Source organism: Scyliorhinus canicula, chromosome 9 (assembly GCF_902713615.1).
Source record: "Scyliorhinus canicula chromosome 9, sScyCan1.1, whole genome shotgun sequence".
Classification (NCBI taxonomy): Eukaryota; Metazoa; Chordata; class Chondrichthyes; order Carcharhiniformes; family Scyliorhinidae; genus Scyliorhinus; species Scyliorhinus canicula.
In genome coordinates, this window is record NC_052154.1 from 18504825 (window position 1) to 18649003 (window position 144179).

General features: G+C 45.7%; 3 protein-coding genes across 6 annotated transcripts; 2 read left to right on the plus strand and 1 right to left on the minus strand.

Annotated features, from left to right (window-relative positions):
• Positions 1-4406: 4406 nt before the first annotated feature.
• Positions 4407-73746, minus strand: mthfsd (methenyltetrahydrofolate synthetase domain containing). 4 transcript variants are annotated; one of them, XM_038806292.1, is made up of 8 exons: positions 73343-73746; positions 63153-63256; positions 54446-54559; positions 42565-42678; positions 26759-26849; positions 24235-24347; positions 10049-10174; positions 4407-6638 (listed from the first exon to the last, which is right to left on the minus strand). In XM_038806292.1, exons 1-8 carry the CDS (start codon positions 73368-73370, stop codon positions 6084-6086), a joined length of 1245 nt encoding a protein of 414 aa, XP_038662220.1. In that variant the 5' UTR covers positions 73371-73746; the 3' UTR covers positions 4407-6083. The 4 variants fall into 4 exon arrangements, with proteins under 4 accessions (XP_038662220.1, XP_038662219.1, XP_038662221.1 ...); XM_038806291.1 differs by lacking the exon at positions 54446-54559 and adding an exon at positions 54301-54414 and having other exon boundaries at positions 73343-73743; XM_038806293.1 differs by lacking the exon at positions 54446-54559 and having other exon boundaries at positions 73343-73744.
• A 39460-nt stretch (positions 73747-113206) lies between these two features.
• LOC119971131 (forkhead box protein C2-like) lies at positions 113207-115665 on the plus strand. Its single transcript, XM_038806296.1, has one exon. The coding sequence runs from the start codon at positions 113369-113371 to the stop codon at positions 114785-114787; it is 1419 nt and encodes a 472-aa protein (XP_038662224.1). The 5' UTR covers positions 113207-113368; the 3' UTR covers positions 114788-115665.
• A 6592-nt stretch (positions 115666-122257) lies between these two features.
• Positions 122258-124878, plus strand: LOC119970967 (forkhead box protein L1-like). The gene has a single exon (XM_038806077.1). The coding sequence runs from the start codon at positions 122746-122748 to the stop codon at positions 124210-124212; it is 1467 nt and encodes a 488-aa protein (XP_038662005.1). The 5' UTR covers positions 122258-122745; the 3' UTR covers positions 124213-124878.
• The last annotated feature ends 19301 nt before the right edge of the window (positions 124879-144179 follow it).

Genomic DNA, 144179 nt, shown 5'->3' on the forward strand with positions numbered 1-144179 from the left:
ACCTTGGCCCTGGTTGAGGTTCAAGTGGAAAAAATTACTCCCTGAACACACACAGGGTGGATATGGCCTCCTACTGGGAATCCTCCTGCCTCCCCCACCCAAACTCCCACTTCCACTTCCAGCAGATTGCCCTGCTCTGTGTGTGCCTTGGCTCAATATCCACATCATGCTGCATTCCAGGAGGCAATGGCTACTAGGTCTGTGCAGAAGTCTTGAAATCAACAAAAACTTCAGTGCCTGCCACACCACTCCCTGTAGATTTGACGATATAGAGAGTACCAAACATTTGTGGATTTGCAGCAATGATCAGAAGAAATCAACTGGCGACCAAGCAATACTTGGCCGATGATAGAGGCCCTTCCTGCTGCTGAATGTCCAGCTGCGCAAAGTTCAGAAGACAAATTTGAACAAATAAACAAAGGGCAATAGCTGGAGCATTGAAACTCAAGCCTTGACCCGCAGGCATCACTTTGGGCTCTTGAAGCACACAAGATCCGCAACCAAAACAATCCCAATTTCTCAACCTTTATGTTTGGTACAGAGTGGCGAGCAATGTGATTGGGAGAGCCTCATCTGGAGTTTCCTGTGAGTGGATTGGCTGATCTTTCCTCACGTTTTTTCACTGAATCCTAGTTTGCTTAAGTGTAAGTTTTATGGAAAAATGTGCAGCCAATTACTCTGCATCTGTAAGAGAATACATGAATGTTGACGAACAGGTCCACCCAGGCTGCCCCAAACAATTGCCCGGCGTATCACAATGTATAATAACAGACCACAGCCCACCCAAAAATCATGAAACCTGTTGGGAGAGGTCAGTTAAGGAAAAGAAAGTCTAAATAATGCCATGTGGTACTTACCTTTCGCACAAGGACAAGTAAAGCTAGGCTTAGTATTTCGGTTCGGATTTACCTTCTGAAGTACAGGCTCACTTGACTTTTCTCGTTCCGATCCTGAGAGTCCTGCGGCTCATTCCTCAAATTTTATGGTGACATCCCAGATTATGAATGTCCAGACGTAGTAAATTAATAGATTTCAACAACTAATACTTCTTTTAGACGTACTGTTCGAAATCCAGCAATGAATTATTGGAGTAACAGAATAAGTTGCGTGTATCTAAGCAATGTAAAAATGTCCAAAGTGTTTCCAAACACATTGGTTCAAAATAGCAACCCATACGCTTTCACCATATTAAAAAAAACGATACTGACTGAAACGTTAAGCTTTGCTGGCAATATCCCGCAAACCTCCTCCTTTCAGACTGTACAGCCTGTTCGTAACTGTAAGTACTGTATTCTGACAGTTAAGTGACAGTGAGTCTGGAGTTAGGTCAGAGTCAGGGATAATCTGAAAATCAAACTGAATGGCAAGCGACATCAATGACAAAGAGGCTTTGTGGAAAACACATAAAGGGGGTAAGGTTTTTGAAACTGGGGGAGGAATCCTGGGAGGTGAGTAAGTAGACCTTGTTGGTTCTCAGACCAACAACCAAAGCTTCAGGATCACCACAAGCAATTCTCGTTCCCTCCTTACCCGGTTGATCATTCGGAACAAGGCTCACACTATGAGCAAGGATTCTTTTGCCTTTTTCATTTAGTTTCCACTCAATTTCAAATTTAAATTACATCCTCGCCTTCCTATGGGATGATTGACAAACTCATGTTAGATTCATCCTATTTATGTAATTTTAAAAAAAAAAATCTTATCAGACTCAATGACCTTACCTTTCTTTCTGGATTTTAACATTTAGGGATCTGTAATCTTAACTTTTATATTTGCATCATTCCCTAAACCTCTCCGGTGCACGAGTGTCGCTTATTGCACAGTGGTCAGCACTGCTGCCTCACAGCGCCGAGGACCCGGGTTCGATCCCGGCCCCGGGTCACTGTCCCATGTGGAGTTTGCAATATTCTCCTCCCTGTTTGCTGGGTCTCACCCCCACAACCCAACAGATGTGCAGGGTAGGTGGATTGGCCACGCTAAATTGCCCCTTAATTGGAAAACAAAAAGAAAAAAAGAACAAGTGTCTCTAATTGAGTGACCAGAAACACATTAAAGTACTCCAAAGGTGGTCTGACTGGTATATTCTAAAACCTTAGCTGAAATTATAAAAATTGATATTCCACCTCTCCCAGCATTCTTTTAAAGTGCTACTCCACTTGTATCGACATTAAAAGTGATTGATTGAATGTCACTCCAATGTCACTTTCAAATGCTCCCTGATAAATTTATCCCTTTCACTTTATCCCAAGTCACTCATTTTTTTTTAAAAATCGCTTGGGTTTACGAAGCGTGTGAGAAGACATCGCTATTAAGTGTCTACCGACAAAATGCACTGAGCAATCCACACAGGTCGAGGACTGTTTGCCTGGTATGGATTTACATTCCCTCTACCTGGGCGCATGCCAGTTAAAACCACCAGGCTTAGCAGCACAGAGTGTGGGACGTTTCCTAAGGCTTTGCTGTTTGGAGCCATCATATTATTATTACTTCTTCTCATATGCAACACTTCATTTGTCAGTATTGAATTTCTTTTGCCCCAGTGTGGAGAATTTCCATGGGGTTTCACGATTTACTGCCCTCACTTCAGTGGGGGTCCGGGGGGGGGCGGGCGGGGGTCAGCAACAACCCGGTTCAGAGCATTTAAGCTTCAGCTCCACCGTTTTAAAACTGTTTCTCTGGGGCATCTGCCAAAGTCACAACAGCAGATCAGGAAAACCCCTGTGGAAACTGCAGGCTCAGATACAGCTCGTTGCGTTTGAGTAGAGAAAGGTTTAATGGCAGGGTGATAATATCCTCTCGAATTCCGCCATGTCGAGAAGGGAATTCGTAATCTACATCAATACCCGGAGATTCTGGGTAAGCTTTGAATCCTGCAGCTTGAACTAAGCTCTCCTTGAATTAACCATTTATGAATCTTATTGGACTTATTTTGCCACATGAGCATTGACCCTGCCTGGAATCTGCAGGATTCTGGAAAACACCACCAGAATGAACAGACTGATCAATTACATTTTTCACGTCGGACACTCAGCTTGTTTTGCAAATGCAGCTTTCAAAATGCAACAAATATATCTTCTTTAAAGAAGCAGAATTTCTTGAAGACTTCAGAGATATAGAATAACCTCATCAGAACAGCAAGCATCTCCTTGTCGGTTGCTTCCCCCTAGTGGTGTAAAATGGACAGTACTAAATGTGGAGCAAAATTAGTATGGATGTTTTAAAGAAAGGTCTCTGATAAGGACAGATTCTGTCGATTGTCGCATTCATCTCAATGAATGAGGATAATGGATGATATATTTTCTGACAAGCTACAGAATGTACCTTATTCTGTACAAGGTATAGAAAACGTTTTCCACATTTAATTATGGCCATTTAATTAGTGTTACTATTTTGTTCATTTAAGTTTTAGATTCAGTACCTGTGCTGGTTACCAGACAGATAATTAAATGGTAACTCTGCCATTTTGCTCAATTTGACTTGCGTTAACGTTTTCCTCGCTCCCTTCAGTAACCTCTGCTTCTTTTCCAAAAATAATTGTGCAAATCTCCTTTTCAACACAATCCGAATCTACACTGAATTTGGCCAAATTGACAAAGGGGTAGCAGGGACCTAACAGCGTCAAGGAGATATTTTAGGTGCTAAGCAGCCTCAAGGGGTGGCTTAGACGAGGGTCAGGATTCTCTAACCTCCCATCCCAGTATTCCTTGGCGGCAGGAGGCAGCACGGCGTTCGCTGGCTGCGGGAATCTCCGCTCCTGCCGCTGTCAATGGAAATTCCCATTGAAGCTACCTCGCGCGGCTGGGAAACCCCTGGGGGGTGGTGGTGGTGGTGGGGGGTGGTGGTGGTGGGTGGTGGGGGGTGGTGGTGGTGGGGGGTGGGGGGTGGTGGTGGTGGGGGGGGGGGGGGGGGGGGGTGCTGCCAGCGGGACCCAGAGATGCCTGCCGCCAGCGAATGGACGGAGAATTCTTGCCGAGGTCTCAATCTGCAATTCCATCTGGGCCTGAATCCAGTGGCAAGACATCATTTCAGGAAAGGAGCTGGGACGCTGCAGGTTAGAAACAGTCACCCCAGCGATCGTCCAGTGACAGTGACTTATTGTCTGCTGATGGCTCATTCAAGAGGGTGTGTGGCATTTTAGTGCCTCCTCTCATAACTGGCAACTTCTTGTCTTCTTGTGATGCTAAATTACAAGATTTATTGAATTGGTAATGCTCAATTAGCAATGGAACTCAATTACCAATTGGTTAACTTGCTCGGGTGAGGCCCCCAAACCACCTGGAGTGACTGCATGGCAGGCCAGACTAGTCGCCCGTTTTAGAAGCTGCCTGATTTTCATCCCATTTGGCGAAACTGTCCAATGCATTATCTTGATGCTTAAATGGAACTGCAACCTTTAGAGGCCATAATATGCCAAGCTAAGCAGTGTATCTGCTGTTTAATCATGAACGGAGCTACACAAGCCAGTCAGAATAAAATATAGCACGTTGAAGCATAACTAGCTTCAGGACACAAAGGGTCTCTGTGAAAATACAAATGGCAGAACATTCTCCACTTATGGAGTACATTTCCAATCCTAGAAAGTAACCTGCCAGACAATCAGACCTTTTCATTCTGCAGTGCATTTCAATTCAGAAGGTGCCATTTTTCAGAATTATGGGTAAAGCTCTCAAGACTGCATGTGTTACTCCAGGGCACTACGAGTCAAAATGTGAAGTGTACGCTGGAGTCACACATAAGATAAGGTCGGGCCATGTAGAAGTGGCAGATTCCTGACCCAAAAGGGGATCTGTTCAATTTTTTCTTAGCCAGTGTCCCAGTATTTGCATTTTCATTCCATCGGCCACATCACATATTAATTGCTCTTGCACATAATTAACAACTTGAAATATGGCCTTACGTTGGGCATTTTCTTACTGTACGTCCTCTCGCTCACTTTACACTTTTTCTTTCCTCACAGTTATTAAACTTTTTCTGACCTCTATCCACCACTAATGGTAATGGACACAATGCACATTCTTAAGTGTGATTTACTGCCTGACATGTTGGCATCAGATTTACGCAACTGTTTCCCTGAATCAGCCAATAAGACCCTCTTCCTTTCCAGGATTACATCATGTCTCTCCTGATGTTCATTTCCTCAGAAACTAGGCTTCCTGAATGGTCCGTAGCCCTCAATTTAGTCATTTACAAGCCTTTTGGCTGCTTAAATGTATGTGAAACAAATCTTATTGCAATAAAGTTCTGATGGACCATGTTTTGACCGTTAACAGTGAAGCCGCTGGATTTCACAAACTCTCCTGGCAAAAAACATGGACATTGTGGAATTAATGAAGTTAATAATCTGAAGGGGAGAGAATTTAACACAAGGATTATACAGAACAAAAAGTAAATTGAGGTTTTTATGTTCATATGTGTGTCAATCAAACTTGTGAGCACAGAGCCATGAATGACCACGTGACGTTTTCCGTAAAGCCGATTAGGAAATACAAAGTCAGTTGCGGTGTTTTATATGGGGCGGGGTTCTCCGTTGTGCGTCCGCCCCGCTGCCACTGCTGAGCGAGGAGTGAAAATTTGGCCACGCCATTCGCTGGCGACGGGATTCTCTGCTCCTGCCGCTTGTCAATGGGATTTCCCATTGAAACCATCCCACACTGCCGGGAAACCCATGGATGGGGGTGTGTGCTATCGACGGGAACACAGAATCCCTACGCCAGGAACGGCCATCGAGGCAGTCATGTTATGTTGGACACGGGGCGGAATTTTATTCCCAGTGTTGTCGCCCGTAAACTGCGGCGAGCCGCTCAAAATTCCATGGCCGTTGGCCTTTACGATCCGTAAAGTCCCATTCGGCATAAAATTCCATCCACGTGTTGTGAGAGATCCCACAGTAACCAGGGAATCTGCATCACATCGAATAGAGGTTTGAATGCTCAGGCAAGGCAGCAGTTTTAATTCCGAGGACTGTTAGTGAAAGGCACGTGTGTTCTTTGACTCCATTGCACCTTACACATCTCAATGTGACCAATACACTGGAAAACATTTGACGAGACGTGAAGTTTAATGCTGACGTTTTCGGTTTGCAATCAAACGAGTGGTTGATTGCTCGTGTTTTCAGTGGTTTGACTCCTAGATCTGTTGCCTGTCTGGCTCTTGGCAAGTTCAACTCTAATCACACTCCCACTTATGCTTAGCCCAGCGAGGGAAGTTACAGCTTCTTCTGCAATTACCTCATCCTTATAATCAAGAAAAGCCCGGTGTTGGGCACCCTGCCAATTCAGACGCAATGGAAGTGCATTGTGATCTCTCAAGATATTCTTCAATTCACTCACTCTCAGGCTGTGAGGTATGTTGCCCATATAAACTGTAGTCATTCTGACTGAAGCATTAAGCCGCATTTTACTCCCAGGTTCTATTTGTTCTTCACTGGCATCACTACTTTTGGTCACTTCAGTTGAATTCGTCCTCATCTGTGTCGCGCTTCCACCTTTCCATGGCGGCTTTCTGAAGTGCGACAACCTCGGCAATTCTTTTTTCTCCGCGGGCCCCTCGTCCCTCAGCGTGACGTCCTTTCCCGCTTTCTTTTCCCTGAAGCGAAGGCTTTTAAGGATTGGCATTCTTTCCATCATCTCCGAATCCACCTGGGCAACAGAAGAGGGGGGGAAACAGAGAGCTGAAGTAATGACTAAAGGATGCTGAACGTGAGCAAGGTGTGCTTTTGTCTGAAACACAATGGAGGTGATTTTTAATTTGTGCCCAAACCAGGCAAGAAGCCAGAGGAACAGCCAAAGGTCAGCATCGGGTGGTCAGGCTTGGGCTTCATCAGCACAAGCACAAGCTGTTGACCTGGTTCAATGAGTGCTCACCAGAACCTCACCATACTGGGGGGGCGGCACGGGAAATCCAGCTGCTCGATGGGAGAGCATAGCTTCAAGTTAACAGTGAAAGGGAAAGGGAGCGAGTCAGCCAGCAACAGCCTCCAGTACTTTTGTGGGACGACGAAACAAACTAAAAAAAAACCTTGCTCCTCCTGACCCTACGAAATAAAAAGCCTCTCCCGCGCAATTTGTAAAGGAAATGTGCAGACTATTTCAGGAACTGCCTCCAGCCGCCTCTTTAAGGATCGCTTGTAAGGATGCTCACTGCCTAGTAGATATGAGCAAAAGTGCATGGTACTTCCCATTTGTACCTGAAACCTGTCAACCAGGTACCCTGTGATCCACAGCATTTCTACTCTTTCTGGCCAGAACACGCAGCGCTCCCATTTACAAGCTCATTTGATAGTTGTGTCTGATGGGCCAGGGGAGACCATGGTGCAGCAGAGTTCTCCTCCCGTCCTTCATTGCTGTTTTCCATTATCTGTTTCTGCTGTGGATAGGGTGGGTGGGGGAGGGGCTCACAAAACAATTAGAAATTGCCCCTTATGAAGCTCGGTACTATCTTTTCAAAGTTCCACAAGAGGAACTGTCACTGCAACTGCTCAAAACATCTTGTCCAGATGAGGCAATTCAATTGTTTGGTAGCGTTCACGACATTCGTTACCTATTTTAAGCTTGGAGAGGAAGACATTTGTGAAAGAATGCACAGGATGGCTTTCCCACACTCAGGGCCAGCATCAGGCACTCTATTTCACGGATGCTGTGCCATGTATTAGATCATAGAATTTACAGTGCAGAAGGAGGCCATTTGGCCCATCGAGTCTGCACCGGCTCCTGGAAAGAGCACCCTACCCAAGGTTAACACCTCCACCCTATCCCCATAACCCAGTAACCCCACCCAACACTATGGGCAATTTTGGACACTAAGGGCAATTTATCATGTCCAATCCACCTAACTTGCACATCTTTGAACTGTGGGAGGAAACCGGAGCACCCGGAGGAAACCCACGCACACACGGGGAGGATGTGCAGACTCCGCAAAGACAGTGACCCAAGCCGGAATCGAACCTGGGACTCTGGAGCTGTGAAGCGATTGTGCTATCCACAATGCTACTGTGCTGCCCTTTCCAACGTCTGGAAAGGTACCAGTAAGGCACTTCCATTTTTGACACCAGCCAGCTCAACATGGTGCCAATTAATGGGTAGCATTATGCCACGGACACACATCAATCTATTGAATCCAGGATGGCATGGTGACACAGTGGTTAGCACTGCTTCCTCACAGCGCCGAGGTTCGATCCCAGCCCTGGGTCACTATCCGTGTGGAGTTTGCACATTCTCCCAGTGTATGCGTGGGTTTCACCCGCACAAACCAAAAAAGATGTGTAGGGTAGGTGGATTGGCCATGCTAAATTGCTCCTTAATTGGAAAAAAGAATTGCGTACTCTAAACTTATTTTTACAAAATCCAAAGAATTCCTACAGTGAAGAAGGAGGCCAATCAGCCCATCGAGCTACCACCGACCCTTCGAAAGAGCACCCGACTGAGGCTCACTCCCCCACCTAACCTACACACCTTTCGACTTTAAGGGGCAATTTAGCATGGCCAATCCACCTAACCTGTACATCTTTGGACTGTGGGAAGAAACTGGAGCACCCGGAGGAAACCCACGCAAACACGGGAGAACGTGCAAACTCCACACAGCCACCCAAAACCGGAATCGAACCCGGGTCCCTGGCACAGTGAGGCAGCAGCTAACCACATTGCCACCATGCCGACGATTAAGAGGCTGTGCGAGAATGCCCAAAATGCTTTATCTTAGATCACCTCCAAATATCCAGGGTATAATATATAGGGCTATGGAAATGGGCGTGCAAATATGTACCTCTGGCTGGTGTTCCAGTTAGGGTCAAAAGGCCTACCTGCCGATAGACCATAGCTAGCCAATTAAGGTGAGTTAATGGTTATCAAAGGCAATTATCAGAGGTCAACTGGAATTTTCCAGTCAGCTGATGGGCCTCCCACAGCCTGGAGAAGAGGCCTGTTGCCTGGAGGCAGCATCTTGATGGCAGGCCAGGGAGCCAGTGCTTCAGGGTAGAAGCCCTTCCCACCTACCTGGCTGCAGCTGCGTGTCACCTTGAGGAGGAGTGCCTCCTCCACAGGGTGGCCCCGGAGTTACGGCCACTTTTGAAAAGTCTGAGAAGACTGGACAACTCGCAATGGAACCTCTGCAGCTCCTACCATACTGGAGGGCCTCCTGTTGGTCCTCAAGCTTTGAGGACCCACCCACCTTCATCATTGGATGACAAACACATCCTCTGGCTGTTTATTGGCTAGACCAAGCAAAAATTATTGCCTGGTGACTGTTCCCCATAAAGTGTAGGTCGGGACTCCCATTTAACCCCCAACATCAGGGTCCCGACATAAAACCCAATTCAGATGACTTATGGACATCATAAGGAGGTTTTCACTGCACAAAATAGAATTAAAACTAAGTGTAGAACGGGGATTTCAATTATGTTACAATGCTGCAGTTCCCGGAGTCACACGCAATGTTTTCCCCTATGGTTTCCTGATCATAGCTGTGCTTTCATGGGATGCAGGATGGGGGTCAGCCACTTCCCCATTGGAAACATAGGAAACATAGAACATACAGTGCAGAAGGAGGCCATTCGGCCCATCGAGTCTGCACCGACCCACTTAAGCCCTCACGTCCACCCTATCCCCATTACCCAATAACCCCTCCTAACCTTTTTTGGTCACTAAAGGCAATTTAGCATTGCCAATCCACCTAACCTGCACCTCTTTGGACTGTGGGAGCAAACCGGAGCACCCGGAGGAAACCCACGCAGACACGGGGAGAACGTGCAGACTCCACACAGATAGTGACCCAGCGGGGAATCGAACCTGGGACCCTGGCGCTGTGAAGCCACAGTGCTATCCACTGTGCTACCGTGCTTGGAAAGGGCCAGGAAAATGTGAAGGGGGAATGAATATGAATATGAGAGCTTCTGTTCTCTTGTTTATAAAGTGCCAGATTGGAACAGGGACACGTATGTGGGGAATGGAAGGCGTCTCAAGCAGACCTAAAAGTGGGAAATGCGAGAAAGAAGAATTTCAACAAAAATATAGGACTTTTGCTTTCAGCAACTAAACAAAAAAGGATTGCAAACCTTTGACCATATAATTCCTTGAGGTTTGGAGCGTTTGCACTCTGTTCTGATCACTTGAGTAGGTGTAAGGATGTAATCTACAGTTAAATCGTGGTTGTCCATGAGCTCTTCTGGGATGTCAAGCAACTGGAAGGATATTTAAAAATATATAAACATTGATTAAAGCTCTTAGAACTGTCTTCATAGTCTTTGCTCCAGAAAGTCAAATAGTCAGGAGGTTTTATTCTGCGGAAAATATATTGGCCAGGATTCCAAATTCTGCTCCCGCTATCAGAGAATTGCTACTGGTCTCCGCTGGCGCCAGGAGTGGGGCCCAGGATGTGAGTCTCTCCCCTTTACCATGCTAATTTGTGCTGATTTGTGCATGGGGGAGAGCTCACTGGGTTCCAACGAAATTCCAGTATTGGACCGCCATTTTGAGCGGGCGACCCAATCCTGTCTGGCATGGTGCCCCCCTCCACAATGCAAATCCTGCCCCCCCCCCCCCCCCCCACCACTGTCCAGGAGGGGCATCATACCCGCCCCCCCCCCCCAACTATAGGGATAATGGATCACCCTCCCCCCACAGCACACACGTATGATGGTGACCCGACCCCTACCCCACTGATGCCCCCAGCCCCTCCATCAGTCACACCCATCAGTCACCCCGTCTGAAAGCTGAAAAGCAGTGCGGGCAGGACCGTGAAAGATCACTGCATTTTTATTTACATAACAACATAGAAAATAGAAGCAGGATGAGGCAATTCAGCCCTTCCAGCCTGCTCCACCATTCATTATGATTATGACTGATCATCAAGTTCAATACCCTGATCCTACCTTCACCCCCATATCCTTTGATCCCTTTAGCCCCAAGAGCTATATCTAATTCCTTCTTGAAATTACACACCGTTTTGGCCTCAACTACTTCCTGTGGTAGCGACTTCCACAGCTTCACCACTCTCTGGGTGAAGAAATTTCTCCTCACTTCAGTCCTAAAAGGTTTACCCCTTATCCTCAAGTTCTGGGCTCCCCCACCATCGAGAACATTCTTTCTGAACCTACCCGATCTAACCCGTTAGAATTTTGTATGTTTTTATGAGATCCCCTCTCACTCTTCTGAACTCCAATAAATATAATCCTAACTGACTTAGTCTTTCCTCATGTGACAGTCCCGCCATCCCAGGAATCAGCCTGGTAAACCTCCGCTGCAATCCCTCTATAGCAAGAACATCCTTCCTCAGATAAGGACACTGAAACAGCACACAATACTGCAGGTCTGGCCTCACCGTCGCCCTTACTATTCCAGTAAATCACCTCTATTCCTATACTCAAATCCTCTCGTTATGAAGGCCACCATGCCATTTGCCTTCTTTACATCTGCTTTACCTGCGCGCTTATTTTCAGTGACTGATGCACAAGGATACCAAGTTCTCGCTGAGTATCCACCTCTCTCAATTTACACCCATAATAATCTGCCTTCCTATTTTTGCTACCCTTCCCTAACATCTGGGGCTGGTTGAGCTCACTGAGCTAAATCGCTGGCTTTTAAAGCAGGCCAGCAGCACGGTTCAATTCCCGTATCAGCATCCCCGGACAGGCGCCGGAATGTGGCGACTAGGGGCTTTTCACAGTAACTTCATTGAAGCCTACTCGTGACAATAAGCGATTTTCATTTTTCATTTCATTTCATCTGCTGCCTCAGACAAAAGTGTTTAAATCAGCAGTTGGTACAAGTGTCAGAGTCTGCATCAAAAGCCAAGTACACTTGAGCTAAGCCACATAATCTCCTGGGAGAGTCAAGAAGCTAGACAATAAAACCAGAGCTAAAAAGAGAAGGTTGACTAGGTCGATCCCGGATATGGAGGGATTTTCTTATGAGGTGAGGTTGGGTAGATTGGGCCTGTACTCATTGGATGTTAAAAAAATGAGAGGCGACTTTATTGAGTCATGTAGGATTCTCAGGGCTTGACATGGTCGATGCCGAGAGGTTGTTTTCCCTTGTGGGAAATTCTGAAGACCAAAGGACATAATCTCAGAGTAAAGCGTCACACATTTAAGACAGAGATGAGGAGGAATTTCTTCTCTCAGAGGGTAATGAATCTGTGGAATTCCTTACCGCAGAGGGCTGTAGATGCTGGATCGTTAAGTATGTTAAAGACGGAGATAGACAGATTTTTAATCAGTAAGGGAATCAAGAGTTATGGGGACAAGGCGGGAAAGTGGAGTTGATGACTATGTCAGGTGAGCCATGGGCCAAATGGCTTACTTCTCCTCCTATGTCTTATGGTCTTATGGCAAAAGGGATAGAAATCTGAAAAATTCCTTTCTGACTCCTCGAGCAAACAAAACCAGCCCAGGAGATCACGTTGACTAAGCGTGCTTTAACCATTAACCCCCTCACATTCTACATGAATGATGGTTTGATAGAGGCGTACAAGTTTCTGAGCACTTTAGATTGGGCAGACTAAGAATGGCGACTCCCATTAGCTGATGGTACAAGCACTAACGGACAACAATATAAAGTTTTGGGCATCGAGAGAGACGGGGATGGATGTGAGGAATAATTTATTTATGAGGCAAGTCATATTTGACGTGGAACTCCAGTTCTGAAGAAGTCATATTAGAGTCGAAATGTTAACTTTGTTTCTCACGCTGTCCATGTGGAGTTTGCACATTCTCCCCGTGTCTACGTGGGTTTCGCCCCTGCAACCCAAAAGATGTGCAGGGTAGGTGAATTGGCCACACTAAATTGCCCTTTATTTGGAAAAAATGATTTGGGTACTTTAAATTTTAAAAAGAAAACTTTGGTTCTCGCTGCACAGATGCTGCCAGACCTCTGAGCTTTTACAGCACATTTTTAAACATTTCCGATCTGCAGCATCCGTAGTATTTTGCTTTTATTGTGTAACCTGGAACTCACTGCCTATGAGGGTGGTGGAAGCAGAGACGAACAATGGTTTCAATGGGAAAATGGGATGGGCAATTGAGGGAATTAAATTTGCAGACCTGTGGATGTCGAGCGGAGGGCTGTGAGTGAATGGATTGATCTACAGAGCAAGCAGAGACTTGATGGGCTGGAAGGCCTGCTTCTGTGCTGCGTGACTGACTTGACAACGTGATCCCTTCCCCAGCTCCCAGTCTAAAGTGTTCAGAGAGCCAGCACCCTCCACACCAGCATGCAGCACATTGCAAAGCTTCAATTCTCTGTGAGGAAATCACAACCACCTAACTTGTAGCCTATTCCTGCTTTTGCAGAGTTTAAATACATAGGCCCGGGTCCTCCCCAATCTGTCAATTGGCATGCAATCCAGTTTGGACTACAGCATGAATTAATCTTTGCAAATGGCTAATGCTGAAAGCCGTGTTGTGACTGAAACCATCAATAGAATATTTCCTTTTCGACTAGAAAAAATAAATAAGAGCTGGGGGGGGAGAGGGAAAAGGAAACCGCAAATGGTGAAATCCGAAATAAAAACTGGAAATATTGCAAGTGGTCAGCAGGATATCTCGTTCTATTGAAGGGTTTACACCCAGAACATTAACCTGCCTGTTTTAAGATGTTGATCAACCTGCTGGGCATTTCTAGCATTTTCAGTTTATGTTTTGAAGAATGAAGGTATTTGGCTGGAGCCCATGTGTAATTGAATCACACTGGGGGTGTCAGTGCTCAGAAATTACTGAGAGTAGTGTCTCTCACTCCAACATTTTGTCCAAAAGGTGACTTGTAATTTTCATTCATGAGGTTCAGAAAGTCGATGGTGAAAGACAAGTCTACATTGAAAGGGCAGAGTGATTTAATTATATAGACTAGAACAGATGACGGACTTGATTCGATAGAAGCTGGGGTTGTGCGCCAGAGCACAGAGCAGGTAAAAGGGGAGTTTTATAGAGGTGTTCAAATTTATTAAGTTCAGATTCAGTAGATAAGGGACTGAATTCTCTGCTTATCGCTTCCAACATCAAGAACTACAATTCGGCAGAGAATAGCTTGTGATGGAACAATCACAATTTGTGCCTGCCGCCGATTCTGACGCTCCGGGCCCCGTTGGCGGCATTGGTGATGTTTTCCCCCTGCGCCTGTGGGCCGAAGCAAAACTGTCATTTGTGTAGATTTAAATCTCATTAGCGAGTTGGACGCTGCATGTTCCACCCCTCTGTGATGTGCCACCCCTCTCAAGTGGAACGGTAGCACAGTGGTAACACAATTGCTTCACAGCTCCAAGGTCCCAGGTTCGATTCCCAGCTTGGGTCACTGTCTGTGCAGGGTCTGCACATTCTCCCGGTGTGTGTGTGAGTTTCCTCCGGGTGCTCCGGTTTCCTCCCACAGTCCAGGTACGTGTAGGTTGGGTGGATTGGCCATGCTAAATTGCCCTTTGTGTCCAAAATTGCCCTTAGTGTTGGGTGGGGTTACTGGGTTATGGGGATAGGGTGGGGATGTGGGCTTGGGTAGGGTGCTCTTTCCAAGAGCCGGTGCAGACTCGATGGCCCGAATGGCCTCCTTCTGCACTGTAAATTCTATGAAATTTTATGAAAGTGGTTTCACTTCCACAGCAGAAAGCACTTAGCTGCTTTTGATGTGGTGAGGTCAATCATAGCAAGAGTGTTCATAAACATTGTAGTTAGTATAAAAGCAGGTTTGAGATGCAATCAAACATGAACGGAACGATAGAAATACAATCCACCAAACACCCGTCTATGGACTAATAAAACTGTCAATCGTTGGCTGGTGAAATAGAATAGGCATTTTGCATTTCGAAGGCTGTTAAGGGATTTGAACCCTTTCAAGTGTACTTCGCATCTGATGAAGGGGTCTGATATGGGGGTTTGATGGGAGGGGGTCGGTGGGGGAGGGGGTCAGACCATCCTCATACGTGCATGCTGTGGGGGGGGACCCCGTTATTCACTTGTTGGGGAGAAAGATGTCCCGACTTATCAAGGGACTGGATTTGCATTGTGGGGGGGGGCCTTCCGATTGACTTTGTGGGGCACCTCAGTTATGCACTGGCCCCCTTGACCCACCTTGAGGTCCACCACGCCAGGCCACGCTTGGGCAAAGCTGGACCACAGCCCACCCGGTGGGTTTCCCGGTGGGGGGGTCATTAATTTGGGCTTCCAGTCCATTAATTATATTGCAATGGATGCACATCATCCATTTTCATACTCGTGCTGGTTCTGGGCTCACTGAGGGCGTGTAGCATGTTGAGGGCGTGTAGCATGCTGAGGGCGTGTAGCGTGCTGAGGGCGTGTAGCACGCTGAGGCCGTTGGCAAGGGATCGAAGCATCGCAACGGGTGTGGCACCGTGTTTCGGAGGACGCTCAATTCTCCACCTGATTGGGGAATCCCGATTGGGGGGGGCAGGCAATGGGGAATCCACCCCGTTATCTCACTGCCCACACCCTGCTAATCTGACATCGCTTGCTCTAGCTGGCACGTGCTCTGTTTTGCCACAAATTCAGCAGCGCCCTCTGGCCCTCTGGCATCTTCTCTGAGTCAGTGAACTCTATTCAGAGAGATGCCAAATGCCAGTGAACGAATTAAAGGAAAACTCAGGCTGCAAAAGCAGCCTTATCCTCGAGTAAATATACATGCAGGCGCTTATTTTTTTTTCCCCAATTTATTTGGAACTTTAAACCATCTGCAAATGTTTACCTTGTCGTGATTGGCTTCCTGATTGGATCTGTAGTTTTTGCACCATCTTCCGATGCTAAGCATTGAGGCCTTTCCACTGGGTTTTATTTTACCCCAGGTCACGAAGATGTTCCCAGATGCACACCTTTACGCAGCTACTTTTATGTACCAACAAACACTTGAGCTCCTCGAGAAAATAAACCAGCTGGTCCTTCCAGCCATAACTCTGAAAATTCTCTCCCCCTCTGAGCTGCAGCAGTTCAAAGGTGAATCTTCTGAGTACCACTGACCTGTGCTAACGCGGTGCACTTTCACCTCCTGCTCTATCCTTCTTCTTATGATCTGTTCAGCGCCTCTTGGGAAATGGTCACACATTTCCCCCCCCCCCTCTTCTAAAACTGGCCTGATTTCTCCTAAATGGGCCAACTCGCTCCAAAAGAAGGTGCAATCAGCGTTCAACTGGGTCCTTCCTGCCAAGTATGAGCAGCTGTTCGAAATTCCTGTTCCTTTCTGAGCAAGAAGAACATGAAGCTCTGTCCGGGTAAGAAACACACAAGCAGCACCAATTGCTCCTGTTTTGAAAAGCAAGCAGAACAGCTGTGAGGAAACAGGAAGACATATTGTATCGTGTGCAGGTTTTCGTGAGGTTGTGCATATCCTGTTGCTCAGTAATGTTTCACCTGTCCTGGAACTACTGTACTCTGCTGGCAACTTAGCAACCACAAACAACAATTCCAAAGGTGCAATTTTAGGATACACAGGAGTAACATTCCCAGCTCCTGCACCTGTGGTTATTCAGTGAACTGGACACAAATCACAGAATCTGTGCAGTGCAGAAGGAGGCCATTCGGCCCATCGGGTCTGCACCGACCCTCCGAAAGAGCACCTACCCAGGCCCGCACCCCCCACCCTATCCCCACCACCCCATCTAACCGTTGGACACCAAGGGGCAATTTAGCATGGCCAATCAAAATCGAGCATGAGGAACCTATAGGCCCAAGAAAGCTCACCCAATTTTCAATCTACTTCAACTAATGGAGTATTATTAGCGACAGGGTGAATAATAACAATTGTGGATGGAGGAATCTGGGGCAGCAAAGGAGCAGAACCTGTCAAATGAGGGCCAATACAAACCGAACTGAGATGAAATGCATCTAGTACTGGAGGGACACCTGGTAAATAATTGTAGGCTCAGACAACCACATTTTGAAAGGGCCTGACAGTGTTTCCAAGCTCAGCTCTGAGGTCAGAAAAGGCCTGGGATTTTCTCAGTGGTTACGAACCATCAATGGCAGGTTGGTGAGTAGCAAAAATGCAGGAACAGTAATGATCACCATGGAACCGAAAAGAATTGTTACTGATATTCGGTGATTCTAATCCTTCGGAATGCTTCAATTCTGGTGAAACTGGGTTGTTCAGTTGAGCATGCAAGGCTCCTGGCTAACAAATGCATTGCAATTGAAGAGCCTGAAGAGACCTGCTATTGGAATATTGATGAATTCCATTTCAGAAATTCTTCTGGAAAGACAACCCACTGTGCAAGTAATAAAAACAACTGGATGACTGGTGCTGTATGGTGCTTGAGATTGACATATTGTTTCTATGTGATTGCTGTCACTCTGCACAGGACCCTTAAACCCTCACTCATGCCTTTGTTACCTCCAGACTTTACTGCGATGCACTCCTCACTGTCCTCCTGTCATACCCTCCACAAACCGGAGATCTTCCGAAACTCTGCTACCCATGTCCTAACTCGCACCAAGTACACCCAGCATCGCCAGTGCTCGCTAGCCATAACTGTCTCTTGGCTAAGCAATGCCTTGATTTTCAAATGTTCACCCTTGGCTTCGACCTCCCTACTTCTGCTGTCTCCTCCAGACTCCCAACCCTCTCTGCTCCTCTAATTCTGATTTATTGAAACCTTGACTTCAAGCGCTCCACCACGCAAGACACAAAGCTTTGGCGTTCTCTTTGTAAACCTCTCCACCTCTCTCTCTTATCCTCCTTTAAGGTATTCTCTGAAACCTCTCTCTTTGACCAAGCTTTTGGCTATCAGCACCCCGCCCCCTCCCCCCTGCCCATCCCCTCCCCACCAATATCTCCGAATGTGGTTTGGTGTCACATCTTGCTTTATTACTCTCCTGTGACGCATCTTGGGGCATTTACTCCCTTAAGGATGCTATTTAAACATAAGTTGCTGTTGTTGATGCCATTTATAGATTAAGAAAGCATGGGGCTCAATTCAAACCAGAGATGATCATTTCCAAATGTTTCAGTAATTCAGCATTTTCAACTGACATCAAATGGAAAGCGTGTTCCAGCTCACTAGCATGAGTTGCCACAATCGGTAAATGGAGCTGCCAAAGCTCCACTAGCGAGCTCTTGGCTGCAGTGTGCAGATCTGGATAAAGAAAAGACTACAGATTATTTTCATTTGGATGATTGTGTGAGCAAGCAATCAATGCTAGATCTTGATTGGCATGAAGATGAAAGGAAATATGAGAAAGTGCCACGAATGAATCAACGTTCTTTTAGTTCTAGAGACTGTGGCCTTATAATTGAAGCTAACACGTATATTTATTTGCATTAGCTTCCAGTCAAGAATAAGGAAGTGAGCAGCAGGGAAAATGTTCTCCTGAAAATACTCAATGACAATCTTTGAATGTCTTGTTAAATAGTATTGTTAAATAACGCTTATCAAATATGCTGTGAATGTTGGTATAGTCCCCGAGGACCATAGGCTGCTCTCCCCTTCCGAGGAAGAGCTGACTGGTGGTGATTTAACCTGAGGATCGCCACAGCTCAGGTGAGGGGCAAGGTCGAGAAGGCCTCAGACACGGTATAGGAAATGAAGCCGCACTGGACTTACTTAAAATCTGTTACATCTCGAACTGTTTCCAGTTCTGATTAAAGGACAGTGACCTGAAACATTGGGGCTGGTTTTTCCATTTCTGAGACGAAGTGTTGACTCCGGCGCAGGATTCGTGGAGTTACACGTCAGCAAAACTAGCGCCGCGCCTGGACCGATTCTGCTGCTGTTGAGGAGATAGCAGCGGCGCCACGTGGAACACAATCGATTCCAATCAGGAACGGAGGAGAGGTGGATGTCCTTGTACAAACACCACATGGACAATGACCCGAGACCAGGATCAAACCAGCGTCCTCGGCGCCGTGAGGCAGCAGCGCTAACCACTGCTCCCCTCCTGCAAATCATAGCCACCTGCATATTATGATAACTCTGCTGTGGGGCCCCGTACTGGTTCACAAAATGTTTTGATTGAACAATCACTTTTCAAATGGTTTAGTAATCCCTGTACCCGGTTGAAATGTTTCTGCACAATGCTGTGCTTATAAAGTGCTGCTCATAAAGGTTTAATAATGTCTTTAAGAAACAGATATTTCCTTACATAGTTAACATTTTGAGGGCAGCACGGCGGCACAATGGTTAGCACTGTTGCCTCACGGCACCGAGGTCCCAGGTTCAATCCCGGCTCTGGGTCACTGCCCGTGTGGAGTTTGCACATTCTCCCCGTGTTTGCGTGGGTTTCACCCCCACAACCCAAAGGCGTGCAGGCGAGGTGGATCGGCTACGCTAAATTGCCCCTTAATTGGAAAAAATGAATTGGCCATTAAACTCTTTGTCAGAACTGAAGGGAGGGAGAATATGTCAAGCTGCAGAAACTGAAACAAAAAGTAGCAACTTTAAGAACAAAACACAGATGGCCTGGTGTGGGAGGGGGCAGGGGATTTGCATTGACGCAAAACATGTACGGGATATTGTTTTAAAAGGGGGTTTAAGACGGAAAGATCTAAATCTAAAGACGCAAATATTCAATGTTGGGTCCCGAAGGCTACAAGGCGCCCATCCCGAAGCTGAGATGCTGTTTCCCCACCCCAGTTTGCTCCGGACTTCACTGGAGCATCGCAACAGGCCAAGAACGGACATGTGGGCGTGACAGCAAGCTGTCGAGTTAAAATGGAAAACAACAGGAAGACTGACGTCATGCTTGCGGGCTGAGTGAAGGTGTTCCACAAAGCGGTCACCCAGTCCGTGTTTAGTTTCCCCCAATGTAGAGATCAAATTGGGCGTAGCAAATACAATAAACCAAATTGGAGGAGGTGGAAGTAAAATACTGCTTAACGTGAAAGGAGTGTTTGGGGCCTTGAATAGTGAGGAGGGAGTAGATAAAGGGGCAGGTGTTGCACCTTCTGCGATTGCAAAGGAAGGTGCTGTGGGAAGGTGATGGGGAGTTGAGTATAATGGGGGGGGGGTGGACTAGGGTGTCACGGAGGAAGCAGTCCCTGCGGGATGATGATGGGGGGAGGGGGCGGGGAGGAGATGTGTTTTGTGGCAGCACCATGCTGGAATGTGGAAATGGCGGAGGATGGTCATTTGAATATGGAGTCTGCTGAGGTGAAAAGTAAAGACAAGAGGGACTCTAACTGTTGCAGAATCCACAGCTCTAACACATTCTCCTTCCAGTTCTGATGAAGAGCCAAAGGACTCAAAATGTTAACTCTGTTTCTCTCCTAGTATTTCGCTTATTTCCTTTCATGCTCAGTGCAACTCCATGTGCACTACCTGTACCCTCGCAACATTTCTTTTCCTAATATGTATAAAATACCATTTTGAAAGTTGATAATTAATCTGATTCCATCACCCTTTCAAGCAGCATCTTTCAGATCGTAGCTTGCTAAGTAAATAAATTTCTCCTCATCACCTCTCTGTTTCTTTTAAATTATTGTCAAATCTGTGATCTCTGGTTACTGAACCTCCTCCTGCTGAAAACAGGTTTCCCTTGGGCTGCATTCTCTCTTTGGGAGATAACTATTCCTACCAGATCCGAATAGTGTGCAATTCGCTTTCCTGTGGGGAGGAGGGGGGGGGGGGGGGGGGGGGGGGCTATTCGCTTCGCGATTCAGGGCATACAAATACAACAGTCTGCTGGCATGACTTGGAAGCAATTCCCAGCCCAGTGGTCGGTGTAACGGCTAGGGCTGGACTTTGTGCTAAAGAGCCTGAGAAGCTGGAGTCGCATCTCAGCCCTCCACTCCCCAGTCATTCCAGCCTTGAAGATGGCTCAGAGAAGACATGCCCCCCCCCCCCCCCCCCCCACCCCCGATTTCTGGCGTCTGAAGTGGACCCACTGCTTGATGCCAATCAGGAGAGGAAGGACACCTTCTTCCCCAGGGTGGGCCACAGTCTCAAGCTAGCCCTCCTGAACAGCCCCTGGTAGAAGGTGGCATGGGCAGTCGGTGCTGCCAGCCTCGCCAGGAGGAGACAGCTCGTGATTCTGATGGGTGGGTGTCACAGGTGAGGCCTCTGCCCTGAGTAGGGGCAGTTTGGAAGGGAGGGTCCCAAAGGCCAGAGTGCAGGTGTCCTTTGGTCGGGGTGAGGTACTGCCCTTAGCAAGCCCAACAATTTGGGAGACATTTTGAGTGTTTTTTTAGCCTCTCGCTCCCCCTGAACAGCCATGGTGCCCTGGTCCTGCTTGTAAATATTTGTACCAATTCGCGTGAGCGTGATTTCATAGAATTTACAGTGCAGAAGGAGGCCATTCGGCCCATCGAGTCTGCACCGGCTCTTGGAAAGAGCACCCTACCCAAGCCCACACCCCCACCCTATCCCCATAACCCAGTAACCCCACCCAACACTAAGGGCAATTTTGGACACAAAGGGCAATTTAGCATGGCCAATCCACCTAATCTACACGTCTTTGGGCTGTGGGAGGAAAACGGAACACCCGGAGGAAACTCACACACACACCGACCGGGAGAACATGCAGACCCCGCACAGACAGTGACCCAAGCCGGGAATCGAACCTGGGACCCTGGAGCTGTGAAGCAATTGTGCTAACCACTATGCTACCGTTCCACTTGAGAGGGGTGGCGCATCATAGAGGGGTGGAACATGCAGTGTCCAACTCGTTAATGAGATTTAAATCTACACAAATGACAGTTTTGCTTCGGCCCACAGGCGCAGGGGGCAAACATCACTAACGCCGCCAACGGGGCCCGGAGCGTCAGAATCGGCGGCAGGCACAAATTGTGATTGTTCCATCACAAGCTATTCTCTGCCGAATTGTAGTTTTTGATGTCTGAAGTGATAAGCAGAGAATTCAGTCCCTTATCTACTGAATCCGAACTTAATAAATTTGAACACCTCTATAAAACTCCCCTTTTACCTGCTCTGCGCTCTGGCGCACAACCCCAGCTTCTATCGTATCAAGTCCGTCATCTGTTCTAGTCTATATAATTAAATCACTCTGCCCTTTCGATGTAGACTTGTCTTTCACCATCGACTTTCTGAACCTCATGAATGAAAATTACAAGTCACCTTTTGGACAAAATGTTGGAGTGAGAGACACTACTCTCAGTAATTTCTGAGCACTGACACCCCCAGTGTGATTACACCTGGGCTCCAGCCAAATACCTTCATTCATCAAAACATAAACTGAAAATGCAAGAAATGCGCAGCAGGTTGATCAACATCTTAAAACAGGCAGGTTAATGTTCTGGGTGTAAACCCTTCAATAGAACGAGATATCCTGCTGACCACTTGCAATATTTCCAGTTTTTATTTCGGATTTCACCATTTGCGGTTTCCTTTTCCCTCTCCCCCCCCCCCCCCCCCCCCCCAGCTCTTATTTATTTTTTCTAGTGGAAAAGGAAATATTCTATTGATGGTTTCAGTCACAACACGGCTTTCAGCATTAGCCATTTGCAAAGATTAATTCATGCTGTAGTCCAAACTGGATTGCATGCCAATTGACAGATTGGGGAGGACCCGGGCCTATGTATTTAAACTCTGCAAAAGCAGGAATAGGCTACAAGTTAGGTGGTTGTGATTTCCTCACAGAGAATTGAAGCTTTGCAATGTGCTGCATGCTGGTGTGGAGGGTGCTGGCTCTCTGAACACTTTAGACTGGGAGCTGGGGAAGGGATCACGTTGTCAAGTCAGTCACGCAGCACAGAAGCAGGCCTTCCAGCCCATCAAGTCTCTGCTTGCTCTGTAGATCAGTCCATTCACTCACAACCCTCCGCTCGACATCAACAGGTCTGCAAATTTAATTCCCTCAATTGCCCATCCCATTTTCCCATTGAAATCATTGTTCGTCTCTGCTTCCACCACCCTCATAGGCAGCGAGTTCCAGGTTACACAATAAAAGCAAAATACTACGGATGCTGCAGATCGGAAATGTTTAAAAATGTGCTGTAAAAGCTCAGCAGGTCTGGCAGCATCTGTGCAGCGAGAACCAAAGTTTTCTTTTTAAAATTTAAAGTACCCAAATCATTTTTTCCAAATAAAGGGCAATTTAGTGTGGCCAATTCACCTACCCTGCACATCTTTTGGGTTGCAGGGGCGAAACCCACGTAGACACGGGGAGAATGTGCAAACTCCACATGGACAGCGTGAGAAACAAAGTTAACATTTCGACTATTGACTTCTTCAGAACTGGAGTTCCACGTCAAATACGACTTGCCTCATGAATAAGTTATTCCTCACATCCATCCCCGTCTCTCTCGACGCCCAAAACTTTATATTGCTGTCCGTTAGTGCTTGTACCATCAGCTAATGGGAGTCGCCATTCTTAGTCTGCCCAATCTAAAGCCCTCAGAAACTTGTACGCCTCTATCAAACCATCATTCATGTAGAATGTGAGGGGGTTAACGGTTAACGCACGCTTAGTCAATGTGATCTCCTGGGCTGGTTTTGTTTGCTCGAGGGGAGTCAGAAAGGAATTTTTCAGATTTCTATCCCTTTTGCCATAAGACATAGGAGGAGAAGTAAGCCATTTGGCCCATGGCTGATCTGACATAGTCATCAACTCCACTTTCCCGCCTTGTCCCCATAACTCTTGATTCCCTTACAGATTAAAAATCTGTCTATCTCAGTCTTGAACATACTTAACGATCCAGCATCTACAGCCCTCTGCGGTAAGGAATTCCACAGATTCATTACCCTCTCAGAGAAGAAATTCCTCCTCATCTCTGTCTTAAATGGGTGACGCTTTACTCTGAAATTATGTCCTTTGGTCTTAAGAATTTCCCACAAGGGAAAACAACCTCTCGGCATCGACCATGTTTAGCCTTGAGAATCCTACATGACTCAATAAAGTCCCCTCTCATTTTTTCAACATCCAATGAGTACAGGCCCAATCTACCCAACCTCACCTTATAAGAAAATCCCTCCATATCTGGGATCGACCTAGTCAACCTTCTCTTTTTAGCTCTGGTTTTATTGTCTAGCTTCTTGACTCTCCCAGGAGATTATGTGGCTGTAAGTGCAAGACTGGGGAATGGGTTCGGAAGTGCTGAGTCATGATGGTTCATGAATTAACATGGCTGTGAAGCAGGCTTGATGGACCAGTTAGACTTTTCCTGTAATTTTCGAATGTGTAGATATTGGTTACCCCTGCGCCTCTAACAGACAGCTACAGTCTCCTTTATATTAACATCAAGGCTCATGGTGATAAGAAGATATCAGTAATGAGCCATTCTTGAAGCAAAAAGGATTCAATGGTACTTTTTCTATTTTTAAATGAGCACAGTCACCCAATTTCCTTTTTCAACGAACCTGACAGTCATGCACTGTGGTGACTACAACTGTGTTCTCATCAACGGCCCCCATCGATACCATCATCGCGTATTCCAGATCAGCAAAGCCCTCGCCTTTTCCAATTCTCCAGCCTTGACAAAAACACAATTTATCCATTAAGAACTGTACTACCGACAGAAGAAAAAGATAGGCCAATTGTGAAGAGAATATTTGCGATGTTTTGTTAACAGGTCTAAAAACTCAAAAAGTAAAAGACGTTTGTGGAGAGCTCCCTCCAGTGCAGTGTCATTTTCATATAAAAAGATACACAATTAGTTTTATAAGACCATAAGACAGAAGCGGAATTAGGCCACTCGGCCCACCGAGTCTGTTCCGCCATTCAATCATGGCTGATATTTTCCTCATCCCCATTCTCCTACCTTCTCCCCATAACCCCTGATCCCCTTATTAATCAAGAACAAAATACGGTGCCTATTTCTCAATTCTTGCTCACTGCATACTTCACAATATTACTAACAAATTTCCTCTGGTGTTCCTGCACGATAAGTGGGGGGGGGGGGGGGACTAGAAAAAATAATAGAATGCTTGCATGTGTCTCTTTCAGGCTGCAAAGTTCGACCGGTATGCATTCTTGAAATAAATGGTGGGTTCTCTTAAAATCTCAGACTGCAGCTTGAACACCCATGGCTTGAACATCAAATTAAGACGTGGCTCGGCATTTTCAATCTTGCCTCCTGCATTATACATTTGAGTTTGTGTGTGCATGCAGGGACCTTATCCCAGTTGGTAGGGAGTGAGGAGGTCTCCTCCGAGGGTGATCTTTGGAAATGAGCACAAATACCTGGTGGAGTCCTAACCTTTAAACAGGCGGTATGAGCGTGCCATGTTACTCTCAATTCCAAGAAAGCCTTCAGGTGTGATTAGACATCATAGTAATAATCCTTTCAAAATTACAACATTTTAGTAATGAAATGTCCTACACATTTTTTTAACTATTGTGAATAATAGTAGGAAAATATTTTACACTTTTATTTAAATGCAGTTAATCAATATAGCTAAAATTATCCGTTTTTTATTCTTTCTAAGGATATCCCGTACCAGCCTCCCCGAACAGGCGCCGGAATGTGGCGACAAGGGGCTTTTCACAGTAACTTCATTTGAAGCCTACTCGTGACAATAAGCGATTTTCATTTCATTTCATTTTCATTTCATTTCATTTCATATGGGTTTCACTGGCGAGACTAGCATTCACTGTCCCTCCCTATTATCACATGTGAGTTTATGCAAAATATTTTGTATTTCTCATGATGTTTTGCACCAATGTCAATGTAGCTTTTGTCACATGAAAGGTGCAGAACAATTAAATGCTATTCTCCTCGTGCTGATCACTTGAATTATGTGTGGTTATTAACAGTTGCAAATTTTCTTGCTGATCTGCAGAAAACCAAAGCAGTTTCATTGACTCTCAAAAAACAGGTAGAATCATACCAGTATTTGGCAAAGTGCCAGGCTCAAACGGAAAATTGGAGTGTAACTGTACCAGTTGCACAGACCAGTTTTCCTTCCAAATATTGAGCGTCTTAGAGAACAAAATGAGTGGGTACGGTTTACGGCGTCACTCTGGCAGGTCGGAGCCCGATAGCAACCGGCAACACAAAGATCGGGGCGCCACCTTTAAAGTGCACTCGATCAGCGGTGGAGTGGTTGGCGCTCCTCCGGCTGGCGTGGACGGCCTTTGGCGCCACGCCAGTCGGGGCCGAAGGGACTTCGCCGGCCGGCGTAAGTCTGCGCATGACCGGAGCGTCAGTGACTGCTGACGTCATCCCGGCGCATGGTGAAGACCATGGCGAAGGCAGAAGGAAAAAGTGCCTCCAATGCACAGGCCCGCCCGTCGATCGGTGGGCCCCGATTATGGGCCAGGCCACCGTGGGGGCACCCCACGGGGCCAGGTCGCCCCCCCCCCCTCCCCCCAGGACCCCGGAGCCCGCTCGCGCCACCTGCTCCCGCCGGTTAGGTAGGTGGTTTGATCCACGCCTGCGGGAGAGGCTTGACAGCGGCGGGACTTCGGCCCATCGTGAGCCGGGGAATCATCGGGGGGGAGCCCACCGACCGGCGCGGAGCGATTCCCGCCCCCGCCGAATCTCTGGTGGCGGAGAATTCGGGACACAGCGGGAGCGGGATTGACGCCGGCCCCCGGCGATTCTCCGACCTGGCGGGGGGTCGGAGAATCCCGCCCCATGTCTAATGCTCTAGAGGTCCCTCCTGGAACTTCTCTACCTCTCTACCCTGCTTCAGGATGCTCTTTGAACCTCCTTGACCAAGTCAGTTCTAATATTTCTTTGTATGGCTCGGTGTCAAATTATGACCAATAATGGCTTCTGTGAATCAGCTTGGGATGGCAACCAAGTTACTGATGCAGTCTAAATGCAAATGGTTGTTGTTGGTGGCCAAACAAAAACTTTAACAGTGGCAGATTTACACTTCATTTTTAACATTACAATAATAAACACTTCGTTTTGGGAATGTACGTTCTAAATGTTACCTTTATCTGACACAGCCACAGAACCCACCACAACCAAGTCCACATGAACTTTTGCATCAAGTCCCACGGGCACACTGAAATCCTTCACTCCCTGGGGTGGAAAAGGTAACATGTTATATCACACACAGAACAGAATGGAGTGGAAAGAGAAGTTTTAGTTGAAATATCCGGGGACGTCACAAATGTTATACAATCAACAGTGACATATAAAATGCTTTCAAGACGCCCAGTGGTCTTAAAAGGCCCTCTATGAATGAATGCAAGTCTTTCTTTTACATTTAAAGTCGAAAAATAACTTTGCCGCCTTATCTCCCGGGGGATACTATTCACAAAATTATTTTTCCTTTCAAATCTATTTTCACATGGTTAGGGAAATATACTCTCAGCCATTCCTGTCCTCTCTCTTTTCTACATACAGCGACAGAAGCAATGGTGGCCATGGGCAACTACAGCCTGCTAAATGGGGTCAGACAGCAGGCAGACAGGAATCTTTGGTTGCAAGGAGTGAAGTTCAACCTTGCCAGGGGCGCAGAGTGGAGGCAATCAGCCTCCCCGTGAGCCACGTGAAGTATGGGCTCCCCGGCTGAGGGGCGAGGAATCCGTGGACACTCTAATAATCTAATATAAAGATCGGCCAGTTTTGATACCGACACCTCAGGACCGGCTGGGATCTGGAGAGTATTGTTCATACCATTACTTCCTAATCAAACTAGTTTCTGTTATCCACTCGTCTCAGACTCGCCTGTGGTCACTAGACTGGGTGATGAGAATAAAGGTGGAGCTACTGCCGACGCGGCTGACAGTCAGGCGAACAACCACCCCTTCTGCATTACTAGGCTAAGGTTGGAATTTCGTTTTCCAATATGCCAATATTCAGAAGACTGAATGCGATTGATGCCAGTATTAAGCGCAGAATGCTGAATGTATGGTGAATGCTATCGGGTGAATGCTATCACCAGTGCAGACCGGGAAATAGGAATCCTTTTAAACGCCTGTGGGGCCCACACTTATGGGGTGATAACGTGCCTGACGTATCCTGCAGGCCCAGATACCAAGACTTTTGAGGAATCGGTGACCTTTATTGCACAGCACTATAACCCCAGGCTGTCAGTCATTGTACAGAGATACCATTCTAACATGGCAGAGAGGACCCCAGAGAGTCCGTGACTGAGTTCCTAACCCGCTTGAGAAAACTAGCCATGTTTTAGGAGTATGGCACTTCACTTTCAGAGATGCTACAAGGCGGTCTGGTCTGTGGCATTAATAACATGACAACCCAAAGGAAATTGTTGGCTGAGCAATCTTTAGAACTCACAGAATTTGTTTTAGAATTCATAGAATTTACAGTGCAGAAGGAGGCCATTCGGCCCATCAAGTCTGCATCGGCCCTTGGAAAGAGCACCTTACATACACCTACGCCTCCACCCTATATCCCTGTAACCCGGCTGAACATTTTGGACACTCAGGGACAATTTAGCATGGCCAATCCACCCAACCTGCACATCTTTGGACTGTGGGAGGAAACTGGAGCACCCGGAGGAAACCCACACAGACACAGGGAGAACCTACAAACTCCCCACAGACAGTGGCCCAAAGCCGGAATTGAACCCAGGTCCGTGGAGCTGAGGCAGCAGTTCTAACCTCTGTGCTGCCGTGCAGCTTTCACTATCAAAGGAAAGCGCTGAAAAGGGAGTGCAGGAACTGAATGGTATGGAGGTGAACATTAATGGGCCCACATCCTCCTGGACTGCAGCACCCACCGGAACAGGAATCCCACCCTGGGCTGATAACCCTCGGGGTCCGGTTTAATGGTCTAGGAACAAGGCAGCCAGGCATGACATCTCCCCATAATCAGTAGAAGGGGAGTCCAGGTGTGTGGGAAGTGCAGACATAGGAACCACAGGGAATGCAAATCCCAAAGTAACCAGCAGCCCTGCCCCCCCCCCCCCCAAAACAGAGTAGGTGCCAACCTAGGGCCTGTACTTTCCAAATTGACCAGCAGGATGAGGATTGTATGCAGCTAAGTTGCATCATGGCATCCAGATTGGCCCCCATCTGGATCATCGTGCGAGTCAATGGTCACCCTTTAGCGATGGAACTCGATACAAGTGCTGTAGTTTCCATCACTGGGTGGCAGATGTTCGCCAGCATAAAATGTGGGATTTAACAATTGAATTTGCAAGACATGGAGGCGAGGTTGGCAACTTATACGGGCGAGCCACTCGCCATTGCGATGACCCTAGTGATTTACGGCCAACAGTCGATGAGACTCCCACTGATTGTGAAGGGACACGGACCCAGCCTGTTAGACAACGGCAGGTTGCGAGGTGTTGGGCGAAGTACCCAGAGGTTTTCCAGTCAGGATTAGGGAAACTCAAGGGAGCAATGGCAAGGATTCAGGTGGACCCTGTAGTGTTCTTTGTGTTGCTAAGTTCAGGACGGTTGGCGTAATGTTCACAAAGACCACAAAATAGCTTGAACGTGAACAAAGCTATAAATTTATGAACACTTTAATTTGGATTTGACACGTACTCCTGAATAAGACACAGTTGATTATTAACATATAAGCTACACTCATCTACAACCAATCTTTATACTGTTACAAATTCTGATCTGCTCTTACTCACACCATCTATAGTTCTGCCTGTCTCTAGCTAACTCCTGTACTACTCTCTCCCACAAGGCTGAGCATCAATGCTTTATATACTTCTAGCTGTAGCTGCCTCTAGTGGCTACTCCAGACATTTCATTAACCCTTGCAGTTCTTACAGTTATGATAATACCACAGACCCAGACATGCAGCCTAAATATTTCAGGGCCGGCCTGGTTCGTTATGCACTAGTAGAAAAGGTTGAAGCTGGGTTACGCCGGCTAGAGATATTATCAGGCCAATACGGTTCGCCGATTGGGCGGCGCCGATGGCTCTTGTGCTTAAACCAGACAAGACAGTGAGAATCTGCAGCGACTACAAGCTGATGGTGAACAGGGCTTCCAGGTTGAACAGATACCCAATGTCATCAATCGGAGATTTATATGCCAAGCTGGCTAGTTGTCATTCATTCACACAGTTAGACATGAGCCAAGCAGATCGACAGCTTGGTTTGGACCCCGCATTGCGGAAACATGTCACTATCAACACCCATTGATGCAAACCATCATGGTCCACACGGAAACTCAGATAAACTACCTCCTTCGCATGGAACACTCATTTCTCCTTTCCTAGGCCAACGCCGGCCTCAGAGAAGTGGCGGAGAACCTCATCCAAATTGCTCAAGTGCTCCTGCTCCGACGTTCCAGTGATCAAGAGTCGCTGAGATAAACCGCCACTCGCGGAAATCCCGCAGTATATTTTCCATGACCCTCTGGAAAACTACTCAAGACAACGATCCGCCAAAAAGCAGACTGCTATATAACAGGAGACTAGTACTGCCCAGAGCTCTCCGGGAGCAGCCAATTACTGACCAGCCAACTCCAACTCGTCAAAACCCAAGAGCGTTGCCCCTAGGGCTGACAGGATATAGAGATGCGAGAGGGTGGCACGGTGGCACAGTGGTTAGCACTGCTGCCTCACAACTCCAGGGTCCCAGGTTCAAGTCCGGCCTCTGGTGACTGTGGAGTTTGCTCTTCTCCCCATATCTGCGTGTGTTTCCTCCGGGTGCTCCGATTTCCTCCCACAGTCCAAAGATGTGCAGATTAAATGGATTGGCCACACTAAAATTGACCCTTAGTGTCCAAAAGGTTAGGTGGGGTTACTGGGTTACGGGATAGGGTGGAAGCCTGTGCATAAGTAGGATGATCTTTCCAAGGGCCGGTGCAGACTCGATGGGCCGAATGTCCTCCTTCTGCTCTGTAAATTCTATGATTCTATGAGGTCATTGATTTGAATTCCGACACAGAGACCCATGTGTTGGAAGTCTCGAATCGGGGAACAAGCCATTCAGTAGCCTTCAACAGTACTTCCACCATGGCGCCTGCCGTGGAAATGATGTTCACCATCCAGGTATAGGCCACCTGGTCCAGCCCTGCCACCTGGTCTAGCCCTGCGCGCCCCGAGGCTCGGGCGAAGAGGCACAGACACCCTCTACTCCAGCATCGTCAGAAGATTCTTCGGACTTTAGGGGGGGGGGGATGTTATAAACCGCGCGCGACCTACAGGGTAGAAGCAATTAGACTTCCCATGAGCCTCGTGGAGTATGGGCTCCCCGGCTGAGGAGCAGGAAGCCCAAGGACACTCCATTAATCTGTAATATAAAGGTTGGCCAGTTTTGGTACTGAAACCTCACGCCCGACTGGGATCTGGAGAGTATTGTACATACCATAACTTCATAATAAAACTAGTTTCTGTTCTCCACTTGTCTCGGACTTGTCTGTGGTCACTAAAGTAACATATCAACTGTCACACACCCCACTCAATTTACTGCGCCGTTTCAATAGAAAGACTAATAGTGTGGGTTGTATAATGGTTCATTCAGTAATGCCTGTTGTGTGCTGCCTGCCAAAGTCAACAGACACCTTGACTATGCCTGCAGTTTACATACGATGAGATCCATGAGCTGAATCAACTTTGGTATTTTTCCAAGAAAGGCATTAATTTTGCCCTTTTTGGGGGGAAAAAACAAACTGGTGAAAAATCACTAAACGGATACTGACCCCAGCATAACTTCCGGGTTCCCCAGTATTGCATTTACGGGGTACCCCTATGATGTGCTGGGAATTCCTTCAGGAAGTTCCCCAGTAAGAGTTTACCCCGTCCAGAAGCACTAATTTCCTCTGGACAATTGCGCTGGGAACCATGGACAGAAGCGATTTAAATCGCTTACTTCGGATGGTTCTGTCAGTTTGACCCTGATAGTTACTCTGAAAGAGTTAGACGCAAAATAACTTCTAACTCCACAGTAACTCTTGAAACACCCAGACCCACTACACCACCACATACTCAACCTACTCAACCTGACACCCCTCTCACCCCAGTCCAATACCCCCTCCCCGCTCTGACCTGCCCGCCACCAACCTGACACTCCCCAATCCATCCGAAACCCCAGCCCCCGCGCACTACCCAACCCACCCTCCGTTGCAATCCAGTCCGAAAGCACACCCCCCCCCCCCCCCCCCCCCCCACTTCCAGACTGACTCCCTCCGGAAATGACCCCCATCCCAGACTGACCCCCCTCTCCCTCCCTCCTGGACTGCCGCCACTCCCGGACTGACCCCCCCCCCCCCCCCTCCCTCCCTGCCGTACCTACTCCTCACCCTACTGACCCTACCTCCCAAGCTGGGTCAGACACCTATTCCATTGGGTTGCGCCACGCTATGCCCCCTTTACCCCTCCAAACCGGGTCTGACCCTTCCCCGTTCCCTGAGCTGCATAACTTACCTGCTCCCTGTAAATTGTTCCTGTAAACCTCCTCCTTATGGCAGCTACTGCCGTGCAAAGGGGCAGTGAGTCACCTCTCTGTGCCCCAATGACTCCACTCCAATGCTGCAGGGGCGCACTTTGCTGCTCCTGACTCACCCAGCCTGAGTGAGGAAGGTTGAGCAAGGCCCGGCTTCGCAATCCCAGTCAAAATAAATCTGGCGAGAGTGGAAATCCGCCAGAGATTACTACTCCGCACAAGTTACGGGCCAATATTATCGACTGCGAATCATTAAATAGTGGTTGGTGTTATCAATTACATTCTGGTGATTAAGCAAGCAAAGCTGTTGAACATTGCTGTTGTCAAATTATAAAAACATAAGAAATAGGGGCGGGAGTTGGCCATTGAGCCAATTGAATCTGCTCCACCATTCATTTACATAATGGCTGATCTGTCTGTGCTCTTAACTCCATTTTCCTGCTTGTCTCTAATAACCTTTGATTCCCTTGTCAATGAAAACTTTGCCTCACTCAGTCATGAATATATTCAATGACTCATCCTCCACTATTCTCAGGGGAAGATAATTCCAAAAACGAACAACCCTGAGAGAAGGAATACCTCCTAATCTCTATTTTCAATGGGAGACCCCTTGTTTTATATTACACCCCCTTGTTCTAGAATCCAACACCAGAGGAACATTTTCGCAGCATCCACCCTGTTAAGTTCCCTCAGAATCAAACGTTCCAATAAGATCACCTCTCATTCTTCTAACTCCAATGAGTAAAGAACAAAAGAACAAAGAACAAAGAAAAGGACACCACAGGAACAGACCCTTTGGCCCTCCAAACCAGCGCCAACCATGCTGCCCGTCTAAAATCTTCTACACTTCCGGTATCCGTATTCCTCTTCCCATCCTATTCATGTATTTGTCAAGATGCCCCTTAAACGTCACTAACGTCCCTGCTTCCACCACCTCCTCCGGCAACGAGTTGCAGGCATCCACTACCCTCTGTGTAAAAAAACGTGCCTCGTACATCTCCTCTAAACCTTGCCCCTCGCACCTTAAACCTATGCTCCCTCATAATTGACCCCTCCATCGTGGGAAAAAGTCTTTTGACTATCCACTCTGTCCATGCCCCTCATAATTTTGTAGACCTCTATCAGGTCACCCCTCAACCTCCTTTGTTCCAGTGAGAACAAACCGAGTTATTCAACCTCTCCTCATAGCTAATGCCCTCCATACCAAGCAACATCCTGGTAAATCTCTTCTACGCCCTCTCTAAAGCCTCCACATCCTTCTGGTAGTGAGGTGGCCAGAATTGAACACTATACTCCAAGTGTGGCCTAACTAAGGTTCTATACTGCTGCAACATGACTTGCCAGTTTTTATACTCAATGCCTCGACCAATGAAGGCAAGCATGCCTTCATCCTGCTCCAACCTGCTCAAGCTTTCCTCAGAATAAGACCCCTATATCCCAGTGAACCCAGTGAAGCCTAGTGAACCTTCTCTGAATTGCTTCCGATGCAAGTTGATCCCTTCTTTAGTAAGGAAACCAAAACTGTACAGGTGGCATAGCGAAAGCTATGTCAAGTTCTGAGCTCCAAGATATACATTCAAGCAATGGAGCCAATACTCAAGAGCTACACGGTTAATCTCCAGAGATGTGAGTTAGGCGTTAGGAGTTTTAGCCTGGAAGCTGAAGATATATAGAGATATATTAGACATATATTAGAGATATATTTGACATGTGGGGCAGGATTCTTCATTGTCTGATGCCGATATCGTAATTGCCAATCAGGCGGAGAATCGACTCCGACGCCCAAATCAGGGCCGGAACCAGTTTGATGCCGGTTAGCCATGCTCCGCCCCCCTCAGAAATAGCGTAATCGCATTTCGCATCGTGTGCCGTTGCAACGGCGTTGGCGCGTCATCGGCCGGCCCTCCCGCGATGCTCCACCGCCGATGGGCCGAGTTCACGACGACGCGGGACACGTGTGGTCTCAGCGGTCAGGAACGTGGCCTGGTGGCTGCAGACTGTGTCCAGTGCTGCCACACTCAGCAGGAATCCGTGCCGTGATCCGGAGGGGGGAGTGGGGCTCCCACAAGGGCTGGGGGACTGGTGGGGGGTAGTCAGGGGTTGGTCTGTGGGGTCGCAGATGGCGGGTCGGGTCCACGCATGGACGGTGCAATGTTGTACGACGTGACCACTGCAGTTCATCAGCCATGCACATGCACGCCCAGGGACCTGGCCATTCTCTGGCATTTTCGGCGAGGGAGCGGGAGTTTCACCCGGCGCCGCTGCTAGCCCCTCACCGGTCCCGGAATCGGTGAGCGTTTCGCACAGAATATTTGGTCGTAAAAGACCACACGTGCTCCATTGGCATCAACACTTAGTCGCTGAAACAGAGAATCCAGCACGTGATTTTTAAGGATATGGTAAAAGTTAATCTCGAACATTGCTCTGAAGTGTATGGCCGGATTTTGCCATTCCAACAGGGGTGCTAATTGGGACATGAACTTAGGTCCAGGTTTTTGGGATAGCTTTGGAGAACTATGAAAAGGAGATCCCACTCCTGACTAGGGGCTTTACACATTAACTTCATTTCAGTGTTAATATAAGCCTAGTTGTGACAATAAAGATTATTATTATTATTTCCGGATAATACCATTTTCGCTGGTAGGGAAAATCTGAACTCAGCAAGGGCATTTGATATTAGTACATTTTTCCTGGTTAAGTGTGAGAAACTGATGATATTTAAATTCTTTGGTCTTTAAAGAACAAACACATACTGAAGCCTTTAGGAGTATTCTAAAAAAAACATGGGCTGCTGGAGTGTTTTGATTGACAGAACGTCTAACAGAAATTAGAAATAAATTAACGTACTGGAATTTCAATAGATTTCTTTGTAGACATTTCCGAAGGGTTGCTGTTACAATTTAGATCTTTATGAATGGCTGACTGAGTTTCAAAAACACTTGTTATTATTTTTATTGACATTTTAAAGAGGTTATTAAAGGATTAGCTGTCTTTGATGTCGGTATTGCACAGAATTTTGTTTTAGGGATTTAAGATCTTTTAATGGACTTCATGAAACAAGTTATTTTTGTATCAAGTCCATATGAGTGTCAGCTCTATGATATTGATAGTTTATTTTGTCCATGTCCACATAACTTGTGAGATTTGCCCATAATGGATACTGGATGATTGCCTATAGAGGTGGAATGGAGGGAGTATGAAATGCATGTACGTGATAAGGAGGGTCTGAGGGGTTCTGAGAGGTAGATGGAAGGCATGTGTTGGGATGGAGGGGGCATGGGAATTGGGCAAATAGGCGAGGGAAGAGGGCTTGGGAGCCTAACATCTTCTAAGACAACTGGGATGAAGTACCAGAGAACCAAGTCAGATGTTCGGATCAGGCCACCTTGGCACTAACCCACCCCCATATCCCACCTATTGCAGGGTTGTTGGGTCCAACTCTATCCTGCCCCCACTTTCCAAGCTTTAAAATTGGGTGCAACGGGGCCTTTTAAACGGAGATGGGTTTGCAGAGTTGGAAAACGTTGTGACTGAAGCTGTCCGACTCGGCAACAGAAATTCAGCTCTTTGGCTTTTTTTATGCTGGGAAAACAATTTTCCTTACCTTAAATCTATGCTCCCTAGTTATTGACCCCTTTACTAAAGGGTCTTATCTATGCACACCTCCGTCAGGTCCACCCTCAGCCGATTCTGCTCTAACGATATCAACCCCAGCCTTGGCAAACTCTCCCCATTCAAATCAGGCCAGTGTCTCAGGATTAACGTGTGTGATTGGACCACCGAGCCCGGATTAGCACAATGGCATTTGAAGTGAATGATCAACGACAGAACATCTGGTTTAAATAATTTATTATGAAACAACTGCATGATAAATATAACTAGGATACATAAAATAATAAACTACTAATACTAAATAACTATTGTAGAGCTACTGCAAAATATGTCTATCCACAAACACGACCTACTCCCAACTCCTACCTAGTGGTCAGAGGTTGTGCATAACATTATGTACAGAACTGCTTTATGCATATCATCGCAGAATGTAATGCTCAACCTCGCACAGGCCTGAGCCGGGACGTCAGTGTGCTGGTATCAGACAGGCAGGAGTCAGGCATTAGAAGCAACCCAGGATCTTCACAGAACATTCCTCGCTGCAATTTATCATCTCCCTCCTGCATTGACTGGGCTCAGCTTCAATGCCCAGCTCCTGCTCTTTCAAAACACAGGACTATAGAGCTGCCCAGGGGGTCATCTGTAATCCACCATGCAGCAAAATGTGGTGAAGCTTCACCAATGTGGGATCTCTCTCTCTGCGCCCACGTGCATATCTGTGCGCCTGTCACCGGCGGAGTATTCATGAACTTTAAAGTCGCCACGACTCATCTGCCACTGGTGGATGGGGTGGGCTCACAGGCACTGGAAGATAGTTGAGGGCATCAGCCTGTGTTATCTGGACCCCCGGGTGATGCTGAAAGGTGTATTTGTACGCCCCCAGCAATACAGCCTAGCGCTGAATCCGGGCCGAGGCTATAGGGGGATATCCCCTTGCCCTCCTTAAAGACACCCAGCAGTGGTCTGTGACAATAAAAAAGTGCAATTCCGTGGCATTTTGGGGAGTCGAGGCACCTTTTATGGTCTGAACTTTCTCCTCCACAGGGTGCAAGCTGCGTTTACCACCCAATAACACAGCCTTTGCTTGGAAGACGCACTTGCATCTGTTCAGGTGGATGGCTACTTGGAGACGACCTCTTCCAGATTGCCCAGATGTTAATTTTCAGTGGCCCCCCTTCTAGGTACACCGCCACTTTGCGTAACCCTCTGAAAAATTGCGCAGACGGTTATCGCGCGTCAGCACTGGCTCGATGGCTCTCTTCAAATCTAGCGTAGGCTCCGTGATAGAAATCTGACTTTTTAATATATAAGTACAAGGAAGAAATGGTTCAGAATTAAAATGGTTTATTAAAATGGCTTATTAAGTTCACACAGTTCAAACATGACAGTGTGAACTGCTGAATAGCATGAGAATGATCAGATTATAATCACAGACAGAAGCAAGGACACATTTTGTTAATATGAAAAGCTGGGCAACGTTCCGAGTTCAGTTTTCATGACAACGGATAAGTTTGGTGGGAACGAAATATCTCAGTCACACCATGTCAAAATTTGATGGACAAACATTTCAAACGAATTAAATGAACTATAATTATTATGACCCAATCACAGATAGAAAGGGGACAGAACATTGACGATAGCGATTACCTTAAAGCTAGGTGCCAGTATGAACAATTCATTCCGGGATCATCTTACTTCATTTCTTTAACTATTTCCTGTGCTTTTGCTCCGAAAGCCATTTTGTTTATTTCCAACTTCTCTGTATTGTGTTTTGATTTGAAGAAATTATCAAGAACTGTAATTTGTATTGAATTCAACTCAGTCATCTGTGTTTGCTTGGATAAAGCAAACTTTTTAAAAACTCTGTATTTGCAAACAAACTGACCTGATCAAGAGACACTTTAAACTGACTGAATAACGCAACAATTTACTTCACGCAAGAAGCTCAGTTTTATGTTCTGTCGAGTGATATATAGTGCGGCGACACACAAGATATATTAACCAAGTACAGATCTATCACTCCGCCAATAGTTTCCGCTGCATGGCCATGTTATTAATACCACACACCAACCGATCCCTCAACGTCTCGGAAAGGGATGGCCCAAGCTCGCAATGCTCAGCCAGCCTTCGGAGTCGAGTGAAAAAATCCATAACTGACACCCTCAGAGTCCACACAGCGGTGTTGAAACGGTACCATCGCATGATTGCCGACTGTTTCGGTTTGCAACTCGAGCAATTTGTTGGAAGATTTTGAATCCGGAGCAACTGGGTAGATGAGACTTTTAATTGTGCAGAAAGTTGTGGCCCCACAGGCAGTCAGGAGAGTTGCCTTCTGTCGGTCCTCTCCAGTGATGCCTAATCTATCTGGCCTGCAGCGTAGGCCTCTAATTTGCCAAAGTGCAGCTTATTTGAAAGTCAGTTCAATCCGTTGCTGCACAGCAATCGTCTGGAGTGGCTGGGACGTCCAGAATTGCAGTTAAAAGTTTATTTGACCTCATTGCCAATATTCAGACCCGGGAAGCTGAGCGGTCAGGTGAATGCAGATTTATTTATGGTCACAAAACGTCTGCCAACAGCAGCTAATATATTTACAGAGTACAGTCCCGTTGGGACAACCAACATGCCAGTCCCTGTCCGGGCCAGTCTTTATACTAAGTTCTTCTCAGCCCCAGCCAGGCAGGCCTCTACCCACTCGTAGTGAAGCTCATAGTCTACAAGTCCCACTGAGAGATCAACTAGGGTATCCTCATGGGGCGCGTGGGTTTTTTTTTACAGAAATCCAGAACTATCTCCCCTATTGAGACTGAGAGCCAACCGATAATTTCCAAACTGAGACTGAGAGATTTTTGTTAGGTTAAGAGTATTGAGGTTTAATGGATCATTGACAAAAGTGTCCTTTTTGGAACAGTAATATTTCATTGGTCAGATAAAATGGGAATGGTGCAGGACATTTTCTTCGTACCTCCATCTCTGTTTGAAAACAGCAATAGCTCAGTTATTCATGTACACGATATCCAGGCCAAAGCAAGAGGTTCCCGTGCCTCACATTCCTCCTGCTGGTAGTTAGTGGAGACGCAATCAGGAATGTCAGAAATATTTGCAACCTCTGCAAAAACTCAAAGGTAAAATGAATCAAATGCTCTCATTGGAAGCCATATGGGCCAGAAGGATCCTGGGTGGATTTTTCTCAAAAACAGGCAGAGTGGTGGGAAAAAGGGGCTGGCGGCTTTCTCTGCTTCATTGTTCAGCAAATAGCCAGGAAAAAAAAAACGAAGTGGCAGTGCCCACCCCGTCACGCTGGTAGAGCTCAGCACCAGGGTGTATTGTCAGGGTACTGCCCAGACGTGACCTTCTCCCGTCTGAGGGAGTTCTCACCTGCACACCTCTGGCAGGTTCTGCTCGCCAGGTGCACGTTGTGGGGGAACCTGTTGCAATTCAAGTGATGGAATCTAACAGGGCAGGGGGGACAAATCAGGTAAAATGTATTCAAATAGGGATCCCACCTTTCAACGTCAGGATTTCTGTTACATCATTGGCAGGGAGGGCGGGGCAATCGGAACAGAAAATCCTGCCAGTGGAAACCGTGTTTTCGGGACTCCTACAGGATGTCCTGCTCCCACTGCTAATCTCGCCCATCGAAAACGGGAGTGTAAAATTTCCCCCTGCCCCCCCCCCCGGGTTTGAATATTGGTCAGAGAGCAGAGTTACTAAAATGTGGCTTCAACAGTCCTGGGTTGATGTGGGGGTTAATCAGGATTATGGGTGGAATCTTCCTGGTCCCACAGGAGTGAGCTTCACGGCGGGAAGGGGAAGAATTTCAGAGAAAGACACATCGAGTCAGCAGCCTCTGGCCGATCTTTGGGTCATCACAGGCCGAGGCCAACTGTCCAGCAGCAGCTGGTAGCCAAACTGCATAATTAACTATCCAATGGGCAGCTGATTGGGCAGCCGCCGGAATCTTCCCAGCGGTGAGCAGATGGGTCACCCCGGAGTGCCTGGAGGTGGCTTGCTGGTAACTGATGAGGGGAGGAAGGATAGGGAGAGACTGGTTTTCGGGGCCTCCTGCATGAAACCTACCTGCTACTGGTGCAGTTTTGATCAGCAGGCCACAGCCTCCAGCCTTCTTCCAGAGTGGTGGCCCACAGACGGGGAGGGGGGGGCATAGGTTTTATTTTCAACACAAATCCAAATTTCTTCACTGGGTGCCTCAAGTTTTGAATTTCCCCCGACAAGTCAAAACATTTTTCTCCACATCTACCCAATCTAACCTCTCCATAATTAAAAAAAAACCTCCATCAGGTCACTCCACCGCATTCTCTTTGTTGAGAGAGGGAAAAGCCGGAGACAACTCACTCTTTCCTGATGGTTGACAACCAGTCAATCTCTTTTGTACCTTCCCAATGCCTCTATATCCAATTTGTAACATGAAGGCCAGAACTGTCCACAGTACTCAAAGTATTGTCTAAGCAAGTTCATGTAGAGAGAGTCAGGCTTGATGTCTTTGCCGATATTTACTGCGAATTCTCAATTGTAAACTGTGGCTTAGGATGGAGAGATGAACTAAAGGGTACCTAGTTGCCTTGGATCTGTACCCCAGCAAAGTGAACAAAAATTCAGAAAAGAGTAGAAAATTATTAAGAAAAGAGAGGGAGCGGGGAGAAGCTAAGTGGAGGTGCTGGCACATAAATCATCCTTTCCACGGTTAGTTGCTTTTCTACTGTCTCCCACATTTAAAGGCGATGTAATCTTCGGAAACTATCGTTAAACCAAGCTCTTATTGGATCTGTCGGCTGTGGTGGTCATAAAAGATTCGTCCCCTGTATTTAAATGAAACAGTAGTTGAGATATTCGCAACATCCTGGCCAATATTTATCCCTCAATCAGTTCACTAAAATTGATGATCTGGTCATTCTTGCATTGCTGTTTGTGGCAAATTGGCAGCCATGTTCTCAACATCACAACACTTCAAAAAAAAAGTGCTTAAATTGCAGTAAGGAACCTTCGAATGTCCTGAGGTTGTGAAACAAGCTCTATAAATAATTCATCCATCTCACTTCATTCTTCCTTCCCACAAATGCAAGTCTTTCTTTCCTGCTCTGTGTTAATGAGAACATGTGCACGGACATCCATAACGATGGTTCTATACTGAACTCTGCATTTAAACTTTCTTCCTCTGAGACAATGTTTGGGGGTGGGGGGGTGGTGGGGGGGATAGAAATGGCGGACAATAATATTCCGGTATGTATAGAAATTCACAGCAGAATGTATGGATTGCTCAGTCTCAAAAGCCACCTCAAGAGTTGTTCGAAATTCTTCGCGCACCTGTTTGCATGTAAATGTGTAACCAAGGAAAAATGCACGGAAGGTTGAACTTTTACTTTAAACGAATTAAGACTACTTCAGTGACCCTCCTGATATTGGCAAATCTTTTGTGTCAACCGACAGAGTTAACCCTGTTTTCAAGTTTCCCAAATTAACGGCGTCCTCTCAATCGGGGAAACAAAACATAATTTAAAGATTAACTTCATGCCAGCCAGCTTTAAACAAAAAGATCACAGTTTCAGTTCGCACACTGTGCCAGCACAAGGTGTTAACCTTTCCCAATGGAACCATTGTCATACAGTCCCTGGTATCATTATACCAAGACATGTGACCACCTTACTGAATCTAATCATTTGTTGCGGATTTTCTGCACGTTTTTTCCATGTCCACCTCTCAGTTAATTCACTACCAGTTCATATCCTGTCACAGAAGCGATTTTAAGTGGCTGGTGACCCTGTTAATGAAAGATTTATCATTACCCCTTGACTTCTTCCTCTGTTAAATGCAATCGTTTTTGAGTCCTCTCATTTATTCTCCACCAGATCTTGAATCAATGTAACCGTGGCTCCAGTTTGTGCCCTGTTCCAGATCACTTGAGCTACCAATCTTTAACTAGCTGTTAATATTTGCAAGGCCCAGATTGATTGCCAGATCCAGGCAGTGGCAACTGGTGTACCAGAAAGAAGCACTAGGTGGCGATCTACCACCAGCAGAGTCCTCAGCTGTTGGCAACAAGCAGAAATATTCCCTCTCGTCAATAGGCAACTACTGCACGGTTTACTGGCCATGAAAAGTATTTTGAGTTGGGTCATCATAACATAGCAAACCGTTATCGAGTGAAGACATCTAACAAAAATAAGAACGTTCAAAAATTGAAAGGACCGCCCAGAGTTTTTAGGATGAATACATTTCTGGAGGGGCCTGGCCATGTTTACCCAAAGTTCATAAAAGTTGATTTCATCCTTAGATATTTTGACAAAAATAGATAAAGTTGTTCCTATAGGTCAGTTTTGAATCCTGTGGATGAGCATTAGGTATAGTGTGTCTCCTTGGCACAGGAAATATTTTAGTTTTGGAATTTTCCAACACGTAGGTTTTTTTTAACCGTGGCTTAATTGCGAACCAAACTGGGTAACTGGTGTGCACTTCAAACAGCATCCGAACAACTAGTTCGTAAACCTTATCAACAGATTCCTTGATTGTGAAACCAAAGCAGGCCATTTGCCGCCACCACGTTTCATTTAATAGGGCAAATGAGGCTTTTCACCTTCCCCGAAACCTTTTGTGCAAAATGACAACACAGACAACAGGCAGCAAGACATGCCCACACACTAACACAGATGCGTGTCGGGATGTTGGAGGTGACTGCAGAGATTTGTTGGAGTTGCTGTGCAACATCAAATAACTTGCCCTGTCCCGAACGCTGCAAAGAGATGCTTAAAACATGAAACGGAATGTGTTTGTTGCTGATGAACCCACCTGAGCAGTAGAACACACTCTCAGTGCTTCCTTTGAGGCCCCGGGAGGTGGGACAATTTTGTTGAACAGTCCGCTTCTGAGCCGAGGGGTTGGAACCAACAATGTTTTTGTGGCCTAAGGTAGTAAAGAGTACACTAGTTATAGCTTGACGCACACATCTTGTTGCACCACTGTATCTTAAGCACACTACCCACAAAGATTACTGTACCTCGCCACACATCTCCCACTTGAATGCTGTAAAGCTGGAAAAGGTCAACAACAGCATCTGTGGGATGTCCAACTATTCTGGATGTTTTAATGTGCAGGCCGAGACAGTTAATGTCAGTGAGCTATTCAACCAGCAGGGCAGCACACCAAGCGTACCCTTCTCCTTACCCAAAATTGGGGTTAACTTTCCAGCGGGGGTCACTGGACAGTGATCAGAAGAGGGAAGAGAACCACAGAATAGAACAGGATGCAGTTACCTTCTTTGACTTTTTAAAAGGCAGTGTTAGCTATCCTTGCATTAAAAAGAAAGACAGCTACGGATCGGTTTAAGAATTACGGCGGGGGGGAAACAAAGTAGTCATGATTTCAGATTAAACTCAAAGAATAATCCATCTCAATAACTTAAAATTGTATCCAAATTGCTTAATTTAATGGAGCTACTTATTTAGATATATAGCTCTAATGGATTTAAGTAACAGAGAGTGCAAGGCAGCTGTTGTCAATTATACTGCACCTCAGACAGGGCAGCACAGTGGTTAGCACTGTTGCTTCACAGCACCAGGGTCCCGGGTTTGATTCCCGGCTTGGGTCACTGTCTGTGCAGAGTCTGCATGTTCTCCCCGTGTCTGCGTGGGTTTCCTCCGGGTGCTCCGGTTTCCTCCCACAGGTCCCGAAAGACGGGCTTGTTAGGTAATTTGGACAATCTGAATTCTCCCTCCGTGTACCCGAAAAGGCACCGAAAGGTGGCGACTAGGGGCTTTTCACAGTAACCTCATTGCAGTGTTAATGTAAACCTACTTGTGACACATAACAATTATTATTATTTTTAAAAATGAAATACACGTTTGTACTCAAAGCTGCCCTTTTGGAGATCTCTTCAATGGGGAGATAGTCCCCAAAACTGATGCGCTTCCCAGAGAGAGAAAACAAGATAAATTGGGGGAGATGGATTGTGAGAAACCTTTGATCAGTTTCTCAGTCCACCATTTGCCCAGGGTGAGGGCAAGTAAGGCTCATGTGCCCAGCCATCCTACCCGACAGACAACTGCAGGCTGCTGCGCATGTGGTAATGCACTGGAGGATCCCAATAGAAAACGTACGACAAGTCTGTGTTTGCATGCGTGTCCATTTGCACCTAGATTTGTAGGTATGTGAGTGGGTACGTTGCTCTGTGGTCATCTGGTGGCGGCCATGGTGTGAGTGGTCGCAAACAGGGCAGCTCCTGCTTCAAGGCATAGAAAAGAGCTCCTTTTACCTGAAAACAGGAGTAATTTTGACAGAATGGAGTAGCTGAAGGGTGGAGGAGAAGTTCCCCTGGGAGCGTTATGTCTGCTGGTTCCTAAACTCGGCAGAAGAAGGTGAAAGACCAGGCCAAGGAGTTGGAAGAGACCTGTGGTGCAGCAGCTAATGGAAAGATGGTGGAGGGGGAAGGGTCAGTGCAGGTTAGAAGGCCCCAGAGGGAAGTTGATGGCCTTCATGAAGGAAGAGTTCTCAGGGCAAGGAGCTGCAGGAAGATCGCGTGAACGCCATCGAATAGGCTGTGATACCCCTGAAGATCTTGATAGAAAGTGTCAAGAAGTGTTTGAAGGCACAGGTATTGCAGATCCGAGAGAAGGAGAGGGTGATGTCGGACCACTTCGTTCGGGTGGGGCTCTTAGGAGACCTTTGCAAGACGGTGAGAGCAAAGGTAGAAGAGCAGGAGAACAGGTCGAGAAAGCAGAGCCTACATATTGTTGGTCTGCCTGAAGGATTTGAAGGCTGAGTGCTACAACATACGTGTCGAGGTTGCTGGCGGGGCTGACATTGGAGGGGATGCTGGACAAGGCGCCCGAGGTGGACAGATGCACAAGTCTCTGAGGCAGAAGCCAAGATCTGAGGAGCTACCACGGGTGATGATGCTGTGTAAGTGAGTGTGTGTTTCTGGGTAAGTGTGCGGAATTTTCCCAAGCCCCCAACGGGGAAATTGCTGGCGGGAATGGTGGGAAATTATGGCGAGGAGGCCAGAAATTGGTTTCACGCCGCCGTGAATTTACAGTGGGATTTTGCATTAGTCCCCACCATCCGGGTTGGAAACTCCACCAGAGGACGGTCTGAACTTCATTTGCATCCCGTTAATGGGATACAGCTGAAGGTGCGAACCACCCCTCCTAAGATTCTCCACGGTGTCGGTGGGTAAACAAGCTGGTGTGAAACACATCCGGAACAACATGGCATGCAGTTGTCCCGACTCACCGGAACAATGCCCGGGGCTGCCTCTGGAGCTCAGGACGGATGCCGCCTGCAACCCTGGACCCTGGACCACCACAGCAATGGGTGTGGGGAGGTGGACCTTCCAGATCAGGTTTCCTGGAGGAGGTCCACCTTCTAGCCTCCGAATGTTCCCGGAGATCCGCTTTCTTCCTTCCATGGCGGGTCAGTGATATTGGGCGCATTTTCAATATGGCATGTTGGCGAACAATGCGCCATCAAGGCCTATCTCGCCACTGAATACGGCGTAAAATACCCAGGGGCATAATTAATGAGGCCGGGCCAGAAAATTTGACGAGTTTGCCCGCTGACCGCCACAGTGGGAAACAATTCATATTCCCACCAACAACCCGCCCGGCTTCATTACGGAGTATCAAATTGGGAAAATTCCACCCTGTGTGTGAGTGTGTCTGTGAGTGTGTCTGTGTGTGTGTGTCTGTGTGTGTGTGTGTATATGACTAGCAGCAAGAAGGTCAATAGAAGTACAAATCTACATAAGGCAAAAAACATAAATGAACGTAGACTTTAAAAGGGATTCAAAAAGACTGAAAGGATTAAGATATTATCACCCAACCTGCAAACCATTCCTCAAGAAGCAACAAGAAACTTCATTGGCAAACTATTAACACAATCCGCTGACATTTTACAAATCAATGTGTATTAAGTTCAAACCATGCATATAATTAAGGAGTAGAAGCTTCAGGAAGGTCCGAATCTCAGAGTTCAAAGTCTTGTGCTCATGGGTGACATCACGATCTGATTGTTTTGAACAATCTTTAATGCCTCAAAAGATGTAGGTAACGCAAATCAGCAACATTAACAGGAGGCAGGAACAATGTTTTGCTCCACGCTTTCGAGATTGAAATAAATGTTTGTAGTATTTTGGTGCCTTGAGGGAAGAGGTTATTAAAACATTGATGGATTCTTACAAATATTTTAAAAGACATTATTCACAGACTTTGGATGTTTTATTTTATTGGGGGAAGTTCAAATTACTGTACCTCTAAAGGTTCTATCCCCTCATGTAAGAAGAATAATAATTTTTATTATTGTCACAAGTAGGATTACATTAACACTGCAATGAAGTTACTGTTAAAATCCCCTCCTCGCCACATTCCAGTGTCTGTTCGGGTACACGAGGGAGAATTCAGAATGTCCAATTCACCGAATGAGCATGTCTATCGGGACTTGTGGGAGGAAACCGGAGCGCCCAGAGGAAACCCACGCAGACACGGGGAGAACATGCAGACTCCGCACAGACAGTGACCCAAGCGTGAATCGAACCCGGGACACTGGCGTTGTGAAGCAACCGTGCTAACCACTGTGTCACCAGAGCCGCCCATATGGGGGTGAGGACAGAGGCTGTGGGCAAATTCGCACAACTGGCCAGTGTGCTAGTTTACCGGCAATATCTCGTCCCTGGGCCATTTTCCCAGAGCAGGATTGAAGCAATAAGGGCCGCCTGGCGACAAGCAGAGGAAAGCCAATTAAGGTGATTAAATGGCAGATTAAGGCCAACTGCCAGAAGCTGACTGGAATTTTCCAGCTGGTTTATGGGACCTGCGAGGCCTCAGGAACGAGGCCAGCTGACTGGAAATGGGCTCCTGGCAGCAGACCATGGTGGCAGGTGCCCGAGGCAGGCTTTGAACCCTTCCCTGCCTGCCTGCCTTGCCACAGCTGCAGACACAGGCCTCCCTGTCGAGGGGTTTCCCCTCCAGGATGGTAGATTGGTAGCTACAGCTATAGTTATACTTTAAAACTTGATGGCACGGTGCTTTGAGGCACCCTCCATTTCTCTCACCTGCAACGGAAGGCTCAAGTTCCTTCCAAACCAGAGGCCCTCTTATTCGCCTTCCAGTTTGAAGATCCGCCTGCTGTCGTTAATTGGGCGAGGAGCGTGCCCCAGCCACTAATTAGCAAATTCACAAAAAATCACTGACAGATGACTGTTGCCCACACATTACAGGGTAGTGACCCCCATTTGATCCCGAACTCGCCCGTCGCAAAAAAAAGGAGACAAGGAATTTTTTTAAAACTAGACATCAGTTCAGTAGAATTCTTTAAACCAAAGTTTAAAGAACCAACCCATAAGAGTGGAAACCAATAGATATATCTAAAATGATCAAGAGGCCTTACAAGGACAAATACCAGTGCCATTTCCTGCCCTGCCATTAGTGGCTTATTTCAGACAATCCATTGCTAAATTGACAGGCTTTTATTGGCACATGCCCCGGTGCTACTTTGGAGTGGTGCAGCAGAGAGGAGAAGGTGTAAAATTCCTCTGTTGTTCTACCCTTTCTTGTTTTAACTCCTTATCTCCCATTGAAGATAAAATTTCGCCCTGCCCAGCTTTGACAAATGGAACCGAATGGTGGGCAACAGGAGGAAGGAGCAAATGGGAACATTTAAACGACTGGCTGGAAATGAATGAAATAAGAGCGCCCTTAAGAAAGGACATTGGAGGGCAAGAACAGCTCTTCCCTGTGTAATTTCAGCCATGACACAGCCAGTGGCACTCTCTGCTCTGAGTCAGGGGGTATTGAGTGGGTGCTGCACAGTTGGAGGTGCCGTTTTTTGGATAAGATGTTAAACCAGTATGCCATCCTCTCTAGAATAAGCAAAATACTTTGGATGCTGGAATCTGAAACAAGAACAAAGGAAGCTGTAAAAACTCAACAGATATGTCAGCCTCTATCAGGACAGAAAGGGTCCATGGCTCAAAATATTAACTGGGTGTCTCTCCTGATAAATGCTGCATTTTTCCCACTTCCTCTCTCGTGTCATCTTCTCTATCAGATAGACAGAATGATCCCATTGCACTACTTCAATATAGGACAGGGGGAGGCGGCATGGTGGCAAAGTGTTTAGCACTACTGCCTCACAGCACCAGGGACTGGGGTTGAATTCCGGCCTTGCGTGACGGTGTGGAATTTGCATGTTCTCTCCGTGGCTGCATGGGTTTCCTCTCGGATCTCCGGTTTCCTCCCACAGTTCAAGGTTGTGCAGGTTAGGTGGACTGCCATGCTACATTGCCCTTTAGTTTCTAAAGGTTAGATGGGGTTTGCAGGGACAGGGAAGAGGTGTGGGCCCAGGTAGGGTTCTCTTTCAGAGGGTCGGTGCAGGCTCAAATGGCTGCATAGCCCCTTTTGCACTGTAGCGATTCTATGAGAGGAGTTCTCCTCGTATTCTTGCCAATATTTATTGCTCAATCAACATCCCTAAATTCTGGTACATATTACTGATTGTGGAATCTTGCTGTGCACAAATTGGCTGTTGCATTTCCTACATTACAACAATGGCTACACTTTAGAAGGGGGATTGAGTGGGTGCTGCACAGTTAGAGGTGCCGTCTTTTGGATAAGATGTTAAACCAGTATGCCATCCTCCCTAGAATAAGCAAAATACTTTGGATGCGGGAATCGGAAACAAGAACAAAGGAAGCTGGAAAAACTCAACAGATATGTCAGCCTCTATCAGGACAGAAAGGGTCCATGACTCTTTAGATGCAAATCATTGGTTGTCAAGTGCTTTGGAGTTACCCAAAACGCACTAAATAAATCCATGTTTTTTTTTTATCACATCGTTTGGCCATGAGGAAAGTCAGTGGCTGTCAATCAATGATGGAATGAACAGGCAGACACTACAGCACTGCAGAGTAATTGAGGAAATGGATAACCTATGAACAGATACAGATCATTGACATCAGGGGTGGCACAGTAGCACAGTGGTTAATACTGCTGACTCACGACACCAGGGACCCAGATTCAATTCCGTCCTCAGATGACTGTGTGCATGGAGTTTGCACTTTCTCCCCCTGTCTGCCTGGGTTTCCTCCGTGTGCTCCAGTTTCCTCCCACAGTCCAAAGATGTGCAGGCTAGGTGGGTTGGCCATGCTAAATTCCCCCTTAGTATCCAGGGATGTGCAGGTTAGGTGGGGAAGTCAGCCTAGCCAGCCAGGGGCTGCTCTTTCAGGTGGTGGGTGCAGACTCAATGGGCTGAATGGCCTGCTTCTGCACTGTAGGAATTCTATGATAAGTCTCTCAATTTGTATCCAACAACTTCCTCCTGTTAGGAAAACCACGGTAGCTTTAGGAGATTTATATTTGTGTGGGTAAACATCGGAAATAAGGTATAGTTTTAAGTGTGTTTAATTTAATGCTTCTGTGCTGGAAGGATAAACCCCATAGTTATATTCATGCTTGACAAAGTTATTTGCATGTGTGAGGGTTGGTTAAGTTTCAACTGTGTTGCTATCATGCTTGGAGAGGGCTACAGCATGAAGAATAAATACAAGTCATAAGCATGTGGGTGTTGCTTTGTAACTGGGAAATTTTTAAGATACTGAAGCTATTAAATTTTAATTTAGCTAATTTAATGATAGTTGGAGATAGGTAGTGAGAGAGAAGGCAGCACTCACAGCTCTTCTAGAAGCAGTTGGTTTAGAAGGCTAGATAGGGAACATCTCTCTCAGCTTCGCTAGAAGAAAAGCCATACCATGGGGGTGATAGTTAAGAAAACAAATGCACAGGTCTAAAGAGCAGCTAGTTAAGAAAACTGGAGAAAGGAAGAAAAGTTTCCAAGACGTTTGAGGTTAAAGGTACAAGAACAGAGCACAGTTCAGTAAAGACAGACATATCTGAGAAGGCTGAGGAACAAGAAAAGGAACAAGAACAAGAAAAGTATCTGTAGGTTTGTGAGATTTTACTGCAGCCTGTGGAACTATGAAGTAACTATGGAAATCGGGGGCTGGGTCTTGGAGTGTATGGAAAACCAGTTAAGACAAAGGAAACCTAAAAGAGGGTAGTGTAAAATCCTGGAATGGATTCACTGTTAAAAGAGGAATGGAAACTGGGGTTAGAAGAATAATTTATAAAACCTGGACTGTGTTTCGGAATGCAAACTGCTGAAAGTACTCTTGCGAAGGAAGATTTTAAAGCATGTTTTTGGGGGGGGGGGGGGAACGGAGTTTGGAAACTCTCACATGGCCATCATCTGGCGGCATTCTGAAGAGAAATACACAGACACTAACTTAGGTTTAGAGCAGATTGTGTATTTGACCACAGTCATTTTGTGCGCTTATAAGAGACTCTGTGTTAATGAGTGCATTGTAGATTAAGATGCACTTTGCCATCTGCATTCAACCTAAATCCTGGATGTATTTAGTGAATTAAATGGGGAGTAAAGACGTATTTGCTAAATGTTTTTCTCTATCTGTTAAAAATAATTAGTGATCCTGTGACTGATCTGCAGCTTTATGTAAAAAGTTATGGCTATTGAGCCAGGGTTCCATTCTGGAATCTTCCCTTCCAGCTCTAATATCAACTTGGACTGTAACACTTCAGCTTTGGAGAAAAACGTTTTTGCTGCTCTTTTAACCGGTTAGTCTTTCGAACACAATATATCTTTGTGATTAATAAAACAGGGAATATAAAAATACAATGTATTTTTGGCTCACCTGCATAATTCTTTCCTTTCAAAGTGCGCACATGAATACAGTATCGACAGGGTCAAACTGACCCACAGCATTCTGGCAATTTACACCAGAGTTGTATTGATTTGCGAGATAAATGAACTGCATTGTAACTGATACCGCATCACTCCTAGTTCATATTTTCAATGCAAACTTATTCTCTCCAGTCCATAAACATTCTGTGAATTTACCAAATGCCATGCGCAAAATAAAGCTGCTGAACATTCTGCATTCAGAACGAGCTGTGCTCCAGAGGTATTTCAATATTTTATTGACAGCATAGATATCTGGACAGATTTTATGGTTTAATCTTTTAATTCACCAGAACAATAGCATTTCAGCTTTAAAATCTAAAATACCTTCAATTACATTCTGTTTATCTAAGTGACCAATAACCTCCCATTACTTTTGGGTACAATAAATTGTGAGCCTGAAATGCTTACTTTGAAATGTTTCTTCGGTCCTCATGGTTAACTCCAATGAGATTTAATAATTGAACATATTCAACATCCTATTTGTATAGAAATCCAAGGTATGAAGTTTTGAAATATACTTATGATAATCTTTATTGTCACAAGTTGTCCCTGCCGTTGGGGCAGCAGGGTAGCATGGTGGTTAGCATAAATGCTTCACAGCTCCAGGGTCCCAGGTTCGATTCCCGGCTGGGTCATTGTCTGTGTAGAGTCTGCACGTCCTCCCCCTGTGTGCGTGGGTTTCCTACGGGTGCTCCGGTTTCCTCCCACAGTCCAAAGATGTGCAGGTTAGGTGGATTGGCCATGCTAAATTGCCCGTAGTGTCCTAATAAAAGTAAGGTTAAGGGGGAGGATGTTGGGTTACGGGTATAGGGGGGATACGTGGATTTGTGTAGGGTGATCATGGCTCGGCACAACATTGAGGGCCGAAGGGCCTGTTCTGTGCTGTACTGTTCTATCTAAGTAGGCTTGCGCATTTACACTGCAATGAAGTTACTGTGAAAAGCCCCTCTTCGCCACATTCCGGCGCCTGTTCGGGTACACAGAGGGAAAATTCAGAATGTCCAAATTACCTAACAGCATGTCTTTCGGGACTTGCGGGTGGACACCGGAGCACCCGGAGGAAACCCACGCAGACACAGGGGAGAACGTGCACATTCCACACAGAAAGTGACCCAAAGCGGGAGTCGAACCTGGGACCCTGGAGCTGTGAAGCAAAAGTGCTACCCACTGTTACATATATTATATATGTTATGATATATTAAAAGCACATTGCAGTACTCTCCGTAACCTCACTAACCAACTGTTATCGGTTAAGTGCCGACGGGACTCCTTCCCCAAACAACTGTCCAAGTCTGTTAATTCATGCCATGTACCGTTTGTGTGCCCAGTACAGAGAAAACCAACATACAACCATCCCATAACACCCATAATGCTGGTGGATTGAGAGGTGTTTCTCTGCACAAAACCTATATATGTACACCACTGATATCTTGGCATAAGGACTGCCTGGATGCGTGCCCAAGAACAAATTAAAAATACTCCGTTAGCAATGTGGAGGAGTAAGACAGGGATGCAAACTGCAGGCTTGGGTTCTCCTTAAGTTCATGTTGAAATACTTCCCTTGCCTGAGTCCATTTTTATTATGGGGTCAAATAATCAAGTATCCAGTCTGGCAGCAGTCAAATTTTTGACTGCAATAAATTACTGCACATGACCTCCCAAGTTGAAGATGTTTTAATGCGGACTTCTTCAACTGTAGAGGTATAAAGTAACCAGTCGCTATCCTTTTCACATCAAATTTGCTTTTATCATATTTTGCAGAGCTAATGGTCCACCTGATGTATTATTAAAATGCCTGAACATAAAAATAAAATGTTATTCACTTGGTAGTGAGCCACTATGATGGATTCCAAAGGAAGTAGAGGAACTTGCAACCGATAGCACATCATGAAAACATTTCAAAAGTACTACATACAGTAAATTACTTTTTAAAATGGAGTGACCACAAAAGTTGGCTTTCAGTAGCAGTAAAGATGAAAAACAGAGGGCCTCCGCCCATTACCATGTTTTTCAGCGTGACAGTTGCGTGTTCTGTGTATGCATGGGAAGTATGGGTAGTAGGCCGTTCATGACACTGATTTGACACCCGCCCAGCCACTTTGGACCTCATTGCTCCAGACACTGTCCTCTTTGGAACACACACTGATGAGCAGGTGTACAGCATCATGCAACGGCCAGTCAACCTATTCTCCAGCTGCTTGCCGTGTCATGGGAAGAATTGCTGCTCTTTTGCCAGTAATGCCGGATGATTTTTAATGTCCATTTTATCAGGGAGGAGTGAGGGCAAGATGTCCATCAATGAATAGATCCTTCAACAAAGCGATACTGTCTCAACACTGAACTGAAGCATCATCAACGATAATGCGCTCAAATTTTCATGTAGGACTTGAACCCACAAACCTCACAGCCAAGTGTGCTACAGATTGAGCCAAACACAAGTTACTATATTTTTAGATTGGACTGGGATTTTCAGTCAGCTTTGGGATTGGGATCAGCCAGGCTTGAAAACTCATGACACTGACTGTCGTGTTGGTTTGGTGCATTCTCCCAGCCCCAGGCCCGTTTTAGAGGCTGTCTCAGGGTCAAAATGACTACCTGCCCACAAGTGGTGGGTATCCAATTGAGGGCAATTAAGGCCTTTTCAGGCCCCTTTCCTGTGCTCACTGGGGATTTCTAATCATTGTACGGGATTTCCACATCGGGCCCAAACACAGTCAGTGCATCAAGGCGGCCCCAAAGCACAGGATTTCCTCTCCATCCTGCGTCTATCAAGGCCATCACAATAAGGCAGCCATTGTCATAATTTTGTTTCAATTTAACCTTTTCTTCAGAGGGCGTCTCCATATTGAGGAGCTATCGTTCACTCCATCACAAATCTGCAGCTTCCATCCCAAGCCAGTAGGATGCTGATACATCATGCTGGAGGGTCCCCCTCAGGCCTTCCAACCATACAAGTCCACCCGCTGCCCTTAAATCGGATGGTGAGCGAACTTTCATTGCCATTTAACGGCCACTAAAAAGGTATTGCCAAACTTCCAACTCGACCTTTTCCCTCTTTACTCTCCCGAAGCTTCTAACTTTAGTTCCACTCACAATTCAATCATCCAGGCAGTTAGTTCTCATTTCTGACTCTTCTGAATGTTGGCCGACTGTTGGATTATGGGGGCCAACACATCATTTGATCCTATCTTATGTGATATTTGTATTGGGATATTTCCAATAAGGAGCACTGGCGAGTGATTGGGCAGAGGAACATTGGCTGTGTTTCCCGAGAAAAATTGAGGACAGGCATAATATCCCTCAATGTGCCCTTTCCAATAAACAAACTAACACAACATAGACTGAGGATGGGGCCTGAACCCTTCTTGCTTTGTATTTCACAATGTTTTATTTTTGCGGGATTCTGTCTTCCCGCAGTTTGTCAATGGAATATCCCATTGAAGTCACCCAATGCCACCGAGAAACCCGTGGGCAGGGGTGCGCTGCCAGCGGGAAAAGAGAATCCCAACAGCTGGAGAATTCCGATCAGAAAGTGTGAGAATGTTCTTCGTTGCAGAAGGAATACAAGAAGTAGAGGGCAATGATGAAGAGTTCTAACAACAGCTATTGCTATCATCATCATCATTACTGAAGGAGGTTGGCAGCCATAGGTATTCATGTCCGAAATGTACGTGGAGGTAGTGATTATCAATTAAAACTTTTCGAAATAATTGGCTGGCTCCCTGAACCAAAAAGGGCTTCTCAGTCGGGAGGTGCTGTGTTTAAATGACTTATTACCTGGAGCGTAGCTAAACGGACTCCTTCTAGTGGTTTGTCAGGATCCACCTTCACCTCTCTCGTCTTGGTGAAACTATCTAGGTGTTTGATTTTATTACAGGCCTCGTAGGCGCCCTGCAATCAAAAGAAAGCAGCAAAGACTTACTTCCAGCGCGAGCAAACGGACATTTTCCTGTGGCTTGTCGGGATTTACTTTGACAATCCTTGCGTTTTTGAACGCCTGCAGATCTGGCAACTTTTCTGCAGCCTGGGCAGCTCCCTGTTTCCAGAAGATGTGACGAATTACAATTAAAAACAACCACCGGAAATATGCATGGTTTATTATATCTTTATTTCTTCTCCCCATCCCCCCCCCCCACATTTTAAACTCTTCGCCCTCCCCTACAGTGCATTAACCTTTTTACCCACATAAATCTCCCTTCCCAGCACATCCGAAAAAAATCTAGATTACACAAGGGGTTATATTTCACTGCGGTATTTTGAACATTAAGAATAGAGTAATAAAAACTGGAGCACCCACACACTTAACTTTTCTGCTTGCAGTCAACAATGCTTTCAGAAGAAAATTTGTTGCAAAAGCAATTTGTGCACTTGTGAAAAAATGCACAGTGGGACGTCCAGAAAACAGAAAAAGGAACTTGGCTGAAATGTTATCCTGTGCACAAGATAAATGTGAGGGAAGGCAGGGTTGATGGGTAGTTTAAACTCAAATCTTCATGTCTAAGACTTTAAATCCAGCACAGATGGATGATTTGAATGTCTCCTCTATTTGTTGGCTGTTAAGATCACGCTTGGGAGCATGTCGCCGCAGTCTCAATGGGTTTGCTGCACAAGAAACGTGCTCTTTATTTAGCACTAAGCAGTCATTCCAGTTAAAAGGGCAACTGGATAGCTGGTCTGAGAAATGGCTAAGCAGCATACTGATGCAGTACAAGTGTTAGCCTTGAAGCACATTGTTCGGACAAAGTAGAAGCAGTTTTCCGGGCCTTGCTGTAGTCTTTGATGCTAACACCGATACTCAGTAACCGAGTTACCAAAGGTTTCATTCTCCCACTTTAAAATCACCAGGACCAGCATATCCACAAGAAAGCTGATCATCTAAGTCTTCTCACAGATTATTTGCTGCTATGTGCTGGAGCGCACAATGCTCTTCCGTAAAAAAGTAAACATATGGGGTAGCAGGGTAGCATGGTGGTTAGCATAAATGCTTCCCAGCTCCAGGGTCCCAGGTTCGATTCCCGGCTGGGTCACTGTCTGTGTGGAGTCTGCACGTCCTCCCCCTGTTTGCGTGGGTTTCCTCCGGGTGCTCCGGTTTCCTCCCACAGTCCAAAGATGTGCGGGTTAGGTGGATTGGCCATGCTAAATTGCCCGTAGTGTCCTAATAAAAGTAAGGTTAAGGGGGGGGTTGTTGGGTTACGGGTATAGGGTGGATATGTGGGTTTGAGTAGGGTGATCATGGCTCGGCACAACATTGAGGGCCGAAGGGCCTGTTCTGTGCTGTACTGTTCTATGTTCTATATGGCGGAGTAAATTAGCGATTACTTTGCCCAGTTAGTTAATGAAGGAGACGCCCTCGTTCGCTTCTCCTCTTGCTATTTTCGCACAGCACCAGGTGGGCAGCACGGTAGCACAAGTGGATAGCACTGTGGCTTCACAGCGCCAGGGTCCCAGGTTCGATTCCCGCTGGGTCACTGTCTGTGTGGAGTCTGCACGTTCTCCCCGTGTCTGCGTGCATTTCCTCCGGGTGCTCCGGTTTCCTCCCACAGTCCAAAGGCGTGTAGGTTAGGTGGGTTGGCCATGCTAAATTGCCCTTTGTGACCAAAAAGGTTAAGCGGGGTTATTGGGTTACAGGGATAGGGTGGAAGTGAGGGTTTAAGTGGGTCAGTGCAGACTCGATGGGCCGAATGGCCTCCTTCTGCACTGTCTGTTCTATGTTCAAGTGACCCAGTGCTGAAAAGAATCAAATTGGGAGCAAAAAGATTCCAATCATAACCACTGACACCCTCAAGTACAAAATTGATTAAATGGAAACTAAGGCAACAGCGTGGATTTCAATAAGAGGCTGCCAACATGTGGGGAACCTGACCCTGCCATACAACAGGCTGCAAAGGCCAAAAGGATCAGAAGGCCTTTCAGCAACCACCCAGACCCTGTAAGCAGCTGTGAGGGATATATTTAAATCTATACTCCCAAGACTTGATTGTGGTTGGTTGGGTTTCAGTGGCTCAGCTTTTTGTTTTCTTTTCACCCACAGAATGGTACAAAAAAAAGTGTTCAAATAAAAACAACAATCTTTGATGATCGCCTTTATCTTCATTATGAAAACAGTAATGCAAGCAGTTACGTTTTTGTTGGATGCGTACGGCAAAATATTAAGAGAATATTTTTTAAATTGCGAATACCACACGGTCCAACAGAAATTCTGCCTTAATCTTAAATATTGTAATCATTCAATTCAAGTTCTGTAAATGCACCCGTACCCGATGTATCAATTATGTAAGTTTTTATTTTCTACTAACCTTTAGTTCTCTAAATTCCCTAAAGCATCCTCCAAATATGCACCCTCATAATATGACTGTAAAGGGGGTGCAGGGGAATAGCAGTGTCCAATAAGTTTTGCACACCTACCAAAGAGATTATTACTGTCAACTGAGCTGCAGTTTAACTTCATCCGTGTAAACTTTGTCTTGGGGAAATAATGCAAAGCAAACTTCTCGCTGAATTTGGCACAGCAATTTTGCCTGAGTAGATTCACAATCACGCTTCACTTATCTGCGCATCACTGAGTCTGTAATGGTGCTTGCTGCATAAGTCCTAATGTCTCACCTACATTAACGGAAACCATTAATGGGAGACTGAGGAAATAGAAGGTTCGATTTTAGATCATTTGACTTTCAGGAGCAGGTAAACTAAAGCTTCATTTCTTTAACATCGTGTCAGTGTGGGAATTCAGATTCACAGGCTGTTAGGTATTTTGTTATGAATTTGTTTAACAGCATGATAGAACCACCAATCTCCGTTCAATTACTCATGTAAGAGAGAATGCTGTCTTGTTAATGAAATACATCAAGACAGCGCCTGCTTCAAACTTCTAGCGAGGAGGAGTGTCAGCATTTTATTCCCAGTCTCATACTCCATTTCGGAAGGGACTTTTTTTATTTTGTCCGGCTCTGACAAATATAACACGGACAAATTGATTTCTGAAATTAATTCTCAACATGTGGATGCTTGCCCAGTCCAAGTCCAAGCAGGCAGAGCTCGCGTGCCTTCTAGACCTTTGGGCAGCACGGTAACACAGTAGCTAGCACTGTTGCTTCACAGCTCCAAGGTCCCAGGTTCGATTCCCGGCTTGGGTCACTGTCTTTGTGGAGTTTGCACATTCTTCCGGTGTCTCTGTGAGTTTTGTCCGGGTGCTCCGGTTTCCTCCCACAGTCCAAAGATGTGCATGTTAGGTGGATTGGCCATGATAAATTGCCCTTAGTGGCCAAAAAAGGTTAGGTGGGGTTACTGAATTACGGGGATAGGGTGGAGGTATGGGCTTAAGTGGGGTGCTCTTTCCAAGGGCCGGTGCAGACCCGATGGGCTGAATGGCCTCCTTCTGCACTGTAAATTGTATGAACTGCTGAAGTCCTGTTATTCTTTGTGGCACCTTGACACAAGCAAGTGGCTCGCTTGGTCATTTCAGGGGGCAGTTAAGAGTCAGGCACATCGCTGTGTGACTGAAGTGACAGATAATGACAGCAGTTTCCTTCCCTTCACCACATTAGTGAATCAGCGAGACGGTTACAATAAACCAATAACTTCATTAATCACCTTTGTGTTTATTGATGCCAGCTTTTAATTACCAGATTTTTACTTAGGACCCACTCTATTCCCATAAATAATATTGTTCCCTCATCTTGAAAACAAATACAATGATTAATGATGGGCTAAATACTGCAGATTTTGTATCTTGTACAGAGAATCATGGAATGATTACAGCACAGAAGGAGGCCATTTGCCCCATCGGGTCTGTGCTGGCCCTCTGAAGGAGCAATTCATCTAATTTCACTTCCCTCCCTTTTTCCCGTAACCTTCGAAAATTATTTTTTCAGTTAACTAACAGTCTGACCCCCTTCTGAAAACCCCACCCTGCCTCCACCACACTCTCAGGCAGTGCATTCGCTCGCTGCATGGAAAGCTTTTCCTCATGTCGCCTGTAGTATCTTGAAAGACAGATGACCACCAAGCTGGTTAATGAATACACAGTTTATTAAGGGAAATAACTGTTTACAGAGAGTGAGATAAAGGCTACCGTACTTCACTGCTCCAAACTCAGAACAGTAAACCCCGCGCTGAGCCCCAGGATTCGGGCGCTCCGACCCGTTCACATGATTCCCCGAGAGCTTGACCTCTTGTTTTTTTATATAAAGTATTGTTATTTAGGTTTTGCAGAATTTTTCATAATAAAACAGTAGTAACCATAATAACAAAACAAACTAGAGTGAACATTAACATAGTGCAAAAAGAGAATATACAATAACAATTAAATAAACATTACCCCACGCGACTTCCCACACCATCCCAATGAAGCACTCACAACCTGCCCCCCCCCCCCCCCCGCCCTCACGGATTGTCCATCTCCAGGACACTGGGACTGTGCTACTGGGAGGCAAAGGCCAAGACGTCGGCCTCTTTCACCCCCTGAAATCCCAGGTCTTCTGACACTCCAAAGATCGCTACCTCTGGACTCTGCACCATCTGTGTGTTAAGCACCTTGGACATTGCCCTTACAAACCCTTGCCAGAACTCTCCAAGCTCCGGGCATACCCAAAACATGTGGACACGGTTTGCAGGGCTGCCCTTGCACCTTATACGACTCATACCCCAATAAACTTGCTCATTCTCGCTGCCGTCATGTGTGCCCGGTGGACCACCTTAAATTGAATTAGACTGAGCCTGGCACATGATGAGGAGGAATTAACCCTGCACAGGACCTCTGCCCACAGACCCGCTTCCAACTCCTCACCTAGCTCCTCCTCCCACTTGCCCTTGAGCTCCTCCACCCGGGTTTCCTCCGCCTACTGTAGTTCCTGGTAGATATCCGACACCTTCCCCTCCCAGGTGCCGGAGACGACCCTGTCCTGTATCCTCAGTGGCGGTAGCATCGGAAAGGCCACTACCTGTTTTTTCAGGAAGGCTCGTACTTGCAGATATTTAAAGGCGTTGCCTAGCGGCAGATTAAATTTCTCCTCTCGCGCCTTCTGAAAGCTTCTACAGGTCTCCCATCCTTCTGATGCATGGCCTCTGCCAGCTCTGGAACCCACCATCCATCCTACCCGGGACAAACCTGTGATTGTTCCATATCGGGGTCCAGACCGACGCTCCCTCCACCCTCTTGTACCTCCTCCACTGTCCCCAGATCCGCAGTGTTGCCACCACCACCGTACTTGTGGAGTAACGGGTCGGTGAGAACGGCAAAGGAGCTGTTATCAAAGTTCCCAGATTAGTACCTTTACATGACGCCGCCTCCAGCTGCTCCTACGCCCCCGCCCCCCCCCCCCCCATTTCCACATTGCCATTGCTTCCTTTGCCAATTATCTTAAACCTGTGCCCTCTCATCCTGACCCTTCCACCGATGAGAACAGTTTCTCTCTACGTACTCTGTCCAGATCCCTCACGATTGTGAATACCTCTATCAAATCTCCCCTCAACCTTCTCACGTCCAAGGAGGATAGTCGCACCTTCTCCAAACTTTCCATGCCACTAAAGTTCCTCATAGCTGGAACCAGTCTCATGAATCTTTTCTTCATCTTCTCTAATACCTTCACTTCCTTTTTCAAGTGTGGTGCCCAAATGTGGACACCATACTCCCGCTGAGGTTGAGCGGTGTTTTATAGAGGTCTAAACAAACTTCCTTGCTGTGTACTCATCCCCCTATTGGTAAAGCCAAAGGTACTGTTGGCTTTATTAACCTCACAACCTGTCCTGCCACCTTCAATTATATATGCACATAAACACCCACATTCCCTCTATTCCTGTAGCCCATCCACCCCTCTCCCCCGCCTTTAGAATTGTACCCTTTATTTTATAGCATTCTTCCTGTCAAAATTAATTACTTCATAGTTCATCTGCCACTAGCCTACCCATTCCACCAAACTGTCCATGTCCTTTTGAGGTTCGACACGATCCTCCTCATGGTTCACAATACTTGCAAGCATTTCAAATCATCCGCAAATTTTGAAGTTGTATCCTGTAACCAAGGTCTGTTATTAATATATATGTCAGGAAGAGGAGGGGGTCTTAACACTGATTCCTGGGGAACTCCATTGCAAACCTTCTTCCAGTCCGAAAAACAACCGCTCACCTCCACACTTTTGTTTCCTGCCGCACGGCCAATTTCATATCCATGTTGCTGTTGTCATGTATATTCCATGAGCACTAACCTTTCTCACACGCCTGTTGTGCAGTACTTTATTAAATGTCTTTTGGAAGTCCATGCAAACCACATCCAACAGCATTCCACTCATCAAGCCTCTCTTTCCCTCATCAGAAAACTCAAGCAAGTTAGTTAACCATGATTTGCCCTTAACAAATCTACGCTGGGATTAATTAATTAGCATTTACCCTCGTGGGTACTAATTGTGTCAGGAATTATCAGGCAGGCGATCAATCCCGGCCCCGTGTCACTGTCCGTGTGGAGTTTGCACACTCACCTCGTGTCTGCATGGGTCTCACCCGCGCAAGCCAAAAGGATGTGCAGGGTAGGTGAATTGGCCACGCTAAATTTGCCCCTTAAATGGAAAAAAAAATTGGGTACTCTCAATTTATTTAAAGAAGGAATTATCAGACAGTATTTAGCAGAGGTGACAGGGGTATCTTCAGAGGATCATAGAATCCCTACAGTGCAGAAAGAGGCCATTAGGCCCATTGAGTCTGCACCGGCCCTCCGAAATGGGCCCTCTCCATAACCCCATATCCCCATAGCCCAGTAACTCCACCGAACCTTTTGGTCACTAAGGGGCAATTCAGCATGGCCAATCCACCAAACTTGCACATCTTTGGGATGTGGGAGGAAACCGGAGCACCCAGAGGAAACCTACGTAGACACGGGGAGAATGTGCAACTTCACACAGTCACCCAAGGCCAGAATTGAACCCAGGTCCCTGGCGCTGAGAGGCAACAGTGCTAACCACTGTGCCACCATGAGTGATAGAGCGCTGCAAGAGCACCGCACTACCTCTTTTAGAGAAACCTGCTGTATTTAGTACCACTTGGGCACTTTACTGAACAGTGAAGAACCTTACTCGGGATTTTGGATGTGGGGGAAGCGTCCCCACCCACCTCGATGTTTCCAACTATTCAGAGTCTGGCAGCTCTACTGAATGCGTGTGCCACCAGAGACGCATCCACCTGCGGCTTAGTACTGCCACTGGATCCCAGGCCATTGGTGAGTAATGACGGGAGAGGGAGGGCAATGTTGCAGAGTGGAGGTTGGAGGGATCTGGCAGCAAAGACAGGAGAGTGGCTTTCAGTGGGGCCTCCCATCCTGATGCCAGCACTGAGGGCCTTTGTTTGAGGAACACCTGCCTAGGAGTCAGCAAGCAACCCAGCACAGATGTGTTTGACATGATCCCGCATGATGAGCACCCCATCCACGCTGGGTTAGCACTGGCAAATGAGGCCCTTTAGCCCACTAAAGGGGCTAAATTGTTGAAGGTGTGGGTAGGCCATCCATGGGCCTTCCGGGGTGGACGCAGGAAGCGGTGCTGCCCAATTAAATACACCCCTGACCCAAAATACACCACGAGGGAGGGCATTTAATTCTACCCATTGTTTCTGGAAGTTTCTTCGCCTCTATGGTTAAACTGACCGATAGTTGCTGGGCTTATTGTCACATCCTTTTTTGAATAAGAGTGTAACATTTCCAATTCTCAGGCCTTTTGCCGCCACCCCTGAATCCAAGGAAGGTTGTCCATGATGGCCGGTGCCTTTGCAATTTCCACTCTCACTTCCTTCAGTATCCTTGGATGATTCTCATCTGGTCCTGATGCCTCATCAGCTTTAAGTACAGACAACGAGTGGAATTCTCCAGTCCCCCAGCGCGGGTTACTCAGCGCTGTAATGCGCCGTTCACTGCGGGCGGCATTGTATCTCCTGCCACTTGTCAATGGGATTTCCCATTGAAACCACCCCATGCTGCTGGGAAATCCGCTGGCAGGGGTGCACTGCCAGCTGGAAAAACGAATCCCGATGCTCGGAGAATTCCAGCCAACCTATCCAATGCCTCCTCCTTATCAATTTAAACCCTTAAAAGCGTCTGCCACACAGGAAGTCTGACAATAAAATTACATCAAAAAATATTGCGTTGATTTTATGAGTGATTATTTTAGAATGGGGGGAATAGTGTGCAAAATAAGTATCTTTGCAAGGCAAGAGAGTTTCAAGAACAATCTACAGTGGACCAAGGTGCAGACTGTCTGAATGGTAAGTATGGAGTCCTCACTTAAAATGTAAAAGTAAAGATTGTTAATGAAAAACTATTTATGCAGACAGTTGTTGAAGATACAACAGGCTGTGTTAACAATAGATGTCCTTGCACCAATCCGAGAACGCGAATGAACGTGCCCACTAACAGGCCACATTTTGAGAACTTGCCACAATCTTACGAGCGTCTATTAAATCAATTGCACATTGCCTCAGGGAGCAACAACTGACAGATATGGCTTCAGTCTGCTAAAGGTAGTGACTACGACAAACTAGGTTTGCTAATGATTTGCTGAGAATTAATCTAACATGAGAACTTGGAATTTAAGAGGCACATCTGAGGGTGATAAGGCAAAGGCTGGCAAGGCTTTCATTGTGGTTTTTACCTTGAAATTGGGAATTCTGTGATGAACTGGCCTTGGGAAATTTGCCAGATTGTTTTCTTCCATATAATCCCAAACTTTCTGACGAATGTCCCACTTAGAGGCACCTAGAAAAATAATTCAAAAAGAATCTCAGGTCTGAAATGTTATTCCAGAATTATAACTGCCTGATCTTTGTCTCTGTTGAGGACAACACAGTCCACAATCACAGCATGAAGAATCTGTGTACTCTCACTCAGAGGTATAATGGAGGTACAGGCCACAATTTATCATAATCCATAATGTGCTCTACACTTGTGGACTGAATTTTGATTATCTGCACTTATTTTTGAAACAGTCATACTTCATTCATTGAATCACAGAGAACCTATGTGCAGAAGGAGGCCTTTCGGCCCGTCGGGCGTGCAGGCCTATCCACGTACCCCCACCTAATTCTTTGGACACTAAAGGGGCAATTTAGCGCGGCCAATCCATCTAACCTGCACATCTTTGGACTGTGGGAGGAAACCGGAGCACCCAGAGGAAACCCACGCAGACACGGGGAGAAAGTGCAAACTCCACTCAGACAGTCGCCTGAGGCTGGAATTGAACCCGGGCCCCTGGCGCTGTGAGGCAGCAGTGCTAACTACTGTGCTACCATGCTGCCCCCTTAGTTTGTGAACGCTATTCATCTCCCACATGTGCTCTTCACACAGGGAGAGAACAGATGCAAAAATAAACATTGTGGATACAATCTTCCCAAAATTGCGCAGTGTTCGATCAAGCGAGAAAAGCTGTGTGAAACTCACTGGCTTCACAGCTGCCTTTGCTCGTCTGATTAAACAACACTCTGCTATTTTGGCAAGGATCACATAGTCAGTCAGAGGGGTGTGGGGCCTAAACAGGCTGGCAACGCTGGAAATCTGAGATTGGGGTACCGCTTTTAAGGGTACCCCGATCTCAAAGTTAGATTTAAGGCCCTGTCTGGCCTGGACATTGGGAGCCCTGCCCCCAATGGACATTGGGACTGCCCCCCCATTGACATTAGCAACGCCCCCCCCCTCCAGCAGATAAGGGGAACACCCCCAAAATGGAGGAGAGTAACCCCCTCTGCCAGTGCCTCTTTTCACTTGAAATGAAATGAAATGAAATGAAATGAAAATCGCTTATTGTCACAAGTAGGCTTCAAATGAAGTTACTGTGAAAAGACCCTAGTCGCCACATTCCAACGCCTGTTCGGGGAGGCTGGCAAGGAAATTGAACCGTGCTGCTGGCCTGCCTTGGTCTGCTTTCAAAGCCAGCTCTTTAGCCCTGTGCTAAACCAGTAGTGATTCACGTCGGTGTGATGCCATGCACTAGGTTAGAGGGTGTGGAAGGTTGCAACATGGGCTTAATCGACACTATCAAGCTCTTCAATGTCATTGTAATTTATGTTAAATTATGTATGTCAGGTTCATACTGACGGGGGGGGGGGGGGGGGGGGGGGGGAAGAGAGAGAGAGAGAGAGAGAGAGAGAGAGAGAGAGAGGAAAGAGCGCAAACTGACATCTCACCAGCACAAATCCCGTTTTTGACCGCTCAGGAGATTTACAGAGAACAATAGAGCACAGGAACAGGCCCTTCAGCCCTCCAAGCCTGTACCGGTCATACCACCCTTGGCCAAAACCCTCAGCACTTCCTTGTGCCGTATCCCTCTATACCCATCCTATCCATGTATTTGACGAGATGCCTTTTGAATGCCGTTAATGCGCCTGCTTCCACAACCTCCCCTGGCAGCGAATTCCAGGCGCTCGCCACCCTCAATTCCTTGCGGGATTTGCGCCCTCGGCTAATGGGGCTACTAGATTGCAGCCCGATTGTTTTGAGCTGTACATTAGCAAAGCTTACGAGGTGTACTGAGTTAGCACCAGCGTTACTGGCAGCTGTGGTCTGTTCTTTTCAGACTTAAGCTCAAGGAGGGAAATTATGGTTTCAAAAATATTACCCAGATGCTGAGGAGGAAACCAGTTGAGGAAGAACTACAGAGAAGCTCATAGTCCAAGATGGTTGTCTGACCACATTCGTCAAACAGCCAGCGAATCATACACTGTAGAAGAAGGCCATTCAGCCCATTTCACCTCTGTCAAAGAGTTATCTAATTAGTCCCAAACTCCTACTATTTCCAGCAATAAACTTGCATTTTTTCCTTTCCAAATATTTATCCAATACCCCTTTGTGAGTCATGATCAAATATGCTTCACCCATCCTTTCAATTAGATACCATCATGATTGGAGTTCTCCGGCCATTTATTGGCAGCGGGATTCTCTGGTTCCGCTGGGAACTTCCCATTTCTCCATGGTTCTTTTGCCAGTTATCTTATATCTGGGGAGGGTTTAAACTAATGTGGCAGGGGGATGGGAACCAATGCTGGAAGTTGGAAGGTAGTAAAACAGGGACAGAAACAAAAGGAAGTAAGGGGAAAAGTGCAAGGCAGAGAAGACATAGTCAGAAATCCATAAGGGCGACAGTACAAGGTACAGTGACTGAGGGGAGCACAGTGAATAGGCCCAGTAATAACAAAAGGAATAAAACTGGAGATGTTAAGATTCAAAACAGAGGTAAAAAAACCAACATAAGTGTACTTTACCTGAATGCTCGTAGTATTCGGAATAAAGTAAATGAGTTGGTGGCACAAATCATCGTAAATGACTATGATTTAGTGGCCATTACTGAAACATGGTTAAAGGATGGTCACGACTGGGAGTTAAATATCCGAGGGTATCAAACTATTCGGAAGGACAGAGTGGATGGTAATGGAGGTGGTGTTGCTCTGTTATTTAAGGATGACATCCGGGCAATAGTAAGGGATGACATCGGTGCTATGGAGGATAAGGTTGAATCCATTTGGGTGGAAATCAGGAATAGTAAGGCGAAAAAGTCACTGATAGGAGTAGTCTATCGGCCACCAAATAGTAACGAGATGGTGGGGCAGGCAATAAACAAAGAAATAACTGATGCATGTAGAAATGGTACAGCAGTTATCATGGGGGATTTTAATCTACATGTCGATTGGTTTAACCAGGTCGGTCAAGGCAACCGTGAGGAGGAGTTTATAGAATGTATCCGCGATAGTTTCCTAGAACAGTATGTAATGGAACCTACGAGGGAACAAGCGGTCCTAGATCTTGTCCTGTGTAATGAGACAGGATTGATTCATGATCTCATAGTTAGGGATCCTCTCGGAAGGAGCGATCACAATATGGTGGAATTTAAAATACAGATGGAGGGTGAGAAAGGAAAATCAAATACTAGTGTTTTGTGTTTAAACAAAGGAGATTACAAGGGGATGAGAGAAGAACTAGCTAAGGTAGACTGGGAGCTAAGACTTTATGGTGGAACAGTTGAGGAACAGTGGAGAACCTTCCAAGCGATTTTTCACAGTGCTCAGCAAAGGTTTATACCAACAAAAAGGAAGGACGGAAGAAAGAGGGAAAATCGACCGTGGATATCTAAGGAAATAAGGGAGAGTATCAAATTGAAGGAAAAAGCATATAAAGTGGCAAAGATTGCTGGGAGATTAGAGGACTGGGAAATCTTTAGGGGGCAACAGAAAGCTACTAAAAAAGCTATAAAGAAGAGTAAGATAGAGTATGAGAGTAAACTTGCTCAGAATATAAAAACAGACAGTAAAAGTTTTTACAAATATATAAGACAAAAAAGAGTGGCTAAGGTAAATATCGGTCCTTTAGAGGATGAGAAGGGAGTTTTAATAATGAGAAATGAGGAAATGGCTGAGGAACTGAACAGGTTTTTTGGGTCGGTCTTCACAGTGGAAGACACAAATAACATGCCAGCGACTGATAGAAATGAGGCTATGACAGGTGAGGACCTTGAGAGGATTGTTATCACTAAGGAGGGAGTGATGGGAAAGCTAATGGGGCTAAAGGTAGACAAGTCTCCTGGCCCTGATGGAATGCATCCCAGAGTGCTAAAAGAGATGGCTAGGGAAATTGCAGATGCACTAGTGATAATTTACCGAAATTCACTAGACTCTGGGGTGGTCCCGGTGGATTGGAAATTAGCAAACGTGACGCCACTGTTTAAAAAAGGAGGTAGGCAGAAAGCAGGAAATTATAGGCCAGTGAGTTTAACTTCGGTAATAGGGAAGATGCTGGAATCTATCATCAAGGAAGAAATTGTGAGGCATCTGGATAGAAATTGTCCCATTGGGCAGACACAGCATGGGTTCGGAAAAGGCAGGTCATGCCTAACTAATTTAGTGGAATTTTTTGAGGACATTACCAGTGCAGTAGATAACGGGGAGCCGATGGATGTGGTATATCTGGATTTCCAGAAAGCCTTTGACAAGGTGCCACACAAAAGGTTGCTGCATAAGATAAAGATGCATGGCATTAAGGGTAAAGTAGTAGCATGGATAGAGGATTGGTTAATTAATAGAAAGCAAAGAGTTGGGATAAATGGGTGTTTCTCTGGTTGGCAGTCAGTGGCTAGTGGTGTCCCTCAGGGATCCGTGTTGGGCCCACAATTGTTCACAATTTACATTGATGATTTGGAGTTGGGGACCAAGGGCAATGTGTCCAAGTTTGCAGATGACACTAAGATGAGTGGTAAAGCGAAAAGTGCAGAGGATACTGGAAGTCTACAGTGGGATTTGGATAGGTTAAGTGAATGGGCTCGGGTCTGGCAGATGGAATACAATGTTGACAAATGTGAGGTTATCCATTTTAGTAGGAATAACAGCAAACGGGATTATTATTTAAACGATAAAATATTAAAGCATGCCGCTGTTCAGAGAGACTTGGGTGTGCTAGTGCATGAGTCACAGAAGGTTGGTTTACAAGTGCAACAGGTGATTAAGAAGGCAAATGGAATTTTGTCCTTCATTGCTAGAGGGATGGAGTTTAAGACTAGGGAGGTTATGTTGCAATTGTATAAGGTGTTAGTGCGGCCACACCTGGAGTATTGTGTTCAGTTTTGGTCTCCTTACTTGAGAAAGGACATACTGGCGCTGGAGGGTGTGCAGAGGAGATTCACTAGGTTAATCCCAGAGCTGAAGGGGTTGGATTATGAGGAGAGGTTGAGTAGACTGGGACTGTACTCGTTGGAATTTAGAAGGATGAGGGGGGATCTTATAGAAACATTTAAAATTATGAAGGAATAGATAGGATAGATGCGGGCAGGTTGTTTCCACTGGCGGGTGACAGCAGAACTAGGGGGCATAGCCTCAAAATAAGGGGAAGTAGATTTAGAACTGAGTTTAGGAGGAACTTCTTCACCCAAAGGGTTGTGAATCTATGGAATTCCTTGCCCAGTGAAGCAGTTGAGGCTCCTTCATTACATGTTTTTAAGGTAAAGATAGATAGTTTTTTGAAGAATAAAGGAATTAAGGGTTATGGTGTTCGGGCCGGAAAGTGGAGCTGAGTCCACAAAAGATCAGCCATGATCTCATTGAATGGCGGAGCAGGCTCGAGGGGCCAGATGGCCTACTCCTGCTCCTAGTTCTTATGTTCTTATGTTCTTATGTTCTTATGTTCTTATCTGTGTTCTCTGCTCGTGAAAACTGTTTCACCTTGTTTAGCCTTGTTTAAAAACCTTGCAATTTTGAACACCTCCTTGAAATTCTTCCTTAACCTTCTCAGCTCTACGAATGATCCGAGCTTCTCTGTACATTACTGAAGTCTCTCATCCCTGCATGGTACCATTTTAGTAAACTTCCTTTACACCCTCTCCAAGGTGTTTGGATGCTTCCTAAAGTTGTGGTGTCCAACAGAAGTGTCCAATGCTCCAAATGCGGCCGAACCAGTGATTTATAAATATTTGTCTTCATATGCTCAGCAACTGATCTTCTTTTTCGCGTCAGGTATGACATATCAATTAGTTATTTATGGAGTAAATCAGGAAAAGATGCGTAAAAAGAAATGACACAAAGAAAATGGAGCTTATAATAGCAGAGTTCAAAAGAATGCAAAACAAATTAAAACATTTAAGTGGAACACAATCTCTGGGAGAAAAGTGGAAAGTATTTGAAGGAAATTTGGTATGGTTATAAACAGAATTGAAGTTATGATAAGCAAATTGTAGAATTTGATAGAATAAGCTCCAGCAGAATAATTCAATTTGAAATTCCCATTAATATTATAAAAACAAAATTGCCAAAGATATAACCTACAGTGCAAGACTCCATATAAAGCAGGGTCAATTTTCCGCTCGTTTGCATTTTTACCAGGGCAATCTGGGTGAAATTGACCAAAAGTGCGCGAAACATCATGGAACTCGAAACCTCAGTTATATCAATCATAAATTGAGCCTCCATGATCTTTACCCCTCGTTTAAAAACCATTTCACCTGCAGAATTGCCATCCACAAAACTGGGTAAGCCACCAAATTGAAATAAGGAGGAGGTCAATTTTCCGCTGAATGCATGCATAAGAACACAAGAAATCTGAAATCTGAATACAATCATGGTTGATCCTCTACCTTAGCTCCACATTCCTGCCCACTCGCCATATCCTTTGATGACTTGGCAGACAAAATATTTGACTATCTCAGCCTTAAACACTCTCAATGATGAATTATCCACAACTGTAGAACCACAGAATACCTACAGTGCACAAAGGGGCCATTAAGCCCATCGAATCTGCATTGACCCTCTGAAAGAGCACCCTGCCTACGCCCACACCCCCGCTCTATCGTCATGATCCCAGCTAATTCTTTGGACACTAAGGGGCAATTTAGCATGGCCAATCCACCTAACCTGCATATCTTTGGACTGTGGGAGGAAACCGGAGCACCCGGAGGAAATCCACGCAGACACGGGGAGAAAATGCAAACTCCACACAGAGAGTCACCCAAGGCTGGAATTGAACCCACATTCCTGGCACAGTGAGGCAAAAGTATTAACCACTGTGCCCCCGTGCCACCTTCCGGCGGCCTCTCAGGTAGACAATTCCAAAAATTTTGAACTCTCTTAGTGAAGGAATTTCACCTCATCGCAGTTCTACATGGTCCCCCCCCCCCCCCCCCCCCTTTTTCTTGAGACTGTTCCCCTGTGTTTAAGATTCCCCAGCCAGGGGAAACAACCCCTTAGTGTCTACCCTGTCGAGTCCCTTCAGAACCTTCCATGTTTCAATGAAATCACCTCTCACTCTTCTGAACTGAGAGTACAGGCTCAATTTACTCCGCCTCTCATCAAAGAGCAATCATCTCTTCCCAAGAACCAATCTCGTGAACTTTCACGGGGCTGTCTCCAAGTAAAGTATATCCTTTCTCCAACGTGGAGATCAAAACTGAGCACAGTACTCCAGATGTGCTGTCACTAAAGCACTATACAATTCTCACAAGACCTCCTTACCCTCATACTCCAATCCCCTTGCAATGAATCCCAAGACCTAGAACGAGGGGTTACTGTTTAAAAATGAAGGCTGGTTCATTTAAGATGGAGATTAGGATCATTTTTTTCTCCCAGAAGACTCTGGAATTCTCTCCCTCAAAAGGCAGTGGAAGCTGATTATTTGAATATGTTTCAGGCCGAGTTAGATGGAACCTTGATTAACAAGGGGTGAAAGGTTATCGGGAGGTAGGTTGAGATTACAATCAGATCAGCCATAATCTTATTGAATGGCTGAGCAGGCTCGACAGGCCAAATGGCCTACTCCTGCTCCTAATTTGTATGCTCGCCTGTAACATGCTATTTGCCTTCCTAACTGCTTGTTGTACCTGCAAGCCAACCTGTGGCTGATTCAGCACAGTGGGCTAAACAGCTGGCTTGTAATGCAGAACGATGCCAGCAGCGCGGGTTCAATTCCCGTACTGGCCTCCCCGAACAGGCGCTGGAATGTGGCAACTAGGGGTTTTTCACAGTAACTTCATTGAAGCCTACTTGTGACAATAAGTGATTATTTTTTTATTATTATTACTTTAATGTTCCATGTATGAGCACACGCAAGTCTCTCCGAACATAATTTACAACGTTCAATATTCTGCTTTTTCTTTTTCCTTTTTAAAAAAATTTAGAGTACCCAATTTTTTTTTTCCCCAATTAAGGGGCAATTTAACGTGGCCAATTCACCTACCCGGCATATCTTTGGGTTGTGGGGGTTAAACCCACGCAGACACGGGGAGAATGTGCAAACGCCACATCGACAGTGTCCCGGGGCCGGGATCGAACCCGGGCCCTCGGTATATTCTGTTTTTCTATTGTTATATTAAAGTGAGCAACCTCACATTTCACGAAAACACCACCCCATATGTCATCTTGTCAAATTGAATTTATGCAGCGACAGGGTTTGTTTCAGAAGTTTACAAATATCAAAAATAATCTTTAATTTACAAAGAAACTGATTAGTCTACACTAATGAAACTAGTAAATGGCTTGCATTGTCTGTTTTTTTCAAGTCATTTTCAGTGATTAAAAATCAGACTTACAAGTAGCCCTCGACAACCTGATTTAAAATAAGAATACATTTTGTGAAGACCCATTTTCAGCTATATTAATGAAAGTGCAGCAGGTTTCGACTCTTAAACGAATGAGCATTTTTAAATATGAAAAGATCCAATTAGATTTTATTTTGTAGTGTGATTTCACTGGTCGTGATTATGCAAACAGACTGAACTGTAACTCAAATCAGCAAAACGTTAAGTGCAATCTTCAGCCATTTCCCCAACTGTGTCCAAAGCCAAAACTAACTCCAGCATTGTTGCTAACTTATCACAGTTCAAATGTGATGATTAATCAAGAGCTTGCATTATATTGTGCCTTCAAATGTAGTAAAATCTCCCCCATCGCTTCTTAGCATACAAGACAACATTTTACACTTTGCCAAGAGAAGGAAATACCAGTTAAGGGAAGAGTTAGGTTTCAAGTAGCAATTTCATAGAAGCGAAAGATGAAGGGGTTTAGGGTGGGGATTCCAGAGCTTGAAATAAAACTGCTGTAGGCACAGCCACCAATGGCGAAGCGATAAAACTCAGGGACTGAATTTTAATGAGATGATAGGAGCCTTGGCAGCTTGGTGGGAGCCCAGTGCCACTTCCTGTGGGGAGAGGTCCGCAGAACTCATTGCCACTTAGGCACTTCGTAGGATTCATAGAATTTTTTTTTCATAGAATTTACAGTGCAGAAGGAGGCCATTCGGCCCATCAAGTCTGCACCAGCTCCCAGAAAGAGCACCCTACCCAAGGTTAACACCTCCACCCTATCCCCATAACCCAGTAACCCCACCCAACACTAAGGGCAATTTTGGACACTAAGGGCAATTTATCATGTCCAATCCACCTAACTTGCACATCTTTGGACTGTGGGAGGAAACCGGAGCACCCGGAGGAAACCCACGCACACACTGGGAGGATGTGCAGACTCCGCACAGACAGTGACCCAAGCCGGAATCGAACCTGGGACCCTGGAGCTGTGAAGCAATTGTGCTATCCACAATGCTATCGTGCTGCCCCAATTGTGGTGGGCTGTCACTGGAATCAAGAAGCCAGCAGCAGGGGTCCCATTCACCATGAGCTGCCAGCCAATCGGAGGTTGCCAGTTCTGTTGAGCCACCATGTTGCCAGGACGGAGAGTGGCTGCTGCCTCACCTGAGGCCTAGTAGAGTCAGTGAATCCCGAGATACCTATCAGTGATGGTGGGAAAGGGGGTCCTGAGGGTCAACAGCAATGACACAGCGGTGACTCTTCGCGCTAACTTCCCTTCAACAAACCTTTGCATTGACGGGTCCCTGAGGCACAAAGTGCTTTTCAATGAGTTAATCTGCAAAAGCAACCCACCCAGATTTCCTTGTTCTGCTCCCCGGATTGTGAACCCCACGCCCCCTCCCACCCCAACTCAGAGTTATTTTTTTTAAATAACCATGGCAGCAGGATGGGCCCCTTAGGTGTCCACTTAAGGCCTCAAATGACAGCAGAGTGAGGCCTTCCACAGGCTTTCCTGTCAAAGGCCAATTGGGGTGGAAGTGGGGAAGGGGGCAGAGTCCCCACACGGCACCCTCCCACCTGATCAAAATGCCCACCCTGCCACCAAACCTGCCAGGCAGGAGGGCATCAAATTCCTGCCGAGGGATATATGCAAGTGGCCAGGTTTTGCAGAGATCTGGGGGGAGGGGGAGGGCTACAAAAGCATATCACAATGTGATTTCAAACTGGAGGGAAAAAGTACAATTTGCTGACAATTTTCATAACCGTAAAACTTTGCTGCAACGTTAAAAGCATACCAGGCATTAACTTGATTGCAGGCTGCATGATTTGTTTTTGTTATAAACTGCTTGAGAAAGGCATCTGCCAGTGGGAATAACGAGGTGCCTGTGCCTTTAAAGGTGGGCTTGTATCCGCTGGAGGCTGTTTCCTAGTCAGTTACCGCGACTGGAGAAAGTAGCCAAGGAGGATCGAATTGGGCCAATGTAGCAATTGCCGTTTCCCGTCGGTTGACACGTGTCTCCGCGGCTGCTCTGGCGGAAGCTGCGGAAGCTTCACACAAGGCAAGAGAAGGCGAAAAAACGAATCGCTGCATGTATACAGACTCTACTAATAAATCCCTCTGCTGCCTCTGGGCTGTCTGAGCGGTGCAGAATGAACTGCGGATCACCCGCCTACACCTTGTACAATGTGCTCAATGGGTCAGTCAGACTTGACCATACGCCACAAACCGGCAACAGGTTGTCTTCAAAAAATAAAGCTTCGGCCAATGAGACGATAAAGTGGTAATGTCACCAGATTATAATCCAGCAACCCAGGCTAATAATGCTCTCGGGATCATGGATTCAAATCCCACCAAGGGAGCAATCACCTGCTGGCGGAATTTCAATTTAATCAACAAATCTGGAATTGAAAGTAGTGGTGATTAGAACCAACAGTGCAGAAGGAGGCCATTCGGCCCATCAAGTCTGCACCGACCCTCCGAAAGAGCATCCTCCCTAGACCCACTCACCCATGTAATCCCATCCCCGTAACCGTGCCCATCCCTGGACACTGAGGGGCAATTTAGCATGGTCAGTCCACCTAACCTGCACATCTTTGGACTGTGGGAGGAAACCGGAGCACCCGGAGGAAACCCATGCAGACACGGAGAGAAAGTGCAAACTCCGCAGTTGCCCAAGGCCAGAATTGAACCCTGGCGCTGTGAGGCAGCAGTGCTACCCACTGTGTCACCGAGCCACCTGACCCATCTGGTTCATTAATGACCCACCTGGTCTGGCCTACATGTGACTCCAGGCCCACAGCATTATGTTGACTCTTACTTGCCCTCGGAAATGGCAGGACAATTAGCGATGGGGTAACTAATGCTGGCATTGACAGTGACACCCACTTCCCATGAAAGAATTTTTAAAAACAGGACTGAATGTAGGCACAGGGTGATTGGCAACTTTGCTGGGGATTTCTCAAGGTTTAGGGGAGTGGGTTTTATGGGCAAGTGAAATAACCAGTATGGGTCTCATGGAATCCCAGGAGGGGAGTTTGCGGGTAGTGGGTTAGCAGGAGTTTGGGGAGGTAGTCAGGGGCTCCCATAGGGGCTGGGAGGATAGTCAGGGGATAGCCTGGGAGGTAGTTACCCAGGAGGTGGAAGTGGTTTTAAGAGATTTGGAACCATCCAAAGACAGCGATATTTAAATCGGAGCATTTGAACGTCCTGATGTTACGACCCCTGGGCTAGTGCGCAGTCAATTCCAGCCCCTTTGACCCAGAGTCACAACACAATTGAAATTAACAAATAATTCTTCGAAAACACCCAAGTCTTTGGCCCTTGGCTGCCTGATAATTACAGTCACCAGGTTTGTAAATATAAACACAAATTTTTATTAAAGCAATAACTATAATTTAAAAAGCAACTACAACTGGTTAACGATTTCTAAATCTTAATTCCGCGCCATTTCAACTTGCCCCACGCTCTACACGCACACAAGATCGACAAACACAGAGGGAAAAAGAGGGGTTAACATAATGATTAAAGTAAAAAGATGAGTCTTTGTTTCAGGTGGACCTCTTCCAGGATACCGTTCTTCAAGCTAGGCTTTCAGTTGGAGGTTTTTGCTTTTTGTCTGTAATGGTTTTCACTGTAGATACATTCAGGATTCAAAACTTCCTGCAGGCTCATAAAAATAGCAGCTATACCGTATTTCTGGAGAAAGAGGGAGAGAGCAGCTTCTTCTCTCTGTGTTCGGGACCCGAATGTCCTTTCCTTGGTTGTCTGAAAACCATCCCACACGGGTAGGACTCAATCACCACTTGTTGTGGGGCAGAACACAATCCTTTTTCCAATTCATCGGCACCAGCCAACCAACCAAACCATATCCCTACGATCTAAGTGCCAAAAAGTCTGAGTTCTGCTGTTGAAACGCTGGCACAGTGTATTTTATAACTTTTCTGTTCCTCACTTCCTCTGCTTGGCCTAAACTTATATGTCCATTAAACATGTATGGATCATAAATGATAACAGCAAAGTAAAAATAAGGAAGTCAACAAGGAGGGGCCTTACACTGGATAATTGCTGGGAAATTATTTTGTGGGGAATCCCGGGGGTAGAGGGGAGACTAGCACATCTTTGGGGTATCCCCAAGGAAATGGAAGTTATGGGCCTTTAACAGATTAAGAGTGGAAGTTCTTGTCAGTTCAGAGAGACATCAACAGATTTCCACTTTATTCTCCAGAAGTAACTCAGTTTGAATGCAGTAACAATGACGAATGTTGACAATCGTACCATTTTTCAGCATTATCCGGGCCATAATCTCACACTTTGAACTGCCCTTCCCAGTCAAATGGAGACTCTATCCAAAGTAAAATCGAAATACTGCGGAAGCTGAAAATCCGAAATAAAATGCGAAGTGCACAAAAAACTCAGCAGTCTGAGGAGAAAGAAACAGAGTTAATGTTTCGAGTCAATTATGACCCTTCTACGGGACGGTGCTATTTTTTATCTATCTCCAGTTTTTTTAATGAATTTTCAAAAAAAAAAAAATTTTTTTAAGTAACTTTTTAAGTGTCCCTTTGATTTTGTTTCTCCTGGTTTCTCACAACAGTGTACAGGTGATTGATCTCTAATTCTTGGAGACTCGAGAACAATGCTGGAGAGTTGACGACCGCATGAGACATGGTGTTAAAATGCAGATGTACAAAGCATTTATCATGTTTGAATGGCTCAAGTAAAATCATTGGTATTAAAGTGCAATTATCAGTAGAAGGAAATTTAGAAATTTGCCAGTGTCGTGTGCTGATTTTTAAACAAAGCTCCGTGAGATTCACAAGCACATGTCCCAATTTTGCTGAACCCAGCTCCACGAACTCACACCCCCACCCCTTTGTGAGAGTACCAAACACACACACACAGTGACTCATTCGTAATTCAGGAATCCTCTGTTCAAAGTTCCCCTTAAAGGTAATCAGGCAAACTTTGGGAGGTCGCAAACTCATTAGTTATCAATTAATAATCTTTTCTTCAGCTGTAATCACATGGTTTTCCAAAACCACATCTAATGTTTTCCAGAAGAACTACAAGAAGTCGATCTTTACTACCATTCCTGGAGTTAATTTCTACACGGCACGTTCATTAGGATGACACAGCACACATATGGAGGCCAATTGCCCAATGTGTATATGCCAGCTGTTCAATTATTCCTATTTCTCTGCTCTTTTCCCATATCCCTGCAATTGTTTTCATTTGTATTTACCCAATTCCCTTTTAAAAGTTACGATTGAGTCTGCTTCCAACACACAAGGGCAATTAGGGATGGGCAACAAATGTTGGCTTTGGCAGCAAAGTTTACACCCCATGAAGGAATTGAAAAAATCCTTTCAGGCAAAATCCAGAACACAACAACTCATTGCATAAAAAGATTTTCCTCAGGCCATCCTCTGGTTCCTTTGCCAATCACCTTAAATTTGTCTGCCATTGGAAATAGTTTCTGCTTATTTACTCTATTTAAACCATCATGATTTTGAACACCGCTATCAATGTTCTTAATAGAGCGATGTGAGAGGGGCCCTGCGAGCCTGACCGAAGCTGTAAAGGTTTTGGACAACGGTTTTCTTAATAAAAGACACGTTAGGCGTTTATTAGAATATTGCTGTGAAAGGCTTCGGAAAATTAGCTTTTCAGGAGCTTCTTTTCAGGGTCTCAATGTTTCCTGGGAATCTCATTTGCAAGATAAAAAGTTTCCACTCTCGGTGCAATCAGTGATCCAGATTTCAATTCTGTCCACAATTGCACTAGCTTTGAGAAGTATTTCTTTTACCCTCAAGTTTCTTCTCAAACGTATTCGTCTGTCACCAAATACAAAATCTACCATGGGCTAATACAGTGTTTTACGGAAACATGATTAATTTGATCTGGGGGCATGGCCAGCTTTGTGAGCAGGGTTGGCTACCAGCACAACATTTTTTTTTAAAAAAGCATGGTGATTACAAAAACTCAGTTTGCGCTCAATGTTATTTGTGCTCAGAGTTCCCCAGTTCATCACACCAAATTCACTAATTTTAGGCACATTGGGCTGAAAAGAAATTAGTACACCCATGCAGAAACCCTGGGCCATTAAGATTTCTGTAGCATTGTTTAAGGAACTGGATCATAGCAGATGCATATCATTGCCTGCAGTGTAGAGAGCAACCGGATTGTCTTCAAAATAATAGGGCTGATTAACGGGCCACAGGGAGCCCAAGTTGGAGGCCGCACCTCAAGCCCACAGGGAGGCTACTAGGGTTCACCAAGCAGTTTCCCTACCTGTCAAATGGGCCCACCTGCCACCAATATAATGCCAGCTGCTGTGAGAAGAGGCCCTTAGTTTAACACTTGGACCACAAGACCATAAGACATAGGAGCAGAATTAGGCCACTTGGCCCATCGAGGCTGCTCCGCCATTCAATCATGGCTGATATTTTTTCATCCCCATTCTCCTGCCTTCTCCCCATATCCCCTTATTAATCAAGAAACTATCTATCGCTGTCTTGAAGACACTCAGTGATGTGGCCTCACAGCCTTCTGCGGCAATGGGTTCCACAGATTCACCACCCTCTGGCTGAAGAAATTCCTCCTTGTTTCTATTTTCAACGATCGTCCCTTCAGTCTGAGGCTGTGCCCTCTGGTTCTAGTTTTTTCCTACTAGTGGAAACATCCTCTCCACGTCCACTCTATCCAGGCCTCGCGATATCCTGTACGTTTCAGCAAGATTCGTCCCCCCCTCATTTAAGTGTCTCAATCGGCCTCCAGGTGAGAGGGATGCCCCCACCTTCCCCGCCACTGGCAGAATGCCACGGCAGCAGGAAGGAAATGGGAGTACCCCTCCCCCATGCCACCCCCATCTCACAGGAGGGCTGGTAAATGCCAGCCCAGTGCAGGTACTTACCCTGATCGCACTAACGTGGGCAGGCACACAACACTGGCAGGTGAAACTGCAGCCCTCCTGAACATCTGCCCATGCAGTGCTTCCATTGGAAATTCCACAAGATTTTACAAAAATGATTTGTAAATATAGTAACTGTCACCAGATATTAAATCACGGGGCCTGCTTTTCATATGTATGAGAAGCAGACTCTCATGTATGCGGATACAGTTGATGAGTCACGCTAGTTCAGGATTCCAAAGCCAAAGAATGTAACTAATTCGTACCACAGAAATAAGATAGACGATTTTGGAACTTTACTTCAAGCTGTTGTTGATCAGTATGAATGGAGAAACTATTGAACCGGTTGCTCATGATGCAAGGGTTCAGCACTGAGTGAGATTACTAAATGAGGAAAACAATGACACTAATGTAAAAAGAAACATTAAAGAGTGAGTTCACTTACCTACTCACAGCACATCTGATCAAGTTATTTCTTGCAAAGATAATAGTCGGAAACATATTGAAAGATTGAAAGAAAGATGGAAACAATTAACCAAAGCAATTGAATACGGTATGATTTACGTGCAATGTTTAATTGTTACCCGCTGCAATTTGCACAACATGGGAAAAGCCAAGGACCAATTCTCACATTGCAGAAGGAAGTATGACGTGCTCTTCAAGGATGCTTCATTTTTGTACCCGTGCAAGAATGTAATTCTAAAGAGTTGAAACATGCAATGGATAATTGGCAAACCTGCTGAGATCCCACATGATTCGCCTCTTTCTGATTGCCCTGGTGAGTTCTGACAGTGTTTTAGAAGGCTGCATACCTGTAATTACTGGTCTTGCAAAGCCAAGGTTAGAGGCACAGGGTAGATTTGAAGGAGGTTGGGCTGTGGTATCCAGGTTCTACCAAGTTCCAAACAAAATACTTCTGCGAGTTGCTGACCTCTGATGTCCTGTGCAGCTCTCGGCAAGGATGACCTCTTAGTGGATGCTGTCCTGGAGTTTTGCTCTTTGTGGAGCTAGTACTTCTTTGACTATGTCCAACTGCAGCTCATCCTCGATGCAAAGTTGTGAAGAGCAGACGTTATTTCATTCTGGAGTGCTTTTCTGGCTAGTATCGCAGATCGTGACCTGTCCTGTCCAGGCAGTGAAAGTATACTTTCGACATCCTGAAAGTCTTTCTCAATCACCACTGTGGTGTGTCTCATTAATCCTCTACTTCTGTTTAAGATAGTGTGGTTTTCAATAGGTAACAAGAGATTGTTCTTATTATCCAGTAGCCACGCTTGGATATTGTTTTCTTCATTGAAGTGATGTGGTAATACCAAACCGTAGGAGGATCAGGCGCCATGACAATGCCCTACATATTGGGAGTTAACATGCAGAATTCTCATTGTGGTGTTACAGACTATATTTATTTTCCCAATTAAGGGGCAATTTTAACATGACCAATCCATCTACTCTGCACAACTTTGGGTTGTGGGGGTGAGACCCGACGCAGACACGGGAAAATGTGCAAACGCCACACCGACAGTGACCCAGGGCCAGGATTGAACCTGGGTCCTCAGTGTCATGAGGCAGCAGTGCTAACCACTGTGCCCCCATGCCACCCATGGTGTCACAGACTATCTACACTGTCATGGGATGAAATAATTTCCTGCTTACACCAGTGAGGGGGTTCGCTTTCTGAATGGCTTGAAAGTGACGTGGGTGTCTGATGCGACCCTGGACCTTGGGGATGACAGGAACCCTTGGAATTGTGTTGCCGTTTTCCTTCTGCTACCTCGTTGAGATTCCAAAGCTTGACTACATGGCAAATAAATGGACTGCTGTGTTGCAAAGGAAAAGAGTGACCCAACATGTGCATGTCTGTAGAACTGCTTGGCTTAAATTACATAGGTTTTCTGAGGCTGTCTCAAAGGAATCTGGGAAACGAATTAAAGGAAAAAACACTAGCTGAGGAAATGTTTTCAAACTTTTTAAAACACTAACCAAACATTGATTAGGTGAGAGGCAACTATTGCACTGCGTAGTCTCAATTACTTTAATTGTAGTAGCTGGGTAAAATGAGAAAACAGAAATATAAAATGCCATTATCTGGCATGTGGTAATGTGCAGATGATACCAGGGGGACTGAACAGGCAGATTGCAGAATGCTTCAAAAGGAATGAGGTAATTCAAGGAGAAGGATTTTCTAGGCGCACGAGCAATAGAATTGACTTCCAACAGAATTACTTCCAGCGTAGCTAGCGTGTTGGAAATGTTAAGAAAATTTACCTCCAATATTCTTTGTCCTCGTGACTTGTGAGAATGTCTGCATCATGTGTCTGGTGATTCAAATACATCCACAGTGGTAAACCCATGACCACCGACATATAGGGTTCAAAGCCAAGATTTGCAGCCAATGAAGTATGGTCTCTTCTTTTATGCTCCATACTATTCCTCAGTGTGACATAGCAACTATTATAATCTGCTTTTATCTCAGTCGCAAAGATCTATTCATCCCTCCTCTAAGTTGGGATCATTTCATGATTTAATGATAGCCCCGTCCCATTTCCAAAAAGTCTGCCATCAAAAGCCATTATGTAACTAGGCTTTTAATATGTAATGGGCCTAAACACTTTTTGGTTCCAATATATTCCAGTTCTAAATGGGAAACTTCTGTTCCACATTAAAATTAAGTTTTGAGGCGAGATTCCAAATCAGTCTGAGGGTATCAAAGTTGTTTCAACGAGTTCTGGCTGCTGGTCATTACAATTGATGTTAAACATTAATTCTCTATCCTTGGCAGACTTTTAAATGACACACAAAGAAATTTGAACAAAGTCAATGTCAAATTGTTTATAATGATGAGATTTAGTAAGGATTATCTAATCGCTGAACTGAAGGAACAAATACAAGTATATTTCCCTGCTTGTGATGGTATTGCTTATTTAAATTAGTATTAAATCCATGCTCATGCTTCCCTGTGCTCTAATTATAGGCAGCAGATGCTACATCAATTTTGTTGGTGACGAACATATTTCGCTCTGAGAAATTGTCCATATTTTGTTGTTTTGTTTTGTTTTATAAATTTTGAGTACCCAATTCATTTTTTTCCAATTAAGGGACAATATAGCGTGTCCAATCCACCTACCTGCACATCTTTGGGTTGTGGGAGTGAGACCCACACAAAATTCGGGAGAATGTGCAAACTCCACACAGACAGTGACCCAGAGCCGGGATCGAACCTGGGACCTCAGTGCCGTGAGGCAGAGTGCTAACCACTGCGCCACCGTGCTGCCTTCATATTTTTGATGAAGTAACTCCATGCCTTTATAAAATAACATAAGAAATAGGGCAAGGAGAGGATCTTATGGCTTATTGAGCCTGCTCTGTTTTTCAGCTTGATCTCTGCTGATCTTCTCATCTCCAGTTTCCCACCTGCTCCCCATATTCCTTGATTCCCTCAGGGACCATAAATCTGCCTATCACATATTTTAATATACTCAATGATGGCTGTTCATTGAGTATGTAGACTTCCGGTTGCGGCTATGTAGAGCTAAGCCGCACGTTCGGCAGCTCCCGCCAGGAATGGATCTTTGGGCTCTTTTTAGGGCCCCCAGCGGCACTTTTTCAACGGCTCCGGATGTGGGAAGGTGATAACAACATTTCCCCAGCGGTATATGGCCTGGACCAGGAGTGGGGCGAGTAAAATAGCAGTGGCAGTGCCAAAGCAAAAGCGGGGGAAGAGGCACAAGATGGCGGCCGGCGGAGACCTGGAGGCATGGAGGCAGTGGGTGCAGGAGCAGCAGGAAACTCTCCAATGCTGCTTCCGGGAGCTCAAAGCGGAGCTGCTAGAGCCGTTGAAGGCTTCCATCGACAAGCTGATGGAGACTCAGACTGCCCAGGGGGTGGCAATTCGGGAGATCCGACAACAGGCCTCTGAAAGAGAGGATGAGTCCTCAGCCCTCGTGGCAAAGGTGGAGATGCATGAGGCGCTCCATAAAAAGTGGCAGGAGCAGTTCGAGGAGCTCGAGAACCGGTCGAGGCGGAAAATTTGGGGATCTTGGGCCTCCCGGAGGGGCTGCAGGGGTCAGACTTGGGGGCCTACGTGGTCGTCATGCTGAACTCGCTGATGGGAGCTGGGTCCTTCCAGGGGCCCCTGGAGCTGGAGGGGGCCCACAGAATTCTGGCAAGAAGGCCCAAGCCGAATGAGCCGCCATGGGCAGTGCTGGCGCGGTTTCATCGGTTCGCTGACCGGGAGTGTGTGCTCAGGTGGGCCAAGAAGGAGCGGAGCAGCAGGTGGGAGAATGCGGTGGTACGGATCTACCAGGACTGGAGTGCGGAGGTGGCGAAGCGGAGGGCCGGATACAACCGGACGAAGGCTGTGCTACATCAAAAAGGAGTACAGTTCGGCATGCTGCAGCCGGTGCGTTTGTGGGTCACCTACAGGGACCGACACTTCTACTTCGAGTCCCCGGAGGAGGCGTGGGCCTTCGTGCAGGCTGAGAAGTTGGACTCAAACTGAGGGTTGGGTGCGGGGGGCTCTGTGTAACTGTGTTATCCTTTGAGGGGGGGTTTTCTGTTTAATGTTGGTTCCATGTTGTTTTCAGGGTGAGTGGGGCACTGTCTTTTTACTTGGGCTCAGTGGATGGGCTCGAGGAAGGGGGCAGACTGGCTGTGTGGGGAGCTGATGGTGGGAAGGGTGGCCGGGGCCCCGCGGGGGGATGGGGCCGACAATGAGTGTTGTTTTAGAGGTGGCGGGGCCGGACAGGAGGAAAGCACGGGCTTTTTTCCCGCGCTGAAGGCTGAGGGGGGCGGAGTCGGAGCTGGTAGCGCGGGCTTTTTTCCCGCGTGAGAGGGGAAGGAGGAGAGCCTGCTCGTGGGCACTGGGGAGGAGGGGCAGCCCCACGTTGGGAGGGGTCGGAGGAGTGGCGGGAGTTGCCGGGGTCAGCAGGAGTCAGCTGGCTTACGGGAGTACTATGGAGGGGGTAACGCGGCTAAGGGGGTTGGGAGGCGCGGGCCTGAGGCGGGCAGAGGAAGGGTTATGGCTAGTCGGTGGGGGAGGGGCGAGGGAGCCCCCTGATCCAGCTGATAACCTGGAATGTGAGGGGACTGAACGGGCCCGGTCAAACAGGCCCGCGTGTTCGCGCGCCTGAAGGGGCTGAAGGCGGACGTGGCCATGCTCCAGGAGACACACCTGAAGGTGGCGGACCAGGTAAGATTGAGGAAAGGATGGGTAGGCCAAGTGTTTCATTTAGGGCTGGATGCAAAAAATCGAGGGGTGGCAATCCTGGTGGGAAAGAGGGTGTCGTTTGAGGCGTTGAATATGGTGGCGGACAGTGGCGGGAGGTATGTGATGGTGAACGGCAAGCTGTTGGGGGAGCGGGTGGTGTTGGTCAACGTGTATGCCCTGAACTGGGACGATGCGGGTTTTATGCGGCGCTGTTAAAATCTCGCTGTTAAATGTAGACACCAAACTGATGGCGAAGATCTTGGCCACGAGGATAGAGGACTGTGTGCCACAGGTCATTCATGAGGATCAGACGGGGTTCGTGAAGGGGAGGCAGCTGAACACTAACATACAGAGGCTCTTGAATGTTATAATGATGCCAGCGGTAGCAGGGGAGGCGGAGATAGTGGTGGCGCTGGATGCGGAGAAGGCATTTGATAGGGTTGAGTGGGAGTACTTGTGGGAGGTGCTGGAAAGGTTTGGGTTTGGGGAGGGGTTTGTCAGATGGGTGAGGCTATTATATGAGGCCTCGATGGCGAGCGTGACCACGAATAGGAGGAGATTGGAGTATTTTCGATTATATCGAGGGACGAGGCAGGGGTGTCCCTTGTCCCCCCTGCTCTTTGCGTTAGCAATTGAACCCCTGGCCATGGCGTTGAGGGAGTCGAGGAACTGGAGGGGACTGGCGCGAGGGGGGAGAGGAGCACCATGTGTCGCTCTATGCCGATGATTTATTGTTGTATGTGGCGGACCCGGTGGGGGGAATGCTGGAGGTGATGAAGATCCTTAGGGAATTTGGGGAGTTTTCAGGATACAAGCTCAACCTGGGGAAGAGCGAGCTGTTTGTCGTGCACCCGGGGGATCAGGAGGAGGGGATTGGTAGGCTCCCACTAAAAAGGGCGGAGAGGAGTTTTAGGTACTTGGGAGTCCAGGTGGCCAGGAGCTGGGGGGCCCTACACAAACTCAACCTTACAAGGCTGGTGGAGCAAATGGAGGAGTAATTTAAAAGATGGGACATGTTGCCGCTGTCGCTGGCGGGCAGGGTGCAGTCCATCAAGATGACGGTGCTCCCGAGGTTTTTGTTCCTGATCCAGTGCCTTCCCATCCTTATTTCCGAAGGCTTTTTTCAGGAGGGAGCATTACGGGGTTTGTGTGGGCGCATGGGACCCCGAGGGTGAGAAGGGTGTTCATGGAGCGGGGCAGGGAGGGGGTGGCTGGCGCTGCCCAACCTCTGTGGGTTCTATTACGCAGCGATGGTGCGTACGTGGGTGATGGACGGGGAGGGGCAGCATGGAAGAGGATGGAGATGGCGTCCTGTGTGGGCACGAGCCTGGAGGCGCTGGTGACGGCACCGCTGCCGCTCCCTCCGATGAGGTATACCACGAGCCCGGTGGTGGCGGCTACCCTCAAAATCTGGGGGCAGTGGAGGCGACACAGTGGGGAGGTGGGGGCCTCAATGAGGTCCCCGACACAGGGGAATCATCGGTTTGTCCCGGGGAATATTGACGGTGGGTTCCTGGGTTGGCACAGGGTGGGTATTAGGAGGTTGGGGGACCTGTTTTTAGATGGGAGGTTTGCTAGCCTGGGTGAGTTATAGGGGATGTTCGGGCTCCCCCTGGGGAACATCTTCAAATACATGCAGGTGTTTGCCAGGCGGCAGGTGACGGGGTTCCCGCTGTTGCCCCCGCGTGGGGTCCAGGACAGGGTGCTCTCGGGGGTGTGGGTTGGAAAGGGGAAGTGATGCAGGAGATGGACGAGGCCTCGGTGGAGGAGCTAAAGGGTAAATGGGAAGAGGAGCTGGGTGAGGAGATTGAGGAGGGGACGAGGGCGGATGCTCTAGGAAGGGTGAACTCCTCCTCTTCTTGTGTGAGGCTCAGCCTCATACAGTTTAAGGTGCTGCATAGGGCTCATATGACCGGGACGAGGATGAGTCGGTTCTTTGGGGGCGACGACAGGTGCAATAGGTGCTCAGGGAGCTCAGCGAATCATGCCCATATGTTCTGGGCATGCCCAGCGCTGAGGGAATTCTGGAAGGGGTAACGGGCACGGTGTCGAGGGTGGTAGGATCCAGGGTCAAGCCAGGCTGGGGGCTCGCGATATTCGGCGTTGCTGGGGAGCTGGGAGTGCAGGAGGCGAAAGAGGCCGGTCTTCTGGCCTTTGCGTCCCTAGTAGCCCGGCGGAGGATTCTTCTTCAGTGGAAGGATGCGAGGCCTCCAAGCGTGGAGGCATGGATCAATGATATGGCGGGGTTTATCAAATTGGAAAGGATGAAATTTGCCCTAAGGGGATCAGTTCAGGGGTTTTTCAGGTGGTAGCAGCCTTTTCTAGATTTCCTAGCAGAACGATAGGGAAAGAGGCCAGCAGCAGCAACAGCCCGGTGGCTGGGGTGGGGAGGGGGGGGGGGGGGGGGGGGGGGGGCTCGTCTCGGTGGTTAGGGTTGAAGGGACGTGTACATATGTTCTTTCTTTACAACAGGTGTTAATCTAATTTTTCTGTTTTGTATTTATGGGGGGGAGGGGGGTTTGTTCTCTTTGGTTTTTCTCAGTTGTTAATATATAATTTGTTGTTATTAATATTTTGTAAAAATTTGAATAAAAATTTTTTTTTTTAAAAAAGAGTATGTAAAAATATGTGATAGGCAGATTTATGGTCAATGATGGGACATCCATAAACCTTTGGTACAGAATTCGGAGGATTCACAACTTTTCTGAGTGAAGATGTTTCCCCTCATCTCAGTTCTAAATGATCACCCCCTTATCTTGAGCCTGTTCCCTGTATTCTAGGTTCTCCAGCCAGGGAAAGCTCTTTTCGATGTCTACCCTGTCAAACCCCTTCAGAATCTTAGACGTTTCAATTAAATATCTCTCATTCTTCTGACTGCAAAGTGCATGGACTCAGTTTACTCAGCTCCTCATCATTGGGCAACTTTCTCATGCCAAAAAACAATCTAGTGACCCTACACTGCGCTGCCTCCCAAGGCAACTATCTCCTTCCTTCAATATAGAGACCAAAGCTCCAAACAGTATTCCAGGTGTAGACTCATCAAAAACCTTAATTGTAGCAAGACATTTTTTTTAATTCTCCAGTCCCCTTGCAGAAAAAGCCAACATGCCATTTGCCTTCCTGATTGCCTGCTGGACCTGCATGCTAACTTTCTGTGTTCCTTGAACAAGTACTCCTAAGTCTCTTTTTTTCATTCATGTGACATGTGTGTCCTACACTGTTGTTATTAGACCAGCATTTACAGTCTATCCATAATTGTCCTTCAGCATTTAAGAATCAATCACATTGCTGCAGAGCTGGAGACACATATAGGCCAGATTTCCTTCGCTAAAGGAGGTGCGTGAACCAGACAGGTTTTACAACAATCAAAAATGGTCACCATTAGACTTGATATTCCAGATTTTTATTGAATTCAAATCTGCTGGTAGGATTTGAAACTGGCTTCCTAGGGCATAACCCTGGGTCTCTGGATTACTGGTCTAGCGACAATACCTTGTTGCCTCCACCTGCTACATTGATTTTTCCTGGTCACTTAACATATCTTTATCTCTTTGCAGCCTCTTACATTCCCGCCTAGCTTTGTATCATTGGCAAACTTAGGTACATTATTCTTGGCCTCTTCATCAATGACATTAATGTATATGAAAAAGCTGAGGCCACAGCATTGATTCTTGCGGCCTCTCACTGGGTACTGCCTGCTTGTAAATATCCCATTTAACCCATGTCTCTTTTAACTCTCCATTAAACAACCCCCAGTCCATCCTAATATATTACCCCCAAACCCATGAACCCTTATCGTGCACATTCACCATTTGTGTGGCACTTTATCAAATGCCTTTTGGAAATCCAAGTACAACACATCTACTGCGTGATTCTCCTTTATCCACCCTATTACTTACATCCTCAAAAAAATGTTAGTATATTTGTCAAACACAATTTTCCTTTTGTAAAATAATGTTGACTTTGTCTAACCCTACTATGATTTTCTAAGTGCATTGTTAAGACTTTCTTGATAATAGAATCCAGCATTTTCCTGGTGTCTGATGTCAGACTGACATGCCTGTAAATCCCCATTTTCTCTTTCCCTCCTTTTTCGATCGGCGGTATTACACGTTCTAACTTCTGCACCACTAATGGAACCATTCTACAGTTTAATCTTTTTACTCATTAGTCATAACATTTGCATTTGTTCAGCTTGCTTACTTTTCTTTCTATTTTTCCATGCCTTTATTAGTCACCTATCAAATTGTGCAAAACCTTTCTCCCAGTCGCATTCCATCAAAAAGATGCACGAAATGTCACTGGCATGTTAGTTCTCGATGTAGCCCACAATATGCCTCTATGAATAAAAGTTTTCATGAGCAAATCATAATTTTGCTCCAATACACCTTCACTGCATCATCCACAACAATCGTAGCACAGTGTAGTCGGCCTCTGAACATCTTGGACTTAGCTACAAGTTCACCAACTTAATTTGATCATTCCTCACATGTGAAAAGGAAGTAGCAATTTTATCCAATCAAAATGGTGACAGGGAACAAAAAGAAACCTCTGTTTTGCATATCTGCTCTTCTTTGACATGCAATGTATTGATTCAGTGGGAGAGCTTTGAACAAAACAGTGCTTGAACTACTCTGCTGCCACAGTAACATCAAGTTGTGTATCGCGAGGGGGAAATGATCAAAAGAGCACATATTTATGTCATGTCATTAACAGCCTCAGAATGTATTAAAGTGTATAACTTGGTTTTCAGCCAGTGTGCCCTCAGTAAAGTCCCACTGACAGAAATGAGATAAACAAAGTCATTTAGGCGGGATTTTCCGGTCTGCCAGCCATGTGGTCCCGCCACCTGCCAGTGGGATTTCCCATTATGGCCATCCACCGCCACCGGAAACCCGCAGGCATGGGTGGGCTACCGGCGGAATGGAGAATCCCGCCTTTGTTCTTGGTGATGATGATTGGTCAAGAAATAATGGGTGGGTTTCCCTGATCGTCTAAAAAGCAACGCCATAGGACCTTTAATGATCACCTATGAGAGTAGTTGGAGCTTCAGTTCCCCCTCCCCCCACTAACATGGAAAGTGGTGCCTCCAACAGTGCTGCACTGCCTCAGTATTACATGGAAGTGTCAGCCTAGATTATCAGGTCAAGTGTCTGAAGTGACTCCACACAATTCTGACTCTGACGCATATGTGGAATATTTTGTTACTTATTTATTTAAATACAATATCCAATACCTCAGATTCACAATTGATTGAATCATGAAGAAGAAGAAAATATTTTTCCACTTATCTACATGCGGTGTGCGAAGAACCCCATTGGCTAACGCACAAATTAGTTAACTGAAAGGTTTGGAATTCGCTAAAATCATTTTAATGGTCAAATCCTGAGAAGTATATAAATAGGTGGGTGTGCAGCAGATTAGACCTGATAGCTGTGGGGGAATATTTTACACTTGGAAAAGGATCATGTGTTTTTATGTCATGCTTGGATCAGGAAACCTCTCCGATTGGAATGAATTAAATATAGTCCTGATGCTTTAGATTTATACCTAAACTGCTTTGGGTTTACTTGTAATGGATAGTCAATCATTATACCTTTCTGAGGGAAGCTCATAAGATACAGTAGTTTATTCGTGTTTATGCACTTCCTTCCTGCCTTGCTGGAAATTTAAAGAAATGATGCACTGTTAGAAATGTTTAATATTTGCTTGATAGCAAATTTTCAGCTTGAATGCGTTTTCTGGAGTTCTCCATTATTGATCCTTCTCATTTTTCGGCAGATACTTTAAACTTATTCCTTTCAAATTGAAATTCATCCTTCCTCCATGTGGTCAAACCATGCGTCAATACTGACTTTAAAAAAGTTAAATGCATAAAAAAGCTCTTGTGGCTTGTGTGACTTTCAAGCCAATTTTGGGTAGATTGCAAGATTTTAGCCAAAACGTTGGCATCAAGATGACAGAAAGTAATTTCAAAATATGTACATTGGAGCCAAGTGCATTTTATAGAAGAGCAAGATGCCTTTAATAACGTCCATAAGGGACTTGATCTTAACAGTATTAATGTGAAGATTTATTACTCAGCACTGGTGGTCCTTCTGGATGCTTAACCACCATTTTATTGGATTGAATGGAACCTTTTAGTTTGGGTCCTTGAACAAGTCTGAGTTTTAACAGAGATTTGTTCAGTGGTTTAAAATATTATGTGTCGGATGTACAGAAATGTCAGAAAAGGTTATGTGTAAGCTTTGTAACTCTTAAAAGGGACAAAGAAAGTGGTTACTGGTCAAAACTGACAGTGGAACCACTTGCACGTGCTATTTAGCAAAAGCATTGCTCCACCTTCTTCTAATGTATGGCCAGGTATAGAGCAACTATAATTTTAGAACAAGATGGTTAAGCCAGGATATTATGTCAGGAGTGACAGTATGAATAACTAATATCTCCATCATAGTTATGAGTCAGACATTGAGTCGTTATGCGTTCCATGGTCAGTTCTGGGTGGTCACAGTCACGCACACAGGAGAATTTTTAATTTTCCATTTATGTATCAGGTGTCTGCATTTCCATGGTTTTCACAGATGAAATGAAATTAAAATTGCTTATTGTCACGAGTAGGCTTCAATGAAGTTACTGTGAAAGGATGTGGTTTGGGAAGACACATGCACATTGTGGGAAGTTGAAACCAGGGACCCTCTGTGTCAGGTCTTTCACGAGGTGTTTGTTCATGACTTCTTGCGAGAACCATTGATTTTTCCAAGCTTCCTCAGGGTGGAAATTGCATTAACTGAGATTGTGTGCCTGAGTCCAAAAGGGTTATGTGACTTCAAGCGGAGGTGAGGGGTGTTTGCGAGGCCCTGGTGGATGGGGAGGTGTTTGTTTTCTTTGATTCATTGAATTTCGCAAAGGGTTGTTGAGTCGCGCCACCCCGCTCCCAGAGCCCATAAAGAGTTCTGGCTGTTCTTATACCCCGAAGACTGCCACTTTCGGGCATGGCTCCACCCTCATCCCCGCAACTTTGGACATCGCCTCAAAGAAGGCTGTCCAGAATCCGACAAGTCTGGGGCATGCCCAGAACATGTGGCATGGTTGGCTGGGCCTCCTTGGCACTGTTCACATATGTTATCCACCTCCGGGAAGAACATGCTCATTCGGGTTCTGAATAGGTGTGCTCTATGTACCACTTTCAGCCGCATTAGGCTTAGCCTTGCGCAAGTGGAGGTGGAATTAACCCTTTGCAGTGCTTCGCTCCAAAGTCCCCACCCTATTTCAAAGCCCAGCTCTTCCTCCCATGTTTCTCTTGTCTAGTCCAGTGGGGAGTGTGTCTCAGTAGTTGCCTATACTGGTCCCTACAATTCCCCCCTCTAGGTTGTCCGCATCCAGTAGTTCTTTTTTTAAACATTTTTTTCCTATTAAGAGGCAATTTAGCATGGCCATTCTACCTACCCTGCACATCTTTGAGTTGTGGGGGTGAAACCAACGCAGACATGGGGAGAATGTGCAAACTCCACATAGACAGTGACCCGGGGCCAGGATCGAACCTGGGTCCTCAGCGCGTGATTCAACAGTGCTAACCACTGAGCCACCATGACACCTGACCAGTAGTTCTTCTAATAGTGATTATTTCAGCGCCCATGGGTCTTAATTTCCCTATGTAGGAAATTTTAAATTTGCATGTATCTTAACTCGCCCCCCCCCCCCCCCCCCCCCCCCCCCGGGTCAGTTGGAACTTCTCTGTCATTTCCTCTCGTGTTGTCAGTCTGTTGTTTGTGTCGAATTCCCAAACTGTCAGTATCTCCCCATCCAGCCTCCACCTCTTGAAGGTGGCATCCATTTTGGCTGGTGCGGACCTGTGGATGTTGCTGGTGGGGGCCTTGATGGACATTTTGGTCAGGCTGAAGTGCTGTCTTAGCTGCTTCCATGACCAGAATCATAGAATTTACTGTGGAGAAGGAGACCATTTGGCCCATCAAGTCTGCACCGGCCCTAGGAAAGAGCACCCTACCCAAGCCCACCCTGTCCCCGCAACCCAGTAGCCCCACCTAACAACTGGACACTAAGGAGCAATTTATCATGGCCAATCCACCTAACTTGCACATCTTTGGACTGTTGGAGGAAACCGGAGCACCCAGTTGAAACCCACAAAGATACTGGGAGAAAGTGCAAACTCTACACAGTCATCTGAGGCTGGATTTGAACTCGGGTCCCTGGAGCAGTGAGGCAGCATTGCTAACCACTGTGCCACTGTGCTGCCCCAGTGGCTATTACAATTGGGCTCGTAGAGTATTTGGCCGGTGGGAATGGGAGCGCTGCCGTGGCCAGGGCCCGGAGGGGTGTTTCTGTGCAGGAACCCTCCTCTATTTTTACCCTTCGGCTTCCGGTTCCTTCATCCATCCCTTTATTCTTTCCACTGTTGCTGCCCAGTGGTAATATTGCAGGTTTGGGAGGGCCAGGCCCTCCCATGCTTCTCGTACTTTGCAGGAATTTTTGGGGGATCCTTGAGTTCTTCCCCCCCTCCCCTGAAAGTGGGTGTGGAATTGACTGTGTACTAGCCCAGAATTTCATAACTATATCCAAGTCGCATAGTTTTCTCGACCCTCTAGGTTCTCCATTTTGTTTAAGCATTATGATGTTCAGACATTAGAACCCAATAGGGTTTTCAATGAACATATGAAATAGAAGCAGAGGTAGGCCATTCACCTCAGGGCCCCATTTGCCATTCAGTAAGATCATGGCTGAACTGATTGTGTTTTCATGGGATCATAGAATCCCTACATCCTATTGAGTCTGCACCAACCCTCCAAATGAGTGCCCTACGCCACCGCCTCATCCCTGTAACCCCACCAACCTTTGCACACTAAGGGGCAATTTAGCCTGGCCAATCCACCTAATCTGCACATTTTTGGATTATGGGAGGAAACCGGAGTGCCCGGAGGAAACCTACACAGACACAGCGAGAAAGTGCAGATTCCACACAGTCACCCAAGGTCGGAATTGAACCCGGGTCTCTGGGGTTTTAAGGAATCAGTGCTAACCACTGTGCCACCGTACCATCCTTTTCAATTCCATAACCCCATCTACCCCGATCGCTTTTGATTCCTTTGCCTGTTAAGAATCAATCTACCTCCATCTTAAAAATGCTCAATTATCCCACGTTTGCCCCTTTCTGAGCCAGAGAGTTTTAAAATCGCTTCATCCTCTGACAGAAAACTTCTCTCTCCTCATCTCTGATCTAAAAGGGTGGCCCCTAATTTTAAAACAGTTCCCCCCAGTTCTGGACTCAGCCACAAGAGGACACATCCTTCTCACATGCACCTTACCAAGACCATTCAGGAACTTGCATACTTAAATATGCATTATATTATATACCTCTGAGCTCTAATTAAAAGCTGTGGCTCTGTGAAGAACCTGTTTTTTGGGGGCTGTGTAAATGTGCTTTCATAAACTGATGTGACAGTCTGGTTTTAAAATGCAATTGTGCCATTGTTCAAAAGGGGAAAAAAATACAAATAAAAGAAAAGCAGCTTCAACCACAGAAGAATTTTCCAGCACATCTTGCAGCACTGTAGCCCAGTGGGTGCTGCACAGCAACAGGGTCCCAGGTTCGATTCCTGGCTTGGGTCACTGTCTGTGTGGAGTCTGCATGTTCTCCCGTGTCTGCGTGAGTTTCCTCCGGGCCCTCCGGTTTCCTCCCGCATATCCCGAAAGACGTGCTGTTAGGTGAACTGGACATCCTGAATTCTCCCCGTCTACCCGAAAAAGAAAGACTCCCCTTTCACCCTGACCACGCCCCCTCCGCAGCCCCATGCCCAACTAAACCCCTTAACCTCCATGAATAATCCCAACCCAACATGACTAACCATTCCAACAACCTGACTGGCCCAGCAAACCAAACACACCCCCAAGACCTGACTAACCCCAGCGAGCAGACTGATTACTACATGACAACCTCTCACAACCCAACCTGAGTACTCCTGATCCACCTGCCACCTCACCCAACTTTCACCCGACCCACCTGCCCCCTCACCCACCTACCACCTACCATACTACCACCTCCCACATTACCCTTCTGTCACCCACCTACCATTACACCCACCTACTATTTCCCACCTGCCACAGTACTCAGCTTCTTCCCCCCACCCATTTACATGTCCACCCTACCCACTTACCTTATCCAACCCACCCACTTACATATCCACCCCATCCACTTACATATACACCCCACCCACTTACCTTATCCACCCCACCCACTTACCTATCCACCCCACCCACTAACTTATCACACCCCACCCACTTATCTGACACCCTACCCACTTACTTATCCATCCTACCCACTTACTTATCCATCCTACCCACTTATCTGACACCCTACCCACTTACTTATCCACCTTCCCCACTAACTTCTCTACCCTACCCATTACTTATCGACCCCACCCACTTACTTATCCACCCACCCACTTACCTTATCCACCCACCCACTTACCTTATCCACCCACCCACTTACCTTATCCACCTCACCCACTTACCTTATCCACCCCACCCACTTACCTTATCCATCCACCCACTTACCTTATCCACCCCACCCACTTACCTTATCCCCCACCCACTTACCTTATCCACCCCACCCACTTACCTTATCCACCCCACCCACTTACCTTATCCACCCACCCACTTACCTTATCCACCCCACCCACTTACCTTATCCACCTCACCCACTACCTTATCCACCCCACCCACTTACCTTATCCATCCCCACCCACTTACCTTATCCACCCACCCACTTACCTTATCCACCCACCCACTTACCTTATCCACCCACCCACTTACCTTATCCCCCCACCCACTTACCTTATCCACCCCACCCACTTACCTTATCCACCCACCCACTTACCTTATCCACCCACCCACTTACCTTATCCACCCCACCCACTTACCTTATCCACCCCACCCACTTACCTTATCCACCCCACCCACTTACCTTATCCACCTCACCCACTTACCTTATCCACCCCACCCACTTACCTTATCCACCTCACCCACTTACCTTATCCACCCACCCACTACCTTATCCACCCGACCCAGTTACCTTATCCACCCCACCCACTTACCTTATCCACCCACCCACTTACCTTATCTACCCCACCCACTTACCTTTAAACCTACCCACTTACCTTTATTCACTTTACCCAGTTACTTATCCACCTCACCCACTTACTTTATCCACCGCACCCACTTACCTTATCCACCTCACCCACTTACCTTATCTACCCCACCCACTTACCTTATCCACCCCACCCACTTACATAATCACCCCAACCATTTACCTTATCCACCCCACCCACATACCTTATCCACTCCACCCACTTGCCTTATCCAACCTACCTACTTCCACATTTACCTCACCCACCTACCACCCAACCCACTCATTTACCTCCCATTCACAAACATTCATCCATTCACTAACATTTACACTGGATAATTAAACTAACATACAGTCGCTGGTGCAGTAAAATGGGGACGGGTCCTGTCTTCCCCTGATGCAACACTGCTCTGATGGAGTTTTCAAAGGAACGATGACCTCCACATTTCTGCAGAACCTGTGCAGGCTCAGAAGACACAGCAAGAAATGTGGAGCAGTGCAATCCGATGATGATTGCTGACCCATGGAATATCCGGCCCAATGTGAACAAAGTGGTAAAAGTTTAAAGGTGATGCAAGAGCAGAGACCTGAAGGTGTATGTACACACATTGTTCAGAATGACAGGACAAGCTGAGAAGGCTCTTAAAAAAGCATGGGATCCTTGACTATATAACTAGATGCATAGAATACAAAAACAAGATGGTTAGACCCAACTGCAATATTGTGCCTAGTTATCAAACACACTGCCTAAATGGATGGTGGAAGCAGATTCAGTGGCAACTTTTAGAAGGAAATTGGATAAATACTTCAAGGAGAGAAACTTGTCGGGGTGTGGGGAGAGGATCAGGGGAGTGGGAATAACCTGATAGCTCTTCGAATGAGCATTCACAGACATCATTGGCCTCCTTCATGTACCAGTCTATGATTCTATAAATCTGGAGACTTTGAAGAGGGAATAAAATTGAAATATCTTTTTACTCACTTCCTTTGGGCAGGTGGAAAGAAGGTAAAAATTTAACAAGTTTAATTCAATCGTCATATGTAGTGGATTGGCAAAGACCTGACCTGAGCTGACTCAGACATCTTCAGCCCTAATTGATTGATTATTTGCTCGCTACATTGCCCTAGTTAGAGATGGCAGGAGCAAAATCATTCCTGAGATTTCTGACCGTGACTTATGGAAGTCTATATTAGATATGCACCATTCTGTCTTTGAAAGGATGACACAACTCTCTGATTAATTGTATGAATATGTATTTATAATAATCTTTATTAGTGTCGCAAGTAGGCTTACATTAACACTGCAATGAAGGTACTGTGGAAATCCCCTAGTCGCCACATTTTAATGCAATTTCTGAAGACTATATGGAAATAATCACAATTAGAATAATTTTGAGAATGTTGTGAAATTGTTCAAAACTATTTACCATTTTCAGTGTACATGTTAGAGTGGGGACTGGTGGTTAGAATAGTGTACACCTGCATAATTGGAAATTTATGGTGATTTATTAGAAATCCAAGACAGAAGCTTTAAGTTTCTGCTTTCATTCTCACAATCTACAAATTTCAATGTTACCAACATTTTGTTTTAGTGTATCTTCACATCCATGCTGTTTGCTACCCTTTGGGTAATAGTGAGGGCGGCCGGGGGGGAGGGGGGTGCGGGGGGGTTCCTCGAGCTGATTATCAGCCCCTTGAACACTCCTTCATTGGCTGACAAGTCCTGGCACAGGACATGAACCCAAAGTTTCTGGTCCAGAGGTAGGCCACAAACCAACAACAACTATTTCCTTTGAGCAGCCAATGTCTATTTGAATAAATTGTAAGCAGACAAAGTGAGCTTCATACAAATGCTCTCTTCTTTACTCTTCGGATGGAAGGATTTGATCCCAACTTAATATTAATGTTCCATGAAAAATGCAGACAGTTGTCAGTTTTTTTTAAAAATCAGTGTTCAGGATTACACTTATGTCCTCAATAGCAAAATTGTGCATTAACACATAAACCAAGCAAAATGAAATGGTAGGGATGTAATTGAAAAATGAGGCAGCACACATTATCACTTTGTTCCACTTGTCCTTTTCCCTTGTGCTACCAAAACATCGTAATATTAAATTTTACTGAGTGATTTAATATTGTATTATTTTAGCTCATGAGGTAAAGTGGGGAGATTGATTTCCACTATGAAACTTCTACAATGTTTACTGATAGAAAATGTGCACATATTTATCATGATGAATTGTGTACATGTTTCCAGACTTGCTGGATGACAGCTTTCTATTGTTTATTTGGCGTTTACAATGAGAAAAAAAAGTACAGCAGAAGTATCCACAAAAATGTTTGGCAAGGTAGCACGTGCGGAGTCTGCACGTTCTCCCCGTGTCTGCGTGAGTTTCCTCCGGCTGTTCCGGTTTCCTCCCACATGTCTTGAAAGACATGCTTGTTAGTTGAATTGGACATTCTGAATTCTCCCTCCGTGTATCCGAACAGGCGCCGTAGTGTGGCAACTGGGGGATTTTCACAGTAACTTCATTGCAGTGTAAATGTAAGCCTACTTATGACACTAATAAAAATTATTAAATACAAGATTGATCACTACCAGGAAATCACATCAGGTGTGGCACAGACTAGGTGTGGCAGGGGTCCTTGTTCTCAATTCCAGCAAGGTACCAAATCTTAACCTCAAAGACACTCCCCGCGCTACACAAGCACATACTTTCCATTTCCCTCACCCTCTGTCCTCATGGCCGAAGTGAGATTGCCAATTTGTGGTCAGTTTTGTGCTTAGGCCTTTGGGCTAAGAAATGGTTTGGGACTGTTCACGTTGACTTCACTGAGGCCTCTTGTATCTTTTACAGAGAAGAATCTTCCATTCCATTAATTTGGGCTGGTTTCAAGTCCAGGTGAAAGAACAGTTATGCTAACTTGCTGTGCTACCCAGTTCCTCTCAAGAGATTTTTTTTTAAAGAAGTAAATAAACTAAATGTTTGAATGTTTTTCAAGCTGGAGTGTTAGAGTGTATCTTTCCCTGTTATGTTACTCTGTTAGTTTATTACGTGAAATTATAATTTATCTGTTAATCTTCAACTGAACACTTTGCCTAAATTAAATTCCATGGACTGAAAATTATGCCCCCACCCCCACTGCTATATTTGAAAGTTAGGCTCATAAAACGGATGTTCTTCCCGTCTGACTCTGACCTATCACTTAAGGGCCACTTAAGGGCCCCATTCAATTCACCCTGTCCCGGCATAAAATCGCTGCAGGGGCAGGTGGACCTTGGGTAGGGGGCTGATCATGGACATTCGAGTTGGGGTGGGGGCAGGTGACGAGCTTTTGTGGAGAAAATTAAGGGACAACCTGCCATGGAGTTGGGTGCCGGCAAGAGTGGGGTCTTAGTGGAGTGCTGAGTAGGGCGGAGGTGTGATCTCCAGGGTTGTATGAAAGCAGGACGGAGGTGTGGTATTACCATAACTATCAGCATTACAAGGGTTTTTTTTATAAATGTTTTTTTATTGGGTTTTTGAACAAGGTATAATTACCGTTATGTACACAGAATAAGAAACATATATATATATATATACACATATTTAGAAGAGAAGGGCACACCCCCAACATAAAATACAATAAAATATGAAATAGAATAACTGGTAAGGTATTGTGCACCAGCTCGACAGCGGCAGCTCTGTGCACCTGGCAAAATTATTTACACTGCATTACAAGGGTTAATGTAGTATCAAGAATAGCCACTAGGGAGAGCTGAAGATACAACTATATAAAGCAGTGATGCTAGACCTTAGGGGAGGAGTGTATGCAGGAGACAGCTAGTGAGGGCCATAAGAGCAGTTAGTGTAAGAAGGGTACATAGAACATAGAACAGTACAGCACAGAACAGGCCCTTCGGCCCTCGATGTTGTGCCGAACAATGATCACCCCACTTAAACCCACGTAACCCGTATACCCATAACCCAACAATCCCCCCATTAACCTTACACTACGGGCAATTTAGCATGGCCAATCCACCTAACCCGCACATCTTTGGATGGTGGGAGGAAACCGGAGCACCCGGAGGAAACCCACGCGCACACGGGGAGGACGTGCAGACTCCACACAGACAGTGACCCAGCCGGGAATCGAACCTGGGACCCTGGAGCTGTGAAGCATTGATGCTAACCACCATGCTACCGTGAGGCCCCAGGTAGATTATAGTTTATACCAGTATTGAGATTAGCAGTAGATGAGTGTAGTTAGATGTTATTGATCAATTCTGTAAACTATAGGACTGTGTCCAAACCCAATAAAGTAGTGTAAATACAACCATAGCTTTGTTTACGTTAAAGCCATACTGTGATCTTTGTGGACACTACGCCAACCATCCTGAAATAAGCAACACAAAGAACACCACAGGAAGGGAGGGAGATAGGAGAGATGCTTCCAGAGCTGTTAGAGAATACCAATAGGAAATGAGCATGTACTGCTCACTGTAACTTAATAGTCCAATTTACGGGACAAACTAGTCACAGCAACATGCAGCCCGGGAAACGAGACAGTGGAGTCAGATATAGGACAGTCCCGTAAAATAAGAGATGGGTACCCACCCCTCCACACCTCCCAGAAAATCCACCCCCATGATTTTTAAAGTATTTTCTGCATCTTTGAGAAACACTTTTAGTTCTTGTTTTTGTTACTTCGGCAGATTTAAAACATTATGGACATGTCATATCTGTCACGGTAGCACAGTGGTTAGCACTATTGCTTCACAGCGCCAGGGACCCTGGGTTCGATTCCTGGCTGAGGTCACTGTCTATGCAGAGACTGCACGTTCTCCCCATGTCTGCATAGGTTTACTCCGGGCGCGTTGGTTCCCTCCCACAAGTCCCGAAAGACGTGTTGTTAGGTGAATTGGGCATTCTGAAGTCTCCCTCAGTGTACCTGGACAGGCGCCGGAGTGTGACGACGAAGGGATTTTCACAATAATTTCATTACAGTGTTAATGTAAGCCTACTTGTGACACTATTAAAGATTATTATTATACACAAAAATCTGTGTGCTTTGTGTCAGGCCTGTTCAGATCTCAAACAACAACACCCACCACACATCTATCCCTCCATATACACACCTCCTAAAATATATAGATCACAATCGCACAACAGATAATGCAAACTTGTTACGCTGTGAAACATCAAATTATCTATTCAAAATTAATTCCATTAAAAGTTGCAATTTAAGATGTTTTTGGCCATGCTTTTCTGCTCTGACCCAGTGACACCAATGAAGTACTTTCTTGAAGTATTCTCACCAACATAACAAGGGGAAAGACAACAATCAATTTTCATACAGCAAGTTCCCACAAATAGTAGTGCCATGGTAACCAGGTTATCTGTTTTGATGATGTCTGCTGAGGGGTAAATATTGGCCAGGATATAATAAGAACTCCCTGTTCTCCAGCACAGCTATGGGTTCCTTACTGTCTTTAAGTGAAAGGATAGTTAGTGCTATGGCTTAACACCTGATCCAAAAGCTGGGACTTCTGACTTCATCAATATTGCACTTAGTTGCAAACATAGATTATACACTCAGGGCTGTTGAGTGGGGCTGAGAGGTGAAAGTGCAAACACTGAGCCAAGGCTGACTTTGAGAGATAGAGATTATTACCGTGGTGATTTATTATTTTACAACAGTGACTGGATTTCAAAAGTACTTTATTGGCTATTAAGCACTTTGGGATGCTCTGAGGTCACGAGAGGCACTATATAAATGCAAGTTTGTTATTTTCTTTATCTAACTTTTTTTTAGCTTTCTTTAACTTTCATTTAAGGTTCACTCAACTCATTTCTGGGATGAAGGGCTTGTCTTATGAAGACTGGTTGAACCGGTTGGGTCTATGCCCATTGGAGTTTGGAAGGATGAGAGGTAAACTTGAACATATGAGAACATGAGACTACTTGACAGGGTAGGTACTCGCGGAAGGGACTAGAACTAGGGGACACAGTTGACGAATAAGAGGTCTACCATTTAAGAGGGTGATGAGGAGAAATCTTTCCTCTCAAAGGGTTATTAGTATGTGGAATGTTCTTCCCAGGGAGTAGTGGAGTTTGGGTCATTGAATTTACTTAATGTGAGTTAAACAGATTGCAGAGAAACAAGGTCATACGTTGGGGGCAGCAGAGGGCAAAATGGATTTGAGACTATAACCAGCTCAGCAATGATCATATTGAATGGTGAAGCAGGTTCAAAGGATAACGCCTGTTCCTAAATTCTATGTTCACTCACGAGGGGAGCCTCATAATTCATTCGTATCAATGCTATGGGCATTCACTCATATATGATGAACCAACAGAAAAATGTTAACGATGCATGATCCCATCAATTTATAATAATAAAGGCACTTGGTGCTTAAGTGCCGAATCAAATAAAATTTCAATATGACGCACTCTGTGATTATGTGAATTCTCTGCAGCAGCCGAGGACATACCGACAGCCACACCACGTTGCACAGGATAAAATGTTCAGGAGGGCCTGACAAAGTTACATTTCTCCTGGTTTGACGGGTAAGTGGTTCCACAGATGGAAAAGTCTAGAAGAGACATTAAAAATAAATCCGGTATTCTAAACAAGCGAAAGCGAGAACAGATAACTCTCAAGAACTTAGAGATGTGGTGATATAACTGAGTTTATGTTGGATGAGGCAAAAAATTGAAATGATAAAGTTATTATCAACAAAAGTAAGCTTTCAATGCAAGTAAATGGCTTGATGTTGTGTGATAAGTGCAACACTTTGTGAAATGGATGTGCATTTTGAAGTGGGCTTCAACACACTGGCAACAGGACCAAATTGCAGCAAGACTAGTTCAGTAATCTTTCAGGACTTGGCTTTTAATCGGCCACCTCTGGCAGGTGGCTTCTCAACACTGCACATCTAATCAGAGGGCCAGTGGCTGTGAAATCCAGGCAGCATCAATGGGAGAGGTGGGCACTGCTGAGGCAGATTGGATACCATGGCGGCATCTCAACATGGAGGTGCCTTTGCTGGGCTGCAGAACAGTGCAGAAATAAGCAAAATCAATAGCAGCTGGTCCTTTCGGATGGAGGGGACTTCTCCCCATTTGATTCGGCTCAGCAGTGTTTGTGGCCTTTCATGTTCACAGGCCTGTCAGGGGGGCGTGGAACCACCAGCTCTGAAGAGCCCTTGCTGCGACCTGCGTTGAGCTGCTGGCTTTCACATGTGGCAGGAAGGGCCAATCTGCCCATGGCAAGAGTCCAGGAAGGCCACAAAATCACCCTTCATTGGAGCTTTGACAGGTATAATTGCCAGGCTGTCCCCCTGGAGTGAGCAGCCAACCCACTTCCCAGCCCACCATTGGGTAGGTTCCTCTATGGCTGGAAAGCATCGGGTAGCTATCCCAACACAGGTCCCGTTTATTTTTCTGGCTCTCTCGCCTCCTACCCCACCACCACGGGTTAAGATATTGAACCAATGAAGATTATTTCACTATGAACATTCATTGATTAATCATGCAACATGTCTTTTAAATTTGTGGTGAAAAATTTAAGATGTTGCTTCAGATCATTACTTTTTGTCTGCAAAATAAAATTCAAACCCCTTAATCAGAAGCGATAAAATAATTTCCATGTGCCAATGAATAAAGGAATAAGGCTGAATCTTAGTTCATTGTATGTACTCCTCAAATTTCTCTATGTTCTGCCCCATTTCCACTCACAAATGTTTTCCTACTGTCAGAATCTATTCTAATATCATTATACAACGTTATGGTAAAAGTGCATTTGAGGCATGTTTAAAGAAACTTATTTTTAATTTTGCTTTCAAATCAGGAATAGTGTAGCATAAATCACATTTTGCTATGCTTTGCCTTAATCTAATGTGAAAAATTGTTATCAGTAAATGGTGTTTGTTCTAAAATTGCACCCACTCTGACAGGAATAGCCAAGATCAAGAGTAAAGTAAAGCTTCCTCTGCCCTATCTCAACAAAGAAGTTAATTTTAAACTCAAACGGCTCTTCTTATTCCACCCAGAGGTTCGCTTCCTATGGCCATTCTTTTTCCAGACCTTAGTGAGACTGTCAATTTGTGATCAGTTTTGTGCTTCACATTTTGGACCTGTGATACTATTTAGCTCTTCTCAGCAAGTCTCAGAGTGAGAAGGCAGCTGGTTTGAAACCCAAAAGAAAAAGGTAAAAGGATCATTATATTCACACAAATTATAATCTTAAGAAGGTACTTTTTCATTCTTTGGAAGTTTGGGGGCATTTGTCCAAGTTTATGATATTGATTCTCAATTAGAGCCAAATGTACAAGAAGATGAGAATTTTCTGTACTTGATAAAATGGGTTCCAGTTACAAAAATTCCAGATAGTGTGAATGTGTAAAAGGATACTGAAATGGAGTCGTGACAATGAAAATGGCCATGTCTTCTATGGAAGCAGATAGAGTGTGAATTCTAACAATGAGGTCTGGTAGTATTGATAAGCACTTTGGTTGGAATGGCTCACTGTATTGTTGCACAGCAACACACTAGACTTAAATTCAGATTGCTAATGCTAGTCCAATCATTATAATGTTGGAATATTAGTTTTTCAACAATCTGGACACCCACAACATGGCCAAAGCCCTCTGATTACACCCTTCTCTCATTTGCACTACTGACCATTCAATAAAATAACTCTATTTCTTTGCTCACAGGTGCTGCCAAGCTATTACCAGCATTTTCTGTTTTTATTACAGATTTCCAAAAACTGCAGTATTTTGTTTTGTTCATCTGAACGAAACCATCTGGAGGAGTTAAGAAAAATCAACTGAGGACGAAATATACTTATTCAGTTTGATGGAGAAGTCTCCCAGATAGATTATCCCATCCTTCTGGTGCGAAGGAAAAGTGGAAAGTACAATATGTAGATATGAGCTGATGCCATTTTTCTGACACTACATTTGTAGGATGAAGACTCTTGGAATCAGAATAGAAAATCATTTGAATCATCATTTTCAGCTTGCTGCATTAAATGATTCTCTATCAAAGCCAAAGGTGTTTTTAAATTAGACAAAATATTCAAATATTCTGCAATCTGGTACAAAAACCTGTTAACAAACAACCAATTCAATAGGGTAATGTCATAGGTGTAATGCAAACACATCTTCAAGTGAAAATGCTATTGTGTTGCTATTTCTGCATTGAATAATGTATTTCCTTCAAATTATTAGGATATCAAGTAATTGGTGGATGTTTTCTATGAATAATGCAAAAATGAAAAAATCATTATGCTAATGCTATAGATTTCTCTTTTGTGTCTGTTTCCACCTAAATAGTTTGTAGTGCACTTGTGGGTTTATCTCAGTTGGCTGGACAACTGGTTTGTGATACTGAGCAAGGCCAACAGCAAGGGTTCAATCTCTGTATCGGCTGAGGTTGTTTGTGAAAGCCTACCTTCTCAGGTTAAATCAACACCAGTCAGCTCTCCCCCTCAAAGGGGAAAGCAGCCTCTGGTCATCTGGGACTATGGCAACTTTACTAGTTTATTTTGAAGACGCAATAAAAGTTTTGGTGCTATAAAGTATCTGATTCATTACGGCCATTTGAATGTGATTTTTAAATCACTTCTGATCTTTATCTTGTGACTGAAGTCCGTGCCAAAATGAGGAAACTTTGATGCAACTTTACTGTAGCTAACAACCTGAGACAGATATCATCTGGCTTCAATGTGGACTTGGTAAACCCTTGATATAGTGCTTTCTCGCTCATGTCTGCCTTATAATAAAGGCCTGTAACAATGGAGTTTGACAAGATGATGTGTCATTAGTTACATGTGTGAAGGTCGACTCCTAATTTTTCATGTTAGGAGAATATTTTAGGAACTCCTAAATTATATATAATTTAAAATCCATTCCAAGTTTTAAAAGTGTCCAAGTAGTCCAAGAAATTGCTTGCGTATTTTTGAAATGCAAATTTATATTGGGTTGAAGATACAGAATGGAATGTGCATAAATTTAAATTGATATAAGATATGTGTTCTGTTTAATGGTCTCAGTTTTTCTCGATTGAGAATTGATATCCAAATTATTCTGGAGCTTTTTTGAGAAGGGTTCACAGCAATAATTACTCTGCGAAAGAGTCAGTCGAACTCCATCTCTGGAGCATAGAAATCAGGATTCCCTGTGTCCCTTTTGTTGTACACGAGAGGCTATTTTTCTGCAGTATGCGCCCGGACTGTTAATTCTTAATTGCGTCTAAATCTCTCTTAAGTTAATTGAACTGAAATCGAAAATCATGCAAATTCTCAGATAGACCGGGATATGTTCAACGTTTGCCAACCTCAGTTGATCCATAGTTGTGTCAGTGCTAGGTAATAACAATCTGCACGATAGTATTAGTTAAACAATCTCCACACAATCAAATAGCACAGATCTGGACAGCAGCCTGTGGAGGAAGCCATGACAGCCTGGGCCGACTGGAATCAGCTGGGTTTTTTTTCCCTAATTGCTTGTTTGTTGAAGTTTAGATTTATTTTGCAACAGCCATAATCCTTAAAGAGGCTATTCAACAAAGTAAATAATTGTTAAAATAGTACACACTGTATATTATAATTGCAAACTGCGTCTAGAGGAAAATACTTATGTTCCAGGCACTTTGCTGACAGCTGCACCATTTTCCAATGGAAATCGCTGATATCACTGAATGGAAACTGACAATCTGAAGCTTTGGAGAGAAGCTGAAAAAAAAACTTCTTTGTATTTGTATCAGAGGAGGCGGTAGGATGGGGGCTTGAAAAAATATAGCCACTTATCTTGGGGAATGCAAAAACTCAGCCAAGTATCAATTTCCTGATATGAATGCCCATCCCTGTAAAATGTAGTTTTCCTTCTTATTAACCATCAGGAAAGTTAACCTGGGCTGGAATAAAATTGGTTTTACTGTTGGGACAGCAGAATTAAGTCTGCTTTAAATGAATGCATTTTTTTGTGCGTTAGTGTCTTAATTGTCCCTTCTTCCCTGCATCTTTTTCTTGCAACTGGCACTCAACAAGTCAAGCACATAAAATTCAACACGTTATTTTATGTAATCGCCTGGAAAATCCAAGAAATCCTATCATGGGAGACATAATGAAGATATATCGCATTTCACAACCCAATTTCCTAATTGGTTTATATGATGAGAATGTCATGTTGACCCACATTCGAGTTGGAATGTCCATTTTGCAAAAAAGCGTGTTTTTAAAAATAGCATTTCATTTTGACAAATGGCATTTTATGTTACAGCAGTCATCATATCTCAGTGATGGGTTCAGTGAGGTCAAATGCTCTGAATTAAAGAAAGTTGCAACATTTTCGGTGCTGCCTTGGACCCTTCGGTAGCTGCTCTTCAGTTATTTTGATTTGGTGGTTTTCAGAATTTTGTTGTTTCGTCTGGGTTTCTGTTCAATAAATTTGCAACAAAAAAAGAAACACTCCTTTGTCGACGTGTATTCCTTCGTCTTAATTTCTGGGCCTAGTGTGTAGCTTGCATTCAATGACCAAAATTTGAGGATTCGTAAGGGCGGCACGTGACACAGTGGTTAGTTAGCAAGCACTGCTGCCCAGGACGCTGAGGAACAGGGTTCCAATCCCAGCTCTGGGTCACTGTCCATGTGGAGTTTGCACATTCTCCCTGTGTCTGTGTGGGTTTCACCCCCACAACCCAAAGATGTGCAGTGGCCACACTAAGTTGCCCCTTAATTGGGGGGGGGGGGGGGGGGGGGCGGAATTGGGTACTCTAAATTTTAAAAAAATCCGGGGTGCCTTCCATTATGGCAGTCGGTAAAGGTACTGTAAAAAGAAACAGCTTTTGCACCACACGTACACGACCTGGTGACACGATCTGTATCTCAACCAGCATCTTCAAGTTTATGGCACCTTGCAGCGTGCACGCTGTTCGCAAACTGGTGGCCACGTCCATTATATTCCAGCAGAGACCACACTTCAAACGCATTTCATTGGCTATAATCGGATCATTAAAGCCTTTCTGTAAATGCAAACTCTTTTTTCCCCATCGGCAAACCTCCATTGCTTCCTTCACTAGACATCAATGTTATACTTACTGACTCAAATGATGAATTTTTTTAAATGTTTCAACATTAGTTTCTGGCCGTTGTTTTACTAACCATCCTGCATATAAATAAACAGAAATAAATAGGAGTTTTAGAGTGGCGCATATTGTCAGCGACCTGACCTGCCTCTATCAATGTCAATGTGATTTATTCCAGAGATGTTGATCGAAATGGCTCTAAAGTTTGATGGTTCAACAGACGTTTGTCATGTGTGCCTGCTTGAACTTGAATCCGCAGAGAATCTGCATTTGCATAGCACCTTATGAGCTTGGAATATTCCAACGCACGCTGGGGCCGGCAGCTTGCTGCTGTCGCCGTTTTGTGCAGTCAGATAAGTTTTTGCTTTGCCCCCAGAAATAAAAGCAAAGCCGACCTGCCTTTATATAGCGCCTTTCTGGCCACAGGGCTGTCCCGAAGTGCCTGACAGCCAATGGTGCACATCTGAAATGTAGTCAGGTGGAAAATGCTATCTCAAGAAGAGACGCCGTCCTCGAGTTGTTCTGTTTGACCACGGTGAACCCCAGCAGGCACATCTAGAATCGCCGCAGGAAATGCGGGTAAAATCATTTTTTTTTGCCATTATTGGGAACCATTCATGCTTTCCCACGCACTCGAGTGACAGTCGCCAAACCTGTTATTTCAAAGAGAAGCTCTATTGGCACAGGGCACATGTCAGAGTCAATTCCCAAATCGCAAACACGCTCACAAATCAGTGGAAAGGAAAACGCGCCAAAGCGATGGCTGCACAGCTAAAGGTGAAAGGAGACTTTGAGCAAGTGGGAAGCTTCCTGCAGAGCTAGTCCCGCACCCCCACATCCCCTCCACCGCTCCCCCATCGCTGTCTCCTAATCAGTGTCTCCATCCTTTCCTTATTCATGGCCAGGCTATTTCAGAAAAACCCATTTCACCCCAGTGCGGTAAATCATGTCTCTCCTTCCTGCTGTGCAGCCATTAATTCTCTTTACAATGGATCCTGCAATTAGGGATTATTGTGTACTCCAAAGATTAATGTTCTCGTTTCCCTTTCCAGATTTGGGGGGTGGGGGGGGGGGGGTGGATATTGTTGACGAGCTCATTGGGAAAATGCGCACATAACAAGTCTTGGAAATCTGGCAACCTCTCAGGGCGATGATGGTGCAAAACAATCCCAATTGATAGGGACAACTTTGATTCCCCGAAAGGGGAGATTATTGTTAAACTGTCTCTTTGAGGCAGCGAATGCTCCAGGCGCAGAGACAGCGCCTGCGAGAATTGCTTCATTTGGTTCCACTGTGGTAACTTCTGCTGCAGAATGATTTGTTTGATTCTGGCGTTCTGCTGTGGAGTACCATTCATTTCCCCCTTCCTTTTCTTCTAACTTGGTCCTAACCTGCTACCCCACAGTTCAGCCCCAGTGCAGTTACAGTCCATTTAATAATCTTGTGGCGATGCAGAGCCGGCTGGGAGAGGAGAGTGATTATTTTGCTGTCATTCCTCCCAGAATAAAGGGGAGCTCGTTTATTCATTCTGATCCCAGAAAATTGGATTTAGGTCCGGTGACAGAACATTTTTGTTTGTTTTTTGCATTTCCGAAGGTTCTTATATATTAGTTGGTTGATCTTTGGCTGGCCGCATTGTCGGGAACGAAATATTGAAGCAAAATAGGACAAGTGACTCTTAACTTTGGAAGCACTTTTTTCCACCTCCCTTCGTGGCGTTCAAACTAAAACAAACACACTTTATTTCAGCTCTCCCAGGCGGTATACACTCGTTTGCAGAATCTCTGCAAATAAGAAATCTTCGGGGTCCCGCTTCTGATGGAAACATTTAAGCTCAACATATTTTTAAAAATAGGCTATTCCGTCGGCGCTCAGGAAATTAGAGGGACGAAGCTACTAGAGGGCAGGCTGAAACGGCAAGATACCTAACTGCCAGAGACTGGATACAACTGCTTCGTGTCTCTCCTTATCCCAAAGCGCTTCTTCGAAGGTCGTTCTCTGAGTGTTCGCCGTAGTCGATTTGTACTCCAGCTGATGCTGGGGCAACTAACTCGGTTGCCAGAATGGACCCAGTTAAGCAGTTAAACAACCCTACCCTTAAAATGTAGCGCAAAGTGGCCATAATTTCGATTCTGATAGAAGACAACGTTTGCGTCTGTAAGGGGGAACGGGGGGGGGGGGGGGGGGGCAGCAGGAATTAATATTTAGGACGTCGAGAATAACGAATGGAACAGCGGAAAGGCATATTTAGCGTCCAATATTTTACAAATCCGTTGACATTTCTATTGGGCACCGCTCTCGTCCTAAAACTCGGCAACTAATGCCAAAATGTTCAACCTATTAACAAGCATGTTGGCAACGAATCCCGTACTAATTCAACGGGTGCAGAGAAATTATTATTGTTTTTTAATTGTCAGGCCATTAAACCCCGTCTTGTTGGGAAGTCAGAACGGACAATTATATCGAAACCAAACCAATTAGACGTCCGCGTTTTAAAAAATTATAACTGCTACATTTAACAAAAATCACCTCTTTATTTGCTCCACAGACCAACTTGGTGGTGAATTGACATCTCTCCCTGTGGCCAATATACATAAAGTTATCTGGCAACATTCTGCACATTCCCTCTCGGGTTCCTGAAATTTTCCCGTGATTTCCCCCCCCCTTTTTGTAAGTGTATTGTTAAGGTGCAAAAACGAGTTGTTTTTTTTGCTCGGGTGATTTTAAACTCCTCGGGACATTTATTCATTCATTCATTAATTCTCCCAATCGATTTTAGATCTGAATGGCTACTGTGTCACCAAGCCAGCAGAATGGTGAACTTTTGTCACGCCCCGATTCTAAACGGTTGGAATGAGATTAAAGGTGAGAATCAGGAACGAAAACTCTTCAAGAGAGTGTGGAGGAAAGCGATCCTCTTCATGTTGATCGACTCAGGTACAGGTAGAAAAGATGTCCGTCCCCCCCACACCCCCCCCCCCCCCCGCCCCCCGCAGCGGAAAATGCTAAAAGTGGGAATCCTGCAGGAATGAGTACCGTCAGGAGGGGGCAGCATTAAATAGAGAATATCAAAGGGACTGTACTTCGAACAAGTGCGCGCCACCCAATCGCTTTGCCTTGAAACGTTCGCCCTCTTTGCACTGGTGACGGACAAGCATAACTCCCGATGCTGCAGGAGGAGGTGGGGGGGGGGGGGGGGGGGGTCGGCTGAGTTCAGTGTCAAACTCATGAGATCCCCTGCGTTATTGGAAATCAGTTCAATCGCCCAAATAACGTGAAGCTGGTTCACACTGTTGCTCATTTCACAAACATCACTCTTCTTCCACCTTCAGTGCAGGTTCGTTTTTAAAGGGACGAGGGAGGGGGTGCTCGTACACTCTTGCCAGTAAAACCTTGAATTTTCTTCTTCGCTGTTAACTCAAGCCCAATGTCGATTTGGAGAACTCAAACCGCAATGGGGGGGGGGGGGGGGGGAGGGGAGTGGGGGGTAACTTCATATATCCAGCAGCAATGATGTCATTAAAAGTGAGGGAAGCACCTTTCTGAGGGGGGGGGGGGGGGGGTGAAGTTGTCCTTTCAGCTATTATCAACTTGTCAGAGGGAAGGGGCGCCGGAGTAACGGCCAAGGTCCAAGTCAGTGAAGAGTCTGACCTGCGCCCACATCTTTCCGCCACCGAAGACTTGCTCCCTGCCCTGCATTTTGCTCAAGTTGTTTTTGCTGCCACTGAACCATGGTGCTTTCAGTTAGTATTGACATTAGGATCAGCGCCGACACAATAAAACGCCGAGACATAATATTTATTCGTCGATTTCAATGTGTCAGTTTTAACAGGCTGCTGTGACAGATCAAATAAAGTAGAGACAGAGAGAAGGAGGAGAGAAGAGCGAGCCCCGGGTAGGAGTGGGCTATCAGGGCTGGGATTGAGAAGTAAAGTTAAGCCATTCACCTCATTCAGACAGAGAGCTATGCGATAACTGCTTCACAACTGCCAAAGTCACATCACCCATGCAATTGGGTAAAAATGAATCCCATTCTCTCATCCTGATCCGTCTTGGTCCTGTCGGGTCAATGTTCAGGATTTGGCCGGCTGGATGTTTTATTCTAAAATAAATGTTTACAATGCTTTTAAGCATATCTGCCGAGTTTTCACACCCCTCCACCTCCCCTTCCCTCCCACACATTGAATGAAGGTAAATTCACCTCCCACGGTTCTTCTATCATTTGCACGGCCTGTGTCTGATTTTAAGTAACATTTGAATTCGACCAATCGTTGGTCCACCTGGCTGGCACCGCGGGTCATCTTTAACACAAAAGGTGTGCAAACCCTGGCAAATTGTCCCGCCGGGGTCACAGGCAGATAGATGGGGGAGCGTGGAGGTGATTGTTCCCTTATGGATGAATAACCTTCCACCAAATTCCTGTCGTTCCTTCATTCGACCAGGAGCCAGATGGACAAACTGACGCCCGGCGAGCACTTGCTGCCTCCCCACCGATAAGCCGTTTGCCCCTTTCACGCATTTGCTTTTATCCCGAGTATTGGTTAAGGAGCAATTAATCCAGAATTAACGCGCGTGTTTCTTCTGCTTAATTGCAATAACATGGTCTCCAGCACGCTGATAGACTGAATTCGATCGGCGCTCCAGTAGCTTCTCACTAGGCACTTTATTTATTTTAAACTCCATTTCTTTGGGGGTTGAACGGCAAACAACCCTGAATATTGTCCCAGTCTCTGTGTTTGGTTGGGGGTGCGGAGGGGGGGGGGGGGGGGGGGGGTGCGGGAGAGGATGAGTGGGACTGTAGATAACAGCAGCAAAAATTACTCCACAGAATAAAAAGAAAGCGGTTCTCAAAGTCCGGTAGACTTCAGTGGAGGGGCTGGCACAAGGCATTTGTCACCTATCGATGTAATTATTACCCAAATGGACAGCATGATTAATGCCGGTTAAATAACGTGTAAAATAAAATAACCCAAGACACAGGCCGAGAAATGAGCATCAGATACATGGAAATAAAGCAGCCCCTGAAATGTAGGATTAATAATCCCTGCCGGTTATCATTCCCTCTCCTCCTCTCTTTGGGGGTTCAATTTTGAATGAAGCGTGGGGGGAATAAAGCGGGAACCCAATTATAACCCACTTCACCAATCTTTCAATGAAAAGTGTAATCGAATTCCACACACAATACGAATGGACCAGGGACCAGAAGAGAAATCATGTATGTTTGTATTTCAACAACGTGCCTGGAGATTTCAACAGCGCACACGTTGGTTAAGAAAAGGTGAATTCTGACTTCCATTACATCCAGAATTACCAGCTCCAAATTAGAACTTGTTGTCCTGTTTTTAAAGGTAATGTATCGCTTGGGTAAATAGCTGCTGGTGTCATTGATTTGATTTGAAACGCGGTCGAACTATAGTCTTCATGCCTTTATAAGGTCAACTTTTCAAGCACCCTTTGGTGTGCCCGTTTTTTGTTTGTGTGTGGGGGGGGGGGGGGGTTAACTTCGCACCGATCTCAGCCTTACTACAAGATGTTTAGAGTCAGAGTATATATTTTTTTAATGAACTTATTTCCTTCGAAATTATTAAAGGGACGTTTTCTTTCGTGCACATTCAATTTGGGAGTCCGCAGAATAAATTGTCTACCAATAAATTAAAAGCAGAACGATACGCGTGTGTGTTTGTGTGCATATATATACTGTATATGTGTGTGTACCCATTTGACTTCGCTACGTGAGGAGGGGTTTCAGAATCGGCACCTTGTCTTCCTTCGCTAATTAATTAAATCGGAATAATTCACAATGAAACCGTTACATTGCCGGGAGGGCTTTGTGCGACAGTGGTGGGATGGGGAGGGTTTATCCACCGTCACCCAGATCATTTATTGAGTGAGTAACAAAAGAGCGCTTGAAATCTGAAAATAATGAAAATGTTTTTTTTAAATTGCAACAGGGCCAGCGAAATGAGTGCGTTGGGCGATACTTTCGTTAGAAAGAGCCAATTTCACACGCGAGATGAGAAAAGATAACTTGATAAATAACACGCGATCCAAAAATCTCTGTGACTTATACCACCTTCAGAAAAAGATTCATATATACCTGTTTAAAATTCCATCCTCTATCATTTAGAAATTATTTACAGTGCATTTATTATCCCCTCTACATCAGTGAAACCTGTTTCGTTTTACATGACGCCACCTAACGTGCGTGGACATGTATTAACGCCCCCCAGTTCCTGCTCTGATTGGTTGAAAGTTTGGCCAGGAGGAGGAGCCAGCCTGCCGTAAAAGACTCGCTCGCCTGAAAGTTTTTGAAACTTCCCCAAAACCTTTAGGACTATCTCCGGGCGCGCTCTTAATCAAGGACTATTTTTTATGTATAAAAAAAAATTGGATCCACGCCTTGAACCAATAAAGATTATTTCTAAATACTAGATTGCAAGCAGAAATCTGCGCCGGACAGCAACCAACCAAACAAAAAACCCACCCCGACGATGCAGGCACGTTACCCAGTGTCAGACCCCAATGCTCTGGGAGTTGTACCTTACCTCAGCGACCAGAATTACTATCGAGCCGCCGGCAGTTATGGCAGCATGCCCACCCCGATGAGCGTGTATTCGGGACATGATCAGTACGCTACAGGTATGGCGAGATCGTACGGACCCTACCACCATCACCAACAGCCTGCTCCCAAAGACCTGGTCAAGCCTCCTTACAGTTACATCGCACTGATAACAATGGCAATCCAGAACGCGCCTGATAAGAAAATTACTCTCAATGGGATCTATCAGTTTATCATGGACCGCTTTCCATTTTACCGTGAAAATAAACAGGGCTGGCAGAACAGCATCCGCCACAACTTATCTCTGAACGAGTGTTTTGTCAAAGTGCCCCGGGACGATAAAAAGCCGGGGAAAGGCAGCTACTGGACCCTGGATCCGGACTCCTACAACATGTTCGAGAACGGCAGCTTCTTGCGGCGCAGGAGGAGGTTCAAGAAAAAGGACGCGGTGAGGGACAAGGAGGAGCGGGACCGCCAGCAGAAAGAGCCCAAGGGGGGCCAGAACCTCTCCTCCCAGACGGACACCTGCAAGGAGGGCGCCGAGAAGAAGGTGGTGGTCAAAAACGAAGCCATGTCCCCCGGCATGCCTGTCATCACCAAAGTGGAGAGCTTAGACAGCCCGGATAACAGTAGCCTGATCCAGGACAGCCCGAGGAGTGTCGCTTCCACGCCGTCAGTTTCCACCGAGAACTCCATCCCGGAGCCTAATCCCACAAACAACACTCTGTCCGGCTTTAGCGTGGAGAATATCATGACATTAAGGACATCCCCTCAAGGAGATCTCAGCCCCGTGGCTGTGCCCTCCAGCAGGACTGGTATGACATCCTCATTGCCCGTGAATTACCCTCAAACGCAACAAGCTATCTACAGCCCATCGTGCAACCACAACATGGACTCCAGTGGAAGTTACCATTGCAGTATGAGAACCATGAGTCTGTACGCGGGGGACAGGAACAGCCACATGTTGGTGCCCACCACGCTGGAGGATGCTATCTCAGACCATTCTGTCAGCACCAGCTCCTCGCTGAACGCCATGAATCTGAGCACAGGACCGGAAGGTGTCCTAACATCTAGCCACCATCAGCAGACTGGGGGCGCAGGCCAAGCCGCTTCCTGGTACCTGAACCACGGGGCAGATCTCAATCACCTCTCGGGCCACGCGTTCGGCAGCCAGCAGCAGACTTTCCCCAATGTCCGGGAGATGTTTAACTCCCACCGGCTCGGCATTGAGAGCTCAGCCCTCAGTGACCATCAGGTGAGCAGCAACGCAAGCTGTCAAATACCTTACCGATCGACACCGTCAGTATACCGCCATTCAGGTCCATACGCCTACGACTGCAATAAGTATTGATTTAGAAAGCAACCTATCTAGCTTTTTTTAAAAATGTATATTGGGACATGAAAACAAAACTGCAGAAACAATCTAAGACTGCACATAAAATGTTGACTGAGACTTTCCAAACTGCGTTGAGTGGCCAAATATGTTGACGAGTTGTAGTTAGAAAGTGTGTATAAGGAGTTTGAAAACTTAAAAACACAGCATTTGTTTAACATTCTTAAAATAAGGAGACCTACTTGAATAATTACGGTTAGCAAAATGGTAACCGCCAAATGTAGGGTCTAAACTGTTTGAAGGAGCAACATTCTAGTGATACCTTGTGTGTTCTGTCAATGCAGTATGTGTTTAGCCACAATCACGTTCCATTTTCGACAGCTAAGGAATATTATTTTTCCCCTCTCCTGACATTTTGTCCCGCGTTGAAGCGACGTTTTATTTGATGTAAATTGTACGATTTTCTATGGAGGCTGCGTTACAGAGCCATTTAATATATTTTAAAGTTCAGTTCACTGGATGTTGTTTTGTTTTGAAAGTTCCCCAGACATTGTAAAGTGCCAAAGCATAACTGTTATCAACCTCAGTTTTATAGTCATGTGCATTGTACAGTGTGATTTTATGACATTCTTATCATCAATATATTTGCTCCGTTTAAAACCAAAGAACTAATTTATTGGATGCATACTATTTTTCTAAAACTCGAAATCTCTCTTTTTATATATATATAAAAAAGTGACAGTTCTGCATTGTTGACCCAGGCCCCAGTGCCTTGTGCACTCCTTCAATCTGTAGTGGGTTCCTTTCAGACCATTCTTTCTGAGTTCAATTGATCTTAATTTCTGTATTTATCTGAGAAAAAAACCCAGAATAAATCAGTGTTTTTTTTTGCCTTATTTTAACGTGGTGGAGTTTTTTGTGTGTTGCTGTTGTGGATTTAATGCATGCTGCCTTGTTATTGACCGTTGTCCCCGGTGTGTGCGGAATTCTATTAAGACTACCATCAGGTCTATACCTATTTATTGTAGATTAGTTAACCGGTGTATAGTGCACGGCGTGCGATAAAGGATTGACTGCAGCACACCGTACCTTCCCTGACAACTGTTGAGTTCCAAAGCTGCCAAATAGGTGCCAAAAAAATGTAAACGATTCAGCTCTTAAGTCGCGTAAAAAGTAAACTGCGAACAAACAAGTTTATAACAAACATCCCAAGGATCTGAGGTGATCCTATATATATCAGCCCATTCTTGAAATGACAAATCCATGTCCTGTGAGTGCATTTAAAAAAAATATATAGAAATTGTTCAAGGTCAGGTCGTATTTTTGCTTCGTTAAGTATATATATCTTTACATAAACATGGCTAGTTGCTCTTATGCGGGATGTTCCATTCTTAATAGTGCATATTGGTTGCAAAGCATTCGATTTACAAAGTTAAAATCCTGAAGCGCTTTTGCGTTTCAAGAGCCTCAGAACTTAGAAACTTGAGACGGGGCATGTCCATTCACTGACAGACTTGGTCATCAATTAATTTTAAATTAATTCGTCAGATGTTCAAAAGCAGCCAGGCACTGAAAGAACGGGGTTTGCGAGCAAAGCCCCCCCCCCCCCCCCCCCCCCCCTTTAAATGCTGCAATCTGATTGTGATTGTCAGAAACTCACAGCAAAGCTGGGGCAAGGCCGTTGCAATTTCATTCTGCAGGACTGTCTCCTCCTCAACAGGCCTCAGACAGCTTGAAGATGTTACCCGGAAGTTCCAACTCCACCCAAAGTGTTAGATTTTTGTGGGGCAAAATGATGTAACTGTCCTGACAATCGCAGTTGACAAGACTCAGTGAAGTTTAACATTAATTCCACGCGAAACATTTCATGGACACAGTGTCTGATTCCAGATTTACTTATGGTGGTGTATTTGATCAAAACAGTCACTGGTCTGTAGTGCGTTGAATGAATGTCATGGAAAAGCTACCAAGGCCCGTGGCCAAATGTTCATCCGGCAGGCTCCATTGTCAGCTAGCCTTGGCAGGTTTAGACCTGAAGAAAGTTACTGGAAAGTGCAGGAAGCAAGCCTTATAGGTGTATTATAATTGATCCAAGAGGCGAGCTGTGTGAATGAAAGTATGAACGCGATTTCTCAGCACGCATGCGGGCTCTGTCTCAAATCTGGCCGCCCTATCTTTCCATGCACTGACTCCTGGACCAACTGATGGCCTCGCTAGATAGTTGCACCTGTCATTAACAATATATAGTTGAAAGTCAGCTGCGGATAGAATGCGCAAACATCTGGCGTTGGGTAATCAAAACGGAAGTCTGTCTGGCGCTCTGGGATCCCATTGATTTGCATGATCCAAATAAACTGAAATGTCCAGTACAAATTTGGAATAAATGATTCCTCTATTTATGTTTTTTTTTTAAAAAGCTCCACATGCAGTTTCATGCCAAGAACCAGGCATGGAAATCGCGTGCATTTTTCGACAATCTGAGATCAATTTTGTGCTGGCGTTATTATTTTAATATAAAATTTCGCACGCTACCACACTGGACCCAGCACGATTGCGCCGAACATGTTAAACGATTTGGCAGAGCTTAAAATAAGATATTTTTAAGAGGAAGATTGACTTAAGTGCGAATTTATACTTAACTAGTGCACACTGCACGAGCTGGACTGGGGATTTTGCGGACAATGGAACAAGCCTTTAAGTGCCACAGGCCTCTAGGTCGTGTACCTTCTGTCCCCAGTAACAATGAGTATTGAAGTTGGATTAGTAAACTATCTGCCTGCAAAGATCACCTAAAGTCAATCTCAAAGGTGGTCCTAAAAGATCAATTCCCCTTGTATTGAGAAAACCTTTGCCTATAATCCTGCAGTAACTTGTGGCCAGGAGTATTTGATCCCGGACCTTATGCCCGCCCACAATTTACTTTCTTTGTCACATCATATCTTTGAATAAATAGCAAATTACCATTTATGTTTTAAAACAGGAGCTGGCTTAGCTCAGGGCTAAATAGCTGGCTTTTAAAGCAGACCAAGGCAGGCCAGCAGCACGGTTCAATTCCCGTACCAGCCTCCCCGAACAGGCGCCGGAATATAGCAACTAGGGGCTTTTCACAGTAATTTCATTTGGAGCCTACTTGTGACAATAAGTGATTTTCATTTCATTTCAAAAATAAACGCCACTCTAGCCTGCCCGAGGATGATTAATGAGCAAATGCGGTCTTTCAAATTTAATACAATAAATCATTAACGAAGGGCCCTAATATTAACATTATACAAAGGAAGGCCTACTGTAAAAATAGGCATCTACTTACAAATCCAAGACATTCTTGAAAGTAACTCCATTGCAGTATTAATGTAAGCCTACTTGTGGCAATGAAGGTTATTACTATTATTGTGTATATTTACTTTATTTTTAAAAAATGTCTGTTTAGTAATAAGCCACAGCCCCATTCGGGAATTACAATAATACTGCTGGTTTGCAAATAAAACAATTGACAAACACCCACTCGTGTAGTGTAAATTACATCAAATGGCAATAATAATAACGCAATTGACCGGAAAGTTATCCTCCAGGCACAGTTTTCGCACGGGACAACAGCCCTCACTTAAACACTCTTAATCGTTCCCATTTTCCACAAAGTGCGGACCTGTTTTTCATGCCCCGTTGGTCGGACGGCCACCTGCCTAAAGGGCCAGCTAGTGTATAGTTCATGACCGAGAGAACAGCCGAGTAGAAGCAAGCGCCAGTGTAATTTTATACATTGCATTCTATTCTTTTAGATGGGGAAACACATGGTAATGCAATTGATACATAGTACTCTCTGTGACAATAAACCAAAACCAGACCTGGGTATTCAAAAGTAAAGCTACTTTTAAACGTTTCTGATAGTAAGATATTGAGAGGCGCAGTATATTTATTTATTTGTGGAATATTTGATCTGTTTGGAATAAACGTGAACCATTTAATTTATAAGATAGCCAGTAAAGTGTGGAAGCATTAAAGGGTTTGGTCTTGATTACTGCTCGATTGCATTCGACATTCCGGATAATTTATGGAACGGGATGACAACTTGCTTTTTACACGATCACTTTATTACAATTTCACCCCCCCCCCCCCCCCCCGCAATTTTAATTATGTCCAGAATTGAAATATGTTTGTGGTTGCAAAGTGGTATTTTTCTGATTTTTGCCTCCAGTGAGAAATATTTTCTACCCCATGTTCACACAGCATAATGTCACTCCGCTTCCCTCCAGGAAATGGTCCCAAAGAAAATTTTGTAAGCGCTGCAAGATCTCTGTCAGCAATGTGACAATGGCTGGCGATTGTTTGTCACAAAGCCGAGAGAATCGTGCCTCGGAGCAAGGGGAGGTTAAGGGGAGATTTGGTAGAGGTGTTGAAAATCGTAAATGGCTTTTGACATTAAATCAGGAGAAAATGTTTCCCGCCGCATGAGGGGGGCAAGGATTGAAGATGTTCGGCAAGACTGCCAGAAACCAGATGATGAAACCATTCTTAGAGGTAGGGCCCGGAATGCACTGTCTGAAAGGGCGATGGAAGCAGATTCAATAGCAACTTTCAAAAGGGAATTGGATACATATTTGGAGGGAAACTCTTACAGAGAAAGAACAGGAGAGGGAGGCCAATTAAGACAGCTCTTTTCAAACAGACCTCACAAGCACGGTGAGCTGACTTGCTCGCGATTCTCTGAAATTATTTAAATTTTAATTTAAAATTACCCCGAACATCAAAACAAATCTTGGCCAGCTGTACTTGAAGGGGCCGATTGAACTTTAGGAACGAACAACCTTCAAAGCGATGGATGAGATATAACAGCAGCGAAAAGTCAATGATTAGTAACAATTATGATTAATTTAATTGTGCACCCTTTTTCCCAAACTTAATGTGTTGGCAGACCTAGAGATTTTTTTTATTTGTATAGAGACCCGGCACGTTTCTCAACACTTCTCAAAGGACTTCACACGTAACCAATTACTCTGGGGTGCAGTGACTGTTGTTATGTAAATAATATAACACGGATCCGTAGACTCTGGAATGCAATGCACTCTCCTGCAGTGCGAAGTGTGTAGTCTTTTACTGGATTTGAATTGGAGAGCACAATATTGGCACTTAAACACATTGGTCTCGTTGCGATCAGGTATTTTAGCTATAACTCATTGGGAAATAATCTTGACTGCAGGGGATTTGTTAAATATTATTTTCAAATGGAACTCTTAGGAAGTTCCCCTCGTGCTCCGCTGGATCCGATCGAGACGGTCAATGTAATCAGCCTTAGGTCTGTCAGCATTTATCCAGTCATGGAATCTCTGCGAAAGTCATTATTGCTTCTCAAATTTCAACTTGAAGTTAATTACTAAAATGACAAGCACAGTCCCCACTCGCTTCAGTCAAGCCTATCATTGAAGTACGTAGATTGCAGCGTGTGTTAAGCTGAAATGTGGCCATCTGAAGAGTTCTAATAACAACAATCGTGATAATAACAATGATCCTCATCATGACACATCAGGCTCTGGACAAACTCTCACACAGCCGGCAACAACACCCCTCTTCACGTGACAATTCCGATTCCATCTGGGGGATTGGATATCCTCCGTGTCAATATTTATTTATTTTTATTAGCCCTGCCTCGATTTCTCCTCGATAAAATGCCCATTAAACCTAAAGACTTTGAAATTAATGGTCAAACAAAGGTTTTTATTTTGACGGGCAATGTGGAGGTTGGGGGCGACTTTCAATGCTAACTTTGTGCATTTCGAAGCTCGTGAAGGTTCAATGGAGTTCCCTCTGCAAGGCGCCCACAGCACACTCATAGGTACTGCTGACACATAGCTTGGCCGGGAAAGACCTGCAATAATCTGTTTCCGAACATTCCTTTAATACAAACCTAACCGAAGAATTACATCAAGCATTGAAGTCGACCAAAATTAAACATTTATTTTCAAACTGTAAACACAGTGAAAAATCCATTGACATAATCTTGAAACCCTTATTATCCCGCAACGTCTTAGTTTTTGTTTGGGGGGGGGGGGGGGGCAACCCCTCTGCTCCCTTCGTTCTTATTTCCATTTAATAATCACCAGCCATCAACACACTGAGAATGAATACATCTCGTTCTAAACTTAAGACAGGGCGAAATCTCCAGCAGTAGGTTAACAGGATGTCTAGATTTGGTATTTTATTTTGACTGAACGAAATAAAAATGTCTGACGTTCTATTTTTGGAACATGGCAAAAAAAAAGTAACTCCAAACCCGAAGAGGTTAACAGGATGTCTACACACTGTGGTCTGTTTTGACATCTTTATGCCAGAAGGACAAAGCATTCAATTGATGAACTCGTCATAAATAAATGCAAAATAAAATGCCATTTCAAAAGCATACTATAAAGTTACTGTTATCATTTGCTAGCAAGAACAGTTGGCGTTTAGATATCCCCCTTTTTTGACGGGGGGGGGGGGGGGAGGGGGGGGGGGGGTCCATCGGGACATTACTGAAACACAACTTAGCATACATTATCATCCATTTAAATTTCTCTAATTGCTCAAATACACGTGTTTCCCTGGGGATTTTGTTCTTGCATTATATAATATTTACTGATAGGCGCCCCACTTCTAATTCCTCACACTTCACAGAGATGTTCTGGGTGATTTGGGCTTTGACGAAATGAAATGGACCTGCAACTGACAAGCAAGTCATTGCTTAAACATTGCCCCCCCCCCCCCCCCCCCACCACACACCACACACACACACACACACACACTTTAAACTATTTGCCTTGTCGAGTTTCAAACGTGTTTCGCCGCTTTTGTTTTCAGTTCGCATTTCGATTGTTTCACCCATCACAAGTGACAGAAAAGAAGGTGCCCCGGAATCAAAGACATGGTAACATTCCTCACATCTCCTCTTTGCACAATTGGCAGAGTTATATTCACTCAAGGAACCAAACGTTTACAAGTCCAAGCGCCCAGCGTTCTATGTAATCATCAGACAGCTGTGATTACTTGCAAAGTTGTTATAATCCCTATTCTTGTTGTAAACAGGAAAAGTATATAATATGAAGCAAGAGGCATACATTAACAATAAAACTGGTCCACTAAAGAGAAGCTTTTTTTTTGTCACTCTTTGCCAAGTTCCCCTTTTCTGCAATCCTGTCGCTTGGAATTTTCCTTCCATGGACGCATTCCTCCTGACGGCCTTCGGCCCAACCTATGCTTTGCAGATAAGTCGTACAAAATGGCCAAATGTGTAGAACGACAAGAGAAAAACACAAAAAAAGGAAAGAAAGTACCATTATAGGTTTCAAGGAATAGCCGCCAAATTAAACCCATTATAGATTTAACCAGATTAAGAGAAATATGCGAATATTGCAGAAGTTTTAGTCTTCTGAAGGTTAGTGCTGAATCTGTGTGTGTGTGTGTGTGTGTGCTTAGAGAATCAGCGGTGGACGTGATATTTCAAACATCAGATCAGTGCGTTTATGTATTGGGTGCCCGGAAATTTTTCCAAATAAACACAGCTTGATTCAACTTGGGTGGGCAGACTTATCAACAGACTAATTCTATAAACAAATGAACGAACAACCAAGCAAGCGATTGGCTGGTACCTCGAAGACACGTGGAGAGAGCTTCAGCTTTTTTTTTCGCAATGAAATTTAATTAATGTGGGTGGGCTGAGAATAAAACGACTGTTTATCATAGACAATTTATTTTCCAGTGCAAAGTCAACATAAAATAGCAACTTACAACAATTATTTAACATTTTAAACCATGACGAAGGGACAAAGTGGGAACAATCTTAGAGAGGCAGTACTGACATTTGCTGAACTGTAGCATAGAGTCTGTGGTGGATTCCTGCAAGTCCACACTTTTTTTTTGTTGCAAACTGTGATTTCTTTTGGAAGTTTGAAAGAAAAGAAGACACAGGGCGAAAAAAAAGGTTTGCTCAGGAGACGCCGGGAAGAGTTATGAACCGTATCTATAGCAATCAGTTGCAGCAACTCAATGGGACAGGATCTGCAGTGTGCTTGAACAGTGGTTCTGCAGTGTACCTGTATGGAGGGGACAGCAGGATGTTCCCTGCTCTGGGATTCACTGGAAATAACGTGATGGCCAGGCACGAGCCTCCTCAAAAGCCACCGTACAGTTACATTGCCCTCATTGCCATGGCGATCAAAAGTGTCCCTGATCAGAGGGTGACATTGAACGGCATCTACCAGTTCATCATGGAGCGCTTTCCATTTTACCATGACAACAAGCAAGGGTGGCAAAACTCCATCAGGCACAACCTCTCGTTGAACGACTGCTTTATCAAAGTCCCTCGGGAGAAGGGCAAACCGGGAAAGGGGAGTTACTGGACACTGGATCCGAGGTGTACCGACATGTTTGAAAATGGGAACTACAGGCGGAGGAAAAGAAAGGCCAAGTGCCAAGGAGCCCAGGAACAGAGGGAGGTCAAGAGGAACAGGACAGATCATGGTGAGAGGGACAGAGTGGCCGAGGGCTGTCCCAAACCGGGGCTTGACCGTGACATCAAACCACGGGCCAGCTCATCTGATTCGGAGGATTTCAGAGAGGCAGGTGATTCGCCAGGCAATGCTGATTCAGGAAATGAGAGAACTGGAGGCGGCGGAGGAAAACAGGAAGACTGCCAGTTTGCCTTGGCACCATCAGACATCGGGGGCAAAAGCGTGAGGGCACTGAGGTGTGGCGGGCTGACGTTTCTTCAACCGCCTGCAGCTGAACCTACTGACCAGGCTGCGACCTGTCCAGTCCAGCGTGGGGTGTGGTCCAACCCTTCTCCATCAGGACTTGCCTCTGCTGTGGCCATCCCTCTTCCAGCATCCTCCTCCGCTGAACCTGGATTCGCGGGCACCCCAGGAGTATCGAGCTTCCCTCCCTCAAAGGGTAGCCAAGGTGAGCAGATGCCAGGGGGGGATGAGAAGGCAGGCTCGCCCACACCAACTGAGGCATCCTCCAGCTCTCAGCTGCCACCTCGGGGCATCAGCTCCCCGGAGAATGTTGGAACCCCTGGTACCCAAGCTCCGAGTTCGCTATCGCAGGTTGGGAACGGCAGCCAAGAGGGCAGGGGGCAAAAAGTTCAAAGTAGTCCCAACTCACACGCTACACGACCTAAAAGTTTCAGCATAGAAAGCATTCTCTCTAAGAGTAGCCACCACAGCGACAGTGATTGTGGAAATGGCCAGATCGATAAAATCCCCGGGCTCCCAACTTCAAAACTAAATTTAGGAAATCTACCCAGTAGATGTTTCGGCAATTCGCTTTTAGATTCCTCAACAAAGGTCTGCACAGCTTTTAACACCTCCTTGCCCTTTGATGCACATCAGCTACCTGGTAAATATTATCAAATTGGCTTTCCGTTCTACTCCTACTTTCCACTGACTTGCTCTGAAACATGTTTCAATTTCAAATAGATCAATAATTTATCAAAAAGACACCTGGCCCCATTTAAGGTACGAAAGCTAATTTTCTAATCAAAGTATTTAGTATCTTTTGCATAACTAGATATTTTATTGAGTTGTCAATTTAAATTTACACACCTACTGTGTCAGCTTCACTAAAAAAATAAATGTTTAATTCCTTCCGGCAGTTCAACTGGACCGAGAATATGAACCCCCTTTGTCTTCTGTTGGACAGGTTTTTATGATTAGAGAGATTTCCATTAATATCGTGCCTTATCGTGACTTGGAAAAAGCAAAAGGAGACTGCACATGCATTGGGATTAAAAGGGGTATCTATCCTAGCTGCTGTATTCACTGAAAACGCTTATTTCTAAACACAAGCATTTAGATGATGCAGATTTCATTAATTCATTAGTAAAAGTCTAGCTTGCTTAAGCCAGCACATCACGATGTCAACCATTTTTATGAGATAGACTCCAGCTGCTGGCGTTAATGTATATCTGGGCAGAGTCATTGTCTGTATTCTGTATCGTCAAGTATAGTTTTCCTATCCTGTCAGCGCTCCACGCTATGGAGAGCTTCATTTCTTGTAGAAAATGCTTGGCATCCAGTATAACTTCTGTTTACTACTTTGTTTTTTGCTGATTATGTAATATGAATAAAATATATATTAAACTATTTGATCGACGACCGTACCGCTTGCATTTTAATTAAATGTATCATTTGTGGGATTGATATTGCTTTAACAAAAACAAAACGCGATGAAACGTCCCATTTATGCAAGGGAAGGGGGGCAAGGTTCACCTGGGCTTGTTCCCGCCAGGTGAGATGGCAACGTGAGGCGGCCCTCTCTGATATCATTATTGAGGCGGAAACGCGACGCTTTGGATGCTGCAAGATTTCATACAACTAGCAACAGAATGGGGAAAAAGTACCCAGTGAATTCTAAATTCGTTAGCTCCGTTCACTCGTACAGCGGTCCACACAGCGGTCACTCTCTTAATTCTCCACAAACAATCTTAGATACCTTGAGACAATGCTTGTAATTAACTACACTCTGGAAATTGAGTGATTTCACTCAACGCCGAAAGGTACAAGTAACACAGACTGAGTTCAGTACAGCCCCCCTCTCATCCACCCACCAAGTACAGAGGCAGTGATGCAATGTGAAGTCGACAATCGTCCTATAATCTAAAGTACTTGATAGTCACTCTATAATATTATTCCTAATGGTAATTCCAGCGCCAGGACTAATAGAAGACCGACAGCTGTTTATTTTGACAGGCGGAATTTCCCTTTAACGGTTAATTGAATTACCCAGTTAATATTTTCTTGTATTACTGGACTCTTTGCTGTGAGCATGTATCTAAATTACACCCCCCCCCCCCCCCCCTCCCGAACGCGACATCCTTTATTTTAATTTGTTTTTTAAAAAAACAACAGCCAGTCTGTTAGAGAGTTAGCATTGGGCTAGAGAGCGATTGGGAGTCAAAAGCAGGGACCAACACTGATGCGGGTTTCCAGTTTAAACAAAGCTTCTATTCAAAGAGTGCGGAGTTCCCACAGCTCCGGAGTACAGGGGGGATTTCATTTGCAAACGCAGCTCTCTGCACGGTGCAATCTGCACTCTCTTCCCTTCCCTTAACTCTCACAACCCAGGTTATGCAGTCCGAGGCAGCTCTCCTTTCATTTTATATATATACACGAAGCCACAGAGCGGATTTAAAGGGATTTAAACCAGCCGCGCCGCTATTGGAGGAGAATAAATTTATTCTCTTTCAGGCATATCAGAAGCGCCATTCATTTTCTTTTAAACCATATTTTATCCTTTCTAATCCCCGCGGCTGTCAAATAAACATGGGCATGGGAAGGATAGTATTCTCTGGATCTAAATAAACCGTAAATCCACAGGTAGTATAAAAGATGTGTCACACGTATGTACCAAGCTAAAACTATTAATCGTTCCTTTACTGAAGTAGTTTAAAAGACTGACCACCAATACTGTTTCAAATCGACTAATCCTCCCTGAGCCTTCATTGGGACAATAATAATATCAACTACAGACTGTATTTGGCTTGGTTCTCGTCTCTTCTTCAGAGAGAAACAGCTACTAGCATAAACTACCTAGCGACCGGGACCAATAGATTTCCCCAACAAGGAACTGGCGGCGGTGCATTCTTTCGAGTACTGTGCAAAAGTGGGAGCACAGGCGGTTCACGTTATTTTCAATGCAACGAATGTCCCACCTCTGAGCGTTTCCCAGAGAGATGTCCCCACAGAACAGTTTTCAGGTGCCTGGCGATTGACCTGTAAACAAGGGGCACTGATGTAACGAGATCAGTAATTGGCAAAGCAAACTTCAAACTAACGTCGGGGCATCAGATCGTTGAGAGTTTAAGATAATACCACTGTGCCCACGGCGTGTGTGTGTGCGTGTGTGTGGAAAATGGTTTGTTTTATTGTAAAATAAAATGAAATAAATACATCTCTTGGTCTTCGGTTGAGATCGCTCCCAGGATTTTTTGTTTTAAATGTTTGTAGGGTGCAGATGAGGAATGTGCATGAAAGTAAATAAACTTCATCAGATTGCAGCAAAGAAACAAGACGTTTGCAAGTATTTCCTGTTTAGAGTTTTTAAAATCAAATGCTCTCATGCACAAAACAGTTCCTTTCCAAATAATCCTATACAGTGCACTTCAAAGTACACTTTGCCCAGTAAATCACAAGATGACTATACAATGAGTATAAATATGTATAGCACTGGATATGACCTTTGTGAGCCAGACAGGCCTCGTGTTTAATTGGACTTTGAAAGCTCGTGGCTATTTGCACCCTCTATATACTTAGGCACCTATCTTTGTTCACATATGCATTGATGTGTTTGAATCTGATTAAAAGTACTATTTCTGAAGAGACTAATTAGCCTTATGCACTGATTTCAAATCAATTAACAATTTGATTGATTCATCACCAGAGCAAGTATATCGTCTGGAGTTTGTTAACCAAGAACACACAATTGCAATTAGGCTGGTTATATATTTATCTCTACGAATACATGTGGTAACAAAACGTGTACACTGCACGGAGTGCTGCGGCCTTTATTCACTGAGAAGCTTTCTCAAATGTGAAAATTGCTCTCCCCGGTGCTTCATCACTGATTTCAGTGGGCAATGAGTGAGTTGGCACTGGGGGCAATAGAGCAAAGGCCTCCCAAAGTCTTGCTCAAATCCACTGCAAGTGAAACACCATGCCCTTGAAAGAGACACTTGATTTTTTTAAAAACTCGAGTTAAAAGCAGAATTGTTCGACCAAATTGTTAGACGAAGGACCGCGATGCGAAGGCGTGGTTTGAGTCAAGTCTTTAATTAACTTTGCCCACAGTGGGTGATGCCAGCAGTGAATGTAATGGGCATTTTATACGCTGCCATCGCGGAATGTGGATTTCAGCAAATCCAGTGCACATGATTTCTGAAGGACTTTTAACATGGAGCACCATTATAAATTGGGCAAGACAACAGGGTAAGCTGCCATTTTGTGATAGGTATTGCAGAATTTATTTTGGAAGACATCCATGCTCTTTAACGTTTTGATTAATTATTTTGTTTGTTAAGGATTTTAGAGTTGAGGAATGTAAAATTTTCCAGCTTTCCCATGCACTGTCAGCATTCAGCGTTCCCAGATCAGGACCCACATAGATTTAATCTCTCTGTACCAAACTACCAGAAGGGTGACATTTCTCAGGTTGATACTTTTAATATCAAAGTCAGCATGAGTACAAAATTAGGTTTCCAACTTTGCACTTGCAATGATTTTTTCACTCTAGCTATCAGCAGGAGCACTTTCACCCTACAATGTTTTCACCCTATGTTAAGGAGAATAGGGAGTTACTGCACTCGCAGTTTAGATTTCATACAGTAATCATCCATGTGGCTGCTACACCTACTCCAGTTCTTTTGCAAAATGGAAGCTGCAATGCCCTGGCTTTTATGCATAGGATAAAAGTAACATTTCCAATTAAGTGCAAATATTACCAGGATGGCCAGCGATAAATAGATTGAAACTCTAAATTTGGTAGTGACCGGCTGATAATAACTAGAGGAACTACATTAAGTTCACAATCAATTGAGTTGTCAATGAGAGGAAAGAAATTATAGATTCAGTTCCTCAAGCCTGTTATGCCATTCAATGAACCATGGCTGATTTGTATTGCGACTCTTTCCAGCTGCCTTGGCCCCATATTCCTCAGTACCCTATCAGCTAGTAAAAATTGATCAATCACAGATGTTAAATTATGAATTGAGCTAGCGTCTACTGCTTTTACACATTTTCCCCATTGTTTGCTTTTGAAATGCTTCCTAAGTATTCTCCTGAATGGCCTACTTCTGATTTCAAGGCAATTTCCCTTGCCCCCGACAGCCTCCCCAACTGAATATGTTTCTCTCTATCCAATCAATGCCTTTCAAAACCCCCAGAATCTCAATCAAATCATCTGTTGACATTCTCGGGAATTTATATCTAGTTTTGCAAATTCTTCTCATAATGTAATATTTGGAGCCCTGGTAACATTCTGGTGAATGGGTACTGCACTCCTTCCAAGGCCAATGTCGCCTTTCTAAAGTGCGGGGTCCAGAACTGGCCACAGTATCCCAGATGTGGTCTAACCAGAGCTTTGTAGAGCTGCAGAAAGTCCTCCCCCTTATATTCCAACTGCTTATAAAGACTATATATTCCACTGACCTTTCTGATTTAAAAAAAATGTATTTTAGTTATCTGTGTTTTGAATCTCTTTGGACTGCCAGTACCTCAAGTTTTTCCCCATTTAAAGAATACTCAGCTTGATTCATTTTTGAGCCCAAAATGAATGACTCCACCCTTGCCTACACTACTTGCTATGTCACAAATCTGTGTGTTAGCCACATGATTGGATATGTGGTGTGTTTTTGTGTTATCTGAGTCACAAAGAATTGCAGTGAATTGTTGAGGCCCAGCATAGTATTTAGTGCAACAACTGAGCTAACTTGAGCACATGTCCATTATCCCTACTACCTGTCTTCTGTTACCTAACCAATCTCCTAACAGGTCAATAATTTGTGTTCAATTCTATGAGTTTTAGTTTCAGTTCATTATCTCAATTTTGGAATATTTTGTTTTGAGTGCCTTCAGGAAGTCCATATGAACAACACATATTAACATTCTCCTGTCTACTACCTTAGTTAGTTTCTCCATAAAAAATAAATTTAAAACAAATTAAAACCTCTCCATTGCAAATTCACATTGGCTCTCTCTTTAATTAGTGCCAAGTTCTCAGTAACTCTGTCCTTCCATTATCGATTTCAATAACTTCCCTACAACAGTTGTTGGGCTAATATGTTTATGTATCAAGCCTTTCACTCTCTCAGGTTGCTTCAACCAATTAAGTACTTTTAAAATATAGGGTGGGATTCTCTGATCCTGAGGCTAAGTGTTGATGCCGTCGTAAACGCTGTCGCGTTTCACGACGGTATCAACATGCCCTCAGGAGGAATGATTCTGACCCCTACAGGGGGCCAGCACGGCACTGAAGCGACCCACGCCACTCCAGCTGCTGATGCCGGAGTCAGGTGGGCGGCGTGGGTCTGCGCATGCGCAGTGGGACCGGCGCCAATGCGCACGTTCGCAGTGGCTCCCTTCTCCGCGCCGGCCCCGACGCAACGTGGTGTAGGGCTACAGGGGCCGGCATGGAACAAAAGAGGCCCCCAACCCGAGAGGCAGGTCCACCGATCAGTAGGCCCCAATCGTGGGCCAGGCCACAGCGGAGGCACCCCCTGGGGTCGGACCCTCCCCACCCTCCGCCCCCGGATGCATGTACGCCAAGGTCCCACCAGGTAAGACCACACGTGGACAGCGCCGGCGGGACTCGGATTTTTTCTACTGCCACTCGACCCATCCCGGGCAGAGAATCACTTGGTGGTGGGGGGGGGGGGGGGGGATTCGCACCCGTCCCAGCGATTCTCCAACCCGGCGTGGGCTGAGAGAATCCCTCCCTCCCATAGTTTCTATTGTAAAGTAGAGCAATACAGTGGTCAGTGAATGTAAAGTGATAAATGCCCAGATAATTTATTTAAGTGACGTTGGTTGAGGGGCAGACATTCTTCAGGGCACAGGGGGAATGTTTTTCGTTGAACACAGTTATGGACCTTTTATGCCCACCTGAGAGAGCAGGCAGTGCCTCAGACAGCTCAACTGAAAGATGACACCTCCGACAGCACTGCACCTTCTGGAGCATGGCTTGAACTCTCAATGCTCTGACACAGAAGCAACCATACCACCACTAAGCCAAGGTTGACTGTTAAGAAACAATGCTAGGAAAGAAACATTATTGCAAAATCAATCTGAGTGAGGACTTGAAACATGCTTGCTATTTACATCCAGTTAAATTATTAAAAATTATGCAACTGGTTGATACTCGTTGCAACCACAATAGTCCTTATACCAGGCAAACACCCTGCACTGTTTTGAATAGTGAACAAAGTAATTATCATCTTGCTAAATCACCAGAAAAGAGAAATGGGACTTTGTTTTCATATGTCATTTTAAAGATGGAGTACCTTGCCAAATTTTACAAAGGAATCATACACACATAGGAGGGCTATTACTGTGTGCTGAATTCAATCCCAGCCCCTAGAAGGGACAAGGCTTATTGAACTGTGTCTAGTCTATTCTGAAAAGTCAAGGTATTGAGAATGGACAAGCTTGTTTGCTGCTGATCTTTATACCAAAGGCCTTTTTTCGGAAAGAGGACATGATCATTTCTGACTTTGTATGGGCGGGGAAGGAGCTGAGGGTGGGGAGGACCCTGCTACAGAGGCAGAGGCAGCAGAGGGGGTTGGCATTGCCGAACTTGCTTCATTATTATTGGGCGGCGAATGTGGACAAGGTGCGGCGGTGGTGGGAAGAGGAAGGGGTAGAGTGGGTTATGATGGAGGAGGAATCTTGTAAGGGGTGGCAAGGTAGCACAGTGGTTAGCACAGTTGCTTCACAGTTCCAGGGGCCCAGGTTCGATTCCCGGCTTGGGTCTGCCTGTGCGGAGTCTGCACTTTCTCCCCGTGACTGCGTGGGTTTCCTCTGGGTGGTCTGGTTTCCTCCCACAATCCAAAGACGTGTAGGTTAGGTGGATTGGCCATGCTAAATTGTCCTTAGGTTAGGTGGGTTACTGGTGTACGGGGACAGGGTGGAGGTGTGGTCTTAAGTGGAGTGCTCTTTCCAAGAGCCGGTGTAGACTCAATGGGCCAAATGGCTTCCTTCTGCACTGTAAATTCTATGATGATCCATGAAGGTGTCTAGTTTGAGGGCTATGGTGACAGCAATGGCTCCGAGTAGGTATTCAAGGAGCCCGGTGTTGCAGTCCACAGTGAAGATATGACATTAGTTGAGGAGGCATTTTAGGGTGGAAGGGATGTCGGTGCTAATGCCGCTGTGCGAGAATCATGGATTTGAGCCGGGGGGAATGGATTGTGTAAACGGAAGGTGGAGGATAGTGGGGCTGGTCAAGGTGAGGGATCTGTATTTGGAGGAAGGGCTCACCAGTCTGGAGGAGCTAAGGGAGAGGGTAGAGCTGCCGAGGGGTAGTGCAGGTGAGGGACTTTGCACAAAAGGTCTGGAGGGGGTTTCCGAGGTTGCCGGGGTACACTCTGCTGGAGCATCTGCTGCTTCCGGATGTGGAAGGGGAGCAGAGAATTGGGGATATATACAAGTGGCTGGAGGAGCAGGGAGGCGAGCGGGTGGTGAAGATCAAGGAGAAATGGGAAGCGGAGTTGGGAGGGGAGATCAATTGGGGAGTATGGAGTGAGGCACTGAGTAGGATAAACATGACCTCCTCAAGTGCAAGGATGAGCCTGATACAGTTTAAGGTGATGCACAGGGTGTATGTGACTCGGGCGAGAATGAGTAAGTTCTTTCAAGGGGTAGCAGATAAGTGTGAGAGGTGTGGGCGGGGGCCAGCGAATCGCGCGCACATGTTTTGGGGTTGCAAAGAATTGGGAAGATTCTGGGCGGGAGTGTTCGCGGTCTTAGTCAGGATAGTGGAGGAGGAGGTGGACCCAGACACTTTGGTGGCGATATTTGGGGTTTAAGAGAAGCCGGAGCTCATGGAGAGGAGGAAGGCCGATGTCTTAGCCTTTGCCTCTCTGATTGCACAGCGTCGAGTTTTGCTGGAGTGGCGGTTGCCATCGCCACCGGGGGTAGCAACTTGGTTGGGTGACCTGTACGACTTCCTGCGATTAGAGAAGATAAAGTGTGAGTTAAGGGGCTCTTCAGGGGGGTTTGAGGAAAGGTGGGGGATGTTTATGACCATGTTTGAGGGGCTGTTCGTCGCGGGAGAGCAGGGATGAAAAAGGGGAAAAATCTGTACAGACTGTATAGTTGATGGTTGGGATGTATGTTTCCCAGGTGTTTATTTACTGTCACCTGTTTTGATACATGTTTCAAATAAAATACTTTAAAAAAAAAAGCCTGTTTGCTGCTGTAATTTTAATAGAGTAAATTTAGATTCTGGTAGGCAATAACATGTGTATTGATTTCAATTTTAGGTGATTAGTTAAACCATTGTCCCTCCCGTACAGAAATGTGGTAATAGTCTCACTGTTGGCACATTTTTAGTCACTTACATCTGAAGCCTTAGAGCAATCAATAGTTTAGCATTGTAATATTGAATTGCAGTCAATATTTGTATGCTATTTCTCCTTGGGTTACAGAAGCAACCGTGGGTGTTTAATAATGTCATCAACCTTCAACAAGAGGAGTTGAAGGACCAATGCCCCAAAACCCCATTGTATATGTTTGTAGTAGGTGGAAACACAATGTAGAAAACAGAAAGATCTCTGAAATCATGATGAATATTCAGTAGACAAAAATAAAAGTACCTTATGCTTTGTACTTGTGGGTTTTTTAAATATTGTATTACTTAGTGACCACATTAATATCATTTATATAGCTGCAGGGCTCCACTCAAGTCCTCTGAACTACCTCAGTGATTACTTTAAAAGTGGCATATAATTTGAAGTGTTTATATTGGAGACTAGTTTGAATATCTATCAATGTGGCTTACTCCTACTGTAAAATTAAATAGATTTAGAAGCTGAGCTCTCCTTTGGTACGATTACCACTGTTTGTCACTAAGGATGTATGTGAGTGGTGAAATTTTCTATGTTCTGATATATTTAAAGTGGAAGAAAATTACAGACTCAGGAACTTAAACTATGAATTTTTAAATAAAATTAAAATATGAACTTTTCTTTTTGTAATATTTTTATTCCTTTCTTCCTTGTCCACTAAAATCACGATCCATTTGCAATTGATGAGATAGGTGATGTAATCTCGAAGTGCCTGAACCACCAAGGTAACTCTCCCCTGACTATGCCTTCCAGCCTTCTGGAGACGAGGGGTTTGTGTTATGAAGATAGATTGAGCAGTTTGCAGTTATACACTCTTGAGTTTGGAAGAATGAGAGGAGATCCAATTGAGGTATATACGAATATGAAGGGGATTGACAATGTGGTTGTAGAGTGGATGCTTCCTCTTGTGGGGCAACCTAGAAGAGGTCACAGCCTTAAGATAAGGGGTAACCGATTTAAAACAGGGATGAGGAGAAATTGCTTCTCTTCAAAGGGCCGTGAATCTGTAGATGCCAGAACATTGAGTAAATTTAAGGAAGAGGTAGACAGATTTTTAATTAGTAATGGGTCGAAGGGTGATGGAGAACATGCAGGAAAGCGGAATTAAGGTCGAGATGAGATCAGTTAATGATCGTACTGAATGGCGGAGCAGACGTGAGGGTCTGAATTGCCGACTCCTCCTTAAGGGTTTGCTTGTGCACCCAAAATTACACAATTGAAAAACGAGAACGCAATGGTTTGGGAGATTTACTGGTGGGGGATTTGCTCAAAATAAACCAATATATGAAAGCAGGCTAAATAACCAACAGGTAATTCCGATGATTCACAAATGATTTCTGCATCTAAATGTAGTCTTGTATGTTTTAGATTGTGAATATGTTTTATTATTATTGGCTGTTCTTGATCATTTTAACTTTAAATAATCATGTGACTTGGTTTAGAAACAGGAAATGGTGGATTAACCCAACACGTCTGGCAGCACCTGTGGAGAGAAAAAAGTGTTAACGTTTTGAGCCTGTATGACTCTTCTTCATTGGTAAAGAGAGGGGAAAATGTGATGGATTCTATACTGTTTAAGAGGGGTAGGAGCAGGTGGAGCAAAGTAGAAGGTTAAGGATAGGCGGGAGTTCAGGAGAGATTTTACAACAACGTTATGGAGCACAAGACTAAATAAGTTTTAATGGTAGTGTCACAGGCTAAATAAGGTTCTGATAGTGGCATAAAGGTAAGATTGCAGAATTCATTGATGGCAGAATAAGGAGCAGCACTCTGAAAGCAAACCTTAAGAACAAGTAACACAATGGTCCTGTGGGAAGGAGGAGAGGTGAGGGGTGGGGGCTGCAGTCTTTCATCCCCTTCCCAACCCATCATTGGACATGGCACATCTGGCTTTGGTGGTACCCTGGCCTGCTTCCAGGAGGCTGGCTTGATTGAGCTGACCGTCTCCGCATGTGTTGAAAGGGGAAAGGAGATGAAAGGCTGCAGCTCCATCTGTTAATAACCCTATGGAGTGTTTCCCCTAAAATATAAGTGCTGATGGTGGCGCAATGGGTTAGCCCTGCTGCCTCACGGCGCCGAGGTCCCAGGTTCGATCCGGGCTCTGGGTCACTGTCCGTGTGGAATTTGCACATTTCCCCTGTGTTTGCGTGGGTTTTGCCCCCACAACCCAAAAGATATGCAGGCTAGGTGGATTGGCCACGCTAAACTGCCCCTTAATTAGGAAAAAATTGGGTACTCTAAATTTATTTAAAAAAATATAAGTGCTGACCAGTGAGGTCTTAATTACATTAATCGACAGTCCACCTGTAAGGGGCAGGTAACATACCTGGCTCCCAGACCACCCTGAGAAAGCCTATTGGAGGTGGGAATGCATCCAAAAGCCATCTCTGTTTGGCTGCCCCCATAGTAAACTGGTTTCCCTCAAGTCCAACCTTGTCTCCACAGGGTGAAGTAACTTCGGCCCAGTGGCTCAAATGAAAATAGTATGTGCTAGGTGATTGATATCACTCATGTTACACATTGGCCAAACCCAAAATGATCCCAACTGAATGGTCATTCGTTCATATTTTTGTTTTTTACAGGGTCTTAAGGTTTGCAAAATATTTGCTGAATTTGCCTGTGTAAAGTATTGTATGTATTTAACCTGCGTTGAGATATTTCTAGCTGTGGTGTTTTATGCTTTTCTTTTTAATGTCACGTGGTGGATATTTTTCACTTCAGACATGTGGCATTCTGTTTATACAATAAAAGTATTGAAAGTACCATAATTGCATTCATTTATTTCTTCGATGTTTTGTGAGGGTATCATAGATCGAATGGCTGATGGCGCTGGCTGACATGATCTGGCATGTGCTGTTGCTATGGTGCACTACTGGAACCCAATTAAGCCCAAGTCAAGCACGTACCTTTATTATTCTAGGCAGTGCTATTTAGTGGGACATGAGTCACCTTTATGGTGCACATTTTTATTCAATGAGTTAACAAATAACAAATGGTTCACTTTTACTTTCGTAGGATCCACATAGAGTAACAGACTGGGTAGCATTGCAGTGTTGCAACACATTTAAGGGGCTCATATCATATTAAAAAACTATAAGAACAAAGATAAACCAGTTTGTCAATCTAATAATAGATCCCAAGAATGTGCTCATTCCAATGCTTCTATTATTTTATGGAAGATCGAGTAGTTAAGTCATTTTCACATTTGTTGATGGTCACAACACATCACAGTCTGTTTGGGTTATGGAGTTTTCTCTTCTTCACAAGTGGAATTTGCTGAAGACAATAGCAATTGTATCATCACAGGTGAGGCAGAGGGAGTGCAGAGCAAGGCCAGCAGCGTGGATTCAATTCTCGTACGGGCTGAGGTTATTCATGAAGGCCCTGCTTTCTCAACCTTTCCCCTCGCCTGAGGTGTGGTGATCCTCTGGTTAAATCACCACCAGTCAGTTCTCCCCCTCAAAGGGAAAAGAAGCCTATGGTCATCTGGGCCTATGGTGACTTTGCCTTACCTTACCACAGGGCTTATGGTGGTAAATGAGCTGCTACAAATTAACGAGGATAGTAAATTGTGTTATTGATGTTCTAGTTACAAATAACAAAACTGCCACATATATCAATACATTTTAAAGCATGTTGCTCGGTTTTTTGAAGTGGGGGGAACAGGAGTAAAACATTTTTATTATGTCAGATGTCTTGTGGTGTTGACTATAAGTACTAGTTTGAGATTAACCAATGGAGTTCAATGGCAATCAAAATCTAATCACATTTGGACAGTTACGAAGAGCTGATAGGCAAGTTACTGTGAGCTTTATTGCTGACTCTTATAGAAAGTTGCTTCAACTTGGTTGCAGTTAAATGGTATTCAATAAAAATCTGAAATTAAAAGTATAATGATTTTTAATTAAAAAAAATTTTTTAGAGTATCCAATTCATTTTTCCAATTAAGGGGCAATTTAACGTGGCCAATTCACCTATCCTGCACATCTTTGGGTTGTGAGGGTGAAACCCACGCAAACATGGGGAGAATGTGCAAACGCCACACGGACAGTCACCCAGAGCCGGGATCGAACCTGGGACTTGGCGCCATGAGACAGCAGTGCTATCCACTGCGCCACCGTGCTGCCCAAAACTATAATGATGATCATAAAACCATTGTCGGTTGTTGTAAAAACTCATCTGGTTCACTAATGTGCTTTGGGGAAGGAAATCTGTTGTCCTTACCTGGCGTGGCATACATGTGACTGCAGATTCACAACATCTTACATATTCTTCGGGATGGTAATATATTCATATGCAGTCAAAGTGACATGTGACTACTTCCTCATGGCATCTGTTCAAATTCAATTTGACGAACGTCATATCTCAGTGACTCAATACTGGATGCATTAGTGCAATACCAAATTACTCTGCACGGATCACCGGTATGATATGTATTTACTCTTTTTGTTTCACTCTCATGATGTAATGGACAACATGGTCATGGATAAACTGAAAGCACTGATTCAGTTCTTGTTTCTGTTGTCTATAAGTGGTCGGATGTTTGCTCCCCTACTTTATGCTATCATCAACATTGCTTGGTTTAGCTGCTGCCTTCAAATTCACTGGTACTCATCAGAGATGTGCGTGTGCTTCCTTTGGTTTCTTTTGATTGGGAGATGTGTGTGTGTGTGTGTGTGTGTTACTGAAATGATCAACAGCACTAATTCCAGAGGCCAGCAGAGCTGCAGTTGATGTTTGCAGATAATTGAGTGATCTCAAGGTCTGCTGCTCCAATCAGTGCTGACAACACAAACAAACACATGAAATGGCACCAAGCATTTACACAAATCACTCATTCCTGCCATCCACAGCTTTTAAAAGGTTTAGTGATCCTTTAACACCTCTGTCCTTAAGTAGAAAAACATATGGCATGGCCACTGAATGTCATACAATTGCTTGCACACTAGGGCCGGGATTCTCCGAGCCTTCACACCGAAATTGCGCTCGGCGCGGGGGTGGGGAATGGGGTGTCAGACCCGTAGTGCCGAGACATGATTCTCTGCTGATTGGAGAATCGCCGCCAGCCACGTGCGGATGGTCGATGCGGCGCTGGTCGGGGACCGTTGAAATATGCCCCCGCGGTGATTCTCCACGATCGACTGGCCGAGTTCCCGTCGAGTTCTGCCGGCGTGGTTCCAACCTGCTTCCACCCGGCGGGAGCTTGGACCCGCGGCCGCTCTGACCGTCCTGGTGGGGCGGGGGCAGGGGGATCAGACTCGGGGGGGCCTCCATGACAGACAGGTCCACGATTGGGGGCTACCGATTGGCGGGCGCACGCGATCCGGGGGGGTGCCTATCTTCTTCCACGCTGGCCCACTGTGTGGCTCTGTCTTTTTGCGCGGCACAAAAATGGCTGCCGCGCGCATCCGCGGACCCGCAGCCAGAAGTGCAGGGCCCCGTATCGGCAGCAGGTGTTAAGCGGTGCACACCGCGGCCCTGCTATCCCCCTTAAATCCGGAGAATCACTCCGGACTTTCTGAAAAATGTCTGAAGTGATTCTCACCCGTTTTCTAGCGGGCGTGGGGACATCGCCCCATTCTTGGAGAATTCCGGCCTAAATCTATCAAATCACATTCATTTGGATTGTCACCAATTTTGGTTGCAAAATGCAGTTTTCATTGATTTATCACATGCTGCAGTCACACGACAGGGTACTGGTTTGAGGGTGATGTTGGTCAACCAATACTGATTTATGGTGCCCATTTTGCTGCACGTTGCAATTCGAGAAAGCAGCGATCTGGGTGTATTTAAATCAATATGCAGCCTTCTACTTATGGATAAGACAAAAGTTATAAGCCCTGAAGACATTCTGTCTGTAATACAGAAGACTTGTGCTCTAGAAATAGCCATGTGTCCAGCTAAGATGTTCTACTGCTGCTACAACACTGATCCCCACCTGACAGCATGGAACATTGCCCAGCTTTGTCCTGTGTACAAAAAGCAGGACAAATCCAATTTGGCTAATTTCCGCCCCATCAGCGTTCTCTTGATCATCAACAACATGATGGAAGGTGTCATTTGTTGACTGTGCCAACAAGCAGTAATTCCAAACCAATGACTGGCTGGCTAATGCTCAGCTTGGGTTCCGCCAGAGACAATGAGCTCCTGACCTCATTATAGCCTTGGTCCAAACAAGGGACAAAAGAGCTGAATTCAAGAGGCAGAGTACTTGGCCAGAGAGAGATTCTAGAATCAATTCCTCATTACACAGGGCTACCTGAAATTAGCAGGGGTGTAGCATCACGAGCTGTGGCAGGAGATACTCAGTAAAAGGGGAGACTCAACAGCATTCATAGAACATAGAACGAGAAGACCAGAGGGGGACCTTACCACAGTGGAGCGGTGAGCACTGGACCTGATTGTGGGCACGGAGTGAAGGCAGTCACTGTGTTGGAGGTCGGCATCAGGTGAGGAGGTGAGCCCCCTGCTGAGTTGCGGTTCCCTATGGCACCCTCTCACCACTCCCACGCCACTCCCATACACCCCCACATCACCCCTTCACCATGCCCTGACCACCCCTATTCACCCCTACATCAGCCCCACACCACCCCCACACCACCACTCCCACAGTGGGCTCTCACCACCCTCACACCACCCCCTCACCAACTCCGTACCACCCCTCACCACTATCATACCACTACCCACAATTCCCACACCACTCCCATACACCCCCACACCACCGCCGACCAACCCCACATCATGCCCACACCACCCCCTCACCATCCCCACAGCTCTTCACCACCCACATACCACCACCCACAGCCCCAATGCACGATCCAATAATTTATAGTGTCTGCCGCCCCCAACACCAACCCTAGCGGATACCAGTGACGGTGAGGCAATGGACAGCGATGGGAGCCCCCTGCGCCCGATACCAGCCGCTCCCCCAGCACTCTGCCCACCGCACCCCTGGCCATGCCGGTTCCCGGCACCACGGGGGGCTCTGTCCCCGGCCCCTGTGCTGACTGGCACCCATCCCTGCCAGCAGGGGTACCGGTGGCTGGCATATCCGTGCCAGCGGTATGCGCAGCGGACTCGTCCGCCACCCTGTGGCTACTGTGGCCGTTGCTCTTGGGTGGGCCGCATAATGTCCCACTGGCGGGTGGCACCCAGTTGGGGACAGGGGAGTTGGTGGGCGGGGGGGGTTGTAGTGTGGGTCGATGGGGTGGATGGTGAGGGATGGAGTGTGGGGATGATGGGATGGATGGTGGAGTGCGGGAACCCATACGGCTGGTGTCACTCTGCGCAATCACAGGCCACAGTAGGCAGTCACCAGGTGCGTGGCAAGGTGGCTGCCTTGCAGGCCCTGCATATGATGTTCCGTGCCTGGGCATCCCGATCCTGGTGGGGTCACCTCAACCCCACGGCCCATCCCCTGGTCACCCCCATCACTCCATCGCTGCTCCCCCCTGTCCTGGTGACCCCGTCAACCCCGCTGCTTCCTCTCCAGCCCTGGCACATGCCCCCGATCATGGCCTGCCACATCCATGATCAGACCTCTGGGAACAAGTCCTACCTCCTCTCTCTCCTTCATCAGCCCCAGCGCCTGTTTCTCAATTTTTAAAACCACAAGTGATACTCACCATCGGTAATTGCTCCTGGCGGAGGCGGAGCAAGACATAGGCTCCTGATATTACCGGGTCAGGCCTGTTAATGATATGCCAATGGCCTTTACTGTACATCCAGAGTAGAATGCATTGACAACGCTGTCAAGGCACCGCAACATAGCACCCCATTGGGTGCAGGTCATGAATTTCGGATCATGTATGATTCTCCGCCCTATCGCATTTCACGATTCCGGCGATGCTGGACGGAGAATCCCGCTCCCGGCCTTCAGAGCCGGCACTTTAGTGGAAAGGGCAACTGAAGAAAAGGAACTGTGTGGCCATGGGGAGAAAATTAAATCTCACACCCAATGCCAAGCCTACAGATATTTGTTTATTTATCAATGAGGTTTAAATTGCCTTTCTCTTTACAACAGACTGCTGATTGGAAAGTTTCCTCACGATGGTTAACACACAGCAGGGACAATGTGAGTGCAAAGGTGGGCCTGTGCTCCTTTTTAACTTCGTCTCTTTGTATTTATTTGTTTATTTTCAAGATCAAATCAGCTCCAATTTGTCTCTTCATTAAAAAAAAACCAAAGATCAAATCAGTCATCAAACCACAGGCACTGTTTAAATCTCCTTCCGTGTCTGATTTGTTTGCAGCACTTCTCTGCTTCCAGCCTCCCAGCAACCGTCGCGTTCTTTTGGCCCATATTGCTGCTGCAGAGTTATTTATAGAACACATTTATCAATCAAAACACTTCAAAGCAACGGGTTACTTTTTTGGCAAGCCAAAACAAACTCAGCGAAAGACAGTGCCCACCAGAAATGTAGCATTTTTATGCTGTTACTCAAACTTTTCCCATTGACTTATTAGGGCACACGATGGAATGAATCGAAGGAAAAGATGTCAAGTGCATCAGCTTGCAGGTTACTTTTTTTTTAAATCAGAAAACCGCCTGACATCCTCAAGAATGCAACACGCCGCTGCCACTGGACACATCCGCTCAATGGTTTGGATTTCATGTCAATTTCAGTTATGAGTTTAATATCACAATTGCAAAGTGAAAGCAACACATCTCCCCCTCCCCCACAAATGATGACATTCCGTCTCGGCATTACACACTGATTGTCTCGATCTTAGTTTGTTTCACAGAAAGCAAATCCTGACGGAAACCTTTATTGGCAATATAGAAGTTAAAATTGGATCAGCTCTTTCTCCAACTCTCCAAGCGTGAAGCGGAAGATCTTGGGGTCCGGAATTCTCCGTTTGAGGGGCAAAGTGCTGACGCCAGTTCTGATGGTGAGACTTCTACGATGACGAGTGGGGTGTAACTGCCGGAGCAATTCAAGACATGCTGATGGGCGAGCCCGTGTGCCACGTGGAACGCCGACGTCGGTTCGCTGCGGTTGGGGGATTGGCACTGGGAGCCTGGCAAGCTGGAGCTGCATGTAAGCACTCCACACCCCACACACTCTCATTCCAGCTAAGAAGGTGACACCCCAGAGAGCGGCTCTGAGATTCGCGGATGCAGATCTGGAGACATTGTGTGGAGGAAAGGCAGGACATCCTGTTCCCCCGGTTGGGATGGAGGCTGCCACCCGCCGACGTTAACTGGGCCTGGGCGCAAATGGTAGACACCATGAGTGCCCTGGGCCCCACTACCAGGACCAGTCAGCAGTGCTGGAAGAAGCTTCTAAGGTGGCCGGGGTGAGTCACCACTGCCACCATGCCCTAGCATCAACCCCGCCTCACAAGCCCCCATCCATCACCTTCACTCCCCCCACCCCCATGCGGCCCCCAGCGGGTGGACCGGCCAGCAGTGCTGATCCATGGTGGGCAACCTCCTGGTCAGATGTGCTGAGCCACCACCTCTGTGCCCCAGGCACCATCCCGTCCCATACGCCCCGCCCTACACAGCGCACCCCCCAAGCCACCCCCATAGGGCGGCAGCATCCCATCCACCGGCAGCCCCTCACACCCCACGTGCACCACACGTCAACAGCCACACTGCCCGGCATGACTGGGTGCCCTGCACACGCAGGCCGCCAGCCGAGGACCCCCTGCTGCGTGCGTCTGAGTGTCTCACACTGTGCATTTTCTGTCCCCCCAGGAGAAGGCGGCCCACAACCGCAGGGAGGAGGAAAGGACCAGAGGAGGCCACACCACTGCAGAGCTGAGGGCATTTGAACTGTTGGCGAGTGGGAGTGTGGGCAGTTGCCGAGGTGCAGGTCGGCATGGCACAATCAAGTGAGCTCCCAATGCGTTGCAACGTCCCTATGGCTTGTGAGTCAGCCCCACCCTACCCCATGATCTATACATGCATCTTGTCTTTTGTCAAGCAGGATCACCTCCCGACAAGGCAGGACCGGCTGGTGACCTCCACCCCCAGCGGCAAACCTGCGACCCACTGGGTGGCGGGTGGGGCTGTTCATGGCCCCATCCCCCACTGCAAACCCGCAACTCCCTGGAGCACATGTCCGGGGCGACACTGACTTCTTGTCACTGCACCACTTGCACCCTCCACCATCCCAGAAGCACTCAATTTGGTTGGGCACGTTTGTGAAGAGGCTCCTGGGACACTAACTGGTGCGCATCACATAGATGCAGCTGTCCATCAGATGGAGCAGAAATTCGCGAGGGCGCGGATGGTTGGAGGGCATTCCAACCCCAGGGACTAGCTGCAGTCCAGACAGCTCTCGCGCTTCTGGAAAGGGCGGTCCCATCAATGCTGGAGATGCAGGCGCAGAGCCAAGGACTAATGAGGGGGTGTCAGCAACCATCCAGCGCCTGCAGGTATGGGTAACCCATACTGCTGGTGGTGCTGTGCACATTCACAGGACACGGTGGGCAGTCACTCGAGTGTGCAGCCAGAGTGCTGCATTGCAGGCCGCGGTAATGGCGGTCTGTGCCTGGCCACCCCAGTCCCTGAGGGCCACCCCGACCACATGGCCAGTCACCAGGTTGCCCATCGCTACTCCCCCCTGGCCCTGGTAGGCACCCCCCTAACCAACAATTCACTGCAGCCTACGGTTGCGCATTTGGAAACTTGGCTTACCTTCTCTCACTCCCTCATCAGCCCACAGTGCTCTGTCCCTGTTTTTTAAATATCACAAGTCAACCTCGCTGTCATCAGATCTGTCTGCAGGAGGCAGAACATTGCGGTGAGGACAGAGACTATCAGGCCGGGCCTTTAATGAGCTGCTAACGACTGTTACTGTATAATTTGGTATGCCCATGTTCATTGTCCAATCAAGGTCCCTGAACCGACTATTATTTATTGCTCTGGTGACAATCGCATTGCTTTATGTAGGAGCACATTTGTGACTCCTTTCCATATTGCAAGAGCACTTCATTGGTTGTGAACATCCCGAGGTTGTGAACAGGTGCAATGTAAGAAAACAATTGTGGCTCGAACTTGTTGGCAATGTATTGGTTAATGCCTTACTTCCTTTAAGTTCACTATTTTAACCAAGTTCTTATCCATGTCCAATGTGGTCTCACCCAGCAAATAATAGTAACTTCAGTGGGAATACTGCCTTTTGTTAATGGGCAGTTACACTCGCAATTTTCAGATTAGATGCAGGTCAGAAACAATAACGGGCAATATAATTCAGGGATATTTCCACCTCAAACTCAATAAACCGTTTGAGATCCTTTCAAGGAGGGTCGCCCCTGTCAGGTTCCAGACGCAGACTGTTTCATGGAGTATGACCACTTGTATGGGGTAATGTTTTG

Coding starts and splice junctions, on each gene's coding strand:
- LOC119971131 (XM_038806296.1), top strand. CDS start 113,369: ATGCAGGCACGTTACCCAGTGTCAGACCCCAATGCTCTGGGAGTTGTA.
- mthfsd (XM_038806292.1), bottom strand. CDS start 73,370: ATGCAGCCTGCAATCAAGTTAATGCCTG. Junction 54,560..63,152: donor ACAGAATTCCCAATTTCAAG/GTAAAAACCACA, acceptor TTCTGGAAACAG/GGAGCTGCCCAGGCTGCAGA. Junction 26,850..42,564: donor GAGTGTGTTCTACTGCTCAG/GTGGGTTCATCA, acceptor TTTCCACCCCAG/GGAGTGAAGGATTTCAGTGT.
- LOC119970967 (XM_038806077.1), top strand. CDS start 122,746: ATGAACCGTATCTATAGCAATCAGTTGCAGCAACTCAATGGGACAGGA.